This window comes from Anguilla rostrata, chromosome 1, assembly GCF_018555375.3.
Source record: "Anguilla rostrata isolate EN2019 chromosome 1, ASM1855537v3, whole genome shotgun sequence".
Classification (NCBI taxonomy): Eukaryota; Metazoa; Chordata; class Actinopteri; order Anguilliformes; family Anguillidae; genus Anguilla; species Anguilla rostrata.
In genome coordinates, this window is record NC_057933.1 from 16,647,268 (window position 1) to 16,790,048 (window position 142,781).

The window sequence follows — 142,781 nt, forward strand, 5'->3', positions numbered from 1 at the left end:
AGGGGCTTTAATCCAAACAAAATATGAGACCTTCATTGCCCGGAGGATGACTGAGAAAAAAAAGCCTTCAGCCAGTGCAGGCAGTGACAACAATAAAAGTCTGAGGACTATATTTAACAGCTCTGGGAATTGTGGTGCGAGGTGGACAGGAACACTTTCAATGCACAGCGAAGGTCAACTGGGTTTAGCTTCCTCCGTAGACTCCCCTGCCTACAGGTTGCTTATTTCCCACCCCCCATCCCCCGAAAGCAGCAAGATAAGCATTGTTTCCCAAAACAATGGGCCACTTCCAAAGACATTTCAGTCTGCCAGACACAAGCTTTCATGTTGTTTATGGGCATTTGGTTGTAAACGTAGAAAAATAAGCGTAGCGGGGAATAAGTAAAAAAAAAAAAAAAAAAAAACTGGAACACAATGAGATGATGTCATAAGGAGGGCGGAGTCTGGGGCGAGGAGGGGGTGGTCCGGGCGCGTATACAGACATTCTCACGTGCTCTAAACGCCTCATACATTTTCATATTCCTGAGGCCCCCGTAATGGCTGTTAATCAGCTCCACTCAGCACACCCAGAGGGAGCTAAGAGTCTCTAATAAAGCACACCGACATCTAATAGACCGTAATAGCCGCACAGCCTCTGTGGGTAGGGAGCGCTCTGAAACCGGAGAGTGAGTCAGGCTGACTGCCGCGGCCCCATCTCCCCCTGCCTTTCATAACCGGCCCTGACACCTTATTGAACTAATGTATTTGATAGCTTCTCAAACTCTCTCATCCTCACAACTTCGCAGCCACTCTTACGTAACCACACTGCTCTCTGCCCTATATTGGAGTTGCGACTGCACACAGGAATGTGAGGGGGAGGATAATAAAAAAACAAAAACAAAGCCCCCCAATATTTTCTGTTGTCTGGTGGTTAGGCGGGGGGGAGGGGGGTGGGGTTCGCAGCCGGACCTCCCCCCCCCTTAGACCCTAGCCAGAAAGGCATGCGTCGAAAAAAACGGCCGTTATCTGACGTACTCCGAACCTCACGCTGGCCCCCAACTACAGGGGGTCTCCAGTGGGACCAGGTCTGCCCGGCCGGCCCACGTTGGGGACTCGAGCCTTCCCCCTTCCCGTGGACAGGTAGTGGCGCTAGGACCCGCGGGCTCAGACTAAACTACCCTTGCTCTAACACGGCATCAAAGCTGTCTGCTCGCATGCCATCCCTGCGCCCCCATAAACCACACATGAGTAGAACCCGAGCCCCTGCAGGATCCCGTCCCTGCTCCACCAACGGAGCGTGGAGTCAACAAGCAGTCCCCCGTCCTTCAGGGATAACAAACTGCTCCCAAAGATAAGACCATCAGACGCACATGTGCACACATGAATATGCCAAAGCGCTCACTTTCCTAAACCTGACAAGAGCAGAAAGCAAATTCCTCCATGATAGAAAGTAGCATTAAATCAGCTGACAATGTACTCTCATAGTTCAAAGTAAACAGGTCTGCTGAAAACTCTGGCAGGACTCTATAAAGGCGATTAGATCTCACCTATAGATTAGTGGAAGGTTTTCCTAATTAATGAAACAAGGCTTTATCCAGACTTCTTGAGGAAAAAAATTCCAGTATGACACAGGACCATTATAACAACATGCAATCCAGTGTGCATTTGACAGTCTGCCCACCAGACAACCTGGATCAGATGTGACTGTTGCAAAGTTTTGCTAAACTTCCAGATAAGTTTGAAAAAAATCAAATATAATATAGAGACGTGCTATACAACCAAACAGGAAATGAGGAAATGTGCACATTACCAGGTAACAGACGCACTGAAGAGTAAAGAGAGCCATTGCATCACCCACCCCCCCTTAACATTTTTACCAGTGCATCAGAGCACACTTTATTGCAGCCAACACAATGGGACTTTAAAACGATCGGGCTGGTTTGAAAAGGGGCAACTTTGAGGGCACTAGGGCAGGAATCCTGGCAGATATATAATGGCTGATAAGAGTGCAATTTAAAAAAAGCCAACTAAGTCTAACTGTTTAGCCAAAGGTCTCATTACAGTTTCATGACCTCAGGTTTCAGTGAATATGTCTTGTATTAGTCTGCATGTGTGGGCTCTAAAGTGTTACTTAATGTAGTATCCTTTTATTATGAAACTTAACACTGAAAAAGAAAAATGATGCTACTTTCTATATTGATTGTATGCTAGAAAGGGCTATAAAGAGTGAATCAGACAGGTTCTTGCTCCACACAGGTGGGGACATTGTCGCTGCAGGCAACATTCTCCACAGGAGCTCTCTCTCCATGCTAAATTGACAGTGTATTTGGTCATACTGCCTCAGTAAGGTGAAGCATAGAGAGACCTTACATTTTTGTTTCAGTTTATATTATGATTTACCCCAGGTATGCTTCTTAGGTGCTGGCAAACAAAATGTAACAAATGTCAAGTGTTTACCTGTTAATGATGCACAATGCTTAGAACTGAGTATGCATTTCAGTCACTTAAAACATTTGTAAAATAAATAGCATTACTAATACAACTTTGTGACTTTGGCTGGGGGATTGTACGGATAAAAACTTTACAGGCGTAATAGTATGGCTGTACAAACCTTCAGAGACCCTGGATCGGTCAGCGCGAGCGCTTGCCTCTTCAGTTCTGCGACTTTCATCTGACATTGTTTGCACAAGTTCCCCTTGAGGTCCCTTCTCTCGAAATGACCCGACTCTGATATGGTCACAGACCCGGCGCCCTCCGGGGGTGGCCGGCTGCCGCACAGGGCTTCCTCCGCTGAATGTAGCCTCTTCCTGGGATTGAGTTCGAGCGAGAAGGGAGATTCTCTGCCGGGACATCCTTCCACCTTTGCCATGGTAGACAGAAAATACAAGTTAGAGCAGAAAATAAATCAACTGCCAACGTGAAACTGTGGACGTGCAGCGTTCAATGTATGAAATGATTAGGACTGACAGACAGGTAGCCTATGCTGTGGTTGCTGAATAAAATACCTTGTCGGGGCTAACTAACTGCTGAAATGAATGTACATGAGCGAAATATTCCTGAGTGGACTTTACCTTAACCCGAGGATCGACGCTTCAGAGCATGGTGGTATACAAAATACCGTCACAGGTGGAACTATAACCCTATACTGATCAGTTGACTGATCAGTTCTTGCTTATTTTCGCCCTTTATTTTCAGTACTTACGGTAAACCTCCGGTGGTCAGGGTCCCGTCCGCGAGTTGCATCCCCCAAATTCAGGTTCGTCCTCTCGGGTCTGAACATCCCGTCAAATCCGTTTCTCACAAGTTAACAATTTCTGACAATATTGGTAGTTTCTTTTGCGTGCTTAGTTTAGGCTACTTATTAGCCTACCGTTTCCAAGCACGCAGTGACTGAGTAGCTACAAAATGTGTTATTGCTTGTATTATAATTCTCCAACGACGGTACTTGCACTGTTTCATTCCCATGTCGTCGTTAATATCTAGAAGAGTAAAGTTTTAGCCGCGACTTCGTGGAGCGGTCTAATCAAGTCCCAGAAATGGGTGGAGCTCGCACTCAGTGCGTATACGCGACTGCTTTATGGAGAGCGGCATTGCACGGGTAGCTGCACTTACCCGTTAGCAGGAAATCTTACAACAGCGAGGGTAACATTGTCATCAGTGTGCTTGGGAATTTCGGTTGGAACATGTATACCTCCTAATATTACGGATCGATGTAGCCTAATGCTGATATTAAGATCTGGTGTTTGAAACGGATATTTAGTGCACATTAAAGGAAATTATAAATATTCGGGTGCGTGTTTAAAATGAATGTCTAGTGCTACTGGGTATAACCATGCGCTATCAAGCTTCTCAATTTGGATGTCACTTTGTGTGTTTTGACGGAAACGATATTCCGTTTGTAATAGCCAATGAAACCGAATTATATTAAAGTGTATATGGTAGCTTACGTATATTCATTTGAACTGTAAAATTGTAAATACTTCCCTGTTTCCACGTAGGGTATTAGACTGCTGTACGACTGAAATACCGCATATGTTACAGGGCAACACCTGTTAACAGCGGAAGACACCTTTCAGCCTGACCCTAGGTGTCTGTAAAAAAAAAAAAGGGCGTATCTCGATTGAATGAATGAGGCATGCCTTCGTTGCTCAATGAGAATTGGCTGACAATGGTCGGTGCTTAGGATACATGATTATGCTAGCAATTAGGAAATGGTTAGGTTTCAGTACAAAGGTATGATAGTTTAAATGCGCTTGAAATGGTTTGCGTTCATACGCGTGGCTGCATTAAGCGCGTGACTACCTATATTCCGCACATTGGACAAGACAAGCTAAATATTAGTTCTACATTTTTTGTCTGGATTCGATTACTGAGTCATCTAACTACTCAACCATCCATTAAACAGTCAATCATTCGATCCTACACTTGAACTAACCAAGTGTATTTGTAAACGTCAACAAATGGCCATGTAACGTGGAATATAATCAGCGCTTTATAGCCTACAGCGTTTGATTTTGCAAAGAAACTGAGAGTAAGGAGACGATTTGATACATCAATTGGGGAAATAAACTTGTATTTTCGATCACTTTTCAGCTATATAGCCTAGCCTACAGCTTCAGTTTGTGACCGACCTCGCTGTCTAAACGATTATGATTACAGTTACCACATGATCTCATTTAACAGTGAAATAAGCGGTCTAGTTAGACTGTACACTCTTCGGCTGAAGCAATGATTATTAACCGCAGCCCCCGGTTATCATTACTTTGGCGCCACCATCTGGTACTTTGGTAGAATACAGAAAAAAAACCTGAGATGAAAAATGTAGGCTGTTTAAATATTTAATTTTTAAACTTCTAAATATTTCATGCAGATGATGTAAGAAACGACAGCCACACGCTTTTGTTCCACAATGTAATTCTACTTGTCATTTTTCTTCCCTCATATAACCCAGTTCCAATCCTTTGTATGTGTAGGCGAGCCGACAAAAGACTGCGTGTCTGTGCAACTGGTATCATATATTTGGGGAGTTTACCACTATTTAACGTGATACAACCGAACAGCCCATCATACAAAGATATATCATTGCTGGTACATACATGAAAAACACATATTTTATCTTCTCTGTTGTGAAAAATAATTAGGACCACGTTTAAATAAATTTAATTAACAGAAACATTAATGTACTCATAATACATTTGTAATGCGGGGTTCACATTGATGGCTTTAATCGCGCACCGAGGTTGCCTACTTAGTTGTGATATCTTAACCATAAGTATTACATTCCATATACATTTAACGTCTGCAGGATTTGTGTGACGAATATTTAGAGATCCCTTAATATTTGCGCATTGATCTTGTAGAAATCCCCGGGTGTGAAATGTGATTTCCTACTTACATTTCTATTTTTCCAGACAAGTATTATCGCTTAGACTCTCACAGACTGTGCGTCTGTCTGATTATTCTAGGCTACTGTAGCGTGGAGGGTATACCACATGCTTAACTCGCAACATAGACTATCGTCAGTGTAGCTAAAATCACGCTGCACAGAACCGCCCCGTCCTCAGTGGCTTCCTATCAATGTCACTACATTTGGTTTTAACTTTGCGGTCATATGTAGCTACATTAGACATAAGTAGTCTAAGATGCTTAGTTGCGTTTTGTTTAATTTACGAAGCTTCAGGATGATCTCAAAAATCGTAAAGTGGAAAGTAGGGCGCAGTCGTTTAGAGTTGTTCTGTATAGCCCGTTTGCGTTATTATTTCGGACTCTAGGCTATATACTTTTCCAGTGGCGTTCTTCTTGGATGAAAAAATGACCTCAATGAACACCTGTACACGGTTATTGTCTTCACACCGAAATCAACCAACTTTAGCCGCGAATATGTGTTGGGTTTACTTTTTCTTTTCTTTTTTAAATATATAAATATAGCGTACGTTACTTAACATATTGCATGGGACGAGTGGTGTACCTAGAACTTTATAACTATTTTAGACGATGGAAAGACAAATATAATGTCTGTCTTTCTTTTAAGTGGAAAGGCAGACTAAAGGCAACACATCTACGTTGTTAGATTGAGTCCGCTGTTCTTGGTCCTGAATGTTCCAGTCCCAGCTGACACTGAAGCAACAGCAAGCAAACCGATGCATTTAACTGTACACATGTCATTTATGCTATAGTTCTACTTCGATATTAAACACTAAAGTATTGAAGAACTGAGTTATAGAAAAAATGCCAACTTACTGGGTTGTGTTGTTTCGGACTGACATGCATAAAAGTTACCCAACCGAGTTTCTCTTTCGCCGAGAGCTAATGTGTCGCACACTTACCTTTGCTTTTCTTCTCAGAAGGTGACTTGTAAATCCGAAAATTATATCGGAGTCCACGAAGAACGTGCCCAGGTCTATCAGGCTGGGGTTCGGCTTGCCATCCCCAGAGGACCCTGAAGACTTTTGTAAAGCCATGGAGGAAAATGTAACAGATCCTGTGCCCTGGGTTATTAAATGGGCATTTACATATTCCTTCTCACTGTCATTTTATGGAATGTATCGTGTGTCCACCAAACGTAGCATGGGGTCCAGATCCAAAAGGTCTTTCTTTTATTTTTCCAAAAGATATATAAAATAGCCTACTAAGAACGTGCCTACTGTCGTTCAGTACCACTCCCGTCAATGACCAAGGCAGCCTATGTAATTGAAAGAAGCTTTCCTGTGCCCAGTAGTCCACCCAGGCATTAAACCCACACAATCCATCAGTAAATCCCACGGATCTCTATTACATCACTTTTATTATCCGTCTTCCGACTTCTGATCGTACTTCGTCCACCGCCGCTGCAGGTCTCGAATGAAATTGTATGAGCCCACCGCTGACCACCTTTTTCTCCCCCTTTCTCCCTCCCTTTCCTGTTCACTCACTCAGATGCACAGACACACGCTCACTCAGACCATCAGTTGCTCTACGCTCCACTCCACGATAGGGGCTCCGTACGTTTCATGCAGTTTGAAATTAGTGTTCCCACTGCTGATGCTAATTCTTGTCGGAATAATGTTTCATCACCATACAAGATTATTAACATTCATTTTACAGGTGTACACTAAGCGCTGCGTGATATATGACACATTGATATAACAAACATATTTTGGCAAGTGATTCAGAGGACACGGAACACAGGCCAACATACATCCAGGAAAAGAATAATTTGTATTTCAAAAGAGAAGTTAAAATCTTAGTTCTATATCCGCGTGTACCTCTTGGCACATGGATGGAGTCTCTCGGGAGTGCACGCGGTCTGCCAGCCGAAATACGACGGCAAACCAGGATAGAAGTGCCTGGGGTGTAGAACAGACACAGCATAGGCTATTACACTAGAGGGGGAAAAAAAGGCGAGACACCCAGATCTAAAGTGCTGTGATTGTCAATTCAGTGTTCCGTCTTTAAAAAAACAAACCTATTTACTTTTATTTTTGTCTTGAATAATACGTTTATAGTGAATTGGGACCAGCAAATCGTTACAAGGGATAAATTATGATAGCATTAATGTTCTCCACGGTTACACCCTATCTGGGCATGGAATTCCGCATTATAATAAAATCGATATCTTGTTTTTCAGAATGCACAGGTAGAGAATAGAAGGACATTGAGGTCCGGTAAGTCACCGATTCTTCTGATAATGTTGCTATAGAGAGTGAAATGCATCACTATGGACGGCACTTTAGTAATTCTTCGACTATCCTGGAATTATGCCTCGCCCAGCTGCTCTAAAGGAGCCACGCGCTCTTTTCTGGGTGCTAGTCAAACGATCATCACCATGTGGAGGAAATGACGACAGATGGACATTAGATGTTAAACAGCGAGACACTCGTTTTACCACAATAATTTGGTGGAATATTTATTTTTGTTTGAAAATTATTCATTTTACAATTAATTTGTGCTTACATAGTTTTTTAAAGGTCATTAGTCCACTTCAGCGATGGCTCTGTATGTAATTACGCAATGACTTTGGAGTAGCCTAAGCTAGGTCTACGACTAGTATCTTTGTGTGAATAGATGAAAGAGCATAATATATGTAGGCTATTACTCAAGTGTAGATCGAGTGGCCAATGAAATGGTCGCTCAATGGCATAATAAATGAAGGGAGGCACCACTTATTTATAGTGACCTCGTGTTCGTTATGTTTTCTACAACTACGTTTAAAATTAGTGCAATAAAGCCTAATTAACCGATTGCATTAATTTGTCGCAGTCAATCTGGGGGTCTAAATCTCTTATAAGGCACAAGTGAAGATAAAACTGGAAGCTTTTCCTTCAATGGAGGCAAACGTTTATTATGCAAATTTATGCCACTTTTTAACGGGTCGTGAATCAAGCATAACCGAGGTTCTGTATTTTGCTTCGCATGGTTGGCGCCTGCGCAAAGGCGGTCGTTAATGTGTAGTCTATGATGTTGGTGTGCAGGTCTTAAACATCCATCTACCGGAGCATCGTTTACTGCCTGAGAGAACGTTTATAGCCAAAACAGCGACTCAGCCTCAATTCAATCCATAACCAGAAACCCAAAAAGGTTTCATTTGCGTGAACTTTGTTGTAGTGTGTGTTAGGGGCACCTGTCAATGCAGGCTGGGGCGTAGGCCATGTGTTGTGATAACGTCAATTCACAAAATAAATCCTTCTGTAACCTTACTCTTCAGTGGGTCTTGACACTTCCAACATCTTAGACTTCCCAAGTGCTTGTTCCTATTAAAGTAGTAGGCTACTCGTCTTGACATTCTGTTGCGCTTTTTCACGTAACCTCTTCTTACCCTTAAACAAGAGACTGGTTCCGATTCATCTCGAAGTTCAGACAAGACATTGCTAATTTAACGTGAAGCTTGCTTCCTTCAATTGCGTCTTGGAAGGCCATGTAATGTGTTGGCGCTAAACTACAGCTGTATCTTAGATAAAGCCTGAATTCTCAGTTAGCCTGCCGAACATAAAGCTTAATATAGTAGATCAAGTCTATTATTCTTGTGCGCCTTGAAAGCGAAACTCAGACATTAGCGCTTGTCTCTTAATAAAAATCTTATCTTGTGGACACAGAGGACCTCATTCCAGATAACCAGGCAGCCATTACCCCCATAATAAACTAATTTCTGTCAAGCGGGGTGTAAAGACACCGCTTCCTTCACATGCTTCGCAGGTTTGGTCCCATTGATTGTTTACAACCACGAATTGAAATGGCACTTTATCTCCTTATAAGGTCTCAACAGAGCAAGCTTTGATTAACTAGCCTACATATTCAGTGGATTTACAGGGTGTGTAGGCTGGGTCTCAAATTACTCCTTTGTGAAGGTCATTTAGAGTTGAAACACACGACTACACAATCAAGGAATTTTAATCGGTAGCCTATTCATATTTATATTTCCCCCAAAATTAATTAACAGTTGTATTATACAATATTACTTCTTTGTTATTGTCTTGAAATCTCATGAAATTCTCCACATTCTTCCAATTCGCACTGCAACAGAATGTTTCTTACTGATAAAAATTAGCCGGGATTTTTTTGCTTACTCTTTAGGGCAGGTCTCAGTAATTGATGATAAATCGAAATGGTCACCTTTTCAATTCGCATTCATATTCTTACTTGGATAAAAGTAACATTCAAATAATCAAGACGGCTGTATTAAATTAATTTTGCATTACATTTTCAAAGAGCACAGTGTTCCACATTGTAGGTATAGACCTTATCCCCGGGGAAATATGGATGTCAAGATGCTGAAATCCACTGTACCGCGAGGCTCGTAGACATCAGCAGCAGCCACTATGTCAGTGGTTGAATACACCAGTCTTAAAAAAATAAAATAAAATAAATTTTAAAAAACAGTCGAACCTCGCCAATATTTCAATTTTTGACATCTAGTGGCCCATTGGCATTGCAGGCCCACGTTTGATGAAAATGTCCCCTTTAAAACCACATGAATGTGTTTTAAATGGGACATCCCCCCTCCCCACACCCTACTACACGTTAACACCAATCAACAAACAACCAATGTGTACAAAACAAGTCCACCATTCCCATTATGGTTTTGATTTTGGGGATTCACCAGGGCTGCAGATCCGATAATTACAATCCGTTATAAAGATGATTTACCACGTCTACCGCCCCGCTGGAGGAGGCTGGGTCACCCCTGAATGCTGATGAAATTCCAAGGATCCGGTCCCATGGGATCCCCTACATCTGCTGCCCTTGCGAATATACGGAAAGCGCTTTGGACCCCTCATTCATAACTACAAATATTTCGTACAACTTGCTAACCTTCTCAGGCAGGATGTCAGAAAGTCTTTAGCGAACGAGGGGCTTTCTAAGCGAGTCACTAGATCAAGCTGAAATAGTTAGATGCTCAATCTTTCTTAAATGATGGATGAACAAAATATGAGGGTTGGGATTTAATGAATAATTTATTTATACAACAAAGCCTGTGTTATTCCAGTAAAACCGAATTCAATATGCCTGGCGGTGTAGCAAAAGGGAATTAAAGTGTAGCCTAAATGTTTATTGCGTATTATTGAATTGTAAAGACACAAATTAATAACTTCAGTTATATATCTTGAAGGCCACAATCTAGAATTGTCTTTTGACCAAACGTGAATAATCAAAAACATCGCAAACACAATGAGAACTCTGTTGTAATCCCGAAATGTAAGAAGACTATTATTTACACTGAATTAAATTACTATTTAGTAGTTTGGTTGTTGCTTAAGTAGCCAGACGTAGCTTAGGTGGTTTCAACGATTAGCCTACTCGCACGGTTGACCTGTCTCAAAACGTGATATAGAGTCGAAAAAACAATAGCTAAAGGTCGAGGCGTCCAACGAATGAGGGTTGCTAATGAAGGAGCTTGATGTAATTGTTTGCTCAGTTGGCCATGTCCGAAAACTGTGTGGATCAACCAGTTTCAGCTTTTCAATTTCCATTTTCAATTTCCGATTTGCAATTCATGAAGAGGAAAGCAGTTTGTTGCTAACAAGTCTCCCGCTTCTCATCTCATGTCAACCTAATATAGAGGTTTTAACCCCTGTGGCCGGATTGGTTATATTCAATTCCTTTGAATATTCCTACAATACATGTTCTATGAAGTAACAATTGTTCATGGATCTCTGCAACCCCATTGGTTTGAATTGTAAAAAAAACAACCACTGACCATAATGTTTTATACACAACCATTATTTTGTGTGCGACAACTCTAATACTCCCATTAAATAAAATTAACACAGTATAAACATAGTATGACAACACAACACCAGCAAGCATGAATACGACCTGGGGGTCTAAGTTGGAGCTGATGACATGTTGGATAAGGGTTGAAAAGGACAGCTTCAGTACCATGGACAGTGATAATGAACAACTCAATTGAAAATCTGCATAATGTAGGCAACCATTGATACAATTGTTGACCCTTTAAAATGGGACAAAGCGATTTATATACAAACAACATGGGTGATTAACCCTCCGCACTTTAAATGAAAGCCGATATAAATTTTCAACCAAATTACCAAATCAAAATGTTATCCTTTCGATTAGCAATTTCACTTATTTTCAACGGTTGCGGTGATACAGTAAAAAAAAAAAAAACATAATTAAAAAAAAAAAAAACTAAGAATGGCTCCCCACATTGAAATACTTAAAAAGGCTAAATTTGACTTCCTCTTAAAATAGCCTACGCTAGGCATATTAATTAGATATAAGGTAGAATTCAATATAACAAGTATGGTTGGTTTTCGGTCTTGCTTGTGAACTGCTCATAACGCAATGCCACCTGGTTCCTTAACAGATGATGTACTGAGCAGAAGGGGGCACTACTACTCCCAGTTTCAAAATGGTTGTGAAACCGCGCTGTTGCAGACAAATTTAAATACACCCAAAACTTTATGCGACAGAGAGACAGACCGAGAGAGAGAGAGAGAGAGAGAGAGAGAGAGAGAGAGAGACTTCTGTAGTTTTTTGTCAATAAAAAGCAAAACACTGCTCCAAACATGTTTTCAGCAATGGGGAATTCCTTTATATCGCGTTTCTTACAACAAAACAGGTAAAATGTAAAGGCATCTACAATCAAAAGTTCACTGTGTTCTAGAGTTAGCATAGTTACACTTTATGTAAAACCGTGCATTTAGCTGATTTTGGTGAAAATATGACCAACTGGCACGATTAATTTCGGTTTTATCTTAAAATCTTCCTTCTGTTTCATATCCTTAAAAATCTGGAAAGTCGAGAAAGCGCTGGTAAGAAGTAATTAAGCGCCATTAATTTTAACAATGTCTAATTTCCCTGGCTGTCATCAATGTTCTTTTTGTTTCTTCTTGGCCAGCTCATTTGGAAGCCTCCATCGCTCTGATCAAGTGGTCCTAAACATTTCACAATTTTGGTAAAGAACTGTTGAACTGTTTAGAACCACTCCACCAAAGAGACAAAAACATTTTCGACAGAAACTGACCGAATCTTCCCAACTCCAGGTGAAAGACTGTTCATAAAGACAAATGACAAAACAAATCAAGAAAATGGAAGTTTAACTCAAGATACTAAATTAACAACACGCATCTATAGCAAATAACATATTCAAAAAATGCATAGCCTGTTGCTTAACAGACCAAAATGTGCCTGTAAAATGCAAGCATTTGGCAGCAACTTCAATTTAATAAAAGTCTATCCAAAAATCCACGTCCTTAAAATTCCATTCTAGTAATAATTTAAGTATTTACCTCGCTGAGTGGAAGAGATTCATTTGTAGCGTTGATACTTCAACTGTACGTCTTGTACCTGCCTCACCTCCTTATATACAGTATTGTTGTCGGTAGGCAGTGCACTGGGGCCCGATGATCAACCGAGGAATGAAGGCCTTGCCGGTCTAACCGGATGAGCTGGGTCCCCAGCAGCCGGCGCTCCGGCGACTCCTCGGGAGGACGGAAGCCATGCGATTCGCTGCTCACCTGTCGGACTGGTCCGGGCGCGAGACGCACCTGAAGGCCCGAGACAACCTACACCCTCCGAGTCCATAGTCATGAACAGGAAATATGACACACAGACAAAACGTTCTTTGGATAGAAGAGGATAGACAGCGTAGTCTTTAGAGATGAGATTTTATTACTTATTTCATTAGCAAAAATGCAGAAAAACAGACAACATGCTGCCAGTCTCTTTGAAAAAAATAGTGTTGTACCTATTGCGGTTTCCAAAGGTCGTGTTTCATTTTATAGGTTTAAAATGCTGGCAACGTTACTGCGCAGAAAACTGAAAGGGTGGACAGGCAGACGTTATATAGATATATCCACACACGTTAAAGAAATGCTATTGTTTTTACAAACGCCGCCCCTTTCTGTGTAGTTGACCAAGTAGAGGTTTGTCTGCCGTTTTCTCAAGTGCAAAAAGACAGACTTTTATTATTCAGAATTTCCGACTGATTTCGGTCCTGCGCAGCATGAGACAAGCTATCGATAATGAAAATGACCTCCAGAAAAACGTATTAAAATTCATACAGATGCTATTACAATGCAAATGTTACGTTGCGGGAAATGCAACTGTACACTGGAACTACGTATCTTAAAAAAGGTTCCCATTACTGTCTTGCTTCACTTTATTCAATAAGATTAAAATTTTGCATGTAGCTTCAAACGTTGAAACAGGTTTATAAAACGTTCTGTGTGTCCTAGCTGGCCAGGCTGAGGATAATTTGCAAAAGACTGGCCACCTGCTGAATCGATTACGAATCCTTGAAGGCATCTGAATATCCCAGAGTACGGATTACAGTGCAGTTAGTTAATCACGCCATTCCACAAGGAAAGGCCAAACACTCAGATTGCTGCTACGAGGCTCTGAAAAAAGTTTAGAAGGCAGCAAACAAACCAGAACTGTTGAAGCTTGCCAGTGCTCAGCAATTCCAGGAAGCTATTTGAGCATTTCAGTCGCTGCCAGGAACTGAGTGCTATAAAGGCCCTGTAAAGATTAAAGTTGACGTTTACAGGGCTGGGGAGGGAGAGGAAATTGATTTTGTATTGGGTTTCCATGCCCTTGCCAGTCGGAAGCAAACGTATTTTCATTAAATAAGAGGCTGGATTCCAGGGTACAGTGATTCTGGCTCTGCTGTACTATAGCTGGGGTGTACTACACACACACGGCATTAGAATCCACTCAGTTTAGCATATGTGTGTGTGTGTGTGTGTGTGTGTGTGTGCTCAACAGACTTTACTTGATGAAGCTGCCAGCTCATGTCCTAGATTCCAAACTTCTCAATCACAAATCATTACTGGGCTTATTCAGATTATAATACTATAGCTACACAGCTGCACTTGACATGATGAATCAAGATGATCTGTGACCAATAATGGAAACAAAACTTCATAGAGCATTGCCATTCAAAGAGCTGACGTCATGCAAATGTGTTTTATTGCCGTTTGGAGGAGCAGGAAATTTGCTTTAACCAGATATACCTAATAAAGTGCCAGTGACTGTGTATGTATGTGTATGTGTATATGTACATACACAGAGCTCATTCTAATGCCATTGATAACATTAGCAATTTTGTAATAATCTGTTATACAAAACCCAACTAATCCATTACTAATAAGGATTCAGAGGAATCACAGCAGTACTTCATGCATGGAAACTTACAGAAACAATAAAAAAAAATGACACATATTATCCATAACTGTATTTATTTGTTTTGTGTGCTTTTCTGTATCCAGTTGGTATCACAGAAAGAGTAACAATGGATCACAAATGAAACAACACAAAGAACAGACTCCCCTTTCCTATAACAATAAAGTAGTTATTACACATTTCAACGGTATATTAAAATAGTTTACTACATTCAAATAGGGTGTTTTACAAAACCAAGTCTAAATTGGACGGATGTAAAGTACTCACTTGTGTGCTATTCATTTTGGTATAAGACCTGGATGTAATGGGTAGCTGCAGGTTAGTGATTATGTCATACTATGTCCCACTCGCAGCACAAAATGGAAACCTGAGGAGGCTGGCAGTGGGTAGCTGGGCTGGGGAGACAGACAAGAACCTGGAGCATGGAGCAGTAGGGAGAGAGGGGCGGGACTCAGGCTCCACTCAGGTCAGTGGGCAAAATAAAGCATTGCAGAGCAGGATCATATGCCAGGCGAGGCAAGCTATGTAGACAGAGGTAGGATATATAGACAGATAAGCTAGGGACGCACTAGGAGTATGTCACTCATGATAACATGGTACTCCCCCCCCCCACATTACGTTGCCCCATAACCCTTCAGCTATTTTCATATAGATAAAAACACACACAATCACAAAGCTTCTCCATCAATGAAATACAGGGTCTGAAAAATATCCCTTTGTGTAACAGATTCTGAGATCAGAGTAATTTTTTAAGTGCTTTCTATCATCTCTGAGATCAGAGTCATTTTAGATGTGCGTTCTAAATATTCCATAAGCTAAGTATGAAATTTAACCTGCAATCTCCAGCAATCAGTGATAATATCCGGTGTTCCACTGGTATTGCTTTTGAACACAGCATAAAATATTACAACAGACAGGACGGTTCACTCTGAGAAGTATTGCCTTTTCCCAAGTCATCAGTGATGCACTCACAGCTGTCCTTTTTATGCCAGCATTTCCAAAGATGACTTTTCATTGAGAGAGAGAGAGGGAGAGAGAGAGAGAGAGAAAGAGATCAAGACATAGGGACTTCTGTAGTTTTCTGTGCTCAGGTTTTTCTTGGACATGCCATAAATTCCAGGCCCCCATTCTGAAACATACATGATGGAAAAAAAAGTCATACATTATTACATTCATGATGTATAAAGCCATTTTAGCTTGATTATTTCCTACCCACTTATTAACATTTGAGGATAACACCAGTTATGCAACTAATACTAATCTGTGCCGAAATGAGCCCCTTGCAAATAAGTAATCAGAACCACTTTGAATAGGAGAACAGGGAAAAGATGCCCACACAGGCCTAAAGAGGGAAGTACAGGACGTATGAGGGGAAAACATACTGCACACAAACACACCAGAATCTCAACCCATCAGGCCCACCAGGAAAGAGGAGGAGAGACTGCACCACTCCTCTTCCACTGAGGGAACTGCTGAGCTCAGCACTAACACAGCCGCCTGGTTTTCCACTGCAGCACCCAGGCTGTACGGTATGAGACTAAACACCATTTAACCGAGCGAGAGGGACTCAGCTATGTTCCATTTCGGCGTGTTGGCCCGGAAACGAACTACCTGAAGCTGTAGTTACGCTGCTCTTAGCTACAGTCTGTATGCACGTTAGAGAATGCACGTTAGACCGGATCAACAAATAAATATGCAGCTTTTGCTCGGTTTCTGTTATGAGTGTAAAGCTTGTGATAGCAGCCGCAAGCCTACACTGCTGAAGAGAACGTGAGTAAAAAGGCATTTTACATAGCGATTTGGACCTGCAAGCTTTTGGCCGCTTAACAAAGTACACGTCTTGGAGAGTGGGCCAAAATCTCTAAAATGTCCGGCAGCACTCATCTTCCAGTAAAGCTTCGGTGCTGACTGACACAATGCCCTCGCTGAGCTCATTGAGCTCACCCTTCCCCAGGCCAGCACCAGACTGGATTTTCTGCATTTCACCATTCCCTTCCCGGCCTGGAGAACTGCAGTGGAAAACCCTGCGAAGCCACAGCTACGCTAGCAGTGCTCGGGCACGGCGGTGGGGGAAAGGGGGACGTGCGTGCACACGCAGGACGAGATGAGCCCAGCTAAAGCATCGCTTCCTCCGGGGGGGGGGGGACGCGGGAGAAGGTCACCGAGACCGTGTCAAACTCTGCCAGGGTCCCCCCCCCCCGTGTCCCTCGGAGAGTGATAAGGGCTCGGCCAAGTGCCTCCAGACACACCTCCCGCACACGGCCACACATTTCATTAGCGCTGCAAAACGTAGACACTCCGCTAATGAGAGCAGCCAATTAGCCTTCAGACGATTCGGCTGCGGAATGCTGATGGAAACACAACAGGGATGCGCGGTGGATGACAGAGAGCGGCAGTGCCCAGGAGAGGGGTACGGCTTCGGCTAACACTCGAGCCTCGGCCAAATCCCTCGTCACTCAATGAACATCATCTGCTTTACATACTTAATACATCTTACAAGGACTCAGAAGTGCTGACAGAGAAGTTCTCTCTTACATAGATTCTGCATGTGAAGCATCGCTCTGTTGTTTTTGACTTGCATGCAGACTCAACAAGTCTCTGCGCAAAAAAAGCCCCCTGTCGAAAAATGCCCGGGATTACAGCAGTAAGCCTGAGCTTTTCAAATGCACGCGTAGGCCCAACCAAGTACCCAGCCATTCCTTGGGTACCTGGAATTGGTCAACCGCGACGTGAAACAGCCATTTCTAAAATGGGAAGACTGGACACGCAGGACACAACAGCACGAGCACAACCATGGGAATGTCCAGTGAGCCAACTACAGCCATGCAGTGCTAGCCAAGGACTGCAGGAGGGCAGTCCTGCATGGCGCTCTCTTCCAGCAGGAAAACAAACTCAGACATTTTACCTCCTCAGTTTCATCAGCCAGAAGCTGAAAGTAAGAACAATGCAAACAATTATGAAATATTGCACAGAAAACGCCTGCATTTTGCGATTATCTGACTGACTGATTTACAACATTGTGAAAGCATTAGTAGGGCAGGAAGGAACAAATGAAACAGGTATTCTTTAATATTTGTGCTGTGTGTGTGTGTAATAAAATCTTATAATGGGCCCTTAATCTCAACATCAGGCAGTCTATCCTTTTGGAGCTGGGCTTCTCCAAACAGCCCCAGAACTCCACTTTCCTGCTCAGACTGAGAGCAGAAGTCCTGTAAAATCGATTTTCAGTAATGCTCAGTACTGCATGCATTTGAAAAAGATTTTGCTGTTTAATTTAACTGCAGAAAGTGACAAGTACTCTAACCACAAAATACCAGAGGGGCAGATGTGGGAATTAAACCATTTTTATTCTTTTACTGCGAGTCTGTTCTTACCATATTCTTGTACTGCCCAGCCAGTTGCAAGAACTCCAGCACCTCCTTGTTTCCAGTTGCCTGGGCCTAAAAGAGGACAGGGAAAACAGCCAAAGACTCCTATCATTTACAGAAATTTCCACATAAAACTGACTGAACCTGGAGAGAAACCAGCCCCGCAGATCAGAGAAGCTCTGTAACTAATTTACTATTTTGTCTATTGACTATGTATTCCAGATATGTGGGTTTCAAGCAGTGACACAGCACTTTTCCCAAACAAATAGCTTTGTCTTGCTTGATTTGAGTCAGTAAAAGGGTTTACAGTAGCACACATCATGAGTTATACTGACCCTCAGGGAACATGGGCAGAAAGACAGACCCCATTCATATTTCAGTGACCACACTTTTCCTCAGAACAAGGGAATTCAGGAGGGCGCTTCGCAGACTCACCATGTCAATGGCCGTCTGTCCGTCATATCCGGACATTCCCAGCTCCGCCCCCGCCAGGTGCCATATCATCAGTCCCTCCAGGTCCCCGCTGGCCGCCAGACTGTGACAAATCACCCGCCGCCACCCGGCCAGTACAATTACACAGGGGCCACACACCAGCTCTGGCACTTACATGCACTTAGCAACAAAGGAGGAAACACTCATCGCACTGTGAACCCTTCAAGAGAGCTGCAGCCCTTTCCCCACAAACAGGGAACCAACTGCTGTATGTAGCTTAGGCAAAAAATACCATAGAACTTCTATCTTTAGAGCCTGCACTTGGTTGAAGTGGGGGGGGGGGGGTCTTTATGTCCCACCCTATGCTACGGAACCATTGACAGATGCATGATGAAGGACTGAGTAATGTGCTACATTTTGGCTGACATCAGCCATGGGTACAAAAAAAAGCCAAATGAGCACTGATTTAACAGCAGGTAACTTACACTGTATTTAAACTGGATTAGTAGTGTAATTACCCGTAATTTTAGGTGCAAGTTAGCAGACTGCTTCTCTGTACTGTGGCAGAACAGAGACATTCATTCGGAGCACAAAAAGGTCACATCATAGATATAATTTCAAATCGAGAGTTTTGTCAGTGCAGAGTGCTGGCACTGAAAATAAGCACTAATCACTAGTTTCAATTAATGATTTTCTCAGACCATTTTCAGCGCAGTTAATCTTATGTTGGAAATTTGCATTTCTATTACACTAATAAAATAGCTACTTCAAAAAGAGCAATGTTGACTAACTGGATGCAGTGAATAATGTCACTATATTGAATTAAGCCAAAACAAATTGGTGACATTTTGCAGATTAGAAATGCTCTTTGACCAGCAAATACCAGTTCATACATTGGCAACGACGAAGCTGCTTTGTATGAGTGACAGATTAACACCGGCCTTTGAGGACAAGGTCGAGTGTCTCTGGCCAGTTGAGTGTAAAAGCAGGAAAACGGTCTATTTTTCTTTTTCTTTGTTGGAGAATTCTCCGGATGCCAGTAGAGCTGGCTATGCAGAAGGGTCGCATTCCTGCGCTTGCATAAGACCAGGGCAGCTGGCTGAACCTGAACGCATTTTGGGAGGTGCGCAGATACGAGGAGGGGTGGGGGGGTACCAGAGGGGGTATATTCACATCACTGTCCCCTATACCACTGATGTGTGTGACACAAGAGCCTGTTTCGCCGACAGAGAATAAGAAAAAGCATGCATGTTTCAGTTCGTACATTTTGTACATGCGTACAGTGTGTGTGTGCATGTGGGTGTATGAGTATGTACGCGTGTGTATGTGTGTGTGGGTCTGTATAAGTGTACATGCGTGTGGGTGCGCGTGCCCACCCATATACAATTATGTACCTTAGTGTGCGTGTATGTACACAACATGGCCAAAAGTATGAGGGCACCCGACATCCAACATCTCATCCCAAATTATGGCCATTAATATAGAGATGGTCCACCCTTAGCCGCTATAACAACCTCCACTCTTCTGGGAAGGCTTTATACTAGATGGTGGAGCACTACTGCACAGATGTGCTTCCTCACAGAGGGGTTTTGCCTGGCTCACAGCTGGCTTTCCAATAGATCCAAAAAGTGTTGGATGGGGCTGAGGGTCAGGGCTCTGTGCAGGCCATTCAAGTTCTTCCACACCGTTCTTGATAAATCCTTTTCTATATGAACCTCGCTGTGTGCCCGGGAAGTCAGGGAAGCACACAATGTGATTTGCTACAGCATTAAGATTTTCCTATACTGGAACTAAAGGGCCTAGCCCAAACCATGAACAACAGCCCCAGACGAAGGGGTGTCCAGATACTCTTGGTCATATAGTGTAGGTACGAGTGTGTACGTGCGTGTGGGCGTTTGTGTATGTGGGTATGTACAAGTGTGTACATGTGCGTGTTCGTGTGTGGGTGTGTGTATGTGTGTGTGTGTGTGTGTGTGTGTGCGCGTGTGCGCATGCGTGTGTGTGTGTATGTGCGTGTGGGTGTTTGTGAATGTGGGTATGTACAAGTGTGTACATGTCCGTGTTCGTGTGTGGGTGTGTGTATGTGTGTTGGTATGTACAAGTGCATACATGTGTGTGGGTGTGTGCGCGTGTATTAATGTGTGGGTATGTACAAGAATGTGTGTGTGGGTGTCTGTATGTGTGTGTGGGTATGTGTGTGTGTGGGTGTCTGTATGTGTGTGTGGGTGCGTGTACGTGCGCGCATGCTGGGTAGCCTCACCTGCAGAGCTCAGAGCCCGCATCCTCCAGCTCGTCTCGAGACAAGTGGGCCCCGGTCTGCCTCAGCAGCTTCACGATGTCCTTGTGTCTGGAGAAGCAAGGATGGACTTGAGGTTAAACACGAAGGCTCTTCAATAAGTATTTTAACGATCAGTATTTGTGTTTAAACAGAGACTGTTTCAAGGCCTGCCCTTCAGAAGTGAGCTTGTACAAAAACAGTCCTATTGAAAGAACGGCCATAATCTATATCACATTGTCAAAAGTCAATTGTAGCACTTTAAATATTAGTTTTGAAAAAGTGTAATACACATGGTGAGATAAAATGAAAACGTCAGATGTTCCCAAAGTAGGCTAGAAAGAACATCTTCACGAAACACTTGGATTTGCAAGGATTGAAGACAATCCATTGTTGAAGCTTTGATGAGATTCAACCTCCACTGAATACATCGATTGAGAAATCTCTTTAGACAGCTTCCTAGATGCAGGGTTGAAAAGGAATTCCGGCATTGTCTTAAGGCGCTAAGGCGTAGTTCACCGTGTGGTATGCTAGTACAAGCCCCACAGCTCAGCCAATCACAGCCCACCCCAGACTTTGTTTCATCAATTCCGGAACTTTGCTTTGAGGTAACACTATGTGTTAGTAAGACAAATGTCCAGAAACAAGCCAAACCAAAAGCATTACATTTCTGAGGGTTTTATCAGTACCAGAGGTGAAAAAGCATTCCTGTAAGAAAATCAGGTCATCAGGATTACTGCAAGGACACACCTATGCAGCAAAGATGGGGAAGTACACGTGAAACAATTGAGAACCATGCAGGAGAAATCATCCACCATTTGCTCAGTGAACAGATTCCAACTGTACATTTTAGTGAACCATGTCAAAAACTGGGCCTGACTTTCCTTGTCAGCTAAGGATATTAGCGCAAGTCACAAACAGCAAACATTAGTCACCCAGCTATGTCCTAAGGGCGATGACGGTGACAGGTTACAGCCTGGCTCGGCGACAAGCACGGACAAGCCCGTACACCCCCACACTGAAACTCCTACACACCAGCACCCACAGGCTCAGCACAGCGACTTTCTGTTGAGAGCTTCAGGCTATTTTATCACCAAAACAATGGCGGTAAAATAGAAACGATACACCCCTATTCAACTCGCAGAGAACGGCAGCCTCTCCAAGTCCATGGACTGGAAGGGAGAAGGACTTCCAATGCCGGCACAAAAAGCCAATGGCTCCGTGAAGCAGGGCCGGAAGTCTCATTTGCGATGTGCATGCTTTGACAGTAAGAGAACAGGCTTTCAGTATGGGCCCACCTGACTTGGTGCTATTTTCGGAGTAAGGCGTTACTGCGGTATTGGCAGTTTCGCATTCTCGCCCCCGGAAAACCCTCTCCCCCACCCTCGCCTGCCTTCCTTCTCAAGACGCCGTCGTTACCGAAGCGCACGTTCGTACACTTAAACTTTTGTCTAACTTGGAGAGGAGCCAGGGTGGCTACCTGCCATAGAAATGAGCGGCAGCAGGTAAGTCTGGTTTTAGGGGCCTCTCTGCATCTGCCCCGCCCCCATTTCCAGTCCATTCCTTTTAAGTACATAAGGAAGGGAACTTATGACGTTCTGCAAAGAAATGTCAGCTCATTTTGGAGTTAATTTTGGAAGCTAAAGACACTGCATACAAGTCATGTCTTAAAGGAGTGTTTTCCAAATTCTGAACTAATACCTGTAACCAGCAAAAATCACCTGGTCCTCAGAGCTCTTACCATGCACACAGCCAACACTGTGCTGTGCACTTGTAAAAAGTGACATAGACTGTGACACACAAAATGCCACACAGAGGTGTGAGCCACAAACCGAGAGCTGTCAGCCGACTGAGGGCAAACAGGCCTGACCGTGTCTCGAGGAACCCTGGGGTCTCGGGTTCGAGATGGGACCAAGAGTACGCTTCCATCTCCTTGGTAACATGCAGTTTTAAACCTTCTTTTTCCGGGCTGACGACAGCGTCGTGCTGGAGTTGGCCACTCAGACGAGACTAGGGACTCCAGCCACCTCGCTCCTCTCTATAGCTGACTTGGCACAATGTTTCCTGGCCAAATTCCCAGTATGGTTCTCTCAATCTGGCCGTGTAATCATCGCACAATTTAATTGGCTTAATAAGTACTCCCACTCCATCTCAGCTGATGTGTAGTGAGCATTTTGGCACAAAATGGCTGCTGTGTATCTCTCAGGTGGATGCTACATATTGGTGGTGGATGAAGACAGTGCCCTCCTTCACTGTGAATCACTTTGAGATCCTGAAAACAAAGCCACTATACCAACGTGATTCATTATTGCAATTTAATCCAAGTGCATGAAATTCAGGCAAACAGATCATCGAGCCGAAGACACATTTACTTAACAGATATTAAGGTCTTCATCAATAACTGCAGCCTGAAAAATATAGCCTTAAACAATACTCCCTAATGAGAAGAAGATTTGCAATACAATCTCACTGGATGCCAAAAAAGACAAACTAATTATTGTAAAAGAAAATAGATATAGAATTAGTATTGGCAGCTAACAATTAGCCTAATTAGCCGAAAATGAATGAAGTGGCCTCTGGACCCCATTAAAGTTCCTCTGCTGTTCCTCCGTCCTGCTGGGAATCCGGAGTCCCTTCCCGGATACGTTTCTAATTTAGCAGGCCGAGACCACCATCCTCCCCATTTTAATGAGGCTCCGGTCTCAAACTGCGTTCTGTTTGTACAGACGTTCTCCACGGGGGAATAATGGCTTCCAAAATGGGTTGAAAAAGAAAGAAAAAAACAAACAAAACAAAAACAAGGTCATTATGCCACTTATCCAGTGGAGGCTGGAGCTGAGCGGTTAATCCATGGAGGTGATCGATTTCCATTATCGCCACTTTCGCTCAAAGCGGGAGACTAACCAAAGAGGCGGCCGGACCAGGCCGAGCCCCGAGGCTCCCGTCGCTCCTACCTGAAGCGGACGGCGTTGCGCAGGGGCGTGGCTCCATAGCGATCCCTGGCATAGACGGTGGCACCCTTGCCCAGGAGGTACTGCACCACAGCGAGGTGACCTTCACAGGCGGCGATGTGCAGGGGCGTGCGGCCGTCGTAGTCTTCCATGCTCAGGTTACTACCCTGAAGCCAAAACAAAGGCAATCACATGTACTACGTACTGCCTTAGCACAGGCCCTATTCCAGGACAATATATACAACACATTAAGGCTGGACTTCACACACTGAACCAGCTGCACAGTTTAAAGGGAAAATGTTTTAACTCTCATGGGAATGCTCTGGTGATGATCCATATGATCAATCCCTTCATTTCAGAATTTGTTACACAACACGCATCAGAGTCTGTAATACAGTCTATTTCCATGTGTTGATCAATTTGAAAATAATGGTGGCAAAATTAACAGAACTTTTTTAAGCCTAACTTGTACAACCTTTAACAATAATAAAGTACTGTTTCTGAACTAGGAGTTTTTAAGGATCAACAAGGCCGCTGATCGTATGTGAGATGATTCATGATGATGAAATTTCAATAGTTGAAAATAGCATGTTTTACTACATTATTCTGATGTGAAAAACAGAACAGATTTTCCCATGTCTAATTAGTTTCACACCCAGTTGACAATGGAGCACCCAATGAAATCTTGTCCAAACAGCATTTGGATGAATCATTTAGAGCAATGAATTATGCAAACGTACTAGTATAGATCACCCAATAGAAAAAACAAGCCGCAACGCATATGCCCATTTTGGGAATGTTTCTCGAACCCCACAGAACATTTAGAAAAATGTTTGCGATTTGTGAAGCAAGAACAAAAAGTAATTCAGAAAATCATTTGCTTTGAGATGACAAACTTCAGAAGATGCCACTCATACTTCAAATTAGTGAATGTGAAAAGTTGCAAAGAACTCATGCATGAAAAACACAATCTCATGAGATTGTGAGTTTCTTCCAGGCAACAGTTCAACATAAACCAAAGAGGAAATTATAGTTGTTCCAGATTGGGAAGTGTTCTCTTCCTGTTATGCACATAAAGGACACCAAGCTAATCTGTCCAATCACCGCTGGATGATCTACCCTTTTGGTTTACTTACAAGGCTGCCTTAAAAATGTGTGAACACCAATCCCTTGTTGACATACACTCTAGAGTGAATAGGCAAACAGCAGTTTAAAAACTGCACAACCTGGTAACCTGGCAACACTGCCAGACAGAAACATGTGCATCTTAATGAAAAAGCCCTGTGTATTCAGCTTTTTCAGAATGAACCTAATTATAATGTCATAATGAAATTTGCTAGGCAGACGACGCCTCAGCGTTGACATGCAAATGGTGATTTTGTTCTTATTGACGACAGGTTTGTAAATACAGTGATGTTCAGGCCCACGGCCTTTGCACAGTAAAAATGATTTGAAGTGTTCACATTTATGCCTCCGTCATTTGATTTCCCCTCTACTCCCATTTCACTGGAGAAACAAGGCATTCAGGTTTTTAGACCAGCCCAACCCAAGAGGAACGCCTGGTATCTCCCCAAATCTATCTATACGCATTCACACCCTCACTGAAGCATCACACTGGAGTCTAATATATGAGGTCTGTAGTTCATGTTAGAACCATAAAGATAAATGTTTTCTTTCGGAACAACAGTTTAAAATAATATAAAAAATTTGAGCGCGATGTACGGCAGATTGGGCGGATTTCGGCGGCAGATGCGTACAACAGGCGATGGGGGAGGAATGCTGGGAACGAGAAGAGTCCCTGCTCAGGATGAACCAGCTCGTGCTGTGGAACCAGTCTGCTTCTCAGGGACACGCCCACGTTCAACCACTGCAGGGTCTGAGGCGGCCGGCAGCCCAGCGGCCAATCGTCTCCTTCCGCGACAGAGCCCAAACCTGTCATTGGCTGAAGGAGCGGCAGTCAAAATCTAAACTTTTACCATTTCCCTAATGGCGTCCAGGGCCTCGATGTCCCCGATCTTGGCCGCGGCACAGGCCAGGGTAGGGGTCAGCGCATCGCGGACAGCTTCCAGCTCCTGGGGACCGGGGGTGGACACGCGTTTAATGAATTACCCGACCGTCAGACGGCCTGGCACAAACACAACAGGACAGCTGCCAAATGTAAAGACCCAGCTAAAAGTCTCCCTCTAAGAATGTGTGGGGTCGCTACGAAGTTTAGCGCTTCAAACCAAAATACCCCGCTAAAAGTCTTCCTCTAAGAATGTGTGGGGTCGCTACGGGACTCCACCGCTCACCTCCTTGCAGCTGATATTCAGGGACTTGGCGATAACCTGGATGAAGCGGCTGTCCCTCAGGGAGAACTTGGCCCCCTCAAAATCAGCGATCATCTCCCCCCTCAGGTTCTGGCTCAGCATCTGGGACAGGCAGCGGAGGGGCACACAGTCAGAACAACACAGCATCAGACCCAAACTTTCAAATGCAATTCAGGGATCTTGATGAGGTAACGTGACAATGCTTTCTTTATGGTGTGGCTTTTACCTACAGTGAAAAGAGGCAGCAACAAGGATAGCGACAGAACACTGTTAAACTTTCTAACTGAGGAGACAGTGAGAATACTGGTATATGAGAAGCAGATTCCAGTTCAGAGAGAGCATATTTATGGAGCATTAACAGGTAATAAGAGACCTGGAGAGAGACTGCCGTGGCTTGGCGTTGTTGCTTATCTTGAGCATTACCTAATTCAACATGTGATGGGACCTGCGATAAAAACAGCCCTGTTACTTCCTGCTTTAGGGCATAAGGTACCCCTTACACATGTAACACAAGCCACAGCTAAGCACACCAGGCTATGTCAGGAAAACACAGTCGCCAATGCAGTGGAAATACGGGCAGTGCTCTGGGCTCAAACTCTCATGGGATCTCAATGCATAATTGGGACTCATTTCCCTCTCACTTTCTGACATCCAATATGAAAGCAACTGGATCTTCTGACGCCGCTGCAATCTTTGTAGCAGCGAATTAAATTCATGCGAGCCTGATTTAGAAGCATTTAAATGAAGCCATGAAATAAGAGTGGCCTGTCTCTGGGCCGGTAGCATGTGACATCAGAGCAGGAAGTTCACCGGTACGTCAGTCCATAGGCCTGTAGTGACAGACCCCAGTCTACTTCCGGAGACTAGGTGAGTGAAATGGGAGGGCCTGTGACTGGCTGATTGCTTCAGACCTTTCGCTTTCCCTCCGTGCTGAGGTCCTGCTTGGCCAACACGTGGGACAGCTTGGAGAGAGCAGCCTCCGGCGTCATATCACAGCCTGCGATGAGCCCGGCGTCACTCAGGGCCTGAGACACACACACACACACACACACACACACACACACACACACACACACACACACACACACACACACACACACACACACACACACACGCACGTGCACACACACACACGCACACACGCATGTGCACACACACGCACACGCCCACGCCCACACACACACGCACATGCACACACGTACGCACGTGCACACACGCCCACGCCCACACAGAGACAAAAAAAGACAAACACAAAAATGTTTAAAAATGATATAACAGTGCACTATATGGGTACATTTGATCAGCTATAGTCAAGCAACACTCTACTCCCCAGGCTGTTCAGCATTTACTATGAAAAGGGTTAACCGCTTGCTAACTGCTCGCTAAAATCTCAGTTCAGCACTCAATGGCCAGGTGAGCGTTTGGGCATCCTCTCTGTGGGAGGAACAACCTCTCTGTGGGAGGCAGGGAAACCTGACGCGCTCCCTCTGCATGTTCGGACATGCTGCCATGCTGCCATCGGTTGCCAGACAATCAGGTCACATGATCACACCGCCTCCCTCTGAAGCACAGTTGCTGGGTGGAACATGAGCTCTGGTGTGTGTATGAGCGTGTACATGAGTGTGTGTGTGTGTGTGTGTGTGTGTGTCTGTGCGTGTGTGTGTGTATTTTCTGTGTGTCTATGTGTGTGTGCACATAAATTTACTTTTCTCCAACAAGTAGAGCAGAAAGGAGAAACTTGTTACATAAACACTCCGGCTTTCATAAGCAGTGTCTCACATGCTGGAGCTAACCCAGCCAGCAGCCCCATTTAGATGAGCTTCGTACCATCTATATGGACTGTGCCTCTCTCATACGAGAGGAATACAGGATACTGCTGAACCTTGGTCACATGACCAGGGTGCAGAGCAAAGCGTAAGGTGTGTGGGCGGTACCTTGCCGGTTGCATAGGACATCGTGACAGAGCCCCGCAAACACTGGGTGCAGTTGACCATGATCACGCCCCTCTCGGTGGCCTTGTGGAACTCCTCCAGCAGGTCCGCGCGGTTGTCAGGAGCGTTCCCGCTGCCGTACGTCTCCAGGACGATCCCTTCCATTGGCGGCTGGAGGAAGGCCCTCACCTGCACACAGCGAACTCGTCACCACGCGGCTCGGAGCAAGCAAGGCCTTTACTGTCACTTACCCAGACCATAAAGCAATAAACCTCTCCTACTGCACACACAAACTATAACATAATACAACATAATGCCTCTTTCTGCACACAAAAAAATCCAATTACTAACCACCGCACATTAAAACTGCACAGTATAACACAACACAGCACACCTTAACTTCACTGTAAAGTTATTATCAGCACTGTGAGTACAGAGATACCACGCTCAGTGACCTCATTCATAAACTGCATGCGTTTGCACAAAGAATCCAGAATGAAGTTTCTGTGGCTCTCAAGGTCGTGGGGGAACTTTGACGAGACGTCTCCTGACTCATGACTGACAGCACTTCAGCCCAGGAGACACCGATGTCCATTCAGTCAACAGTGGGAGGGCAAAATAACCATTTAAGAGCAAAAACAGGAAATAAATCAGGCCACACTGCCTCGGATCTGCTGCGTCTGGGAGGGCTGTATAAACCCGCTCTGGGGGGGTGTGTGGGGGGGTGTGGGGGATACCACACTGAGCGGCGCGTCGCGGTGCCCAAACTGCCACACTCACGTGGGTCTGGCCAATGGGCCCTGAGAGGGAAATTATACCGTTGGAGTTTTAATAAAAAACCTGCCACCCACCGCCAGCCCATCTGCTGCCTGCTCTCCTGTCTCGGGGTAATTCACCAGCACAATTAAGTCCCCGTCCCGGGCCGCGGCTGGCAGCTGGAAATGAAGTGCCTGGCATTTTACGAGGAGGTAGACGCCGTAAAACGCCCGAGGTGGAAGGATCTCGCCCGAGCTGGCACGGGTTGGCCGCTCCGAAGCCCGCAACGACGGCTAGCTCGAAAGGGGGCTCGCGGTGCGAGGCACGACCGGTCGTTGCGAGGGCAGAGAAAACTAGGTCACCGCAGTGGGGATCCTTCAGACGTCGCGTCACTCAGATTCCCCAGGGGACCCCCGCGACCGACCGCTAAGCCTTACAACAGCGCCGACGGGACGGCCCTGAGAGACTTATCAAGTTCATCTGTTCCACACAACACAAAGAGGACAAACAGGACAAACACAGAGCACTATCACACACACACAAAGTGACACAACTATCCATCTTCTCCCAATGGAAGTAGATATGGCATGTGTTATTCAATAACAGGAATGCACAGGAATAAAACACTTTTTCACCTTTGATGTGGGTGTCATCTTCATCTTAAATAAAAATGGTGGATTTGGACAAATGCGTCACGCGCCTATTTATACGCGCTACAAATTGGATTTCTGTGCATCACAATATATGTGGTCGTCTGTTTACGCTTGATTTTAAATGAGCTGCATATCAGTCCATTCTATGCGTTTAAACTAAGGTTGCATTTCTCCTAGGTGCGGCACTCTGTGTTTTACCAGATCTGGTCGTCACGCGACTCCCGTGCTCTTATTATGGGATGTCATTCCTTAGAAGAATTTCGGTGACGCGACAAGACGCAGGCCTGAAAGTCTATATTCAGATCTGATGTAAGTGGAATCCAAGCCAGACTACCTGTACCTTCAAATCTGATTCAAACACATCTGACTTACACATGATTTTTGTGTTTAGACCACAATCATTGAACACAACACATCAGATTTTTCAAGAAATCCCAAATTTCCCAGGGACGACCGTGGCCGGAAAATCACAGGGTCACGTTAGGACCAGCTGTGAGTTCTGCACTCAATGGCCAGAGAGGGTTTCAGTCAGTCGAGACTGACATCAAGCATCAGCGACCCCCGACAGGCAACTGGGTTCCTGGAAGTCTTAACTGTCTTCCTATCAGTAACAGCCTGTATCCGTGTGCGTCTGATTAGCAAACTGCACTATGATAAGTGGCAGACTTCACACGCTTCCGAAGAGAGCACATGCTTATCGGCACTGCATCGATGGCGGAGGTTGTGATGCAACCACCGACGAACACGAGGGCATTCCAAATCTAGGAGAAAAGCATAGGCTATATAAAAAAACCAATAAACAAACCAGAAATTGGACATTTGTCAGGTAAAAGGAACGTTTAACCCTTTAAGGTGTAAGATCACGAGTATGTGATTAGAATGTTCTCAGCTGAACATTCTAATGCTGACGTAACACTCACTACAGGTAATTGAAAGCAACGGAGTTCCAAAGAGTTAAAAACAGAGCCTTAGTAGGCAGCAGAAGAGGTGACTAACTTTCAGCCAACTGCCCTTTTTAATATATTCCACACGGAAAGACCCGTTCCAGGGCACAGCCCGGTTTCTGCCCTGACCAGTCTACTGAGCAGGCCACACCCCTGCTGCTCCGCCCCCATTACGGCAAAGAGGAAGCTCGCTGTCAATCTGCAACAGCCACGCGAGTCAAAGGTTCAACAAAGCCTGGACACCGGTTAAACCAGAGCGACGGCCTGATCAAAGCCAATCCGCGAGACCGAAGAGCACTGGTGCAAAAAATTTCACGTGCCTCATTGCCAATGCATAATAAGACCATTTAAAAAATTAATAGAAAAAAAACGCTAGCCAAGGCTGTTGGAGTCACCGTGCCAGTTTGCGGCAGTAAAAGCATCTCCCAGCTTTAACGGACGAAAGACTAAGCCTTTATATTTCTGTGCCATCACCCTCGCCTTTTGTTGATGATTAGACACGCCCCATAACTCCGGCTCATTTTTCAGCGGCTAAGTGCCGCTGGCAGGCGCCGAACCCGCTCTGCCGACGGACCGCGCGCGGCGGCCTTATCGAACCCGCGCAACACGCAGAGACAAAAAACACAGACGGCCTCCGCCAAAAGGCACAACAGCCAGGCAATTACCACCGAGCTCACATTTACATCTGCCTTCACAGGGCCTTTCTTTCCGTCTTCCTTGTGCTCTGTACATTTCTTTGAACCGCACAGCGGCACGGCGGTGATGTCACACCGCGGTTTGAAAACGGTAAGGGGGCCACTGGGGGAAATGTTTTCCAGTTGTATTTTAATAGAATTTCTTGCTCCCCAGTGATTGTTGATTAAATAATTGCTGGCAGGCAAGACTGATCAAACGAGCGCGTGCGAGGCTCTGGAATGGGTCTCCACGGACACCTCCCTCATTAGTATTCAGATTCCGTTTGGCCCCGCTGAGAACCCACGGGCGGGGCAGGGGTACCACAGTCGGGCTGGGAGTAGCACGGCTCTCGTCTGTGTGATGGACCGAACCACCTGGGAGTCGATGGAGAAACAGAGGACGGGGTTTACAGGAAGATGATGACACACCCCCCCCCGGCAAACATAAGGCCGACGCATACAGGCAATCGCCCGACGTGACAACAGACTACCGAGGAACAGATAGAGGGGTGCTCTGCGTGTGGAAGCCAGATCTCGGAGCGTTGGCTGGTATTAATGCTTACACAGGTGGCGAGCACAGTGATAGTCTGGAGACCAGCCTCAGCGCGGAGAGCTAATTAAGGGCATAAATCTTGCTATACTGTACAAGATCGATCAATTAAAGTGCATCTGACAGCAAGATCCTGGTAGTGGACTGTGGCGCCGTCCAAATCTGCAATCACTGCGACATACGTTGATGGGTTGCTGCGTTACCGCCAAGGAATTTTCCATGCGGTGCTTACGGTGTCGGCTGTGATCCCAGGAAACAGGCGGAGGAGCCCCACGTTGCGGTTCATTTGGGTGTGGACCTGGAACTTGGCCGTGGTGTTGGCCCTCCATACCGTGTCCCAGTTAACTGTGGTGGGAAAGGAGAAGACGCACGGGTTCAGGACAAACGCGGGGACCATCGACAGGAAAAGCGCTTTCGCTCGGCCCGTCGATCCCGAGCGGCAAAATACCTGAAGATTTATCAGTGCCCAGAAGAAAACAGATGGGAGACATTACCGGAACGTTCCGCCACTCCTGTCGCGGAAGATCCTGCATGGCTAAATAACAGCTCGTTCCGAGAACCATCTGCATTTGTTTTCCTCTCCCTGCGATAACTCGGGCCCTGCGCAGCGGAGGGAGAGCGGACGGACGTGAAGAAGCACGCGTCGGGTTTACTGCTCTCTAATTCCCGCCGTTTCAGGCTGCAGTGCCCCCCCATCTGTCCCCGCTCCGTCGCTGCTCTCATCTTCATCTTCCAACCGTCTAATCAGCAATTACAGCCCAGGAATCGCCAGGCAGGTGTCACATATATTACACCCAAGGAGATTCTGAGGCTCCTGGTTTCCTTTCCAGCACTGCGGTTACCAATTCATGTGGTCTTGTTTTAAACATTGTGTCATTTATACCAATCATGGCATTCAATTCTCCTGAATCTCCAAGCCTGCACAGGACACGTAGCACACACACACACACCCACGCCTGGCATTCCCATGTCATCAGACGGCTCCAAAAAGGGTATGAAAACAACCGTACTTTGCCTGCAGTTTTAAAAACATAGCATATTTCTCTGAGGCAAAGAATTTAATAAAAAGGAACACGGCACAAAGAGTCATTTCCTCACTACTAGGTCATGAGGGTATTGCTTTGTTATTTTTCCTAAGAAAAGCAAACATTTGGACAATATTTCACTTCTTCACCTGAGAATAATTCAGACAAAACACCATTTTTCAATCATATTACACAAGCTGGAAAATAATGGTGAGTGAACAGAAAACTACACTCTGTCTGATTCTGAAATGAACAGATTTTGTATCAAAGGCCCTGAACGCTTTTGCACAATACCCCAGCCATGGTGCAAAACAAATCACACAACAGCAACCAAGCAAATAAGAGTCCTTAATTACTTTTGATATCCACTTCAGCATTGGCAAGCGGAGGGAGGTTGGGGGACGCAAAGGCGTTGAAACTCCCAGAATCCACCTTGGTCACACGATTCCCCCTGTACAGCTTGTGGTGAAAGTACAGACAGACCTGACAGACAGACAGACAGACAGTGATTGATCGTCAGTTAATGGAGTAACGTCAAAAAGTTACAGGGGTCCCCTTTCTCTTCGGGATTCAACACAGAGATGTCTAGCACCTCCCACAATGTCAATTTCAGCTTTATCCTACGACATTATTGCTACCAAAACTAATTTCACAGAGCATATGGTTCGATACAGTTCAATAAAATCTAATATAGCTGTGTTTTCTCATCTTTTTTTGTCTCGGGTATATCTGTTTGTCCTCTCTGATTACATTTCATAGACATGAATCTGTAGATATGAACAATGGCCGGGCTCTTGGCAATTTTTTTTTTCCCATCAGTGATTCAGTGAAACTAGCCCTATTTCTTTTCAGTGAGTCTGCCTGAAGAGAAAGACTGTTGAGTGGCTGTATTGCGACACGCTCTCCAGGACTACTCAACAGGCTTGTTAGACCAGTGGTTTAGGGAGGTTTTGCTGCTCATTGTCTTGTTCAGTGACAGCGCTGTGGAGACAGGCGTGCGAGTGGCAGGCCGGCACCGGCAGGAAGGGCCCAGTGGAACGACAGACACGCCGATACTTCCCCGTGTCACCTATTCACGCAGTCGGCGTGTCAGTCATACCTAATGCATGAGTTTTCTCCGAAGCGCCCATAACCCATTATGTGAAAGGTGAGGCAGCTGGGCCGTAAAGATGCGTTTAGTACGCGCGCATCGGGCCTTGCGCGAGCTACAGGAAGCCCGAAGGCCCGCGCGGCGAATCTACCCGCCGCCAGGAGTCAGCAAGCGAGCCGTAGAACGCACCTCCGGGATCACGAACTGGCCGGCGATCAACAGCGCCCCCAGGAGGTTGTCTCGACCATCGTTCCTCATCTCATAAATGGGCACCTGTGAGACACAGCAGCAAAAATCGATGTCTGTTAGTCGTTTTTTCCAGAAGACATTTCAAGCTTGGCAGTCGGGTAAATGTTTGAGGCACTCTGAGGAGCGGATATCATTGCCTGTTTTCCAGAGAGGTTAACGGTCTCCCCACTGTGGGGGGCTTACCTGGGAGCCAGTCAGAATGATGGGCTTCCCCAGGTGCTCACAGATGAAGGACAGGGCAGAAGCTGTGTACGCCATAGTGTCTGTCCCATGCAAAATCACAAAGCCGTCGTACTTCTCATAGTGTTTCTGCAAAAAAGGCAAAAAGTTTCACGTGGGAGGAAGATTCTCTTGTTATTTTTTCATCTTTTCAGGCTGTTCTTCACAACACCCATCTGCCACCAACTGGGTACAGGGTTTTGTTTGCATACATAATAAACTTAATTAAATTTGAATACAGTGACCACGGATATTTAAAAAAATAACTCAGTTAATTAAAAAAGACAATTGGCCTATAGTGAGAATAATTTTGCTACCTACTGAAGTTATTTAATTACATACTCCACCCTATGAATGCTTAATTCAACAGACAGATGTTTCAGTGGGCTAGACATAAGCCATGTGCTTTAAGCGGCAGGACTGAGTAGACATCAACACAATGTGACAGGGTCTGATCGTAGGTTACAGACTAAATCGGGAGGCACCTCAATGTCCTTTCCGATTTTCGCCCAGTCATCAGTGGTCATGTTGCAGGAGTCCAGCAGGGGGCAGTACTCCAGGACTGTGTACACAATCCTCTTGTTCTGCTTGGAAAGCCTGGGATGCCACGGCAAACAGAGGAAACAAACACAAGAGACAAAGACCACTGTGAGCAACCGCGCCTCTCTCATCTCGCCTCACCCACTGAAAACAAGCGCAAAAAGACTCCGTGCATTTAAGCCAGCGCAGATTTGTTTACCAACAGAACCGATCAATTACCGCGTACCAAATGAGCCAATTAAAATATTAAAAAGGTGAAATCCACTTTAAGTGCGAGGCTTTGTTTTGTTTGTTCTACAGACGCAGTGTGAGTTGGACCGAGCTCGGTGCAAACGGGAGCATAGAGGGGTGGGCACCAAAGAACATGGCGCGCGTTCCCCTCCGAGAGAGGGGCGAGACAAAGTCGATTTTGCGGTCCGTCTGTCTGAGCGGCGGGGCCCCGGAGCCCCTCAGTAAGCAGGGCAGAAAACTACGGCAGCGCGGGGCGGAGGAGCGGGGGCGACGAGACTGGATTAAACCCGTTTATGGGTGAATGAAAGCTCTCAAATTCAGTATTCCTCCTCCCAGTTTGGGGCGGAGCGCGGGGGGGGGGTTTAGCGAGGGGACCCCTTTGCGTCCCTAACAAATAGGGGCGGCTCATCCCTTAGCAAGACCTCGTGTCCCAATTAAAAGGGGGCGGCTCGTCCTGGCCCCCATGCATATTTATGCCCTCTCTAAGTGGTGTTAAATTCGGGGTCCCGTGTTCTCCCCACTACGGAGCTAATCGCGGTGCGAGCGGCTAAGCAGCTGTGAAAAGATTTTTTTTTTTTTTTTTAAATCTCTCTTTTTAAAAGAGGGGCCAGGGCGCACCCATTAGCATACACCAGCACACCAACAAGGAGAGGGGGAGCGGGCCCTGCCTTTTCGGGGCTTCAATGGAACAGTCGGGGGGCTGGATTCCCAATGATCATCCGGCCCCCCCCCCCCCCTCATCCCGCTAGCAGAGCCCGCCGATGCCGCGTTAATTAGCCCCGACTCGCGAGACAACCCTCCAACATATGTTGTTGATAATCTTGGAGCAAAGGGTGCCGCTGGAAACTGCATTCAAATCACCAATTATTTATTTACCTTGCAGTACTGCCCACAGAGGGGGGGCCGGGGGGTGGATTTACATAGACAGGACGACTGCTGCCTGGCAGGTTGTTTGCGAGACGGCGCGGAATGAGGAGAGAGCTACGTGAGCTCTTCCTAAAGACGTACTGACTTCAGCCTCCCTCCGCAGAGTTTCCCTGATGGCGACTTCGATAAATCAATACGCCAACTCCCTGCACTGGGATCCCCCAACGCAGCTGGGAAAGTCCTAGTAACGCGGGGACCGCCACTGACGGCTGCAGTCGGAGTTTGCCCAGTCCAGCGCGAATTTCACTGCGCTTTCACTGTTTTTCACGGCAACTCAAGGTCTAACACCGCCCCTCGCAATGTCACTGCCCCGCAATTCACTAGATAACGAAGCAAAGGTTACTCGCGCACATGTGCACAAACACGTTTGCGGTCCTGCTTTCATAGTTTCAGTGACAGCTCATTTGGGTTAAAGCAGGGCATTCACACAGGCACAAAAGCAAATGGTTAGTGTTCAAAGAAAATCGACAATGAACGGATGGATAGTCTAAAGCACATTGAATCATTGAGACAAGCACAGTAGTAATACTTAAAACAAACAAGATGGACGTCACTGAATATGGTTATTGAGGGGGAAAGTTACTTTACAACGTCCAAATAGAGAAAGTTTTCAGTAAATTTAGGTTCATTTATACTCACCAATATATTACAAATATTACTGCGTCACCATACAACGTGATGATTATATGCGGTTTTAATATGGAGAACTGAATAACAGTTGTGGCAGTGTTATCACAGCAATGCCAGGGGCCATGCAGTCTATGATTCAGGGGTGACATATGGCCACACTTTCACAGGCACAGCCGAGAGGCAGGCATGGGGGTGAACAGAGAGATCTCATAACAAATGTCCAACCCCCCCACAGACGCACGCGCGCACACACACACACCCACAAAAAAATACATAAATCGCACAAGCACACACGTACGCATGCACACACACATACACACACACAAGACCTCTTTTTATTTAAATGGAGCATGATTTGGGGTTCTCCTTATCTATAACCCCCACACAGATCCCCTATCTGCGCCTTTTGGGATCTTGTGTTTCAGGGCGAAGTTTACGCCCCAGGCTCCTTCGCTGTCTGCGCAGATTAGCGCAGCACGCTAGGAGCGGAGCGGATCGGGGATCATACCCGGGGAGGCCCAGGCCCCGTCTCAGCCCCATCTGGAGGGGAGATAGCGGGCACCCCTTCCACCTTCCGCCCGCCCCGGCCCATTCACGACGGACCCCCAGCAGCTCCCCACAAACAGGCCGCAGGGATCAATGCGCTCAAGTCGGATTAGCTTCCTCCGCGCCGGCTTAACAGCAACGGCCGACCGGAGGTCTTCGCCTCCCTGCGGTGGCTCCCCTTCCCACGGCTAGGCTACAATGACTCAGCGTTGTCCTGAGAAGGCCTGCGCTGCACCCGCCGATTCTCAGCGTGGGGATCGACAGGATTACGCCCTTCTCTCTCTCTCTCTCTCTCAGAGAAAAGGGCCGCGAGACTAAAGAGCAAAGGAAGCGTGGTCACGGTGACCACCGCAGCCGAAACGGGCCGTTTGCGGTCCGCCCGCGTTTCGGACCGCTTCGCCGAATCCGCGCGACGGTTCCTCCGCAGCGAATGCAGCAGTCAGTCGCAAAGCAAGGCGCAGGCAAACAACACAGGCACGCAGTGTGCTACCAGTAATACAGCACCCTTTCGAAAGCTCGTCTGCGTGGTGCGTCGGCATCCTGTCGAAACAACACAGACAGTTTAGAATTTGCATGCAGGGGGAAAAAAGCCCTTGTGCTTGCAGCTGACGAACAGCTTCCATCCTTTTCCTCCAGTGAAGTTCCTCGGGTTGTCTTACTGGAGGCCACGGTTCTTCAAGCTGTACAGCTTGGCATAACTGGGAGGTGAAGGCAGCCTTCACATGTGGTGTGTCACAGAAAAGGTGACGCTCAGGAACTTATATTAGAGCTGTTCCTAGTAATCTGACGTCTAGTAAACCTCTCAAAGAAACTAGCCTCACAATGGAGGAATTTCCCTTGAAATAATCGGTGTGAAAATTAGAAACACTTCATAAAACATTAACATTAATATCATTCCATCTTCTCTGCAACTTTAAGTCATGGTACAGGCTGGAATTAACACCCTTTGTCAGGATCGGTTGAGGCGACATCAAACAACGCCCCACTGTGTCCAAGCTGGATAACGTGACTAGTATTCAACCAGCATTTGTCCTTAACTTCAACTTACAAATAAATGCAAACCTTACACTTTTCTCTCCCACAAACTCAGTTTGGTGGGTTAGTTTGAGTGATTGTATCTGACCGAGGGAGGAGTAGCTGCCTACACTGAGCAATGCATTGAGAGTGGTTGTGGGAGTGGTGGTTTTTATGAGTTATTTCTGCATAATGATAAGAGTGTTTTTTGTGTAAACCTTTTTTAGAATCACCAATTGCGCTTCCTGAGGACACCTTCACCCACACGCCAGGAGGACTCCAGGTGAAACGCACATTCCTCTGACGCCCCCCTGGGAGTTAATGACTATTTCATACCCTACAGGCCCCACAACATTACAGGAGAGAGCAGGCACCAGCCAAAGGACAGGCATACTCGCACAAAACAAATGACTTCTTTGTGGGTGTCTGCCATGTTGTTGGGAGGAATTAATATAGCAGTAACCTGGCCAGCATGACTCCATCCCACCCCTGGCTGGATGAAGCCAGCTGAGTTACACCACCACAGACAGCCAATCATTGGCTAATGACAAAGTCAAAACACGGTACAGCTATTACAGGGCTCAGACTGCACTTGAGATAAGTCTAGCAGTATATCTAGTATGATGGCAGCGCTGGGCATTATTAAAGGATTTTAGAGAGTGGTGCTAGATTAAAAAGCCTGTAAAAAATGTGATATGTGGTATCATTAGTTAACATTAAGATTAATTTTGGGAAATGCAAAACATACACAGCTTTGTTATCTTATTATTTGTATTAGCATAAATGCATAATCTATGCTCATTCAAAAAGTTATATTATAGCCTGAATCCTGATCAATGATTAATCATTAAAGGATGATCATTAAATACCTTACCTTATGTAAGGTACCTGTACATGGAGGGGCAAAATACTATAACGAAATGACATTGGCAACAGTTTAACAGTTAATTTAACCAATAATCCCAGACTCAAACTTGTGGAAAGTGTTAATATAAGGGACACAGGCTCTTTCCCATAATTCCCCTGGAATGTCACTTACGGAAGGACCAGAGTGTTCTCTTGGGGACAGAAGTCATACAGGCGGGTCTGCTGGGCATACTGCTCGTCATGAAGGATGGGTAGTTTGCGGAGGGTATTGACGAAGGAATTGGGCTCCGGACACAGTACTGTGGGTGTGCCAGAAAGATATTAGGGTCATCATTTAACATGTTATTCTTTACAATAATGCAAGCACACCTTGACTCATTGTGCAGTGAATCAGTCAGGAAAAACATCGATATGATTCCCACCGAACTCCTATTGACGTCACAGTCACAGCCTAACAAATCGCAGTAGGAATGCATTGCACAAAATGAGAGAATTCTGTCACCATCTTTACTCTGAAATATGTTTTGTGTGTACATCAATCTCCCAGTTTCTATATTAACCCTGTCATGATTCCTTTGGTTATACCATCACCTAGTGGAATACTTCGGAATAGCATACCAACCATGGCAACAGCAGTGCCTAGATCGGGGACAAGGAACCAAAAACTAATCTAATGATGTACTGGTAGCAACAATCATATTAAACTATAATTGATGTAATTTGAACTAACCTTTTCTAGAATTCAATCAACTTCAGTTATAGTGTCATCCTAACTTACTTATGCACCTCAATAAAGATGAGCAAAGAAGTGTGTTTGAAATTAACAATAGGCCTCTGACTAATTGTATTAGTATGAAAGATTATCATTTTCTTTCAGCATATACTACAGCTCAAAGAATTATGAAAATTATATTCTGATATTTAAAGGGGTGTCCATAATTTGAGATAATTGTAAACTACCTATTCAAAAATTAATAAGTACATATACATATAGGCTATGTTTTTATCACTTCTGAAATGCTTCCAGTGCCATTGCATGTAAAATATTAGCTTGCTATAAAATGGTTACATATTTAAAAAAAAATTTTTAAGTTATGCAAATCTAGTCATGTATTTCAGGTTGTCTTCACATTCAGACATAATACCCAGTTTTGCTAAATTTCTTTCCAGGCACCCTAGATACACTATTTTTTTGCCAAATATCAGTATAGAACAACATATTCCAGTTCCTTGGGCCACATACTATATTTTAGCAACAAATGGAATGAAACAATTTAAACTGTAACAAAGAGAGCACAAAAAACAGAGGATCCTCAAGCAGAACCCCTTTGACTCTCGTAACATCTGGATTTTACACCACTCAAATAAATTACCACCAATATTTCTACTGAAATGCCAAATGTGTGTAGTACCTGTGGATAATCAATCAATATAAAACAAAATAATGTAATTCTTACTTTGAGGTCATTTTGACCATATTTCCATATTTCAAAAATGCATTGGGACAGTGGTAGCACAGCAATGTGTGTATTAGCAGACAATAGGCTCACTATAACAGTGTGAAAGAACTGGTGTCCGGTATTGTTCCATGAGTTGGATTGATTGTTATGCTAGTGGTATTATTGTGCAAGGTAGTTGGAGGGGGACCAAACCCCCTTCCAAAATACAGGATGGTAGTATCAGTCCTTCATTTTACTGTGATTTGCAGTGAATATCTTACGATAGTGTCAATATTTGTCAATATTGTGTTCCGTTGGTGGGTGCTGGGCAGTAGACCCACCCCCCCTCGCCTGCCACCTAAAAGCACGCCCATGTGATCCAAGGGTCCAAGGACAATCTTCTGATTGTGTCACCATTCTATGTTGAGAACAATAACATCACACATGTAGACTCATGCGCAAGCCAGTGTTGAAAATCCACCAGCAGGTTGGACACTGCCCAGTGAAGACAACATGAGGATACTGCAACCACTGCAGTACTGGATAAACAAACAGCTACAAACATGATGTCTGCCTCTATTGTACAGAGCACAAGAACTGCTTCCTTCAGTATCACACCAAACAGGGAGACATGGACACATATGAAGACAAACAACATGATTATTTGAGGAGCTAAAAAATAAAATAAGAATAAAAGTTTGACATGTGTTCGTTATGTTATCATCACAACGGAACTATCGAGTTTGAGTTTTAAAACTAGCATACTTGTGTCTCTGAGTATCTTACTGGGAAGCATAATGACAATTTCTGCTACCACTCAAGCCCAACGTTGCATTTTTACAACATGTTCAGTAATTTGCACCAAAACAATAAAAATGCAAATTCCTCATCAGTGGCCTCCTACAACAAGGTTTTAAGAGCTTTAAAAAAAGGAATCCTCCCCATTACATCAATTACACCCACTGTATGCTTTTATGATTGACTCACAAATGGGTAATTGTTTAATCATGTGAACTATAGGCTCACTGGCACTCAGTGCCATCCCTGGCCATACCATATGTATTAGTCTATTCTAAGGCATTTTAAAGCTCACAATACAGCACAAAAGGTATAACCTAAACATTAGCCGAAGACTTCTGCATAGGCAAACAGACTGATGTAAAACAGTAAGCTTTTGATTATAAAATGAACATGTGCTGCAAGCTGTGTAACACATGACTGAAGCCCCGGAGGTGTTTAACTAGAAGATGTGGTCAAGCAGCTGTATGACATTCAAGCTGGTCAAGTCATTTCATTGGGCGTTATGCTATATATAGGGTCCTTTGAGACACATGATCATACCTGCCAATGTTGCGTGGTGGAAATGAGAGATTTTCCACTGCTCAGTATCTAGCAGCAACCATAAATGCTTGTGTGTTTGGGGGGTGGGGGTGTTACGCACAGAACATTACTTTACATTACAGCGATGTAATGTATGGAAGAAAAAAGTAAGAAAAAAATATAAGGATACCATAATACAAAGATTTTATTATTTAAGACGGTTCCAAAATACAAAATAATATGCATCAGTAGTTGCAGTGTGTGGGTGTTTCATATTAGCACACAATATTCGGGAAATATGGGAGATGAGGGGGAGAAGTGACAAAATGCGAAAGGAGTTGAATACATGATAAAGCGTGGAAACGGGAGTGTAGTCACCCTGCGAAGTTTTCAATAAACAAAACTTTAGACTTCCAAACACGCCCCTTGCCAGACGGCCAATGATATGTCACATCAAACAGGAACGAAGTAGGCCTATATACTACAGATCATAGCTGTCAAGTGCAAATAGCCAGCCTACCACAAGGCTCTGATGTAAGATGTAACACAAAAAAGTTAAGGCGATGACTACAACAGTCAGAAATAATGAAACGAATTTGTAAAAGCTTTTAGCTTTTGGGCCAGTCTCAATGGTTCTTAATACATCCGAGGTTATAGAAAAGCTGCGAGCCGCATGAATTTTAGCTAGCCAATTCTGAAGGCAACACATGCCATAGAGACTCTCCCCTCATGATTTCACGTGCAGACTTAAAATACGGAAATGAAATAACTGACGACACTAACGCCTGCTCTATGGGCTATAACTTCATATCTCAACCATTTCAAACATGTTGTTAGCTAGCTATAACTACGGCAATAGGACTAACCTAGCCTACACACATTGTCAAAATGTTGGCGAGCTAACATCATGCTTGAATTGGTCATGATAGCTAGCAATGTAGCCTAAACCGGTTTGAGTTCCAGGCATGCAGCGTTTCTTACCGTTATTGTGGTACATCATTCCGATAGTTCCTCCGGTGTTGATGACCAATACCCGCGCTTCAGCACTGGGGCTCACCTCCAGGGATTCGAGACTAGCACTGCTGGACAATCGCCTCCGTCGTCCCTGCTGTATTAAAGTGCCCCGATGAAGAGATGTTTGAGATTGGAAATCATCTGAGTGATCTAGTTGATTCAGACCTGAATGAGACAGTTCCCTCCCGAGAGAGGACATGCTTGTAGCAGGCGAGGGTCCTGTACTAGACCGCTTCCCATCCGCCATTATAATGTAATGTCGAAGCCTGCGTCAAATTAAGCTTCTTAAAGAGACCGTCCCACGATACTGGAATTGTACTTGGTCAAGGACAAGGTAACTCGCCTTCTAGCTTTATACTGTAATGCGTGGTATTACATAGCATACTATTACAAAATATTAAAATATAGCTTACAGTAAATTGGCAGTACTCTTAACTTTGCATATAAAGGAGCCTACTGTCAAATTGAATGGAAAATGGTGTCTTGTTACTGAATTTAACCCTTAAACAGACACGTTAGTAAAACTTTTTTTGTTGTTGATGTTTTAACTTCAAATGCATGTAGCTATTCCCAATATTGTAAAATTAATCCTTTACTACCTCTAATTTGGCAACATCTCACAGGAGATTGTGCATGTCAAAGTCTGTTAAATAACAGCTTAAATAAAATTGTCATTATTTTTCTTTATCAGTATTTTAAAACACTGTACATAGGTAGTATTATACTTGTTAGTATGATAAAAGTATTAGTATGACAAAAACATAATTACCACATGCTTAACATCGCTTACCCTATAGGCTGCCATAACAGTTTTGACCAAGCTGATCAGATCATAGATAACTGTGACACAAATGTTCTAAACAAGAAAAACATTGATGAATGAACTCCTACTGTTGCCCCCTGCGGGTTGTCAAAGAGAGTGTATTTTGTGGTGTACGTTGCCTGTTTAATGTGTGGCTAAATGCACTACATTGATTGATGTTTTGTAAACTGTGTTATGATACTTGCTCTGTGAATACAATGTGTACCTTAACACTTAAACTGCCTACAGGACACATCTAAAAATAGTTTGTATTGCCTACCAATACATGCATACCACAATCGTAAAATGCATATAGGCTACATAGCATTACATTAATATTTTTTTTAATCCAATGTGGCTTGTATAACAAAGTACAACACATTTTAAGTTTTGTTTGTTACATTAGATACAATTCTTGGAATAGTTTAAGTGATAATAATATTGACTGATTATTGTGCGGTCCATTTATAATGAATAAAAGGGGCCCGAGCTGGGTTGCCCTTTTGAATTGAAATGCATTTTATTATCTAAGAATACTCACACAATGAGTGCTAATCACATAATGAGCTATGGTGACAAATGAGGAAACAGGACAGAATACACATCTAAGTGGATATATAATGTGGAAGAAATGTGATCTTGTCATTGTTCCAAAGTTGATGTCAATATAATAGTTTAAATATAGAAAATATGTGTACCACCATTTATTATAATGAGGAAGCCCAAAATTGTTGTTGTTTGGGACAGTGCCAATACTTGCCCTTCTTTGTTGTATGAAAAATGTTTGTCGTCTTGTTTTGTTCACCCAAATAATGTGTTCTTCTGATGTTCGACATGGTCTGAAGATTAATTCAGAGGCTTGCGATTTCTCATTTATGGCCTATGGAGAAAGCGGATCTTTGGGCCAAGAAGCCAAATAGACGTGGATGCTTTGTATTACAATTAAATAATTCCAGGATATATCACTAGACATAGGGACAGAAAAGTCTTATCATGCATGACACATTCAGTGTGCATGTGTGTGTACTATGTAAGACAGATGCATTAAACATTGAAATTAATTGAATATATGCATACAGATCTCCATTATCCTCTCATGTCATTAAAAGTTACATGACTGGTTAGAAATGAATTTTTCACCACTGCAAATCTCCACCATTAAATTGTTTCATCAGCATCCTAAATTCTTGAGTTCAGTCCACAAACTCCAAGTATGAAAATATTAAGAATCACCCTCTGTGCATTCCCCAAGTGGAGGTTTGATCAACCTCTCAAAGTTGCATATACATCTCCAATCCAATCCCTCGTCTCGCTGATTCTGACACTGTCTTTGTATTTCAAACTTAGTGTTTATTGAAGACTGCTCCACAGACAAAGAAACTTTCACAACTGCATCTGCATTCTCATTCCCTGATACCAGCTCATGTGCTATTTCAGATAGAAATCCTGCACTGCATCCTACTACTGTATACAAGGATGGGTTCGTGCTCTAGATTCAGAGCTTTTCCATCAAATCATTACTGGATTGATTCAGATTATTATAAGATGGTTTCAGTGTTTATGCCTTGCCTAGCCAGGGATTTCAATATTCTGGCAATATCGTGTAGGTCCTATGTGGTGAAGACAATACGATATACATTATTACTTTGCTGTTTCCCCAGTACAATATTAAAGTGTTAAACATAGCTGGGCCAGACTTTCAATTCCAAGGGTCTTTAAAACTGTCAAGCCCAACATTTCAAGAATGTGAATTATAAAAACAGGAATCAAATTTATTTGAGTGAAACTAACCAAAGGTTTTATATTTTGGACAAATTTGCTTTGCAAGGCTGAATCGTTAAAGGCTTACCATTTACTTGCATTCACACTTCACTGCCAGTAGATGGCACAAATTATCAAGACACAAAATTAGTGGGTCACAGCTGACAATGGTGCAGCCTGGAGTGAAGCACAAACCATACAGTGGTGTAATGTATCTGTACCATTAGCAAATGTGCCACAAATATTTATTATCAAAAATATTGTCACCATAAACACAGCTGTCTTACATGTGGCTGATCTTATAATTCTTTAACATAAAAACCTGCACATAAAAAGTTACTGTGAAAATAAAGGAAACTGAAGTTCTCAGTAGACTTTTCTTAAAGAAACAGCCAGCTCATGCCCTAGATCATCGTTTCCCAACCAGTGTGCCGTGGCACTCTGGCGTGCCGTCAGGCAAGGTCAGGTGTGCCGTGTGAAAAATCCTTTAAAAAATGTTTAATGTTCAAATGAATTTAAAAAAAAACTTGAACAAATCCCATTAACAAAAGCCAAAATAAATGTCATTAAAATGCATATCGCTTAATTAAAACCCCAAAAGAACATTTAGGCCTACTGTTGGCACGTCACATCAATGTGGAGAGGGGTGCAGGGTGTTTATTTTTTATGCTTTTGAGAGTGGTGTGCCATGAGATTCTGTAAATTTGGGAAGTGTGCCGCGGAGAGAAAAAGGTTAGGAAACACTGCCCTAGATTCAGGGCTTTTCAATCAAACCATTACTGTGCTGATTTGTGACCAATAACATGAATATCCTTGGGGGGTTACAATGCATATGCCATATGATGAATGTGAGAAGACCAGAGGGGTCTGGCAGGTTTGGGGGCAGTGTAGACCAGGAGCGACCAACAGGTGACATGAAGATTAGACCGGGCTGAATATAAAATTCCAAAACTATGCCTGAAGATAAATTGACAAGTACTATGATCAAACTGAGTATAAGACCAGTAGATGTGTCTACTTCAATCAAATGAACAGAAATTAGCTAATTCAAAATAGTATTTCTCTGGCGTTCATTTTACATTACTTCTGTTAGAACCTACATTACAACAAAACAATTACTAAATAAATACAAATAGCAAAGATTTATCCGTCAAATGCGCTGCTTTTCTTGCAGAACTATAACATTAGACCATAGGCTAGATAGAATACGTGCCGACAGTTTTGGTTTAAGGGTCTAGCCATGTACCTGGTAACATTCTGCAAAGCTATACTGCCAGCTACACTGGTGTATAGTAGACATTTACATTTAATAACCAAGTTTAACAGAAAGCAACACACTTCTGTTCAGACTTTGCAATCGATAAACCAGTTTGCACTTTGTAACATTCGCGTGTCAGCCGTTTTACCGCCACATTTGGATTGGTTGTCGTAAATTGCTAGACGGGAAGAGTTCGTAAGTTCGCAAATACTGTGTTGGCTAGTTCAGGACGCTCCACCTCCGTACCGTGCAACCGCGATTAGACAAGATCTGAATGTACATAAGCATTTAGCATTGAAATGCCATGTGGTAGGTGGCACAACAGTCAAGAGAACTTGATTTAGCAAAATAAATCTTGAAGTGAATCCACACAGAAGCAAATTTTGTAAGAGCGGCTTACTCTGAACTGCAACAATGTCTGCGCAAATCATCAGCGGAAAGGAAGTTTCTGCGTGAGTTCACGTTATTTTTTTATGTGTAGTTGCTGCTCATTTTGACGATCGCGTAGATTTTAACGTTAGCTAACCAACTAGCTGTGTTTTAGCTTGCGAGAAACCAAGAGACCATGTAGCCGACGTCAAATATTGCGGTTGGAGTTCCACGTGCTGAAAGTGGCTCGCTAACGTTAGCAACATTGTACTTGGGATTAGAAGCAATTGATTATTATTAATAATAATATGGATATTATACAGTTGTAAAGCTGGTTATAGCATAACATGTAACCAGTGACTCTCTGAATTGCAGTTAGAAGTCACTGTTGTGACTTTCAAACTATAGCAGCCATGTGCTGTTGAACTTCGAACTTGCGACCGGAGACTGTAAAAAATAGGTTGCGACTGAGTTTCGTTTCGCTAACGTTGGCTATCTGCAGTTAAGTGGTTACGTGCAACGATACTGCTACGGGTTATTATTTGTATATTTTGTGGATGTAGTTACAGCCGGCTAGTTCGCCAGTTGTTTTTCGATTAGCAGTGGCTACCTCAGAAGTCACGGCCAGATGAACGGAGCTAGCTATCGTAATTATGCATGCTACTAAGCCCATTGCTGTGGATTGCACAGGGTGAGCCACAGTCTGCATTGCTCGGGGATAGCCACAGTCTGTGCATCTTAGCGTTAGTTTGCTGGCAATAGCTGCCTTTAACGCTCTAGTGGGATTTATTGCACATGTGAAACGAGAGGCTGTTGGCTAGTTAGCAAATGAATTGACTATTGGTCATTGCATCTTATGGACAGCGACCTTTTGTAAATGACGCTGGAACACGATAACTGTTCTCGTACAATAGTAAGAAAATGAAGCTGGAGAATTTCTATTCGGCTCAGTACGTTTATTTCAACACTTGCCATCAAATAACTTTCACTTCTCTTCAAAGTGAAATAACATTAAGTTAAATCTGTGGAATACCTTCGACGTCGCAGGCCTTCCTTGCAATCCGATTCATTTAGTAGGCTGTATTCATGTCCTGTCCTTTTTGTGAAAAACTGATACGTGTCACATGACTAAGCAGTGTGCTTTTCATTTTGTCCTTGCCACCAGCAATTAGTTACTGATCTAACAAAGGGTGGTCTTTCAAACCCATTCTCCTCCATTCACAGTGAGCCTTTTAATTTCCCGTCCCAAATCACATTGACTGAGGCAATTCATGAATCGTGGAGGCAATGGGGTCTGAGTTCACTGCATGTATGTATTGCATATATGTGGTTGTGTGTCTGCCAACGTACTTTACAGATGTTTTTGTTCTTGTTTGGCACTGTTTTCAGGTCACTTATCATTGTGGGTATGTCCGTTATCTTTAAGCAGTCATGTGACAGATTTACAAGTAAGCCAAATTGTTGCCTGGCCTGTGTCTTATTTGTGACACTGTGGTCTTGATCAGAGCACAAAGGTTGCTCTTCTCTCCTTTATCAGATCAGAGCAGTACTGACTGGATAAAGGGAATATTGTAAATCCTGGTGAAGTGCAGGCTGTTTACCAGTGCCATCTGTGTGGAACGCCAGATGCTCTAGTCTATTCTGTTTGTCTATAATGAATGAATACACAACCTAAGCTTTCCATTGCAAAATATAATGTAATTATGTCTGTTTTGGGTTGTGATTGGGATCCTTGTTCTAGACGCTAAGTTGTACAGTGCACAAAGGTCCCGTTAGATTATGAAATGCATGTTCCTTTGATTTTTTTTTTCTGTGACAAAGTAGATCCTATCATCTGTTGCTGCCATTTACCCATTATTGTGAATACCAGACTGTCACCGCATTTAAAATTATTGTTACCGCATTTAAAAGGAATGAAAAGGATAGAAATAAATGATTCCCTCTCCATGAAGCTTGTTTGTCATTGTACTTAACAGTCCTTCAAACCTTAATGTTGAAGTCACTGCTGGTGAAGCCATTATTTTTCTGTCCTATATATTAAGCATGTATGCCACACACTGTCAATTCTGTGCTAATGAGTTGTCACCACCAGGAGAGATTTTCTTTGTCCCCATTGATGTGAAACGTTGTGAGCAAAGTAAGCGAGATGTGATCTGACTTTTAAAAGCTGTCATCAGCACAGCCGAGGAGACATGAAAGGGTGGTTCTTCTGCAGCAGGCGGCAAAGCGCTCTGGCCTCGCACCAAACCAGCTCACTGGATTGTGTCCTCGTGTGTCCAAAAAAAGATCCTTCACTCCCATCAGTCATGCATTTTGATTGGCCCACTTGGGCCTTGCCTGTGTTTTGATTGGCCCTCTTGGGCCTTGCCCATAGTCAGCCCTATTCCTTGGTTGCTGTTTAACCGTTGTCTGCCACAGCTCTGTCTGACTCCTTAGCTGCAGGATCTGCTCCCATAGCCTTGACACTACGCCACAGGCATGCCGTGGGCAAGCATGAGGCGGCCCTGCTCGGAGTGGTGACACTGGAGTCCTCAGCCTGCTGACACTTAACACATACAGACATGGCATGATCATCTGAGGTGCCCATTCCCTTGCTATGCTGTGTGTTGCTTTGTGTTATCCCCTCCACACTACAGAGAACTGTCCATTCTGGCAGCACTATGATATTTAGACAAATGCAGGGATGCAGGATATGAGGGCATTGGCTGCAGTGCTCGGAGGAACCCAGATGTCTCCGTACAAGACGGTCATAAAGGTTATGTCCCTTGGGCGATGGCTTCTCTGGGCCTGCTGGACTGACTGGGGTGTCCTGTCGTTACCAGGCTGGTGAGAGAGCAACTAAAGAAGGATGTGGAGCAGATGAAGAGCCAGTTGCCAGATTTTCGCCCGGGCCTTGTGGTATTACAGGTTTGTGAGAGGTTCTTTCCAATTACACACCTAATCTCTTTGATACTGTGCTCTTGACTACCCCTCACTCTTCCTTTCTTTTTTCCTTACTTGCTTCCTCAGGCTGATGTCAGGTCAAGCTTCATTTAATATTAGTGACCTTCCCCCACTAGTTTAAGGTTTGTTGTCTGGTGCTGCTTTGGAAAACACTCCATCCTTGAGCCCCTTAATGCCTGATATTTCTGCATTTTAACAGCTAGACAAACTCTAATTCAGAGTTGCTGTACCAAGGCAGTCGAATAAATAGACTGATTCATTGTTAGTGTTATGTGGTAACAATGGAAGCACGAGTGAATTCAATATCAATTCATTTTAACAGCTGCGGTTTCTATAGTTCTGTAGTTAGGTAATTTATTAGTATAAATGAGTCAGAAGAATGTAAAAAATTGCTATTCATTATGCAATTTACACAGAAGGCAGTTTGAAATATCTTTTTTTTTTAAATGAGCCTTCTTTTGAATCAGGTTAACATGAATTGTACTGAAGTATATTGCCTGGAAACATATCGACTGCGAAAGGGGGTTGTTTTTAATGGAACTGGGATTCGGTCACATGTTAATTCATAATGCGGGAGTTCTGAATGGGGGAAACTGGGGCTAAGCTCAGAAATACGTGATATTGGATTGAAGTTAAGTCAGAATTCCGTTGCAGTTGTTATATTTAAGTAGAAACGGGCGCTGCTTCTAGGTCAAATTTGTGTGGGTCCACGGTTTATTCAGGGGCTGTATGCCTCTTGAGTCATATCATTAAAGAGTGTCACGTTCTGCTTTCCAGGTGGGGGACCGAGATGACTCCAACCTCTACATCAGCATGAAGCTGAAAGCTGCAGCTGAGGTGAAGAGGGGGAAACAGACACACGGTTGATGAAATTGGTCTCTTCAGGGGGTTGCGCTTTTAATGGTGTCACAGTGTTAACACTCTGGCTGTATTACATCTAGAGGAATTGTCCGTTGCACGTAACTTAACACTGTCCTTGTTCTTCAAGATTGGGATCAATGCCCGACATTTGAGGCTGCCAAAGACTGCAACAGAGGACGATGTGAGTACCATCTACGGGTGCCATTCTGCTGAAATTCTTTCAAATTTTTAATGTGCATTGACTTATTTGTTTAGAGAAAGCAGCTAAATGGCTTCCAGTTTTACATATTTCATTATGGCATTTAGCAGACACTCCTATCCGGAGAAACTTGCTCAGATGACTTTTTCCCCCATCCATTTATACTGCTGGATATCTGTACTGAGGCGATTCAGTAGCTGAATAGTAAACAGGAGCACCGGAGCATAAGCCCAGTTTCCTAATCATTATACTGCACTGTGCACCCAGCCTCCCCCGCAAGTATGTTGACCGTACATTCAGATATTTACTTGAGCAGTTTGCCTTGGATGGGGGTTTTCAACTGGTTTTGATCCAGGACCCCCCCCACCCTCTCCCACCCAGGCGCATAGTCATCCTATCCTCATAGTCATTCAGGTTGTCATTATTAATGAGAATTTATTCTCAATTGAACATCCTGGTTAAATAAAGGTCCAAAAATAATTTAATAATAAAAGGGTAAATGGATGTGCCATTTCAGTCTCTGTATGTATTCCAAAATGATGAATGGGAATTTCCTTGTTTTTACACAGTAATGAGTAGTAGAATAGTAGCCTATCATAGTTATATGTTGTAATCCTGATTACATCATTTATATAGGCTAATTAAAATATCAGTTAATAATGCCATTGCTTAAGCAGCTTGTCTTCCTTTTATAGCTAGTTACCTAGACTCCTACACATGTTAACTAGATTTACTACTGTGTGACATATAGTGCATTGTACCCTAAACCTGTCATGATGCTGCTTCTGATGGCTAGGTGGTCTCTTAGCTAGCTATGAACAGTTGCAAATGAACTGTTAGGTGAATTGTATTGATTGTATTGTAGCTGCATTATATCCCCTGTTTGTGTTTTGTGGAGCTTAGGAGAGCATGTTGTAAATCACTCAAAATTGAAATTTTCAAAAAAGCAGGGAAACACAGCAAAAGCTGCCTCCTGCCATCTGCTCACGTTGTTTATGTAAAAAAAACTTGTCCAGCATAGCAACAGTAACCAAGAGGGTGCATGGTTCTACTGGTGGATCAGTTGGGGCTTGGTATTCTCTAGTGTGCTGAAGATATTATGTGCCTGTTCCACTCTGTGGTCTCCCCCTCTCACTCTCTTCCTCCCTCAGGTCCTGCGCAGTATCACGGAGGTCAACGAGAACACAGCTTTCCATGGCCTGATAGTCCAGCTGCCCCTGGACTCCATCCACAGCATTGACACCGAGAAGGTCACCAACGCTGTGGCACCAGAGAAGGATGTTGACGGGTGAGACCCTGTTCCCCAAAACAATGCTATGAAAATGTGATTTTGAAAACAGCCTCTCCAGTGAATGCTAACAGAGAAAGCAGAGGCTTCTCTGCCAGGCCTTATTGCGTGTAATATCCTACTGGCTCTCATAAGCTGAGCTCAGTTTACTTATGGAGGCTCTGACCAGATGGCCAAAGCTGTGCTCTTTGGATGGTAAGCTCAATAGGTCAAACACCACTGTTTGCAGGCACTCTGGGGCCTTGCATCTGTTTTATGCCCAGGAAATCATTATTTAGCATATGCCTTTCCAGTAGAGCATATGTTGTATTACGGATTGGGCACAAGGACAGATTTTATTAAGCAATACTGGAGAGCAGCACTGACTTTCAATGTAGTGGCGCACCCTAAAGTCTGGTATCGAAGCTGACTGTGCCAGTCCTGGCTGGCCAGTAGCTCTGTTGGTCTGCGCATGATTGGCTGTAGTGTCACTCGGGGGTGGGCCTCAGCCGCTGTCGTCGTCTCATTGAGCAAGTGCAACTTCCCATTTGGGTGCCTGCAGACCGTCTGCATCGGCTGCGCATGCATTGACTGCGCAGCCCAGCTAGTGACCTGCAGAGTGAAAGGAATAAATAGCCAGCAGAGTTTTGGAGTCTTTGGGAGATGGGTGCTATTAGATGAACAGCAGCCAATCAGCCATATTGAGGTCATATGATGTTTTTATTTTTTCTGTGTGTGTTATTGTTTGTGTGTTTGTGCGTGCGTTGTGTGTGTGCGCGTTCCCAGTCTGACCAGTATAAACGCGGGGAAGCTCTCTCGCGGGGACATGGGCGACTGCTTCATCCCTTGCACTCCCAACGGCTGCATGGAGCTCATCAGACAGACAGGTGGGCGCCGCATGAAATCCATTAATTACGGGGAAGGCAATGCGCTGGCATCGGTGTCTGCGCTGCGTCTGGGATCAGTGCCTGTGTCTGTTTTTTGGCTTTCTCAGCCATTGCAGCACAAGGTCACTTTCTTATCGTCGTGCGTCTGCTGGAGGGCAATGTGTGGTGTGCGTGTTCTGATACATGAATAATGTTAAGTAATGAAATGAAACTCAGCACACGCAGTGAAAGCACGAAGCTTAGACTGAGGCATCCGCGAAAGGCAGGCAGAAGGGAAGTGGTCAAAGATCTCAGCGCTGGGGAATTTGAGTCATTCGTTGTCCGTGTGGTCTGCGTAGGCGTGTCCGTGGCGGGGAAGAACGCCGTGGTGATCGGGCGCAGCAAGATCGTGGGCGCGCCCATGCACGACCTCCTCCTGTGGAGCCATGCCACCGTGACCACCTGCCACTCCAGAACCGCCGACCTCGCTGCCGAAGTAAGAGACTCGCTCCCGGCCTGCAACTTGCACAAAGAGACACCATAGAACCAGCAAGTGACACAAAGAGCCTCCCACACAAACATCTTCCCACGAAGAGGCACCAAAACGCCTTTAACTATAGAAATAGCAAGCGCTCAGTTCTGGTTCTGGCGATAGCTGAGCTAGCCTGTGAGGATGTAATTTGGCCTGATGTTGTTTGGTTTGGTACTTAACTCCTGTCCCCCCTGAAAGTTCTTCACTTCCCCAGTGTGGTCTGCGGTTGAACAGTGCTGCCTCCTCCTCCTCCCCAGGTGGGCAGGGCAGACATCTTGGTCGTTGGGGCTGGGAAGCCGGAAATGGTGAAGGGAGAGTGGATAAAGAAGGGAGCGGTGGTCATCGACTGCGGCATCAACCACATCCCAGGTAGGCGCCCTCTGAAAATTCTGGGTCAAGCATTACAGTTGGTTATTTAGATTGTGAGGTCGTTCATCTGTAGCGTGTCCATTGGATCAGAGCTGAGGCTTGGTCTGAGAGTGCTGTGCTCTGTCTCTGTGTCTCCCAGACAGCACCAAGCAGAGCGGGAAGCGCGTGGTGGGCGACGTGCACTACTCCTCTGCCAAAGAGCGGGCGGGGTTCATCACCCCCGTCCCAGGGGGCGTGGGCCCAATGACTGTCGCCATGCTCATGCAGGTATGCAGCCACTCGCATTCGGGGGAGTGGTTAGGCACCAGCCAATCACAAAGGGTTAGCCGATCACATCTGGGGTCATATTAAAGATCCATTCAGAGAGGAGTTGTGCCATTAATTAGTCATGAAGATTTCCAATCAGAATAAGTGCTTTGACAGTTTTGTTTGAAACTCCAGTGCCCCCTTTTCTTTAGTTTAGGATTATGATTTTTGCAGACCATTTGAATATGAAACTTTTGCTGTTCATTATAAAAAAACGATAGCAGGCAAGGATTTTCTTGCATGCTTGTCCTGCTAAAGCCCTAGTTACTGGGACAGTGATGAGTCTAGTCAGTGATGAGTCTCCCTGATGTGCCAGGGTCAACTGTGGCTGGAAGTCTTGCAGAGTTATGCAGACAGGGAGGGCTACGGTTGGCTGGGTATTCCCTGCATCACTGCGCAAGAGAACCTGAGCCAGCAGCTTCTCTTCAGCGGCTGCATAAGTGCCCTGGTCATCCAGCACGACGGCTGCTCCGCTCAGCTGGTGGAATGCAGAGCCAGGAGAAGCACACGCTGGCTCCATGCATTTTTAAGGGGAGCACATGCTAGTGTGAATTCACAGGACTTTGTGGCAATGGGATGGGTCTATAAATATGAATTGACTTTCCAAATTCCAAAAAAGATCTGACGGTACTAGTGTTTTCTACTTGGCAAAGATGGCTGTACTATATGGAAAACCAAATGATAAAACGGGAACTTTCTTTTTCTCTTGTTTAAATGCAGCAGTTCTCCGCATTCAGCACGGCATGGTCACACAGTCTGCAGAAATTAAACCGTAATTGCTTGTCGTTCAACCGTGGTTCTTTATTCCAAGTGTGATTGTTTTCTCAGAATACGGTGCAGAGTGCCAAGCGCTTCCTTCAAAAGCACCAGCCGGGAAAGTGGAGCATGTCCTATACCAAGCTGAACCTGCAGAAACCTGTGCCAAGGTGGGTCTCACGCAGAGGGCATTTCTATTCAGCCGGTAACATTCCCCGCGGCTGATGATAAATAATGTACGCTGTCGATTGGACAGGAAGGTTCGGCTGTGCTCGTGTTTTTTCTGAGGAATGGGAAAGTGCCGTCCTCAGGAGCTTGGTGACATTTGCCGCTCTTGTTTCTGCTCGTTAATAAATCATGGCGTGACCCCCGCCACTCACAGCGACATTGTGATCTCCCGCTCCTGCGCACCCAAGCCCGTCGACCGCCTGGCCAGGGAGATCGGTCTGCTCTCCGACGAGGTGGAGCTGTATGGGAAAACCAAGGCCAAGGTCCAGCTGCAGACCATCAAGCGCCTGCAGGCGCAGCCTGATGGGAAATATGTGGTCGTCACAGGGTGAGACCCCTCTCTTTCTTTCTCTCACTCACTCATTAACTCCATTCATGCTGCGATTAGGGGAACAGCGCATGACTTCCTTCATCGCATAGAACCTTTGATTCAGAGCAGCAGAGAGGAGAGTAGTGAGTCGCTATGGTTTCACATGACAGTTCTAACGCTGCTTTGGCACTGCTGCTGTAATCTCTTCTTGACCAATCAATGTCCTTTGTCTCCCTCCAGCATCACGCCCACCCCTCTGGGGGAGGGGAAGAGCACCACCACAGTGGGGCTAGTGCAGGCGCTGGGGGCACATCTAAAACTCAACGTCTTCGCCTGCGTCCGCCAGCCCTCCCAGGGCCCCACCTTCGGGATCAAAGGTCATTGTTATTGGTCAATAATACACAATCTTTTTCTCAGTCTAATAAATGAAGGATGGCAGTTGATTTGTACCTTGATACTTTCAGGAAATGCATACGTTTTACGGTAAATTTTTTCAGTGATAATGAACTTGGAGATTTTCCACAGGTGGCGCTGCTGGAGGTGGATATTCCCAAGTCATCCCTATGGAAGAGGTATTGGATTGACCTTGTGATACATACATAGGCTCTGAAGGGGTTCATGAAGGGTGGCAGTGTATTGTGGTAGTTAAAGACCTGAGCTGTGCACCCAGAGGCAGATGAATTACCACATGGGCCACTGCTTCAGCTAATATCTAGTTTTTTAACAAATTGCATGTAAGAGTGAATAAATAGCTCCATCAGATATGATCGTTCTCTATTATCTTTTATTGTGAAGCAACAAAAATTCCCATTTTGTTCTTGTTGAAAAAGGTCACCTCGACTGGAAATTTGATTTGTTATGTTCAAGTAAAAAGATAATAAAAGTAATGAAATTTATTTAAAGAAAACATTCATGTTTTGGTGGCAGTCGTTTGTGAATTTGCAGTTTGCATTGTATTTCTTCCTACTGCGTGTCTGTTGTCCTACTGCGTATCATTATGACTAAGCATTTTGAATACACTGGTGAAACAAAATGTTTGCTGCAATGCAGTAAGATGGCGCCAGTTCCAAATCGTCCCCCCTCTTGTCGACTCTAGTTCAACCTCCACCTCACCGGCGACATCCACGCCATCACTGCCGCTAACAACCTGGTGGCTGCCGCCATCGACGCCCGCATGTTCCATGAGTCCACGCAGTCCGACAAGGTGAGGACCAGATTCGCCGTTCTGCTTTGTCATCGTGCCCTTGTGACTGGAGACGCTGACCCGTTCATACTGTGTTACTGCTAGTTATTTGGTGTTTTCTTTATTTTTATTCAATGTACAGTGGCTCCAGCATGCATTGACATCAGCGGGCATGAGGTAGTAATCCAGCCTGTTCGCTGCTTGTCACTCTCTCTCTCAGGCTCTGTTCAACCGGCTGGTCCCTCTGAACGCTGGACAGAGGAAATTCTCACCCATCCAGCTCGACAGACTGAAGGTGAACACACTTCTTTCATTTCTTTTTTAGTCCCTCGCTTTCAGTGGTTTTCAACCCTTTGAACAATATGATCAGCATGTCTTAACTGTTGGGTGGTAACAGGGGGAACAACAAACAAAAAAATTGGCACACACAAAAAAATTTCCCATTAAAACTCCTATCAAGATTGTAAATCATAAAGATATTCTATCGCACTCTAAATTTTAATTACTCAATACGTATTTTTGCATAATCTGCAGATTCTTTTACACAAGGTGATTTGGGCCACGCAGTGTTGCAGCTTTGCCACAGTTAACATCTGGGCCAAAGTTTGAGAAACCTTTTTGGTATAAGCTCCTGTTTTTAATTATAATATTGATTAGTACTAAGAGCTTCATTAATAAGTGTTTGTACACCTCATTTTTTTAATACAGGATCTGTCGAGCAATATGTACATGCCTTAACGTCTGTGATCTCTTATCTTCTCTTCATCTGGCCCCAGTACTAGCCAGTCATTAATCAGAGTTTTGCAAAACCAATCTCCAGAGTCTGTAGAGACTGGTGACACTCCAAATGCATGAAGAGATAAGACGTTTCATTGGCTAGCGCTGAGTGCAGACCTTGCTGATCTGTTTTCCTTTGTTCTCTGTGCAGAGGCTGGGCATTGAGAAATCTGACCCCTCTACCCTGACAGAGGAGGAGATAACTCGCTTTGTCCGGCTGGACATCGACCCAGACACCATCACCTGGCAGAGAGGTACCGGACCAAAGCGTGCGTGCGTGCATGTGCGTGTGTGCATGTGCGTGCGCGTGCATGTATGTGTACACACCATAAAACAGGTTGATTAAATATGAGATCAATCAGAAAATCATTCTTTATATTTGTATAATTCCATTTACTAATAAGTTGTCACATAGTACATGAAAATTGATATTTTCTGGAGAAAATCTAAAGCCAGAAGCCAGAAAAAGATCTTGGGATGGCCAGCTGGGATGTTTATTAAGACTTTAAATTAGGGTTATTCAAGGATTTGAGACTGCTGAAGATCTTGAGGCTCTTGTGGCTAACGACGCCACTAGAAGAACATTCTACAGTAGCCTTAGTGCAGGGATAGGCTGGGACTCTTCACTCCAGGACTTTGGTATCGAGTGGATTTGGAGCAAAGTGGGAGACAAGTGCAGAATCAAAAGAGCTAAATCTATGCCATCTTCACTAATTTATCTATCAGTCCTGTATACTTTTGTATTGTCCTCAGTTTAGGCTGGTCAGTGGACGTAGTGTCCTTATGCTAACTGCAGCATGATATACTATTAAAGTCTTGGCAGTCCAATGCTAATAGCGCCTGTAAACACAGCAATAACTAGTCTAGACACTTCTGCCAGTGGTTTATGGTTATACAGTTGTGCTTTTATTGCAGTAATGGACACCAATGACCGGTTCCTCAGGAAGATCACAGTCGGCCAGTCTGCTACAGAAAAGGGATTCACAAGGACGGTAGTTAAATGAGCTCGGAAACATGAACTTTGGCACACTACAGGCAGTGTTAGATAATACGCAATACTGATAAGAAAAATCAAACAATCCAGTTACAGTGGCCTACATTACGTGTCACCTTCAGAATCATGAAACGATAGACGTTATTGTGCAGCCAATTTCTCACTGACAGTGAAGAAATGTAGCAGTGCCTTTGATGCTGTATGGTTTAACTCTAAGCCAGCAACATGAGTGGCAGCTGTGACTTGGGTCAAATTGTGCACTGTGCTCCCCCCAGACGCAGTTCGACATCTCGGTGGCAAGCGAGATAATGGCCGTGCTGGCCCTGACCAGCGGCCTGGAGGACATGCGGCAGCGGCTGGCCAAGATGGTGGTGGGCAGCAGCCGGAGCGGGGAACCTGTCACCACTGGGGACCTGGTGAGTGGCCACGTGCTCTCTGTGCAGTCCAGCGTTAGCCTGTGCCTCGCCCCTAGCCAGCTGTGTGCTCTGGCAGTATATGATACTGTATGCTAACCGGAACAGTCTGTCTTAGTTCTTAGTTGTTTAGATAACTTTGCTACTTGCTGTATTGTAAGTGAGTGCAACATTGTTGAAACATTTTGCAAGTCAGAACAGCTTGTAAAGAGCAGCAATAAATATAGGGGAGGCATTGGAATGTCAAGGCCGTGTTGCATTCCGATGCTGATGTTGAGGATTGTGTGATTACATTTTGGATGGCGTGGAGGCTGGGGGGTGTCGGCCTGTCCTTTGTGCTTCAAAGGCACCAATCCTCTGCCCCCTACAGGGTGTGTGCGGGGCACTGACGGTGCTGATGAAGGACGCCATCAAGCCTAACCTGATGCAGACTCTGGAGGTGGGTAGAACAGGCAGCAATGGTGTCCAACAATGTCCAGCTTCACATGCCCTGCCTGCTCGCTGTCAGGGACTGTCTTCAGAGGCTGGCACTCTACCTGAGGGTGTAACCAGGTGCAAAGGAGCATGGGAGTGAAGGTGTCAGGGGATAGTGATTGCTATTGTGTCACATAGATCACACTTGCCAATTATTTTAGATTTCTTTAAGGCTGTTTGGGTTGCTCTGCAGTATTTTCATACAAAGAAATCCACCCACAAACTCACTCATAACTGTTGGTAGGCTTTTACACAATGTGCCTTTATCACAAAGATGGTCTTCCCTGTGTGGTTCCTCTATTCATCCTCTCCTTATTCTGTAGGACCAGCATGGATGTGCTTAATGGCCTGTTCTCTTCATTGTGTTTTCTATGTTTTTATGTTCTTCACATTTGTGGTTTGGTATTACAGTACCTATGTTGTAAACAGGAGAGGTTGCTAATGGCCATGTTAAATGAAGCTTCATGTTGGATATTGTAACAGGTCTGCTAATTAACCGTTGTTTCAAGGTGTAAAAATCACAGTCAGTCTGTTGTGGGATTCACCGGTGGGGTTTGTATGAAATGGGAAAGAATGGGGCCTGTTGATATGCGGCTGTGTTTGTGCAATGTGAGACGTCTGTCTGCTGCTTAACCTCCGAGGGCTCTCCTCTCTCCAGGGAACGCCCGTGTTCGTCCACGCAGGTCCGTTTGCCAACATCGCTCACGGCAACTCCTCAATCCTGGCCGATAAAATCGCCTTGAAGCTGGTGGGCCCTGAAGGATTTGTTGGTGAGTCAGTCCGATTGTTCATCCTGCCGCCTGTTTTACTTCATTCGAGTGACACGTAAGTAGTATTAATTTACCTGCTGGGGTAAATGCACGAGTATGACATTCGTAATTGCACACTGAAGTGCTGTAGTATTCCCATTAGCCCCCGAGCAGTGCCCTGAGCCCAGGTACACGTTCCCTTTCCGGGTGTTTCCCTGCTGATTGCTCCTGTCTCACAGTGACCGAGGCTGGCTTCGGCGCGGACATCGGCATGGAGAAGTTCTTCAACATCAAGTGCCGGTACTCGGGCCTGCGGCCGCATGTGGTGGTGCTGGTGGCCACGGTCCGGGCCCTGAAGATGCACGGAGGCGGACCCACGGTCAGTGATCACAAGGGAAAGGTCCTCAGAGGACTTTGGCCCTACAAAGCGTCTGTGATGTCTATATGAATACTAAACTAGCCCACAACACTATTTTATTACGTGGCACATAATCCAAGATGTGCATTCATTATATTTATTATTGTAAAACATTTGGAATTGTAGATTTTGTTTAGACTTAAGACTTCGCATTTAAAGGTAGCAAATGTACACAACCTGGAATAACTTCTAGTTCATACAAACAGAAGATCCTTTTTTTTGTTTCATTCAGTGTCTTTATACATCTTCTACTTTGTGTCTACTTGAATACAAATGCAGTCCTTAGAATATGCTAATCTCCTTGGTAATACTACTTTGTGGAAGTTGTTCAGAAACACCTCATTAATTTTCTGCCCTGCAGTGTGTATCCATGTTATGTGTTCCTTCTGAGAATTGTGCGTTTGGCTCTGAGAAAATGAGGGCTTATTGGGTTCAGTGAGGGTGTGACGATTCTTCTGCCGCTTTGCTAATTTCGATGCAGCCGGTGTCTGTTACTTACCAGTGGTGTCTGCTGTTTCATTGCAGGTCACTGCGGGGCTGCCACTACCTAAGGAGTACACAGAGGAGGTAATTTGCCCTCCGTGCCCAAGGACAAGGGCCTGTCTTGTTGAAAATCTTGTGTTGCCCAGTAAAATAGTTCATCCTGAAGAAGTGCTATCTCAGTAGACATGTTTTATAGCTGTTCAGTGTCAGTAGCATCCACTTTACCAGGTACTCACTTTGCCCTCAAACTATGGACTTGGTCTTGAATTGCTTGATGGACTCGAAGCCCATCAAGCGCTTAGACTGATGCAGTGCCTGATCATCTGCCATATATTGATAGGGTTTACATACGTGCTGAAAAATGAGTCTGTTTGGCTTTTTAGATTGATACTGAGAGACAAGGAATCTACATTGATAATATTACTGTAGGTTGTACAATATTATTGCTGCCAAAGTTCAAGAATCTTTGCCATTGGACTTTCGTTGTTTGCAGTTTTCAGTATCTCCTCAGAAAGATGGGACCAACAGAAAATGTTTAACGTCATCTGGCCCCATTTACAAGTAGAAATGTTGACACTCTCTTCACAGCCCTTATTGTATGGTTAGAAGAGTATTGTGTATGCTTCCTACCTATATGGCCACTCTGGTATGATAAACATTTAAACTGCTTTGCTTTTTGAGGGTCTTTAAGACCGTGTTTCTTAAACTATGGGTCGGGACCCAAAAATGTGTCGCTGGAGTGCATGAGATGAGTCCAGAATGACTCTGTAGTCCAGCAGGCTATGCTAGTATTTGTATTTGACGGGTCCCTGAAAGTTACTAAATTTACCATTTGAGTCTCGATACTAGAAAGTATTTCTAATTTGGGTTTAAGAACCAGTACTTTGAGAAATTAGTAAGATCTCACCACCTCTGTGTCTAAAGGCCATTTGAAGTCTTTAATTGTCTAGGTCTGGTGAGAGAAGACACAGCTGGTGAGCCAAACTGGCAAATCCAGCTAACTTATCTGTGTACTTTGACATTTGCAGTATCATTTTGTTGCAACATTATTTGCAATGCAATACAACATTGTTTCTGTAGTGTCCCCTGGTTACATCTTAAATCTTACCAGATTCCAAAGTTAATTGGCAAACAGTGTTACCGTTTTTGTAAAAAAAAAATCAGCCTCCAGCTTTCCTTTCTACTTTCTACATTTTCCTCAATATCCTCTTGTTCTGTCTGATATTTTTGTTTCCTGAGTTTGCTCAGAAAACAACTCAGTTATTTGCTTTGATCTTTTGAACCAATGAGAGAGCTTCTCAGTAAGCATCATTATGCTCTTATAAACGCATTATTAGTGACATTATCTTTGCATGCTCACTCAGTGTTGTGAGTCCTCACGCATTGGTATAAACAGTCAGAATAAGCTCCTTGTGTTAGCTAGTGTTGTAGATAGCATCAGCAGTATTGAGAAAATGTTCAAAACATTCTGCTTCAAAATGGAACATTTCTACGGCTGTATCTGTACGCATATAAATTACAATTACAAAACCTTTATTGCAAAATGAGAGAATTGGTAAATGCTTGTCCATTAAATAGACTTGGTTCTCCACAGAATAATATGAACACTCTGCCTTTGTAAATTCTCCCTGAATACCATTGGCCAACTCCAGACCTATGTCACTAATGTGGTTAAGCAATATCCTGCCTCTAGAGCACCAATATTGATCGCTTGTTGCACAAGTACAGCTCTGTGAAATACATTCATTGGCATAATGGCTCCAGTCTGCCTGTTTGAAGGTATATTATTCACCGAATAATTTGAGAGTGGGAGGGGTTAAGGGTGGTCCACTGTGAAATGCTGTCATGGTAACGGTATCGTCACTCCTGTAGAACCTCGAACTGCTGGAGAAAGGCTGCAGTAACCTGAAGAAGCAGGTGGAGAATGCCAAGGCCTTTGGGGTTCCCGTAGTGGTGGCAGTGAACGCCTTCAAGTGAGTAACCATAAACCTGACATGGACCCACCGTCCTGCCTGCTAACCATCCGAACCCTTTGTTTGTTCCATTTTTCTTCTTTTAGTGTCTCGATGTATTACATTGTGGGTATCCTCAGTCTTCATTAGGTCAGCTTTAAACTAGTTACACAGTCGGTCAAGGGTGCATTTTAGTTTGAGCTTCACAGGCTAGAAGGCAAAGGTTTTAATTGCGTTGAACTAGAATACAGTGTTTTGTTTGCTTTTGGTCCCAGTTTCCTATAGAACAACGGCAGTTTCCCTGTATTTGAAGTCCCTTGATCTATTGCATATATTGGGCATGTCAAATTGACCCAGAGCTTTTTTTTTTTTTTTGTCCGTGCCTGATGTGGCTTCAGAACAGACACGGATGCGGAGTTGGATCTAGTCTGCCGCTTAGCCAAGTCTGCGGGAGCCTTCGATGCAGTGCGCTGCTCTCACTGGGCTGAAGGGGGCGCTGGTGCAGTGGCCCTAGGGCAGGCCGTGCAGAAGGCAGCCAACGCCCCCAGTGATTTCAGGTTCCTCTACGATGTGGAGGTAAGGGCTGGCATGCCTTACACTGCTTTGTTCATTTCAAACACAATGCCTGTGCTGTGCATTTATTTCAGATATGCAAAGCATCTGATTATCCCCAACCACTTTCTCACATTCAAGTAAAACCAATCATTTTTGCACATTTATAATAAGACTGCCGCTCTTTTTTTTTTATTATAGTATCTCAGCATGTGCACTTTAAAGCACAAATTCCCCCTGTGCTTTGAATGTAAAACAGCATTAACAAAGCAACACGCACTATGCCCATGTTAATTCGAGCCCTGTGGCATTATTTGTTGCCAGTCATGTAGCATTTTACCTCAAAGGCAGAACGATTCCGGCACAGACCCCCAGAGTTAGCCGTTTGAAATAGCACATTTCCGCAGAGCACCACACCTGTCAGGCATGTGCCAGAGTTAATGCTGTCAGTGGGGAACGAGGGATTCGGCCGGGACTGAGCCTGAAACACAGCAACAGAATACGACAAACGGTGGTGGCCCCTGGAAACCTGAATTGAATAGATTTTTTCACATTGCAGGGCAGGTGTGGTTGTTTGGGAACCAGATTTGATACCCCTGTGTGTCAGACTTCAGCCCTGTGCACCATTGAATAGTGTGTTTTCTTAACCTGAATTGTTACAGGGAACATCCAGTTGTATAAATGGTTATTCTTATGTACGGCATTGACTATTTGCATTTCCTTGTGTAAGGCTTCTTCAAAAAGATAAATAATACACATATTGTGTGTGTGTGTGTGTGTGTGTGTGTCGTAAAGCTACCCATTGTTGAGAAGATAAGGATCATAGCTCAGAAGATCTACGGTGCTGATGATGTAGAACTCCTACCTGAAGCCAAAAACAAGGTGGAACTCTACACCAAACAGGTGAGAGAGCAAATTATCATTTGGCTTCTGGGGGCAATGCGCTGGTCCCGTTAACTGGAAGTACCGCAGGAGATGTATGCATATCATATCCACCCGAGGAGCGTCTTTACAGAAATCCTGGCATGTTTATAGTCTGATGGGCAACTCTTCAATTGAGAATGCAATGGAGGTTACATTACATTTATGAGAAGTCTGTCAAAGAGAGACTAGTGAGAGAGCAACATGGGCAGGGGGAGGGGTGGGTAGTTTGTATGTACCAAGGTATTTGTGTGTCTGTCTATTTGACTGTGTGTATGTCTGCAGGTTGCATATCCTGTTAAATGGAAAAAGCAGACCATCAAATGCCAACCCGTACTGTAGAACTGTGGATTTTATATTGATCAGGAAAAATACAGATGCCATTAGATGTGGCAAATGAAAGATCTGAATTGATTGTCTTTAGTCACTATCATATTTCATTCTTGGATTCTTGAAATAACCGTAATTGGCTCAATTCTCTTGTTTTTAGGGCTTTGGGAATTTGCCCATCTGCATGGCCAAGACTCATCTGTCCCTGTCCCATGACCCGGAGAAGAAAGGGGTGCCCACGGGGTTCGTTCTCCCCATCCGGGACATCCGTGCCAGTGTGGGCGCTGGATTCCTCTACCCGCTGGTTGGCACGGTGAGCACTGCACCTTCTACTTCCCAACAATTCAGGAAGTCACTGGCTGCTGACGCACCATTACAGTGAAAAGCATCCCCCTTAGAGAAATGTGTTTACGCTTTTATCTTGTTGTGGTATATGCACATTCTTTTCCAATAAGGCAGCACTACATAAGTGGGAAATAGGAATAATAGCTGTTGTGTAGACTATCATCCTTCGTACTTATAGTTATAACTGTTGTGCATGCTGCACATGCTGTGTAATTATGTTTTGAGAAAATGACACTTTGCAATTTAAGAAATTCTCCGAATCGGCAACACAGCCTGCCTTTAGAGTTTTCACCCCCCATTGATTATTTCTTATTTGCTGTGTTGCAAAGTCAAATCAGAATGTATTTAAATGGGATTTTTTTTTCTATTTCTACATAAGTAACTTCATAATGTCAAAACTAAATAAAGCAGGGGTGTCCAACTCCAGTCCTGCAGTGTTTTTGTCTAATACTTTGTTCTCAAGGCCTTAACTGGCTGCTTATTCAAAGGAAACCACAAATACTTAAAGACACTGCAACCTTCTAGGACTGGAATTTGACACAGCTGAAGTGAAGTATTAAGATCCCTTGAGAATTATATTTAAAAGGCAAAAGATGATGTAGTTATGTATTCACTCCTTTGTATTAACAGGTCACAAGGGTGTTACCATTTTTCTATGACGGTCTTAAAAAAAGGATCCACAATCCAAAAATGGCCAGTAATAGCAGAATTTCAATTCCTAAGTCCAAGAGTGTATTTAGTGAAACCACCTTAAATCCCTGAACAGTAGAAACTTGCAGGATTTGATGTGCCTCAGGCCCTCTACAGATTAGCTTATGTCAGATAAATTGTTAAAAATAACATTGAGTTATTAAGACGTGTTGATTTAGTCGAGGCGGACGTGGTGATGCAGAATTGAGCAGGAAGGAGAACAGGTGTCTCACAGTGAGCTGAACCGTGATGGGAGACACGAATGAATCGGAGAAACCACTCCAAGGCTACTTTATAATTCCTTCCGTGTGGCACAGCACACACATGCACATCTTTCACAAAACCTGGCGGATTTAGCCGGTTTGAAACATGTTTGGTTTTCTGTGCGGTGCAGATGAGCACGATGCCTGGCCTACCCACAAGGCCCTGCTTCTACGACATTGACCTGGACCCAGAGACCGAGCAGGTGAACGGCCTCTTCTAAGAGGATTGCTCTTGGTGTTCAGGTAAGGAAGCCGACACGTTTTGTAGGAAAGTGCGGACTGTAATTTTGCAGGCAGAGGTTCATGTTAAAATCAAAGTGACATCCCAATGTTTGTTCCATATTCAGTTACTCCGTAATTTGAGTTTCATACTTCTAAGCACACTTATTATCACTATGAAAATTGTTTTGGTTTTTGCACTTTATTTTTTTCTCCATATGCACAGGAGGTGTAGCTTTTTAATTTGATACTAATGAGGAAGCTAGTATTGCAATGTACAAAGTACTTTATTGCATAGGACCGGCTTGCCTGACCTCTTTCTCCATTCCTCCCTCCCTCATTCCCTATCTCCTTTGTCTTTCATCTTGTTCAGGACCTGTATGCTGCATGGAGGAGATCAACAGCCTCCAAGAAATTCTAGTGAAATGTGATGGAATAATTTTCACTTTACAACTGGGACACCTTCCATGTCTCCTACCAATATTGTGATTCGATTTTTCCAGTGGATAACTGATGGAATTTGAACATGTGATTGCCTCTTTTCTACAGTAAACTGACTATTAAAATTGATCCTACAAAACACCGTCGGAGGAAACTTCAATTCTGTTTAGCCTTTCAGTTTAGAGAGTGATGTGTGAAGAATGCATGATCCTATCATGAAAGTTAATGTCTTCATCAGTGGTGGCACCACGTCCACTGAGGGTTGTTTTATTGTCTGTCTCTGAAAGATAATTGTAGCGACCTTTTGGGTTGCTCCACATTATCTGCCTTGAACTCATGCCCGTCTGTCTTAGTTTTGCAAAGTATTTGCAATGGCCCATATCACAATAATAACGGCAGCCAAAATTAAACTTTTCTAATGGCATTTATCTCCAGACCATAGTGATAGTGACATTGTTCCCTTTCACGGTTTAAATTAAGACTTCCTGGTAGAATGTGCAGACGAGGTATTCATTTGCATTTGTCAGAGGGTAATGAAACATTCCATTGCTGCTAATGTCTTTGTTAGCCATAATAAAAAAACAAACGTTTCCCACAGTGGGAATATGTGCTTTGAGAAACTGGAGCATATGGTGTCTTGAGGAACCGTTCCTTCGAGATTTATGCGAAGAGCCACATATGCAGTATGAAAGGGAGTTGAACCATTGCTTTGAGTAATAATCAGTGAAATATGTTTTGGCATCCATATGCTCTTATCCTGAGCAATTTACAGATTACCTTTTTTATGTGCAGTTCATGTATACAGCTGTATATTTTTACTGAAGCAGTTCAGTTCAAGTACTTGCTCAAGGGTACAACGGCAGAGCCTCAGCTGGAAATTAAACCCTCAACCTTTGAGTTGCAAGCTCAGTTCCCTAACCATTGTACTTCACCACCGCCCACTGTACGCTTTGGCATTGCTTTGGACTGTATGTGCGTTATTTGTATTGTTTCAGTAGTCTAATGAATGGCTTGGGGATAATTCAGAATTAAAGACCGATAAATTAACCTTTTTCCTTTTTAATCCTGTACTAGAGCAAGGTGCTGTGTTTGGATTTGAGTTGATTTTAAAGACAAGCTGGATGGTGGAGCAGCAGCTTGATCGGTTATAGAACTCTTAAGGCCATCGCTGCCACTGCCATCGACATTAGAGCTTGGTGTGATGGGAGAAGGTTTTATGGTACATCTGAGCCAGCCCTCTGAGATTTCTTGTCACAAAGCATTTAACGTGACGTCCTCAAACCAGATAACTAGGCCATAATGATTTTTTTAAACCATTAAATATTTATGCAGGCAAATGCTTTTTTAGAGAAGGGATCAAGCTACAGGTGCTGCTCCATTTCAAAACTGAAAGTGGTAATACATTTATGCTTTGTAATTAACTGACTAAAGCTACAAATGAACATCCTGTACAATGGAACCATCTGGAGAGCTTTGTCAACCAGTGGATTTAGGAAATAAACTTGCTTTCTAGTAATTCGGAAGATGATTTCTTTCATTTTTAACAGGAGTTGATATTTGGTTCCAGAGAAGTCCAGATCCTAAAATTAATCATGTCGAATGTTTGCCTCGAGTCTGCATTGTCTGTAGGCCTTTCATATCGCACACTTGCAACCGTTCTGAAGTCTTGTCTTTGGAATCCAGCATTCTGTTGATGTCTGTCTGTTCTTTGTGTATTTTTTAAGCTCAGCGCGTGGATGTGCGCTAGGCTTCCAATCAGACCATTTAACGCTTGCGTGACAGCCAATGTGCTCTAGCATATTACACTTATTAATGCCTGCGTGATGTCAACCACCTGACCAATCTCTCTTCCCCTTACCTCCGCTCACCAATTATATGCAAAGACCACAGCTGCATGGCAGTTTTCACCTGCGAATCATTTATAAAAATTACACGTAACGGCGCTAATGTGCGCTTCACCATTCAAAGCCGTGGTGTATGTCAGACGGACATTTTTTTGTTCACCTAATGGGTTGCTGACAAAATTGCACTCGTTCATAACTGCCTCCGCTCCCAAACCGACGTCACTTCGTTCACTGAAAAGGGCGACTGTTGACTGTTTCTCTCCATTAACAATATGTGAGCGTTCATCGAGAAGAACTGCTGAGCAGGACCAGGTTATTGCAATGTTTCAATCGCATAGTCTTTTCCCTGTGGCCGTTGGTGTTGTTCTTTTTCTTTTAAACGTTTAAATATTTACCCACTTTGTTTTTTGTTTTTTCTTAAAAACAACAACAACAAAAAAAAACTTACAGTTGATTTGTGCTCGGAAGATTAATTTAAAGGACTAATCTCTCCCTTCTGCGATCTTATTAATGGGTCCGTCACTTTGTTTTACATGGGGTACAGATTTAAATTAATATGTGACACAATGAATCAAAGGTTTTCCAAGTTAGACAGGAGCATGGAGAAGCACTGAGTGGCAGTCGCTCTGGCAGTGAGCAGTTTCACAGAATGCTGAAATAGATGCGTTTCGGCTCCCTCTCCAGGACCCGAGAGAGATTGTATTCTGCATCCCAGTCATGCCTTTGCATGCCTTTTGACATGGGGAATATCCCTGGTTGTCATTCTTCAACAATTTGCAAGCAGTTTAGAGTTTTCACCGTTGTTGTCCAGACAAGATACTGTGGACATTGGGTAAACAAAATGAGAATCTTTAATTTGTTCTACAACTAATATAGCTGATAGCTAGCAATTATGTATAAAACATACTCTTACAAACTAAACACAATATTAATTGGAAGGGAATTGGAATGCCTTTTTGTCGAGGATAATGGTGAAGGATCATGTATAAAAAAAATATAAAATGTTTGACTCCACCCGTTGCTTTTTAACATTTACTAAGTAATTACACCCAACGACTAGAAAATATCTCAACCCACAATGTAGTCAAGTAGACTGTTGCAATGATTTAACCTGCTATTTGGGCTGAATAACCAGAAACGGCCGTGCTGTCAAGATTGTTGGTAAATACGTTGATGATCAGATTAGAAAAAATGTGATCTTTCCCAGAGCAAATTTAATGACGTACTGGGTACATTACAAACAACCTTAGTGCACCATTCACAAACAGACGCACAGACTACCTATGCATATGCGCACACACGCGCACATATTCTGTGTACATTTTGCCGAGATAAATGAAAACTATACACTGTCATAGCGTCGCCCTCACGGCAGGTTGTCACCCCAGCCCTATTGCTCTACAAAGTCTGTATGAAAGTAGTATGAAAACCACACTTTTTGAATCTAGAAGCCCAAGGCGTGTACAGGTTCAGTGTCCTTTTCCCCATCATAATTGATTATGAGCGTGTTTTTCGTATATGACAGCTCTCCACTGCAACTGCCAATCTCCAGGTTTCTATGGGAACTGAGCCCAAATACGTCCCTACATGTTGACTACTGCTGGAGACGCGAGATCGGATTCTTGCTGTCCTGCGCGAGGTTGCAGAAGATTAGCTGTCCGGTGGTTTATTCAATTATCTCTTCTCACTCATTTGAACTTGGAAACAGAATTCGTTGTACATCACAGAATATTGCTTTGATGTGAGTAAATTATTTTCTAAAATGTATGCACATTTCTATAAAATCTAGAATGGTGTTTTAATTCATTACAATTTGTTTACAGTACCGTGGTTATTATTGTTGCCAAACTTGTGAAAAGTTTGCAACATTACCATAACTGATCAGGCGTGCTTTTATTTTAACTAAAATGTTTAGAATGTTACAGAAAAATTCTGGCTCGGCTTAATTAGGTGCTATTAAATCCTTAATACCACGGAGGTGGTGCAAACATTAGCTACTATAAATAAAATATGCAGCAATCGTCATCTTAAAATAGGTTACGTTAAACGATCCTTTCGTAATAATTCAGTTCAAGCAACGAACAAGTATTAAATGCGAGTAGTATTTATGAGCCCAATGCAAAATATTTACACGAGCTAATCCTTTGTATGGAGATAATCAATTCCATAGAATATCTGGTGGGATGTTTACATTCTCGGTGCGGATATTTGTAGTAGGCTATTGGATTGCGCTTGTGGTTGTATTGTCCTGTGGAAAAGATAAATGACTAATGTGGTGTATTTCATGGAAATAGTATGCTGGTATGTACAGGTTTCACTGTGAATAAAGAAACTGGTGTTGCATCTGTTTCATGCCATATATAAAGGCTGTAGGCTACGATAGTGGGTCACTGTAGCCTATCAGAGAGGGCTAATTAAATAGCAAAATATCGTAACATGAAAGAGTAGATGCTTTATCTTAAAATCCAACATTATTGATTATTCACGGAAAACAATAAAAATGTATTGAATCACTCTACTCTATGAGTCATTGGGAATATAAATAGACATTCTGTGGGTCAAAATGTGTAACTGGCAATTGAAGAATTCTGACTCATGTGAGCAGAGGGTGACGGCACTATCCAATTAATTTGCAATGATTGGGAATTGAGATGCAAGAAAATGTATCTCACGCTGACCGTGAAATTTTAAAAAGTGATTATTGAATAATTAGCCTACTACTAACATTTGAGAGCAGTACTGATTGTATTGAAACAATTGCATTTGTGTACAATAATCTGGTAAGCCTTATTTTCTTTTTCATTTCGTTTCAGGTCTTAGGTAATTCATTATAATACCGAATCAGAATCATTAATCAATGCTGGTTTCATAAGAGATTGGAGACCGTATTAATCTGTGACAATAGTATGTTGACTTGTGAGGCTTCTTGAAAAGCAAATACACATTTAAATATGGTGCTTAATTGCAAGTCACCCAGTTTGATCCGAGAGGCCCCAGTGGGAAATGGTGAGGGAAAAGCTGGACTTAAGAGAAAGTTGACTGGTCCCCCAAGACTCCTCTTGGGCAAGTCTAAGGCTAAAAGTGACCTTGAAGGCAGGGAAGACACTCCTAGCATGCAAGCTGAAGGGCGCAACAGCTATGGGAACCACAGGGGCGCCATGGTAACCCAGCAGTCCACAATCCATGAGGAAAGGTCGCCAGGGTGTATTTCAGAAAACCAAGAGAAACCTGTTGAGTCAGAGGTGAAACAAATAACACCTGAAAATCTATTTCAAACTGAAGGATGGTATAGTGGAAATCAAAGTGAAGAAAAAGCAGAGCACTCAGATACCAGAAATGACCCAAAAGAACAGTCTGGGAAGAGGTTTTGGAAGCGAATCTTCTCTTCTCTTAATTGCGTAAGAAGAAGGAGGAAAAGACTGAGAAAAATGTCAGCAACGGAAGATGTCACTTTCCGTAATACACAGTCTGCACAATTTGAGTGTGATACAGAATTAGGTATGAGCAATACATTACCCCCTGAAAAACAACAAAATGCTCAGATGAACAACCACCAGGGATGCAGAACTGTGAAAAGAAGAGCACCATTCCCAGTGCGTATACGGTGGAACATTACAAAGCTGTTAAATGCATCCAGTCATCATAAAAAGGCAAACAGACAATCAGAACAAGTGACACATTTTGGATACGTGGACTCCCTTGGGCCAGACCTTTATCTGCGGAAAAGAATTGGACATTTCTTAAAGCATGGACCGAAGAAACCTTCTCCCTTTTTCCATGAGCAGCTTGAAAGAAATAGTGAATATCTCGATGAAGAGACCATTGTGCTTTCTAACAGACATGCAGGTGGTGCTTGCCAGAGGACACCCCCTGATATCCAACAGGGAAATCATTCCGATGGTGACATAGAGGCGAGTGGATCGCAGTCACTGACCGTCAGTGTGGAGGTGAGTGTCATTGGAGAAGGGGACAGAGAAGAGAGGGAAACTAACACAGACCTGGAGGCTTCTGGAAACCTTATGATTGCAAGTGGTCAGAGAGAGACAGCAGACCCACAAGCGTTGGCTGAACCATCTGATGAAAATGGGATAATGGCGGATACCACAGAATCCAACAGACATCCTGAATTTGTGATTACAGATTTGTTGGTGAAAGAGACTCCCGGCACAGATTTTGCTGTCCAGGGTGCATCAGCTTCTTGGCTATCTATAGTTGATACCAGGGAAGGCCAGGAGGGTATTCTAGAAGGGCAGGACCTAAGATTGCCTGTGAATGATACGCTCATAGGTTCATGTGAATCGTTCAAAGAAACTGTGGCACGTGATGAAAAGTCGGTTGAAGAAACCATCCCACAGAGCAGAGTTACAGATGAAGACAGCATGCAAGATAACATCGCCTTGAAAAATGTCAACTTTGATGATTTGCACTTGTGTTATGATGACACAAACAGAGGTGTGGAGAATGGGCCTGAGGTGTGGTCTGAACAGAACCTCCGGAAGAAAGACAATGACTACAAGCACAGCCTTCATGTCAAGGTTTTAGACTCAAAGTGCAGCGACGTCTTGCTGGTGCAGACTGCTTGCTGTTTGGTCCAGGCAGCCATGAAAGCTGCTCTGGACCAACTCACAAAGGAGCTAAAGAACAAGACAGTGAGGATTCACACAGAATATCATGAATTCCAAGATGACACTTAACACTTTTGTTTAGGATTGTGTTTCCTCTGTTTAAATCCCCTTGAGATTTCCTGATTCAGTGACCACTTTATTACCATATGTTCACTATGTCAGAGAGGTAACAGAGATAATAGCTCAAAATACGCAAATGCGTGTTACACATATAGATTAATATGTATATGTGGCATATATACAAAATAATCAATATCAATGACTATTTATCCCAGTGCATTTAGACTTGCAGGGTAATCTTTGAATTAGACAGCAGAATCAGCTAGCACTAATGCAAGTAGGCTATTTATAGAACCTGGATGGGCTCGTAATGAACATAGATAATAAGACTGACCCATTTGTATAGTGTGATTATAGGTGAATCTTCACAGCAATCTGCTCTACAGTGACGCTAATGATTAAGCCAGCAAATAGTAGGAAATTATTTTGCCACATTAGGTATTTGCTTTCAATGGTTTGTTCAACTTGAAAAAGGTAGTATTACCACAATGCCCTTATTTCCATTGATTCGGTGGCACTCAGCAGGAATATAATTGCATTTTGTAGCTAGAGAAAAATGTCTGGAAATATATGGACAATTAATAATAGGAATTGTACATGAAAATGAAAAGAATTATAGGTTATTTAAATTAAGAATCTTTGCAGAAAGTGCTTTTAAATGTGGAGTGAAACTTACTCTACAAGGCGTGACTGATTGATTTTAAACACACTTAATAAAGGGTTAATACGCCAGGACTTGTCAACTTCAATTCAGTGTGGCTATACACTCATATGGCACCAGAGGCCACTCCTTTTGTTCCATACAGGTAATCCTATTTGAATTTCTAGTATATTATTTTAAGGTAATGTTTCCATTCTGTCTTTGGTGATTCTATGAGAAAGTAGAACAGAAAAAGTAGACAGAGTACTTGCAATTAGCCAAACAATGTTCATTGATTCAGTGTGAGCTTTTCATGTGTAACTTACTGTAATGCTGACTTATTGTTAACTCCAAATTTGTTACGTAATTCATGTTAAATATTGGTAACTTAAATCAGTGCTAAAAATTGATTCCCTTACATTTGAATACTGAAACCAAAGCAGCTCTTGCCTGTTGCAGTAGAAAGCAGGACATTCTCCCTCAAATTTGCAAATGTGTAAGATTTATTTCACCAAACCAGGTCTTGATAGTTATACGAGTGCATTTTAATTTTGTAAATGGCCAGTATTCATGCAAAAAAAAAAAAGAATTAATTGCACTCCTTGCTTCCCTCCTTCTTGACATATCCATGACATTGGGAATGCTTTCAAAGACTCGTTTTCACTTACCAATTTTCCATGCACATTATACAGTACATCAAATGTTGCATAACTTATGTGTAACACTAGATGCATAGTATTAACTCCTTGTCCAATGTACCAGTTTAAATCTGTTATTGTGGTTACCTTTTCAAATAAATGTGAGATATCTAGAAATGGTACCCTTCATGGTTCAAATAGATACACACATTATAAGATAATGGTGATATTCATTTGTGATTGGTTTTCAGTGCACTGGGTAACATTTCAGTGACATTTTTTTTGAATCACTGGACACATGCTTAGAAACAGTGCCCTCTAGTGTGTATGAAGATGTAGCATTTAAAATGAAAAAAAAAAAGATATTCAGCATTGCTTCTGCATTTAACCTAACTTTGTAATGACTCATTCATGAGATAAAAACAGCAAGTATAAATTGATGGACATAGTGTTCCATTAATAAAACTGGTTCATCAATAAAAAATGTGTTGTGCTAAAATGCTGCTTAATGTGTTCCTGTGATGTAAAAATATGTTTAAGGGCAGAATGTTTAATGGCAGTAGGGAGTAGTTGACTGGACTACACATATTTTCTTACATTGTATTTCCCGAATAATGCATAGGGCAGAATCTATGTCTAAGGGCTCCCAAATCTCAGTCCTGGAGAGCTATCAACACATTTACAAAACAATTGATTACACATCTAACTAATCTTATCGGGTTTACCTAGACTGACGTGACTGTTGATTTTAAGGTGAAATCCCTCAGCTCTCCAAGACCACAGTTGGGAAGCCCTGGTATGTAAAATGATATACAGTTAAATACAAGAGTATTGGGACAGTGACACAATTTTTGTTGCTTTGGCTCTGTACTGCAGCATGTAGGATCTGAAATAAAACAATGAATATAAGGTTAAAGTGTAGCTTTAATTTGAATGTATTTACATCCATATCAGGTGATGGATGGATGGATGTATGGATTATAGGGGATTTCAGCGCAGCAAAAGTAATTAGACAATTGGCTGCTCAGCTGTTTCTTGGCTAGCTGTGTGTCTTTGCATCAATAGTTCATGCATGAATGCTCATTTCCTGAGTTAAAAATGCATAGCTAAAAATTACAACAAGTCAAGTCTTATGGAGAGATGAGACAAGTCTTAACATGTACAGAAGTGACAGAGAGTATGGAGAAAGAAAAGAACTGCTCATGACCCAAAGCATACCACCTCATCTGCGATACAAGGTGGAGGTAGTGTTATGGTTTGGCCATGTATGACAGCTACTGTATGACAGCTACTGGAACTTGTTTCTCCTTATTGTATGCATCATAGTAAAGGCTTTTTATCTACATGTTGTTCAATGGACTTAAGCGGACTTGATCCTGAGTTTGGTTACTCTGTTGTAAGTCGCTCTGGATAAGAGCGTCAGCTAAATACCTATAATGTAATGTAATGTAATGTAACTGGCTGGCTTCTGTTTATTGATGATGTGAATGCTGATGCTAGCAGCAGGATGAATTCTGAAGTTTACATACACATCTTATCTCCTCAGATCTAACCAAATGTCTCAAAACTCACTGGATAGTGCTTCCACTTACAACAGGACAATGACCCAAAACATACTGCTAAAGCAACTAAAGCAAAGTTTTTTTGGGCCGAAAAGTGGAAAGTTCTTGACTGGTCAAGTCGATCACTCAACCTTAAATCATTTGATCATGCATTTTGCTTTCTGAAGACAAGACCATTCAATGAGTCTATTCAACGGTCACACATGTATACTCAAAGTTGAGTTGATTCTAACTCCCAGTGAGTTTATTCCAAAGACAAAAATTTGCTGTGCAATGTGCTGGCATACAGAGGCAGAACAACAAAAATTGTGTCACTATCCCAGTACTTTTGCAACTGAGCTTGTGTATTGTACAGTATAGTTCTATGAGATGTGTAAGTGAATGTTATTGTATCTGCATTAATATGTGTGTATTCTTTAATGTATTCCAGGTGTCTCTAAGTTAAGATCTAGGTATTTTTGAGAAGGATACAGCTTCTAATTTCTGATAACACTTTCATTTATGTGCTTTGATTTTTTTTATTAGATCAAATAAAAACATAAATTGTATTAAATATTTTAATGTTTTTCATTGTAGTATAATTGTATTCACATTTGGAAATGTTGATTGTGATTATAAAAGTACTGTGATTGCAAGTTGAAAAACTGCATTATGATTTTTTTTTTTTTAAATGAAGCTTCCAGTCTTTTCCCTCTGGTAATAATGTGTGACTGGGGTAAAATTCATGCCATGTCAATGAGAGCCCTTGGAACACAACCATAACCAAGCCGTCTGTGACTTCAGATGGTGGAAAACAGCGTTTAGCTTCTTTAAACAAGGAGCTTTAAAGGCATACTATGCAGGATTTTTAGCTTTACTGTGGTCCTGTGTTTACAATTACAATTTGCCAGCTATAACTGGGTTTAAAACTTGAAAGAAATCAGTTATGACTGACTGAGGAATATAACCACAATTTGAATCCAGTTTCCTATACCTTTAAGCAGTGTAAGTTCTCTGGCCAGGCCCTGGAGATAGCCTTGTGAAGGATCCAGTGGGAATGCTTTCTCCTTTACAGGCACCTACGTTCCCTAGCTTTAGTCTTGATGACCACTCTGTATGCCTTTTACTGTGGTGCCACAGAGTTACTGTCTTGGCAAAATGGCCGGCCTGGCACCAGAGAAACTGAATTGGTTATGCTTGCCTGAGATGAAACTGTTATGGCCTTACTTTCCTGTGAAGCTTTGTAGTCAATAATTATAGCATCCGCAATTCACCAACCACTCACCGAAACCAGTTTTCTCCTGCTACCTATAGCTGATCTACACAGCTGTTCCTGGCCCCACATGTGTAGTTTTGATGTATTATGGGACTATTACATAGAAAAAAACAAAGGCCCTGAGTAAAATAGCATACCTTCCATTAGTTTTCTTTCTGGAGTTTATAATAATGGTACCTGCACCTTGTTGGCAGCCAGGAAAGTGCAGCTGCCTGCTTCTTTTCTCTGAGAACAAGATGAAGAAATGGGAAGCTAAAAACAGTACATAAAGTTCAGCCTAGATGCTCCCAAGAATCCTCACTCCGAACCCTTGTATCTCAGGAAAATTACATCATAAGAATAGACATTTTCCCCTTGTAATGACTTTAAAATCCTTTTAAGTACATTTATTGAATAAACATAATTTATTTAGTTGCCATATCTGCCATGCCCTTTAGGAAATGTGTTTATGAGAACACTGCAGAGGTAGTATGATATTTTCCCCTAATAGCAGTCCAGTAAAACAATTATCTTTGTGAAGAAACATAGATTATTTCTGTCATAATACATGAAATCAATACAGTCATGATTGATTACATGTTATGTTCTCTTAATGGCACTGTAATGCACACCTGTTGTAGTATGGGATACAGTCTTGTCAAATCTCTGTATGAACATTTAAGCTTTGGAAACACCAAGCCTCCAATTTAACAGTAGGATTTGGAGAGGTGAACTGAAGTATTGGTTTTGTGACATCACATATCATACCCCTTTTAATAAACCAATCATACCAAGTTGTGCCTATCACATGCCCCTCTCCTTATGGCAATGGGGCTGGTATAATGGTAGTAAATCGATTGATTCTCAGAATGGTAACACATTACCCACTTAACATTGACTGAAGCATACCCAGTCCATCCTGAATTTCAGAATCAGCTCCTTACATCAAGGACATTACTTTAATCGTTTTGGTGAAAAATACACAAAACATATTGTTGACAAGACATCATATAATTTAAAAACAAAACCACAATAAGGGGCCTTCAAAGGAAGCCTGGCACAGTCAAAACAATAACACTAATGAACTGAATGAATGTCTTTTGACCAACACAATGCACCAGTGCATAAGCCTTATGGTAGGAGGCTGCAGCGACATTTGAACTATGTCATTTATATCGTCACCTATCACCATTTACCTTTCCTGTAATTGTGAAATGCTGAGAACTGGAAATACAGACTCAGCAAGAATCTGTCCTGGTCATGAGCATCCCTCTAGTGGCAAGATATTATCACTACAAATAAAGATCTTGTCCTGTGACAAGAGTCAGAATATTACATTGAATATTTCCTGATAATTTTGCTTTGCTGTACACCAATGCTCTTATTCATCTTTTTAAAACATTCAAAAATATTTAGAGCCAAAATCAGTTGACTTAAAATGTATAAGTCTCTAACCCTTAATTATGAGAAGTGGCAAATTGTTTCTCTTCAGATTTTTACACTTAATTTCAAATGAAAAAGGTATGCCATTAGGTTTAGAGAATTTCAGTACTTTAGGTATCATATAAAGTAAAGGATGGTATAAAATATTGCTGTTTTTATCATAATTCTGTCAGTTAGCAGTACAAATCAGACATTGACTTAATACAAAAAGAATTTTACTTACAAAGCACTGTTTTCTTCAGGTCACATTACACTTAGTACTATTTGACAAGAGTGAGTTCCTATTGCATTTATTCTAATGTGACAAGAAAACTGCAGTACGCATTTCATAGCTAGAGAACAGATTCACTGTGCTGATGTTAAAATTAAAGACTCCATGCAGTCGAAAATATCATCTCCTTTTGGCCATGTTAATTGCATGTTTGAGGGGAATTAAATACATCCATGTGTTTTCAGTTTCATTTTTGTTAACTCCCAAGTGCATGAGAAGTAGCTATAAATTTGAATTTAAATAACTAACTAAAGAAGAAAGGGTATTCTAACTCAGACTGATGACAAGGGATTTATGTGAATATTACTGACTTACAGTGAACATGGACTTGATTCCTCAACAATGCTGGGAATAATAAAACTTTCTATTTTAGTTGGATAAGCATTTTCACAGGTCATATGTAAAACCATATTTTGCATTTATCATGCAAATGTAGTGAGTGCAGATGTGTGTGGCAATTCATACTACTGTTTTCCAAAACTTAAATGAGATTAAATGGGGCTTTGGACAACCACTGAGAAACCATTAGATAAAACTAATGATAGATCACGCTTACAAGAACATAGATATAAATGAAACAAATACAAGAAAATGGTCTTCATAAACATCCAATGGGACTTTTACAGTATATGCTGGGCAGTGCAGTCTGTAAGTATGCGAACAGTAACACAATTTTTGTTTTAGCTGTGTACACCAGCACATTGTATTTGAAATGAAACCATTAATGGGCATAAGGTCAGCTTTAATTCTAGGGTATTTACATCCATATAGCCCTTTTTATACATAATTCTTCCATTTTAGGGAACCAAGAGTAATTGGACAATCGACTGATCAGCTGTTTCTTGGCCAGCTGATTCTAGAGCTCTAGAGCCTAGAGCTGATTCTAGGTGTGGCATGTGCATTTGGAGTCTGTTGCTGTTGTTTCTCAACATGAGGATCAAAGAAGAGTCAATGCCAGTAAAGCAGGCCATCATGAAGCTGTAAAATCAGAAAAATTGATCAGAGACAGAGACATAGCCAAGTCAAAATCAACTGTTTGCTGCATTGTTAGGAAGCAAGAACGCACAGGTGAGCTCAGTAATAGCAAACAACCTGGTACATCACAAAAGACCACAGATGTGGATAGCAGAAGAATACTTTCAGCTGTGAAGAAAAACCCCTTTTCAGCTGTCAAACAGATCAAGAAGACTCCAAGATGACCAATGTGCTGGAGTACAGAGCCAAAACAGCAAAACCTGTGCCACTGCCCAAATACAGACTGCAATGCACATATGCAATACATCTGAATAAAGCCTGAGTTCAGAATAATAATGTAAATATTTGAATGGCAGCGTTTTCAGGAAACAGTTGACCTCCAGTCCAATGAACTTTGTCATCCATGAGGAAAATGTCTGCAGTGAAAAGCACAAATTTAATAGAACTTAAACAGGTTTCACTACTGACTAACTAGTTTTTTTTTACAGTAGCTTGTTTTTATGAAAGTAAGATACAAACATGTTCAAAACACGATTTTCAGTAGGGAAACCGCTTCGATGGTTCCAATGGTATAACTGCAAAAAGAGTGCCATTTTGAAAGGGGTCTTAAGGCTCCACTGCTCCAGCCATCTTTAAAAGAACTACAACAAATCGCTGAACTACCACAGCAAAACATGTACTCCCTGAACAAGAAAAGAAAATGAGAACTTATTAATAAACAATCATTTCACAATGTTGTGACTTGGTTAGTCAAGACAGACATTCCCATCTTTGAAAACGGTATTGTTTTTGGTTCATTTTCAAATAAAATCGACCTTGTGTCAATTATTTATCAGTACATTAATAAAAATACTTCTTAAAGCTTGGATAATGTGCATGTTAATATAATTAACTCAACTAATTTCAGGAAGACTTTTTACTTTTCATGCATCAATAAACAATACATTTTGACCCCAAAACTGAAACTAGCTGCTGGAATGAACCTGAGAAATGAAAAAGATTTACAAGCTCTTTTACACAATTTAGTAGCTTTGACTGTTGAGAAAACATACATTGAACCCTACAACAACTTCAAGGAACACACACCGAAAGAGAGACAAAACAGGGCATTGGTCATGTAACATGATTGGAAGCTATGTTTACAGGAAATAAAGTCTAAAGGGTAACTAAATTTATGTGTCATAAGTAGGTGAGTACCTAGAAATTGTCCCAGGACACAGTACTGGCAAGTGGTTTTGGTTTGATTTCACTCGACGACAACAGTATCAATGCTTTCTTGGGAGACCTCAGAGTCTAGCGAGTAGCAGGAGCTGACATTGTCCTGAGTGTCCCTGCCAGCATCCTCGGCTGCTAACTCCGCCTGGCTCTCGCAGAAGTGCTGGGACGCCTGGATCAGCTGGCTGCAGAAGCGATTGTAGCGGTGGTAGCGGGTGTGTTTCCCCGTGTGGGTGTACATGTGCTCCTGCAGCTGGCTCTTCTGAGCGAACCTGAGGCTGCAGATGGCGCATGCTATCTTCCTCTTGCGGGAGCCGGGGCTGGCGCTGCCCTTCAGTTCAGCCGCCAGCTCCTCGGACAGGGCCCGGCTCTGCTTCAGCGCCTCCTCCAGGCCCGGTGCCTCCCGCCGCTCCGGCAGGCCGGGGCTCTTTTCCGACGCGCAGCCTTGCTCCAGGCCCTCCAGCTCCTCCCTGATCTTGGACACCTCCTCCAGGTCGCCACTCTCCAAGATGGCTGCGGGCACGCTGAAGGGCAGGGAGCTGGTGGCGTGGGCAAAGAGGTGCTCCCGCAGGCCCTGGCGCGAGCAGCAGCGCTCCCCGCAGTATTGGCAATAGAGTACCTGGGGGCCGTCCTTGATGAGGCCCAGGCTGCGGCTCTCCGTGACGGGGGAGCTGGTCTGGGGCTTACCTGACACCTCCATCTCCACCGTCTCCTTCTTGATCCTCAGCGAGAGGTCGGAGGTCTCCGTGTCCTCCCAGGAGGCCGCGGAGGACGAGCCGTGCAGGTTCGGGTGTTGTCTGTCCGAGGATGTCCCCTCTAGGCCCACGGCCAGGGACAGTTGGGCCTGGGGCCGCTCAGCCTGGCCCGCGGCGTGCTCCTTATCCAGGCCGTGCGACTGGGCCTCCTTCAGGCCCAGGCCGTCTTTGGCTGCCGACTGGGAGATCTGGATGCCATAGAGGTTGGACATCTTTGCGGCGTGGGCATCCTGGCCGCTCTGTCCTCCGCTGCGGTACAGCCGGTAGGCATGCAGGAACTTGATGCCCTCCTGAAGTCGGCTCTGGTCCACCTGCTGCTTGGGGCCCATGCCTGTGTACATGATGTGCAGCAGGTAGCTGAAGATGTCTGGCTGAATGTCCGTGGGTTGGATCTTGATGCACTCACTGTTGTCAAAGGAACAGACATTGCAGGAACTGCTATTATTGGATGCTCACTTTATTTCTCCTGCATCAGCTAGAACAGCATGTGTTTTATTCATGAACTTCAAACTTCTCCAGTAAAAATCTGACTTTTGATTTCACAATATGTATTTTTAATGATACCATTTGGAAGATATGGAAAAAATAACTGGGATGTTTCTACTTAAAAATATGTAAACACCAAATCTTGTTAGCCACATTACCTGCATTACTAGATTTACCAGGACTGACACTGTTGTGAACGGGTTTGAAACATTTCCTGAACACATGTAGTGCACATCATCTCTAGACTGTGCACAATATATGCATGCAATTATTTGTTCAAGTTAATTGATTCATTTGAAAAAATCAATCTGATCTACATACATAATTACACACAACTTGTTACGAGCTGCAAACTGTGCTTGTCACGCATTTGGCAGTCAACAATGCTAATTAGCGCAGTCCATAAACCACATAAACCACCTTAACTAAATACTGCAACGCCTCACCTGGACTGGTGGATGAAGATCATCTTGAAGTAGTTAGAGAAGGCAGCCAGGACAGCACGGTGCGCCTTGAAGTAGACATTTCCAATTGCAACGGTGCAGTCGCAGAGGAAGCCAAACTCCCGCTGGATGTTCAGCTGCTGCAGGAGGAACAGGCTGTGGCTGGATACTTCCATGGCGCCCCCAGACCTGTCACACAGAGGGCATGGTGATCACTTGCATATTGAGTAACCAATGAACACAGTGACCCCTGCTGGTCAGAGAAGTTCTTGATAGCTATTTACCATTTTTATTTATAGGCAGCTGATTGCTAAAGGCCAGAAAAGAAACTTAATTTAATGTGATATATTTTTTCACAATATATTGTTTCGAATAATAAGAATACACAGTAACTAAATGCTCTGCATGTTAAACCTATTTGACAGGACTCACAGCAATAAATTTCAGTTATCAGATGAGAGCCCATCGTTCCACATCAGGTGCAGCCCAGAAATCAGACCTTCTATATTTGAGATTCCTATAGTAATCAATCATGTTTTGTTGTTAAAGCAGCTACAGCTATTTTTATTTGCACAAAACATAAAATGTTTCCAAGTGAAAATAATAGTTACATAAGTTTTTTTCCCTCCCACAGGCCATAATGATACTTCTACATCAAAGAAAATTATCTATTTTATTTCCGTTCCATTCAATCCATCAACGAAACATTACAGGTAACACAATAATCTGTCAGCTGCAGCATACATAAACATGTATCTTCGTGATTTAATTCTTCGAGACTGTACGCATAACTGCATTTATCCATGCAATATAATTATGAACCATTCTTCTTACAAAACCTTAAAACGATTCCTTCACGCACTGTAACTAGCTAGATAGCACGATACCCTAACTAATTTCAAGGCAGCACATCCATTTTCATACGTCTGCATTCAATCGAGTGTTCATGCTGACATTGTAGACCGTGGCAGAATGTGTCATGCATTCTGAGAACATGCACGTAAATTGCACACGTCATTGAAAAACATTGTAATTAATATCTATGAGGGAAAACTATTTCTTACCGCCTAAGCGCAAGAGATGGGTTTTGATTTTTGTATTTGTTGCTGCAGGGGAGTTCTCGTGCGCTCTCGCGCTTCTTCCCGTGTGAGCTCAGCTTGCAATATATCACGTGATAATACTGTACATAATATTAGATAGTTCTGTTCTGTTCTCAGAGTAGTGGAGTTTTACTTACACGGGGTATAGTGATATTGATGCGATAATTCCAAGCCTTATGAGCTATCGATATCAATGTACTAAACGTTTCATTCTTTCCCTCTAGACCTTTATGGAGGCCATGGTCAGTCAGCTACAAACAAGGCAGTTCAAAAAAAATCTTTCTCTGGAGTAAGTTTGTGAACAGCGTGCAGTGTGTTCACGGGCACCATACGCTCTCTAAAAACATATTTTTCTTGCGTGGATGCTTCAGTCTGAAATTTGGTTTTTACTGTCGCCCAAATCCAACGGATTTAAAGGCAATAAGATCGCAGCGTTTGCTTTAAACAGATGCTCGTGAATTCTGCTTTTAATTAATTCGTGCAGCCAGCAGAAAATATGCTGCCAGCGCAAGCACGCATTGGGTTGACTTGACCGCAGCTGCGTGTTGAGCAGCCGAATCAGTTGCGTGGTTTTAATTTTAATTAATTTAGGGAAATGGATATATTCAGGTTAACTTATTTCAAACACAAGCGTTGCTCTCTGTAAACACAACATATTTAATTTTAAGTTATTTGTTAATAGAGGTAGCTATCTCGCTTAGCCAACTCGTAGCCATCCAGTTAAGTTTGTACTGAAAATACGTTTTCGAACTGTGATCTCTGTAACATGAACAGTCAAGCTCCACATCATCGTTAATATTATTGACATTTCTCGTAGGCTACACCGATACAGCAGTTTAATATTGTGCTCTGCGTGATGGGAAATTAGGCTTCTGTATACGCAGGCGGCTGTAACCGGCCGCGTGAGGGCTGGATTTGCGTGAGTGGGGCTGGATCTGGTTTAGACAGACTCAGTGCGGTGATACAGCTCAGAGAGCGGCTGTGCGGAAGTTCTTTCATCCGTGCTGCAGGAGGGGTTCGCCTTTGCGATTATTCTCGCCACAACTTTACTGGGATAAAACTGAAAAAGCACAACTCTCGGACTGTATACACCCCAGCTAGAGTTGGTGGTTTTCTAGAAAGGCGCTCTTTCTTGTCGGTAAGTGTTATATATTGTGCATTGCCAGTTTTTAAAAACCATTCCTGTGTATACTATACAGCTTTTTTCTCAGCGTGAATGCGGGAAGTGGCGCGGGGGTGGTAGTGCGTGAGACTTCGTTCGGGCAGCATTGCGATTGCTGCCTTTCCGTTTTGCTTTCACTTCCCTTGGTCTAATCGACATAGATATCATTGTGTAATGCTAATTATAGCAGCATGGGCCTCGTATACATTATTTTACAGTATAGTTTAATGACTTTTGGTGCGGTATGATTGACAGCTATAATGCCCGCATGAGCCATCTTCGAAATTAACCAATGAAACTACGTGGGCGGGACGAATCCCCCAACTGTCAGAAACGTCGGGCTTCCAAGCTTCTGCCAATGTGTGATATGTTTGTCATAAATGCGTTCCACAGGTCTACCAAATAAACATGTTAAGTGGCAAACTTATGTTAAGGAATCTTATCCTTTCAGTTACAATGGGTTTGAACAAGCATGGTGCGTGTAATGCGCTTGCTAATGTTTGCCTTGTTTACATGGACATGTAACGTTAGCTTATAGTACTGTAAAGCTAGTAGCTTGCTAGCAAGATTGCTTTAACTTGCTAGCTGGCTAACACCGAGCTGAACGCGATTAGCGGTTCTAGTGGTACGTGCATTACATGGTTACAATATAATAGTTTCCACAAATAACACAAAAAAGCAAGCTATTTGTTAAGTTATGGGTGAAACTCAAGTGCAGACAGCGGCACGGTTGACCAAAACTTAAGGTATTCCTACCTAGACTAACGTCACAGAACTACTTTGCTAGCGGTAGCTACACAATCTTGGCTTAGCAACCACTGGGTGGGTCAATGCCCAAAATAGTCAGTCAGTGCGTGTATTGACATTTGCTATATATTTTGGAAAGCACAGGGAGCAAAGGCGATTTCGTGAGTTACAGTGCGACATTATCGCGAGAGAGTATTTTTAGTCTTTTAAAATTTCCCACACGTTCTTGGTTCTGTGTTCTATATTATAATGTTACGCACATATTTATTTTGCCTTGCCTGCGATTAAATGCATTCACCTGATTGCGACGGCGAGCTAAGTACTAAAGTAGCCTTTATTATAAAACTTCACTCGACCATAAGGTATTCCATAATATTCTTTCTTTGCACACTTAGTTCGCTAACGTACTACGCCGGTTTAAGTGGGAATTGGATGTCTGTATTAAACAATCACGTGAAAGAATGACACAGATCGTAGGTTTATTGAAATGTAGTGGCTTATGTTAACTCTACAAGTTTGTTTTATCCCGAGGAAAAACACGCCTGCTAACGTCATCGTGCATAAATTGTTAATTATTTACTTGGTCTATGGCCACGTAGTATTGAAATTGATTGATTCAACAGACTGACACCCCAGCAGGAGCGTGTCAAAATCCCACTAGCATAAAGAATTGTGAAGCCATTTTCTTGTAATTACAATTTATTTGTTTTTGTGCATGTTTCTAGCTCTTGGTTATTTAATAATGCTAACCATAACTGCTTAAAAAAAGGCAAGCGCCAATTCTATGTTGTAATTTGTGGACTAATTTATTTTATATGTCTCATGTCTTGTTGACTTCTAAGGAATCGTGTGAGGTAATCAGACTACGCGATGACAAGGCCGAGCCACAGCGATCATGTCCTGCAGCAGCTCAACAACCAGCGAGAGTGGGGTTTCCTGTGTGACTGTTGCATAGCCATTGGAGACATATATTTCAGGGCCCACAAGGCTGTGCTGGCAGCTTGCAGTTCCTACTTCAGGATGATGTTTATCAAGGACCAGCAGGCTATGGCACGTCTCAACCTCAGCAACATGCAGATTAGTGCAGAGTGCTTCGATCTTATCCTGCAGCTCATGTACTTGGGCCGAATCATGGTGGGCCCCTATGAGTTTGAGGAGCTTAAATCTGCCATGGCCTATCTGCAGATGTATTACATCCCTGATTCACTGGACGATCTCAAAGACCTTCGGAGCTCTAACCTCACACCTTCCTCCTCCTCTTCTTCCTCATCCTCCTCATCTGGCTCCTCTTCGTCCTCCACAGCTCCGGGATCTTTAGCGGGTAAAATGATGTTCGGTGTTCGCATGTATGAGCAGCAGCAGCGGCAAGGTGAAGAGGAGAGGGAGGGGGAACATGCGCACCAGGCCTCCAGCTCCACCCCTGCTCTGCAGAGTATAAGCAGTACCATGGGATGTGGAGGAAAAGCTGTGGAGGACGTGGTGCTACCACTCGCTCTGTCCCACAGCCTGCCCCACATAGCGGACATTGCGGCCGAGCAACCCTGCGACCTACGGAAGAAGCCCTCAGGGAGGAGCTCCAGCATAAAGGAGCGCCCTCGCTTTGGCCGCACATTCACCTGCGACGACTGCGGCTTCGTTTTCAGCTGCGAGAAGCTGCTCATTGAACACATCCTCACCTGTACCAACCGCAAGGCCTTCCACGCCCCTAAGGCCAATGCTGGGGCCGACAACGACTCCAGCAAAGCGGAGAGCACAGCCTCAGACGCCTCTGAAGATCACGGTGACATATGCAAAACAGAAAGCGACTGGCTAGACCAAAAGTCAGACGCAGAGACGTTCAGCAAGGAGACAGTGATAAAGTCAGTGGGAGCAGGACTCAACAAGTCAAAGACTGCTAGGAATACCATCATTATCAAAGTGGAGCCAGAGGAAAATTCTGAGCTGGATATGGGTGGTATAAAAGTCGTACGGGTGGGAGAGAGTAGCGCAGAGGGCTGTAGCATGCTCAACACCCATTTTGACGACACCGATAAGCAGCAGAGTGCTTATGACAAAGAGGAAGAGATGGGCATGTCCGGGATGGAGGACAGCAACGATCCTTTCGAGGGGCACGTGTCCACCAGCGAAGCGGGCAAAGTGACCAAAGTGCGGCCGATCAAGGAAGAGAGGCAGGAAGGGGTGTGCTTGCCGTGCGAGTTATGCGGCGCCCTGTTGACGGAGGACGACCAGTCCGCCCACTACATCTCCAGCCACATGAGCAGCATTTGTGCCTGCGGGAAGTGCGGCCAAATTCTGATCAAAGGGAGACAATTGCAGGAACACGCCGAGCGCTGCGGGGAGCCCCAGGACGCAGAGACGGACTCGCTGGGGGACGACTCCCTCTCTGAGGACAAACAGGCTGCGGAGGAGGGCTTGCTGGAGGGCGACATGGGCTTTGAGGGTGATCTGGGCTCTTCGTGCCAGGTGTTCAGGGACACTTGCTTAGCCTTCCGCTGCCCTCACTGCGGCCTGCACTTTGAAAGTGAGAAGCTGGTAGTGGATCACATGGTCAAGTGCCCGGAGCAGGAGCTGTTCCGCTCGTCTTTGATGGAGGAGGGCGAACGGGACCATCGGCGGAAGCACTTCTGCAGCATCTGCGGCAAGGGCTTCTATCAGCGCTGCCACCTGCGGGAGCACTACACCGTTCACACCAAGGAGAAGCAGTTCACGTGCCAGACCTGCGGCAAGCAGTTCCTGCGGGAGAGGCAGCTCCGGCTGCACAACGACATGCACAAGGGCATGGCTCGCTACGTCTGCCCCGTCTGTGACCAGGGCACCTTCCTCAAGCATGACCACGTGCGTCACATGATCTCGCACCTCTCGGCCGGCGAGACCATCTGCCAGGTGTGCTTCCAGATCTTCCCCAGCAACGAGCACCTGGAGCAGCACATGGACGTGCACCTGTACATATGCGGCGTGTGCGGGGAAAAGTTCCGCCTCAGGAAGGACATGAGGAGCCACTACAACTCCAAACACACCAAAAAGTTATAAAGGGAATGGACATTCTTTTCCGTGAGGCTGTTATGTGTGTAGGGTGCTCTCTCTGTGTGTTTGTGTGCGTGTGTGTGCATGTGTGTGCATGTGCGTGCGTGTGTGTGCACGCGTACATGCTCTCTGGTACCGAAGCCATAAATGTGAGAACAATTTTATTCACCTGAGCACCAAAAAGCAACCTATATAACATGCACTTCAAAATTGTATGCATAGTTTAGATATATTGTATGCCTTTTCATAAGGGAAACTAGTGACACAGGTTGTAGTACACATGTTGTGTTACTGTTTTCTCTCAGTCTTTTATTTACATTTCAAGTGGAGCAGGAATACAAGTAGTTGATGTACCATTTTGTTACATACAGGACACAGCAGATATAGACCTCTCTTCAGCTCTTCCACAGTAAGAGGGCTAACACTGTAGTTACCAGTATGGACTGGGCAATTTGTTTTTTCTGTTGGTGCTGGCAGATATTTAGTGGGATCTATTTATTTATTTATTTTTATGGTTTGTTCCCAAAATGGGATTTTTCAGTTTTTATTCATTCTTTCCATTCATCAAAAAGGAGCTGGGTGATTTGGGTTCCCAGAGTCTCTCTGAATCAGAAGTACACATCAGTAGGCCAGAAGCACAGTCCAGGAGTTCTCTAAAATTCATATTCATGGGTATAGTATGGAAGGGGAGACTCAAGCAAATTGATGCCCTTTCGATTTATTTTTGTACTGGTATAATTAATGTGAAGGTTAAGTTTTTTCTGTTAATGACATGCAAGACACAGTCTTGTTTTAATTTAGGCCATTATGTATCAGTCAGAACTAATATTTTCTCATTTGTTATATGGGGTGCTGTTGCATATGAACAAGTAAAAAGCATCCCCTTTCTCATGAACCAATGTATGCAAACTGGAGGGATGATTGAAAAGGAACACCAGTAGGATTAAGTTGCTCCATATGCAAACAAGAGGGCCTAGTTAATAATCTTGAAAGTGCAAATCTTCCAGCCAGGAAAAATAAATGCTTTAAAGTATAGAGATGTTTATGGAATATTCAGGTAGTTAAAATGCAGTTACAGTTCTGATTGAAATGGAAAAACACTAGAATCTCTGCGTTTGGTTATAGATTTACAGGGAGCCAATACAGTCCGATTCCTTTTCGCTTGTATGCTTTTTAGCACTCGTTATCCTTACTTTTTCTGAGTGACTGTATGACATTCAATGACTATTATGGTTCTTTTGCACAGGCCTTTTCCGATTTGTCTATGCTATTGTGAGCTGGTAGCTGTTTTTAGAATGCTGTCTATATTGCTCTTACCATTCTGCAGGTTCCCCGCAGGCTGGAGAAAACACCAGAAGAATCTGTAAAATTCCAGAAATGTCTGATTCAACTTACTGATTTGTTCTGTTATGAGCTTCAACTCTTGACAGCATGCAGTACATTTACAGTGCGTTAAGGAGATCATCATGGCTAGGCTCAAGTTATTATGACCTGTGTCTAGACTATGACTGTTCTGCAACACAACTGAGTACGAAGTTGGAGTGTATGAACGATTGAAGCCTAGCATATTCATATACTTTAAAACTTATGTTTATATTCAAATCCTGAAATACTCAGTTTCCCCGTCCCTGGTCTAACCATTCCTATATAAGAAAGACTTGAATAACACTCAATATTACCCTTGAAATCTTAGAAATGCCAATGCATCACAAACAGGATCTAACTAGCGAGATTCTTGAATTGAGCTTTTATGTTGCTACTCATATGACCTACTGTATTGGTTAGAGTTAAGCAGTAACAACATAACTGCTTTCTAGTTTGAAGTGAAAATAAATTGTCCCTGATTTATATAACCATTTCTGAAATGGATACTTGTATTTCTAATGTATTTAATTTTGAGGAAATTTACACACTTTAATGAACCTGGAAGAACTCTTCCTATGTTTTGAATATAATAATTAGGTGTGAAATTATTCTCTATTTTCAATTTTCAAAGATTTTAATTGAAACTATGCCTGAACAGTCAGTGTATGTTTTTTTTTTTTAGTTTCACTGAATTTTTCTTCAGACTTTTTTGGTTTTCATGTCACTTGTGGCAGTACATTGAAAATATAAAGGACAGTGTTGTAACTTTCTTTGTAGGAATGGAACCAATGGAGATGGTGCTGGTTCTGCTACAAAGCTGGACCCATTTTAATTGCACTCTCCGTCCCTTGGGTATTATATTCATGTCCCTCCCAGTGCAGTCTTGACCATGTCATTTTTAAAGTCAGGAGAATTCTGGTTCGTTATATCTGCCTTCTAGTATCTTTGCAGTCTGAGCTGTGTACTGTGGGCAGAGGCAACAGTAGCTGCTTAGCTCTGTACATGTCTCAAAGCTGGGGAATGGTATTGGGGGAATTGCCTCTGTGCACCAATAGTAATACCCAATGTGCTATAGCCAAATGTATGGCCTTTGCATGTGAGGTGTATGAACATATTGGAGAATTGGGAATAAATAAGCAGCTGAAGTGTTTGTTACAGGTCAGCCGGTGGGGGCACACTGATTTGGCTGGAATAAGACCCCCGTACCCCTAGGTGATCCAGGCTGCTTTATAGTCTGTGTACCATAAATAAGCCTAGTAATCCAACCAGTTTGTCTAGTCACCCAACCAGGGTGACATTGCCAGTAAACCTTACTGTACGCTGGAAGCATATACCAAATTGCTGCAGTCATCTTTATTTTGTGGACAGGTGAAATAGTCTTTAATTCAGAATCTAAAGAGCAAACAAATATGATGTTCTTGGTTCTTGGTTTAAATATTTAGTACAGAAATCGTGCTGTTGTTCTTGCTTCCTTTCATGTTTTTGCAGGTTTTGAACAAAACAAATGTAAAGGACAATGTCAAGATGATGTTTTTTTGTAAAACGTGCCCTGTTCATCTAGGCACAGGGTAGTATCTGAAGTAATGCAGATTTTACAATAAAACATTTTTTTACCAATAATAAACAAAACTTTTAACAAGCTGTGTATTCTTTTTTTTGTTTAACTGTTTTTCTCAGCAATGTTTATTCATAGTTTTTTTCCCTTTCCTATGTGTCTGTAACCGAAACTTTTTTGTGAAAACCATCAACTGTTGGGGGCAATATTTCAACCTGACTCCATACAGTTTTTATTATATAGTCTTATACGTCTATTCATTTTATTGTATTGTTGTTTGAGAACCAGCTTCAAGCTCAGAGAAAAGATGTTTGAAAGACTTTATTAATTTGTGAGTTCAATATGTCTATGGAATTGTGTTTTTTTATTACATGCAATAAATGTTTTAGTTTTAAAAAAAGGAATATTTTGGTTTTAAGCTCCTAGTGGATGGAAAAAGTTAGAGGTAACCATTGGTGGCCATTTTGGATTTTGTTTTTTCTATGCCATTTTTCCTACTTCGACCTGGTTGATTCACTTGCAAGTTTGTCTGTTGCAGCCAACTTGTATTAAATTGTATTATTTACATAATGATAACTTCTGTTTCACCTGAAACTAATATCTCAAGATCCCACTCCTTACTCCGAATAAATTTGCCTCAATGACCCCTTGGCCTACTGTTATGGATTTAGAGCCATTTTGAGTAAATTAAAAACACTCATAATCTCCTAGACAGTTTGACCAATTTGCATGAAACATGAAATATAGCATGTTCTTGTGAATATCTTCAAAAGTTATATAACGTTGCTACAGTTAAAACTGCGCATACAAAGCCAATACATTTGCATGTGGCTTTTTACATAAATAGCAACGAAATTCCAAATCTTCAGACAGTGATGAAAGTGATGAAACTTGGTGTGTCAAATGGTAATGTCATTCTGAGCATAGCCTTAAATAATTGTACCAATTAAACCACAAGGTGGCGCTATAGAGCAAACACCTCATGAATATGTATATGTGTGTTTCAGTCACTGTGGTCTTGAACTGGTGGCCATTTTGGATTTTGTTTGCTTATATGCTAGTTTTCCCACTCAGCTGGTTGAGTCGTGTGAACCTGGGCACACTGATAGAAGGTACCTCCCAGCCACCACTGCGAAATTTGGTGTCATATGGTGGTGCTGTGGCAGTCTTTCGAATTTCTGAGACTTTAAACTTGTCCTGCTCGGTTTGATTAGGGGACCAGAAAATAATGTCACAAGATAATGCCATGTTCAGGTCAGCTTTTTCACATACAACTTTGGTCTCGGTTTGGGTTTGGGGTTTTTTTCTGTTTAGTGAAAATGAATGATTATTTTTATGGATGAAGTTCAATGAAATTGAGCAAAGAGAGAACTTCTGCTTCTTAAAATTTCATGTGAGTCAGAAACGGCTTAGTGGCGGAAATATTATTGCATCATTTTGACAACAGATAAAAAAGCTCACTGGTCACGTGCAGTGTAGGATTGCAAAGCTGTTTGGACCCATGATAGCAAGAAGACTGATCCCACTGAACATAAAGATACTGTGCAAAAAATAGCAGAAGCTTTGCTGACAGCAAAGGCACTAGTGAGGGTAAAGAAAACGGGTCTTTGTAAGCCAGTTGACAAAAACTAGATGGGCACAGTGCATGATCGCAACTAACGGGTAAGACAAATGGTTTATTAGCCTATCACACTGCTCATCTGATGGGCTTTCTTTCGTGCCTTGGTAAGTTGTGTAGCTACTGTTACTATCACCTATGGAAAAAATATAGCTAATTGCAGTATGATATATATTGCTGTAACTGAAGCACAGAGCGGCTTCCTTTTTAAAATTTGGCAGCACCAGTTGGGCTCAGTCAGGCCGGGTCTCAAGGTCTCGGGTTTGAGCCGGGTTTGGGTTGAAATTTCAAGCCCATGCAAATCACTAGTCCTCAGTCATGTTGCAGTTTCATTCCTGTTGTAAGGGTATAATATTAAATATATGACTATATAGCAATATGATATTTTTAGAAATTTAACATGAGCAGTTAAAACACTGAATTGAAATGTGTTTGCTTGTGTCAGAAATTTAGATGGTTGAACACTGTAAATAACAAACACTGTATACATATAAGGGTTCATTTTAGAAATGCATTTCATAAATAGTGCAATTACACCAGATGGCCACAAGATGCCGGTATTATAACAAAAATCTACTGCATACTAAGACGTGGCCAATGTTTATGCATATAAGCAATATTATTTCATTTAACTTTCTGTGTTTATTTAGAAAATTCACAAATTTATATAATATGATTACAATATGTACTAATTCACATATGTGGGTTTCATACCTAACTTCAATTCTTCAAAGTAGTGTATAGCAGTCTTATGTTATGCTTCAGAAGTAACATGATGCAATATGATCACCATATATTTACCAAAACATTGAAGGACACCAAATGTGGACATATAAAATCAATGCAATAAGTTTTTTATTATTACTTCTTTATTTGCAGAGGCAGAAGAAAACTCAAAATGCAAATTCGATTTGCAGGTTTGAAAAAGCTTTATCAGATATCTGAACAACTGCCCATAACTAGTAGGCCTATCATGAAAGACACAAAGAGAGGCAGTGAAGAATGTTACATTTAAGTGCTTCTCTAAACCAATTTTCAATTTCAATCCACCCTCTCCAGATTTTCAAGCAATCCTAAAAAGCAAAGAGTAGAGAATCATTTCATTTCATTTAACTTTATTTATTTATTTATTTATTTATTTATTTGTTTGTTTGTTTGTTTGTTAACATTATTGCTTACCTGTGATTGCACTGGTAGTTGGGCATTTGTGGCTATAAGTGCTTGGCCCCTATATTTGCAGGTACAGGCTATCTGAAAAGTACATTTTCATCATACATCTTTTTAAACTAAAACATTGAGATTATCTTTTTAATATCTCTTGAGATGATAATAGATTAAAACAGATTGTAAAGAGGCATAGTTTTCCTCAGAGATCCAACATGTTGTTGTCATTATTTCCCTCCGTGCTCTCCTTGCCCTCCTCGCCCTCCTCGCCCCGCTTTCTGTCCTCCCCCTTTTGCATGTTCTGCCCCGGTTCCACAAGATGGTCCCTTTCCTTCTGGTGGTCCATGTTTTCCTTTGCCCTGGAATAGCCAAAAGAAAACTGGATTAAACAAGTCATTTACCTCCCAGGTTATCTCTAAAACAACACTGCTTGGCTAAATTACATAATTCTTCTTATGTCTTCACATAAAAGTATTTAATTTAAACCCACAACAGAATGCAAATATTAGCTCCAGTAGAATCATTGCACTTTTAAACAACACAAAAACTAATTTCAAACGACCTGACGAGCAGTTCTTACCTGTCCTGGCTCACCTTTACCCTGGAAAAGAAATGACACGAGATTAAATTGCTCTTGCAGTTTCCAAGAATAGGTGGTCAGAAAATTCTCACCATTGGAAACTTTAAAGGTGGCATGGATTCCTCATGCCCTTACAGTTTTACAGTTAAGTACAGTACTGCACCTAGACTGACAAAATCTCCTCATGCACCTATCATAGCTGCTTGAGCCTATCGAACATACAGATAAAACATGATCCCAAACCAGGAATATTGTCACAGTGTAAAATTCAATCACAATGGAGCTCAGACAGACAGCTCACATGGTAAGAGCCACTCTTTAAGGATACAGAATGGCACAGTGACCTAAGCTGCAGAAAACGAGTGACCCAACAGTTTACATTATGCCTGGTACTGTATCTTACCTCACAATCTTGTCCAGGAGCTTTGTCCTTCTGACAAAAAGAAAAGATGAACAGAGGATTATTTAATTTATACGTAAGTATGTAACACAGGCACTTTTTTTAAAGTAAGTTGAGAGTAAATGTCTTACCTTTTTATGTTCTGTAAATGAAAAGGACATGTTAGAGGGTGCCTTGTTCAAAACACTCACAAACATTGTTTTGCACAGTACATGCCTGACAATTTGACAAGGCTTTTGATCAGATATAAAAGTAGTTCTTTCAAAACTGAGAAAAGACAACAAGAATTCTACGTTTACACAGATTGACAATTTGATTTACCCTCTGTACCTCAAGTGTGCAGAATGTTCTGTTAAAAAGTTAAAAAGTTGAAATAAAGATTGCACATACCTTGGTCACACATATTGAGGCGTGTAGAGAGGGGTTAGCACTGCTGAGACTGTAGGCATAAAAGCAGATCCATGACATAATAAGTTCATACATTAAATTGAAATCACACAACCAATAGGAAAACCCAAATCTGCTCTCAATACTTATTTCCACAGATATGTTTAATCACATGCATGTGCTCAGTTCTTAGCTGAACTCCTAGGCATGTTTCTCTTTATAATTATCAGTCAACAATTAATTTATTACTAACTTATTCTTTGTTGTTGTTTGTGACAGGTGTTTACAACCTTTACAGCTCTCTGTATGTAACTGTGGTTTTAGAAATTGCCAGTTTCATCCTTTACACCACATTTGTGAAATATCTGTAAAGCCGCTTTAGACAATGTCATCACAAATATGAATTAAAATAGTCATTTTGATCTAACATATTTAAATGACATATGGACCACATATAGAATAAAACTCTTACCTGGTCTTAGTTTAGTTGCTTCTGCAGCCAAATCGCTTTCTCTCAGTATTTATAATACCAGAGAACAGGCGAATTGGCATTTTGATAAAAACCACGCCCTTTTCTGGTTTTGCGAACAATGCCCATTTGAAATGGAAGGGTGAAAATCACTGTGGTGGGAGTAATAATAATTCTTCCAATCACGTGAGATCAGTTTAACACACAAGTGCAGACATGATCTACCAGTCAAACAAACATGACACAATAGTTCGAGTTCTCTCCAGGTCAGTTACATTAGGCATAAAAGCATTTCTTGTACAGGCAACACAAGATATGTTAATAAAGTACGCACAAAGATTTGATGAGGTAGATACATCTTGCCAAACATTTGGAGGATTGAAAAATCCATAAAATCAATGTATTTAATTGAAGTCTTTTCAGATTTAGAAGTAAATTATAGGATTGGCAGTAATAAGTGACAATGCTTCAGATTGTGTCACGTAAAATGACTATGCCCGTTAACCCTCAGGTTGTGTTCCTGCTATGTTTCTGTTGTTTGTTTGGGTGGTTCTTTTTTTACGGTTTATAAAGCAATCATAAAGCATAAATCTCTTAATGTTGTGTTGCACATTTTAACCAACTTCATTCCCAGTTATTATCGCACGTTTTACACTTCTTTTAGGAAAAGTGTAAAATAAGCACAATTTAGGTTTTATTTTGAATTTATAAAAGACCAATGGAAAACACATGGGGTGATTTCTACAGGCTGGTTTGTGTCAGTGAAAAGTTATGAGACGATATCTGAACCACCCAACCCAATATTTAAACCTGTGTAAAAAAATGCTGCATGATTAAGCAACATCTTGACTAATTCACTGCTTGGAGCTTGACCTGACTGCTAAGGTAAAGTTACTGTATGAGGAAGGGTGGAGTCTGAGGCGTTCCCTTTTTCAGTAAAAGCAAAGACAGCGATCTGCCCAATAATGCATCTAGCAAACTGCAGAAGACCTGCAAAATGGGACTACATGTAAAAAGGGCTGTAATTCCTACACAGACTACTTGGCATGTAAATGCCCGTAAATAAAAGCTGACAGTATGCACTTTAAGCTCATATTCATTCTTTTATTTTAAATCCATAAATTTGCTGTGCTGGAGAACAGAGCCAAAACAACAAAAATTGTATCACTGTCCAGATCCTTATCGACTGCACTGCACTATGTAGTCTGAGTAGCCTAGTTAGTTGAGATATAGTGCAATAAATCTATTCAGCAAAATGAATGATGGGGAGGACATACACCTGACACGCCACTTTGACATTAGTCAGTACTTTCAGGGCTTTGACATTGATCAGTGCTTTTATTAAATTATTTTCCTTCACCCCCAGATTTTAAAATGAATTCATTTGTTATTATTATCATTATTATTATTATTAGTATTGTTATTATTATTATTATTTGCAATAGATTCAACAGAGATCCAAATAATGAATGGTTCACCCTTAGCCAGTTTTTTTCCACAAACAACCACTTTTGAACAACATGGTTCTTTTCACAGTTCTCTGAACAATGACCCTTTCGACTCATATGTAGGCCTACTTATTACACATATGATATAATATGTAGTTTCACATAAAGACTTCTGCATTGAGGAGGCACTTGATGCATTAGACACTGATTAATGGCTCAGAATGTAGTCCATCAACTCCTCATGTTGGAACAAGACGTACCCTACGTAGCACTTCACTGAAATGAGCTTCTCAGAAGGATCAACAAGAGAAATACTTCTCAGCTCTGCAGTGTAATAATTGGTCTGTCATATGTTATTAATATTTAATCTGTTATTACTTAATTCTGTCGTCAGGTATTAGGATGAAAAAGAGTGATCTTGAACAAATAGCAGAAAAAAACTAGCAGCATGCACCTATTTGATTGATATGACACTGAATTCGGGTTAGCTCTCATGCATACCATGTATTTCTTTCATTTCCATATATTTAAAAATATAGAAGATGTAGAACACAACATCAAAATAACTTGTGTCCTCAGAAATACGAAGAAAATCTGAATGACATTCGCGAGAGTGACTGCTGCTATTTGTACTACAGTTGGTGCTTTTTGCAGGTTGCTTCAGTCATTTCCAGATTAAAAGGTGTGATTGTGATTGTTCAAAAATAGAAATAGCACTGCTGTGGAGTAAAGCAGAGAGGTAAAGGTAGTAACATACCAGCAGAATAGAAAACCCTCTGTGGATAAGGTGTATTTTCCTGTTTTCATTGTTACGCCTTCAACTCCACCTAGTACTGGATTCGGTCTGTCTAACATACTTTACCTTGTGAAACAGGCAAACGGGTCTTTTGTTGACTTTGTTTGGCATGAGTTGCAAAGACTACAGCATGGTACATGCATGCCTTGACCTCTATTTTTAGAATCAGAATTCTGGATCATGCATGTGATGACCAAGCTGCATATATCTTGCATACACTATTTACAAAGTGCTAGGGTTGATTTTGCAAGGAAGACTTTAGATGTGTGAATACTATTTTGATAACATAACATTCAGCCTTAATATTCTCTCTCCAAAATGCACAGACCTGGGAGTCTCCGTCACTCATAACCACCCCACTCTCTATAAGAGATTTATTTCCAGGAACTTCTTTTCTGTACACCTAGGTGTACATGAATCCTGTTTTTCAATCTGTGACAGAACAGATAAACCCAGAGCCTGGGAGTGTCCGTCTCACAACACAAGCCTCTCTGCCCCAATAATGCCCATAATAACAGTGACTTTCTTTCTAAAGAATCTGTCCTTCAGTTTGTACAGGTATTAATGACTCACCCACTCATGCGTAGACTACACCCAATCTGTGAAAAATCTGAATCAACCCTGTCAACAAGGTGTGCTTGCTTAGCAATGAGCAACTGTTGCCAGGCATCTGGTATTTAAGATAACCAATTAATGTTTTATTTTCTCATTTCCAAATAATAATCATGCTGACCATAACGAGTGTAGCCTATACATAAAGCCTTGCGGTCGATGTGTGAAACTATGTGTTTTATCATACAGCTGCTGCGTTCAGTGACAATCACAGGAGAACAAACCAACGCGAGCCCATGTAAGTGTTGCGGCCGGGTGTCGCCGGGTTTTACTTTACCAATGAAATCCCACTAGAACAGCGTGGTGCCGACTAAGGATATTGTTTAGACTAGTGCACCCGTTGCTTCCAACGGGAATTTGGACTGTGTTCTTTTGGGAAGATAATTTGCAAAGTAAAAAATAGTAGGCTATGACTACGTTTGTCTTTCAGTCTGTGGCAGTATCTTGACTGTCAAACATAATTTTCATCTGGATCATACATTTAGCCCTGTTTATATGTTCAAGAATTTGTGGAACAATTGTTGATAATTTTTCCCAAAATTCAGTTCATCCAAAAGCACTACTCTGTCGGTTTGCAAAGCATAATTTACTTTCGTTGAAACCGCAAAGAAATTAGGAAACTTCTCCCTCTAGTGTTCACAACGAAACAGCACATGTTCATGCGCCTCACAAAAACAGTTCTCATGACCGATTTTTGTGTATAGCGCAACGACATAGAAGCAACAACGGCTTCCGCTTTGGCTTATTATATTCCAGGTATATTGTTCTGTATGATATTGTTGTCGATTTCAGTATTGCGCTACTGACATTTAAATATGTTACACAATATGAATCAATAGGCCTGTTAGCCTGTGCAGCTGATCAAAATTGCCACCGGTGAACTTGCTATAGCCTACTTGCAAGCTTATGTTAGCAATTTTACCGTTTTCCCCTAAAATAAGGATGTAGTTATGAGTGGTGCCTATAATCGTTTGGAAGTGCCATTAAGTCTTGATTCAGTGAAGCAAGCTGCCTATTTTTTGGTGGCTTGCAAGCTAACTTTTGGCTAACATTAGCCGTATTTTTTTAAATGAATCCTGTTGACCTTTTAGGCACGTGGAAGCTGGACATGGAGGAAATGTACTGGCATGCGACTGACCGTGGATACATAAGTGATCCCTTTATTATGAGTAAATTTGATGAGACTTTGCACGATAAAGGAGGCATGGACGAAAACGCCAACACACATGAAGACGTTTCAATGCATACCGACGTGGATGAGGTAATGTTTACATGTCAAATGAGCGCTGCAACTAGGCTACTTTAAGTGCATTTTAGAATTGCGTCCATCAGTTTTCTGGGTGGTTGGACTTCATGTTTGCCGTTGCCGTTACCAGAATGTAAATAATACTTAATTTAACTTTCTTACTCGGTGTACCAAAATGCGCAACTAGAAATTATACGAAAAAACAACTCGAAAATTATAATTACATTACATTACATTACAGGCATTTGGCAGACGCTCTTATCCAGAGCGACGTACAACAAAGTGTATAACCATAACCAGGAACAAGTATGACGAAACCCCTAGAGAGAAGTACCGGTCCAAGTGCAGGGAACAACCGCATAGTTCAACTTGGACCCTGAAGGTTACTGATTAACACTAAACAACGAGAACGGCAACAACGCAGTCTATGGAAAAAATACAAGCAGTAGTTAAGACAGTTAATGCACCCAAGTCACCTACGAAACAGCTGCCTAGTTACAACCCTAAGCTTACAGTCATTTACAGGGGGGTAGGGAGGGATGGGGAGATATGGATATTATATTATCCATATAGTTATCATGTGGGATATGGATTTGATGTGGCAAATCGAAGTGGACATAACTGTAACGAAGAGAAACTTACTAGAATGTCATTGTAGTGTTGACTGTATCATGTCAGTATGGTCCATACCCTAATAATAGTAAAGATATTTATTTAATATTACTATTAATTGCCCCTTTTTTATCATGTGCTCCTAGGAAAATTTAAGGCTACCATTGTTTTTCTTGAAGCATTCTTAAAATGTTTTAATTACCAATATGTCTTCACCCTTAAGATTAAGTTCCTAGAAATGTACGCAATGTGAAATCTCTGCAAGAAAAAGTGCTGGGATGCAGTCCTTAAGCTGCATCAAAGGGGCCACTGTGTGTGTCCATGAGGCACTCTGGGAAGACTCCCAAGTATGCAAGTCACACGTTTTTAAACTTGCCTCTTGCCTTTGAGAGCAGACTGTGCCATTCGTCTGCCTGGTCCATTAGCATGTGGGGCCAGCAGAGGAGGCTGCATGTGCTGCATGTTTCAGTGTGGGAAATGGTGCAGGCTGAGGCACCCCTTCAGCCCTCCAGTAAACCCCCCCCCCCCCGTACATGTACTTGCACTTAAACCCATCCTGATCCTTAGAAATGCCATTTTATGCTTACATACATAAAGTTGTCTGCTTGTCAGTGCTCACCTGCTTCCTTGTATTTCATGCAGAATGTGTTATGTGTTACAGCTACAGTTCAAAGCTTGCAGAAAAGGAAAAATCTTCTGGTGATTTTTTCATGTCTTAGTACATTGTAATGAAAATATGACTGGATTATATTCATCCCTTCTTGTTCTACCTCATCAGACACTGTGTATTAATTTCTGTTCAGTGTAACCAGACAGAATATCCATGCGGACATGGAAGACTTTTTTTGGTGTGGTTTGGTAACTCTGTGTCCCTTTAAATCCTGTGGTGTCGGGGAGGGTGGGGGGCAGCCAGAGTGGTGAGTAAAGGAACCACGTTCAGAAGGAGGAGGGGAATGGCAGGGGAAGGGGGGTGTGAAGGGTAATTTTAACCGAGAGCAAGTGCTGGTGAGAGAGCGAGCGAGCGAGCGAGCAGGCGGGTATTGTGAAATACGTTCACAGGGGCGCTCTGTGCAGAGCTTCTTGGCTGGCAGCCCAACTTGGCTTTTTGTAATCGAGGCATGATCGCAGACTCCATGCAGCCTCCTGCTCCGCTCCCGGCTGCCTCGCGTTTGGAAGGAGCCCAGCTTTCCCCGATGACATCCAAAATGCACAGACCTGTGAGTCTCTGTTGCTCTCTCTCTCTCCCTTCCTCCCTCTCGCTCTCTTTCATTCACTCTCTCTCTCTCTCTCTCTCTCCTCACTATCTCCCTCGTCCCTCACTCTGTCACCCCCTTACTGTATCATTCTTTTCCTTCTCGCTCCGTATAAAGATTATGGCTTTAAAAAAAAAAAGAACAGTGTTTGAGCCTGCTGCAGTCTTGCAGAGCCCTCACTGTGTTCTTTATCCCTCTGCTCTGGCGCTGGTGGTGCTGATGTGGGGTGTCAGATAGCGGGGCTAGGCGGAGCGTCCCTGCTGGCCATTGCTCCATCGGCATAATGTTAGAGCCTTCGTCTGTATGAGCCAGTCGTTGCTGGTTCAGGACCCGCCTGCCTCTCAGGGGATCCCGCAGAGAGCGGAAGTATGTTGGGGTGCCATTCTCACACTTACCCCCCTTTCCCCCTCCGCCTGCACTGAGGACAGCTTGCTGATGGACCTTTCCTCACTTCACACTCTCTGCCTGAGATTTTTGGTGCATCTCTGTTTTTGCCTAAGACGGCTTGTCTAGGCCTGGCGTGGGAGGACCTGGTGGACTGACACTCTGGGAGCACTTTGGCGCATAATATTGCACTCAGCCTTTGTGAGTCCGACTTTTCTTTCTAAAAATTTGCGTTGAGCAAATGAGTGAATGTTTGTTTCAGAATTCAGAATTGAAAAATAATAGTGGTCTCAAATGTTTAAACATAGGTAGTACACAATTAATTTATTAGCCTTCTTTAGTGACATTCAGAAGTGAGTTTTTGTAAGTATGCCTTTTGTCACTGTTCTTGAGTTTCCTGAATGAGTTATTGTTCAAGATTTGCCTTTTGGTCTTATTTTACTTTAGGTTTTTCTTTTAAATGAGACTGGATCAGCATGGATGATCCAAACCCAAAATCCAATTTCTTGGATTCACGGAAGACCCAAACCACAGCCACAACTTTGAAAGCAGCATTGGTTTTGTATGGAGCGATTTGGCGAAAATCCTTGCCTGCACGTGAATCATTGTCCCGCTTTGTGTGGAATGTCACATGGGCAGCGTCGCTCCACCCTGCTGGGATGCTCTTTTGTCGTCACTGCGGCGACAGCGGGTGAGTGGCAGTTCCACTGCTCCGCCCCTCCTCTTGGGCAGCCTGCCTGTCTGCCCCGTGGTGTGGACTGTGTCCCCTTTAAAACCTGCAGTGACTTGTCCGTGTGGGGTAAGGGGGCTGTGCCAGGCACATGCCCAGTGCCGCATTTGTTTGTTTCCGAAGGCTTCCTGTCTCGCTGGTTTCTGTCCTCCTTGCCGTTGATTTTGCATGAGCATCTGTCTCTGTCTGGGCGATAGCGTAGCATCGCTGTCCGTACAGTCACGTTGCCTGCTTGTTTTTGTTGCAGCATTGAAGTGTTCCATTAAGAAAAAGAGGCAGTCTAGTCAGTGAAAAACAGTGGTGTGTTTCTTTGACAGAATAGAGAATACCAGAGGCTGAAACATTTTGGATATTTTATGCAATCAAACTTATGCTCTCTTCCATTGCTGTCATGCTGTCATAATCAGGAATTTGCTGGGGTCTTCTTGTTAAATGTAAATCTTTATGTACTCTCCCCCTCACTTTTTTGTGGCTGTTCTGTATTACAGATACAGATCAAATGCTAAATATCATCACCAGCTTCATGGAACAGATTGTTTGTCAATTTTCTGGGCCTGAATTTTCTGCTGAATAGAGCTGTGCTTAATCTGTGTAAAGGGTTGCTCTTTTAGGCTCTAAACAGATGTGCTTCACCTTGGTTGTCGTTATGTAAATTTCCAGAACAGATCTTTGTATTTAAGAGCTTTTCAGCTACATGTTGGTCCTCACTGTAGTGTGTGTGTGTGTGCACGTGTGTGTGCACGTCTGTGTACGGGCATGTGCGCACCCGTATGTGTTGTTTTGTTCTCTTGAGGAATCTTTCTTCCGAGTTCCCCACGAGTGCCAGCAATACCATCCGATCTGGCTCCTTTGAGTGAGTTTAAAGCTTTTATCTCTTCGAGGCTGAAATATGCCTGTGTGGGAGTGTGACTGAAGTAAAAGCGGTGTTGTCATCCCGACATCAGCTGTCTGGAGTTTGCCCCTTTATTAACAAAGTATTAAAGCCTCTTTGCCTTTATCAGACATGCATGCGCCTCAAAGACAGCACTCTGATCCTGCTGCCGTAGCAACATTTCTCCAGAAGTTGCGATTCATAATAGAGGTACACAAGGAAGCATTAGAAAAGCAGTTTGCTGTGGGATGTGTGAATGAGCCTTGGTGTCAGGCTGGCTGGCTTTCATTCAACAGGCTAACGGCTGCCACACCCAGCACCGCTCGTTAGACACAAGGAGCCCTGCCCACCCAGCTCCCAGCATGCTCCTCTCTATTTCAGCTCCGCTGCAAGCTTTGCAGAGCGTGGGTGAAAGCACAGTCTGGTTTGGCCAGAGTTTAGGACTAGTGTCTGTCATTAGACACTGTCATAGGCTACATGAAGTTATTAGTTATGTTTTCTGCCGAACTACCATGAAAAATAATAACAGTTCCACAGACAACATGATTTTAAAGTTTGTTTTATGTTATACCTGGTTGCAGCTCTTACCCCAGCTCCAAACATTCCTTCAATGACTTCAGCTGATTTGCCTGGACTAGCCACTCTGAGGCAGCCAATTCAGCTGCTGCTATAGGTGTTTGGTATAACACCTATAATGTTAAAGGTATAGGTGTACCTTTAACATTTTATATTTATATCTAACATTTACATTTATTTTTAACATTTACATTTAACATGTAAATGCTATGCACTTATTGTACATTACTTTGGAAAAGTAATGTTACAATACAAATAAGTGTATTGTAACATTTACATTAAAAAAATATTTACATTTAACATTTTTGTATAATATATCATTTTTCAATCTTGCTTTGATGCATATCATTACTCTTGGAAAACAAACTTGTATAGGAATGTTTTATCCGAATATCTCTCTTAAATGTTTAAAACCCATAAGATTTGAAACAAAAGTGACATTTGAACTGTATTTTTTACGCTTGGTGATGGTAAATGTGCAAAGACTGAGCAGGGTTACAGAGTGTGCAACGTTTTACAAATTGCACTCCAATTGTTTACACCAGATGTCCATGTAGTTGGAATATCTCCCTTCTAGAGAATCTCTTGACTGTTTTTTGGATCCATTACATTTGTTTTGTTCAGAACCTGTAGGCCCAGGTACCCCATAGGCTGTAGAAAACACCAGCATAATCTGTAAAATTCCTGAAATGTCTGATTCAACTTACTGATTAGTTCTGTTGTGAACTTCAGCTCTTGACAGCATGTAGTACATTTACAGTGCGTTAAGGAGATCATAATGGCTAGGCTCAAGTTATTATGACCTGTATCTGGATTATGACTGTTCTGCAACACAACTGAGTACAAAGTTGGAGTGTATGAACTATTGAAGGCATGCATATTCATATAGCCTACAATGAACCTTATCCTTATATTAAAATCCTGAAATGCCCTGCTTTAATTTCCCCTGCCCTGGTCTAACCATTCCTACATAAGAAAGACTTGGGCTTTGCCGATATTAGCCATGAAATCTTAGAAATGCCAATGTATCAAGAACTGGGTCTGCTTGAATTGAACTTGTGCTTTTCACATGAACTACTGTGTTGACTAGAGCTAAGCAGTAACAACAAAACTACTTTTTTGTTCAAATAGAAAATAAATAGTCCCTTACAGTGTTTTAGACATTTTTCTGAAATAAACACCTCTAATACTTAATCTGGATGAAATGTACACACTTTAAAGAACCTGGAAGTAGAACACTTGCTGTGGTTTGAATATATTAATTATGGCTTTCACCATTTTCAATTTTCAAAATATTTTAATGGAAGTATGCCTGAACAGCCAGTGCCTGTTTTTTAGTTTCATGCATTGTAGTTTTCTGTTGGTTTTCCTGTCACTATTGGCAGGACATTGAAAATTCAAGGGACAGTGTTGTATCCTTTTTTGTAGGAATAAAACCAAAGGATGCTGTTTACTGTATAAACCTTGATCCATTTTAATTGCACTCTGCACGCCTGGGGTATTATAATGCTGTCACTCAGTGTCATATTCCCCATATCATTTTTTTAAGTCAGCAGACATATACAATTGGTTATCTCTGTCTTTTAAGATCTTTGCAGTCTGAGGTGTGTACTATAGGTGGAGGCAACAGTAAGCTGCTTAGCGTCGTACATGTCTCAAAGTTGGAGAACGTCATGGCTCCAGTTGCCAATTGGCAGTCACCACCTGTTTCCTGGTGTTAGTTCTCTCTTGTGTTCTGTGGATTCCTGCGTTTCGTGTCTTGTACTTGTTAATCATTGCAGTAACTGGATCGTTGTCTTATCACATTCCACACATGTCTGCTTGTTGTCTGTGATTGTCTGCATGTGTTTTGCTGTGTGTTTAAGTTCCTGGTTTTCCTCAGTTCAGTGCTTGGTCTTCGAGTCTCTACATGTCACACCCTGGGTCTGGTTTTATCCTGTTTGTTGTTTTGTTTGCTTTTGCTTGTTAAAGGTCTCAGTAAAAGACTTACCATTTAACTTACCTCTGCCTCTTCGTGTGATCTCTGTGCCTGGGTCCAAATCCTTCTGTCAGTTGTAACAGAGAATGGTATTAGGGAAGTAGTACACCTGTGGTAATACCCAGCATGCTATAGCCAAATGTATGGCCTTTGCATGTGAGGGGTAGGAACGTATTGCTGAATTGGGAATAAATAAGCAGCTGAAGTGTTTGTTACAGGTCAGCCGGTGGGGGCACACTGATTTGGCTGGAATAAGACCCCCCGTACCCCTAGGTGATCCAGGCTGCTTTATAGTCTGTGTACCATAAATAAGCCTAGTAATCCAACCAGTTTGTCTAGTCACCCAACCAGGGTGACATTGACAGTAAACCTTACTGTACGCTGGAAGCATATAACAAATTGCTGCAGTCATCTTTATTTTGTGGACAGGTGAAACAGTCTTTAATTCAGAATCTAAAGAGCAAACAAATATGATGTTCAAACATTGAATTAAAATGTGTTTGTCAGAAAATGAGATTGTTCAGCACTGCAAATAACAAATACTGTATATGTACAGTTCATTTTAGGCAGACATGTATCATAAACAGTGCAGTTACAGAAAACGGCCACAAGATGCCAGTATATTAACAAAACTGAACTACATGCTTATATGTAGCCCGTGTTTATGCAAGTAAAGCCGCGTTTCCACCAAAATTACCCGGAACTTTCAGTCCCAGGAACTACTTTACCAGGAACTAAAAGGTTCCTTCAGCCAATGGTTGTCTGCGTTTCCACCGGGGTCTGAAGTCCCGCGAAGATTAGGCAAATTAGCCCACTGACGTATGAAAAAGCGGCGTTGTCGTCGGTCCATCTGTCATATGATTTCTTCTGTAACCCCATACTACCACCGAAGTAGCCTACATTATTTTCTAATAACCGGGACAGCCCGGAGGGGTTTATTCCACTTATATACAACGGATTACCAACAATGACTATATATGGTTACTTTTGTATTTATTGATTTTTATCGATTTAATCACATGGAATTGAAATATTCTTCTGCAGCCGTTTGGGCATATTTTACCGTTGTCAAGCAAAACTGTCGTTGGTAGTTGAACTTGGACCGTTATGCAACAAATAGGATATAACAGACCAATAGTCAGATTTTAACTGTTTTATATATCCTCTCAAACACATTCATTATGTTTTTATGCGAACATTCGCTTTCATGTCTTGACATCCGAAGCGACAGAATGCATTCACATTTCCAATATAACTGGCAACAACAGCAGAAAACATGCACACGTTGTAAACCCTAACCCTCCAGATGCGAACCATGCACCATAAATTAGTCCATAGTCTTCCTGGTCTTTTTGTGGAATTGAAGAATGGCAGAGTAAAATTACGGCAGTCTGAAAAAGCTAAAGGTACGATTACTAGAATTAACCTGTTATTTTACCCTGACAAAAAGTGCGGAAGGTGATTTCCAGTTTGCTTTTACTGTATCACCAATGTGAATTACGCAGAACTACCGCATACCTCACATAACTGTATCAAACGTTTTGAGTCAATTACAACGGGCTAAGAAAATCCGGAAGAAAATATTCAGCAACCGAATTAATCCGTTTTAATGTTTTAGTACGTAATATGCTGTCCCAGCACGAATGCTTAGCATTTTATAAAACGAATACTAAAGCAAGAAAAGAACAGAAGAGCACACGTTATAATTCCAAGACGTTGGCAGGCTATAACCAAAAGTAGGCTACTGCGCCGCATAACATACAAGTTTGATTTGAAGTTATTATGAAAATAAATTGGTTTGCACCTGCATATTTTCAAACATGGCGCCTGAAAATAGACACAAAAAAATCCCGTGAGTACTCGACCAATCAGAAATGTTCAGCGCTGCAAGCTCCACCCAAAAGGTTCCTGTACTTTCGGAAAGTACTACCCCCCGAGCAGGAACCTTTTGGGGGGTAAAACGAAGCCCCCAGAACTAAATTTAGACCCTAGTTCCTGCGGTGGAAACGCACTGAGTTCCTCAAAAGGTTCCTAGTTCCGGGGTATAGTTCCTGCGGTGGAAACGCGGCTTAAGTGAAATTAATTCATTCAAACTTTTTGTGAAAATTCATAAATCGATGTAATATGATTACAATATTGACTTATTCACATATAGTAAGGGTTTTATGCCTGAAAGCAGAATGAAACAGTTAGGCCTTTAACCTTACTGCAATTAACCCTGTGAAACCCAGTATTGCAAAAATGCAACATTTCTTTTTTACACAAATGTTCTTTATATAAGCCACCAAGCTACGATGAAGGGGGAAAAGTCTGATGCTTTATAGGGTGCATACCGCTTCATCGCATGGAATTCTAACAAACTGCTGTCATCACAGTTTGCCTGATTCGCCTATCATTAGCAATGTATGTTTCGTTTAGAGGGGCTATACTACATTTGCTGTTTAAACCACTGCTAGTGAATTATGTTACCCTCTCTCCAGCCAAGTAGTAATGCCCTGCCCCTTCGTTTGTATTCAGTAGGAGTGGCAGCCCATGGCTGGTGTTGTCTGACGCTCACCATGGATTGGATGTACCTGCCCACTGTAGTCTTCAGTAAAGCATGTACCTGGAGCATGCACAGTAGTTTGGGGTTTGCTGGGTACAGTTGTAAACTGGCTGAGAGGTCATATTAATTAGGAGGACAGCTATTCTTCTACAAGTAAATGTTCATTTTAAGTTCTTCAAAGTAGTGCGTAGCAGCGTTATGTTATGCCTCAAGAGCACAGAACTGTATAAGTGGTCAGAAGTAACATGTAATCACAATATATTTACTGAAACATTGAAGGACACCAAATGTGGACATCAAAAATCCATACAATAATTTTTTATTATCTTCTTTTTATTTTGCAGAGAATGGAGAAAACACAAAATACAAATTCGATTTCCAGTATATTTGCAACTCTATCCGAAAATTACATTTTCATCATAGGCAAAATAATAACAAAATTGGATTCTTTTTTAACTAACAATTGGGATTGTTTTTTTGTGTCTTTTCAATGATAATAGATTAAGATTGTAAAGACGTATAGTTTTTCTCAGAGATCCAACATGTCGCTGTCAATGTTTTTCTCCCTTTCCTCCACAACCTCCTTTTCCGTGTTCTCCCTTTTTTCCATGTTCTCCTTTCCCATGTTCTCCTTTCCCATGTTCTCCCCCTTTTCCACAATGTCCTTTCCCCTTCTGTCCATGTTTTTTATGGCCCTGGAATACCCAAAAAAATACTGGATTAAACAAGTCCGGTGACGTGCAGGCAGGGGAGATTACTTCCCAGTTGTTCTGCTAAATTACAGAATTTTGCTGATGTCTTCACATACATTATTGTTTTATTTTAAACCCCCAACTGATTATTAGTAGCTCCAATAGCATTGTTGTACTTTTAAGCAATACAAATACTGATTTCAAAGTTTTATTTCAAATGACCTGACTCTTAACATTTCTTACCTTTCCTTTTTCACCATCAGAGCTCTGGAAGAGAAAATGACTTGAGATTAAATTTCTCTTGCCGTTTCCAAGAACAGGTAACAGTAAAGGTTGAATGAACTCCTCATGCCATTATAGTTTTCAGTTACACACAAACTCCTCATGCACCTATCACAGCTGCTTGAGCCTATCGAAAATACAGATCAAACATGATCTCAAACCAGAAGTGTTGTCACAGTGTAAAATTCAACTGCATCTCAATGGAGCTCAGACAGACAGCTTATGTGGCTAGAGCCTCTTATAGGATGTACTGTACCAGAACGGCAAATGGATGCCGAAAGGGAAATGACCTCAGAACACCTCAAGGTGAGCAGCACAAAACAGGTGACCCAACAATAGTTTGAATATTATCCATGGGATCTTACGTCAGAGTCAGATCCGGATTTTGATTTTGAAGAACATTTGTCCTGACAGAAAGAAAAATGAACAGAGGATTATTTAATATACATGTTAGTGCATCTAACACAGCCACTTTTTAAAGTTTCTCTTTATATGAAGTAAGTTGAGGGTGAATGTCTTACCTTCTTACATTCTGTAAATGAAAAGGATGAAAAGAAAATGTTACAAGCTACCTTGTTCAAAACACTCACAACCATTACACAGTACATGCCTGACAATCTGGCAAGGCTTTTGAGTACATATAAAAGTAAAACTTGGAAAGTAGTAGTAGTAGTAAAACTGAAAAAAGACAACAAGAATTCTGTCTTGACACAAAATAGCTGCCATCAGAACAGATTTACAATTTGTCATACCCCCCAAACTTCAAGTAATCAGAATGTTCTATTAATTTTAATGGTTGAAACAAAGATTGATACCTTCTTTGTCAGACATTCTGAGGCGTGTAGAGAGGGATCAGCACTGTTGAGACTGTAGGCATAAAAGCAGATCCATGACATAAGTTCATACATTTGATTTAAATCGCACCAGAAGGAAAACCCAGATCTGCTATGTGGTAATACAATACATATTTCCACAGATATAGTTAATCACATGCATGAACTCCTAGGCATGTTCTTCCTCATCATTTATCAGTTAACAATTAATTTATTTCTAACTTATTCCTTGTTGTTCATTACAAGAATTTACAACCATTACTGCTCTCTGTATATAACTGTGGTTTTATAAACTGCCAGTTCCATCCTTTACACAACATTTGTAAAATATCTGTAAAGCCGCTTTAAACAATGTCATCACAAATATGAATTAAAATAGTCATTTTGATTTAACGTATTTGAAGGAGATATGGATCACATGTAAAATAAAACTCTTACCTGGTCTTGTAATTTAGCTGTTTCTGCAGCCAAGTTGTTTTCTTTCAGTATTTATAGAGAGAGTGATGTGGCGTTTTGATAAAAAAAAAACCACACCCTTTTCTGGTCTTGCACACAATGCCCATGTGAAATACCCATTCTTCTGATCACGTGATATCAATTTAAGAGACAGGTGCAGACAAACCGGTCAAACAAAAATGACGTCATAGTTTGACTTTTCTCCAGGTCACGTAACATGGTGGCATAACATCAGGTACAGGCAACATAAGATATGTTAATCAAATATGCACAAAGATTTGATGAGGTAGATCAATCTTGTACCACTTTTGGAGGACTGGAAAAACCATAAAATGAAGTTATTTTATTAGCTCTTTTCAGATTTAGAAGTAAATGATCGGATTGTGATTGTCAGTCTGAATAAGTAACAATGCCGCAGATTGTGTCATGTAAAATGACTATGCCTGTTAACCCTCGGGTTGTGTTCCTGTCTTGTTTCTATTGTTTATGTTTGGGTGGTTCTTCTTTACGTTGTATGAGGCCATCATAAAGCATACATTATCCACTAATGTTGGGTTACACCTTCTAACCAACTTCCTTCCCAGTTAGCTCAAGTTGTACACTTCGTTGTGGAATTTTTGGTTTTGGTCTAAACAGTTTATGTATTATTTTGACTTCAGTAAAGACCAGTGGAAAACACGTTGAGTGATTTCTACAGGCTGGTATGTGTCAGTGAAAAGTTCTATGGTAATATCTGAATCACCAAATCGCCTAATGTTTAAACCTGTGTTAACAATTCTGCATGATTAAACAACATCTTGACTTCTTCACTGCTGGGAGCTTGACCTGACTGCTAAGGTGAAGTTATGGTTATACACTTTGTTGTACGTCGCTCTGGATAAGAGCGTCTGCCAAATGCCTGTAATGTAATGTAATGAGGAAGGGTGAAGTCTGAGGCGTTCCCTTTTTCAGTTGTAAAAGCAAAGATAGCGATCTGCCCAATAATGCATCTAGCAAACTGCATCAAACCGGCAACATGGGACTACGTGTGAGACTACATGTAAAAATGGCTGTAATTCCTACACAGACCTCCTGGCATGTAAATGCCCTCACATAAAAGCTGACAGTATGCACTTTAAGCTCATATTCTGTAACAAACCGGTGCCTGCCCGCAGCAGATGGGTTCCCCCTCTGAGTCCGGTTCTGCTCAAGGTTTCTTCCTGTTATCAGTCAGGGAGTTTTTCTTTGCCACTGTTGCCCTAGGCTTACTCTTTGGGGGCCGGTTCTCTGTGAAGCTGCTTTGTGACACAGCTCCTTTATTAAAAGCGCTATACAAATAAAAATTGATTGATTGATATTCATTGGTTCATTTCAAATCCATGAATCCACAAAGAGTACAAAGCCAAAATAACAAAAATTGTATCACTGTCCAAATCCTTATAGCCTGCGCTGCACTATATATTCAGAGTAGCCTAGTTAGTTTAGATATAGTGAACCTATTTCCAACCGGATGTTCCTGAGCAGAGTACTTGAAAAACTGGTTTTCTACCAGTTTTTCAAGTAACTGGTTAACTGTCTAATTTCCTAAGCACTTCTGAAAATTTCCAATCTTGCCAAACACAGCACTGCACTAGTTAAAGTAGTAAAAAATCTCAGATTAAATTTTGATGCCAATCATCTGTTTATGTTGGTACTACTGGATCTTAATGTGGCCTTTGATACAGCTGATCATTTTATTCTCATGGGCAGGTCTCTCTGGCACAGTTTTAAACTGGTTCAGGTCTGACTTGCTGGGTCGGAATTACACTTTCTCCTTAGGTGACTGTTCTTCAACGACTGTTAACATTTCATGTGAAGTGCCCCAAGGGTCAATCCTCTATCCCATACTATTCTGTTTGTACATGTTTTCACTTGGCACCATCACCTCCAAACACATTATTAACTTCTGCTCATATGCAGTTGGTACCCAACTGTACTTGTTCATTATCCCCATTTGTTTCAACCACATATGAACAACATTGTTCTTTTGAAAGCAGTCTCAACAAGTACACTTTTTTTCTCATGTACTTTTTATACATGACCCAAAAGTCAAAAAAGTACTTTTTATACATGTGTCAGAAGTCTCATATGTAGACATCTGTGCTGAGGAGACTCTTTGCGCTTTAGATTCTGTGATTAATGGCTCAGAATGTAGTCTATCAACTCCTCATGTTGAACCGTGAAGAAAATGCACAGATCTGCTTTGCACTTCACTAAAATCAGCCTCTCAGAAGGGCTGACAAGAAAAGTACTTCAGTAGTATAATAATTGGTCTGTCATGTTTTATTAATATCTATTAGGTTATTACTTAATTCTGTTTTTTGGTATTAGGATGAAAAAGAGTGATCTTGAAGAAAGAGCAGAAAATAAAACCATTCAAACGTGTTGTAGTATTCACTGATTTGGTTGGTATGACACTGAATTCAGGTTAGCACTCATGCATACCATAGCCTACATTTCTTTCATTTCTGTATATTTAAAAATATAGATGTGGAAAACAGCGCCAAAAATACATTATGCCCTCAAAATATATAGAATATCTGAATGACATCTACAAGAGACTGACTGCTGCAATCTGTGCTACAGTTCGTGCTTTTTGCAGGTTCCTTCAGTCATTTCTAGATTAAAAACTGTGATTGTTCAAAAATAGTGATAGTACTGCTGTGGAGTAAAGCAGAGAGGTGGTAGTAACGTCCCAGCACGATACTTCCTGTGGACACGGTGTGCAGTTTTCGTTGTTGTATATGTTTTGTCTGTCTAACAAGTTTTCCCTCGTGAACCAGGCGAACGAGTCTTTTGTTGACTTTGGCACGAGTTGAAAAGCCTACAGCGTGGCACCACTTTTGGTACTCTGCGGTTCTGCATGAGACGAATGTAGCTCAACAAAATAGTTTACAGTGGAATGGTGCAGAAATGCGTTGCCTTCTATTTTTAGAATCAGAATTTTGGATCATGCATGTCATAATCAGACTACCTTGTAATGTATTCAAAGGGCTATGGTTGAGTTCGCAATACTTTTGATGCGCGAATAGTATTTCCAAAACATAGAGGATCCATAGACCATTACTAAGTTTGCCTTTCAGCTTGTGTCAGTAACTCACCTGACAAACTGTACTTCATTTTCAGCAGGATTATACATTTCGCCCTCTTTATGTGTTCATGAATTTGTTAAAGAATTTATGATTATTTTTTACGGAAAATCAATTCTTCCCAAAGCACTTATTCGTTTTGCAAAGTATAATTTACTTTTAATTTGAAGCCGCAGAGAAATGAGGAAACTCTTCCCTCTAGTGTTCACAATGAAACAGCACATGTCTGTGTGCCTCACCAAAGAGAGGTTTGGTGGCCGATTTTTGTGTGAATTACAGAAGTTCCCTGAATCGGCCCGCACAACAACGTAGAGGCGACGTTGCAAAGCATCTGCCATGGCTTACTACATTCCAGGTGGATTGACTTGTATTATTTCATATATTGTTGTCGATTTCAGCAGTGGGCTACTGACATTTAAACTTTTGGCACATAATGTAAACCGATAGACCTGTAGACAGTTAATCAAAATTGTCACCAGTGACCTTGCTAGCTTGCAAACTATAGCCTATGTGAGCACTTTCACCATTTCACCCTAAAATGAGAATGCAGTTATGAGTGGGGCCTACACTTAGTTGGGGTGGCATTAAAAAGGTCTGGCTCTATGTAGGAAGATGTCTAGATTTTGGTGGTTAGCAAGCTAACGTTAGCCGTATTTTTAATCCTGTTGACCCTGTAGGCACGTGGATGCTGGATATGGAGGAAATGTATTCGCATGCGACTGGCCGTGGAAACATCACTGATCCTTTTATGATGAGTAAATATGATGACACTTTGCACGAGAAAGGCATGGACGAAAACGCTAACACACATGAAGATGTTTCAATGCATAGTGAAGTGGATGAGGTAACGTTTACATTTCAAATGGTAATGTGCTGAGCACCGCAATTATGTTGAAGTGCATTTCAGAATTGAATCGTTGTTACCAGAATGTAAATAACACTTGTAGGCTACCTTTCTTACTGCTTCCACTAACATACGCAACTATAAATTCTCGAAGTGATACCGAGTATGGATTTACATTTACATTGGTGTGGCAAATCGGAGTGGACAGAACTACAACCAAGGAAAACTTACTGGAATGTTGGATCTTGGTGTTGACTGTATCATGGCCGAATGGCCAATACTCTAATACTAGTAGAAATGTTCGTTTAATATTACTATCGGTAGTTATGTTTATATCTTGTGCTCCTATGAAATAGTTATGGGTATTCTTGGTCTCATTGTTTTTCTTTAAGCATATGTTTTCACCCTTAAGATTAAGTTCCTAGAAATGTACGCAATGTGAAATCTCTGCAAGAAAAAGTGCTGGGATGCAGTCCTTAAGCTGCATCAAAGGGGCCACTGTGTGTGTCCATGAGGCACTCTGGGAAGACTCCCAAGTATGCAAGTCACACGTTTTTAAACTTGCCTCTTGCCTTTGAGAGCAGACTGTGCCATTTGTCTGCCTGGTCCATTAGCATGTGGGGCCAGCAGAGGAGGCTGCATGTGCTGCATGTTTCAGCGTGGGAAATGGTGCAGGCACCCCTTCAACCCTCCAGTAAACCGCCCCCCCCCCCCAACCCCCCTCCCTCCCTGCACATGTACTTGCATTTAAACCCATCCTGATCCTTAGTACAGGCCAACAGAAATGTCAAGGAAACCATGAAAGGGGGTGTATTACTGGACCAAAATGCGTGCATGTTATTTTGACTTTGATACCTTTCATTTCTTAAGCAAAAAAACAGCAGTAGCCTACTGTAAATGCATTAAGGTTGAATGATTTTTTTCTTCTTGTGTCCGTTTAAAATATAATCACTTGCATGAGTAAATCCAGTAGTTAGATACTAACATGTGTTCTGTTGATTGCATTTTTGCATGATACTTTTTTTTTGCTCATTTTTTGCTTTGTGGAATGTCTGCCCTTTGTCATTTAGAGACCTCTTTTGGCCTGATGTACATACAGTTATCTGCTTGTCACTGCTCACCTGCATCCTGTTTTATACAGAATGTGTTCTGTTACAGTTCTAAGCTTACAGAAAGGAAAAAAAATTGCAGATGTTTTTTCCAACTCGTAGCTCTTTATAATGAAATGTATTAAATAAGACTGGATTCATGTTCCTTGTCAGACGGGCTGTATTTTGGTGTGGTTCGGTAACTCTGTGTCCCTTTAAATCCTGTGGTGTCGGGGAGGGTGGGGGGCAGCCAGAGTGGTGAGTAAAGGAACGACGGTCAGAAGGAGGAGGGGAATGGCAGGGGAAGGGGGGTGTGAAGGGTAATTTTAACCGAGAGCAAGTGCTGGTGAGAGAGCGAGCGAGCAGGCGGGTGCTGTGAAATACGTTCACAGGGGCGCTCTGTGCAGAGCTTCTTGGCTGGCAGCCCAACTTGGCTTTTTGTAATCGAGGCATGATCGCAGACTCCATGCAGCCTCCTGCTCCGCTCCCGGCTGCCTCGCGTTTGGAAGGAGCCCAGCTTTCCCCGATGACATCCAAAATGCACAGACCTGTGAGTCTCTGTCGCTCTCTCTCCCTCCCTCCCTTCCTCCGTCTCTCTCTCTTTCGTTCGCTCTCTCTAGCTCTCTCTCTCCCTCCCTCCCTCACTCTCTCTATCTCTCTCTCTTCTCACTATCTCCCTCGTCCCTCACTCTGTCCCCCCCGTACTGTGTCATTCTATTCCTTCTCGCTTCGTATAAAGATTATGGCTGGTAAAAAAGAACAGTGTTTGAGCCTGCTGCAGTCTTGCAGAGCCCTCACTGTGTTCTTTATCCCTCTGCTCTGGCGCTGATGGTGCTGATGTGGGGTGTCAGATAGCGGGGCTAGGCGAAGCGTTCCTGCCGGCCATTGCTCTAGCGGCCTCTCACGCCTCAGCCGCGATGCTGTCGGCAGAACGTCAGAGGCTCGGCGTGCGAGAGCCAGCCGCCTGCCGCCTGCCTCTCAGGGGATCCCGCAGAGAGCGGAAGTATGTTGGGGTGCCATTCTCACACTTACCCCCCTTTCCCCCTCCGCCTGCACTGAGGACAGCTTGCTGATGGACTTTTTCCTCACTTCACACTCTCTGCCTGAGATTCTGGTGCGTCTCTGTTTTTGCCTAAGACGGCTTGTCTAGGCCTGGTGTGGGAGGACCTGGTAGACTGACACTCTGGGAGCACTTTGGCGCATAATATTGCACTCAGCCTTTGTGAGTCTGACTTTTCTTCCTATAATGTGCATTTGGCTTTTGTAATCAATTTGTATTTGTTCTGTTTTTTTTCAATAAATTGACAATCAGTGTTTCAGAATGAGCATTGAAAAAGAAGAGCGCTTCCAAAACGTTAAACATTTAGATTTCTACTTGTGTTTTCCTTCGGGTAGTACTTAAATTAATTGTAACTTAATTTACTAAGCCTTCTTTAGTAAAGTTTTTGAAATTCCTGAACAAGTTATTGTCCAAAACATGAATTTTGGTCTATCCAAATCCCAAATTAGGATAAAAAAAAAAAACATGAGACTGTAGAACAGCATGGATGATCCAAGCCCAAAATCCAATTTCCCAAACCACAGCCACACCCTTGAAAGCAGCATTGGTTTTGTATGGAGCGATTTGGTGCAAATCCCATACACGCATCATTGTCCCGCTTTGTGTGGAATGTCACATGGGCAGCGTGGCTCCACCCGGCTGGGATGCTCTTTTGTCGTCACTGCGGCGACAGCGGGTGAGTGGCAGTTCCACTGCTCCGCCCCTCCTCTTGGGCAGCCTGCCTGTCTGCCCCGTGGTGTGGACTGTGTCCCCTTTAAAATCTGCAGTGACTTGTCCGTGTGGGGTAAGGGGGCTGTGCCAGGCACATGCCCAGTGCCGCATTTGTTTGTTTCCGAAGGCTTCCTGTCTCGCTGGTTTCTGTCCTCCTTGCCGTTGATTTTGCATGAGCATCTGTCTCTGTCTGGGCGATAGCGTAGCATCGCTGTCCGTACAGTCACGTTGCCTGCTTGTTTTTGTTGCAGCATTGAAGTGCATTAAGAAAAAGGGGCTGATTCATTTAGTTTGAGACAGTGGTGCATTTCTTTGACAGAATAGAGAATACAAGAGGCAGAAGCATTTTGGGTATTTTAAGTGAGTGACCTGAACCTATGGTCTCTTCCATTCCTGTCGTAGTCAGGAAGTTTGCGGTGGTCTCCTGATTTAATTGTTAAATGTAAATCTTTATGCATCTTATGTCTCTCGCTGTTTTTTTGTGGCTGTTCTGTGAATGCAGATCATATGCTAAATATCATCAGCAGCTTTGTGGAACAGATTGTTTGTTGATTCATTGAGCCTTTTCTGCTGAATAGAGCTGCTTAATCTAGGATATGTAAAGGATTTAGTCTAAGACAGATGAACTTCACCTGTGCTGTCACTGTAAATTCCTACAACAGGTCTATGGATTTGAGAGCTTTTCAGCTACATGTTGGTCCTCTCTGTACTGTGTGTGTGCACGTGTGTGTGTGTGTGTGTGCGCGCACGCGCGTGTGCATGTGTGTGCGTGTGTGTGTGTGTGTGCACGTGTCGTTTTGTTCTCTTGAGGAATCTTTCTTCCGAGTTCCCCACGAGTGCCAGCAATACCATCCGATCTGGCTCCTTTGAGTGAGTTTAAAGCTTTTATGTCTTCAAGGCTGAAATATGCCTGTGTGGGAGTGTGACTGAAGTAAAAGCGGTGTTGTCATCCCGACATCAGCTGTCTGGAGTTTGCACCGTTATTAGCAAAGTCTGAAAGCCTTTTTATCAGACATGCATGCGCCTCAAAAACAGCACTCTGATCCTGCTGCCGTAGCAACATTTCTCCAGACGATTCGTAATAGAGGTACACAAGGAAGCGTTAGAAAAGCAGTTTGCTGTGGGATGTGTGAATGAGCCTTGGTGTCAGGCTGGCTGGCTTTCATTCAACAGGCTAACGGCTGCCACACCCAGCACCGCTCATTAGACACAAGGAGCCCTGCCCACCCAGCTCCCAGCATGCTCCTCTCTCTTTCAGCTCCACTGCAAGCTTTGCAGAGTGTGGGTGAAAGCACAGTCTGGTCTGGCCAGAGTGCAGGACGAGTGTTCTTTCCCCCCAAGCATGTCAGACATGTGCCCTTTAGTGCACCCTGCAGCCATTTAAAGCCGCGGTGTTTCTAGAGCGTTCTGAGGCCCACACAGACTGTTGTCAAGGGGGCAAACGAGTGAGCTGGAATATGGTACCTACACACGGATTGGCTGGCATAGCAGCTCTTTTCACTTTTTTAGTGGAGGGCAGGGCCTCTTCTGCCTGGCTGGACAACTTGCAGTTTTACCTCCAGCAGCATGAAATACTCTCATTCGTGAGGGACACAAATACTGTACAGTATCTAGTGATGCAGATTTCAACTGTGGGTCTTCACAGTGCTGTTACTTGGGGAACATCGAATGGCCTAATCATTATAGTCTTATTATTAGTATTATTTCATTCACTTTCTGGCTAAATGGATTTATTTTTGTTATTAGTGGTTGAACATATTTTATTAATGAGCCAGTTTTGGATGTTGATATTTCAAAACATTTAATGATTGTATTGGACTTGTATTTCACTATGAGTAGAATTTAATGATATTTTGAAAAGTCAGTGTATGCCTCCCTGTTAACAATGTCATTTCAAGCTAGAATTCAGAGCAATTTGAAAACTAATTTGTAAGTAATTATATTTGAATATGTACCCATATTTTTGGCAGGAGCCCTTGACTGTAAGGCTCACCCTGTTCTCAAACTCACCATGATGCTACAATAAATTATTTTCTTATGGCCGGATTCCATTCTGGTCTGTGTTCAGTCTGCGCCTGAGGGGCTAATGTTAGCTTACAGACTGCCCTTAAAACCAACCGTCTCAAATGACAACTGAACGCCGCAAGTCACTGAATCTTAAATGCTGTTTTGACTCCTCTTCTGAACACCGTTTTCTCTTTAAAAGACGCGTGAGAACTCACTGGCACTTTAACGAGAGACTTGTGGTGGTCTCACGGAGCACGCTTGTCCGTGCGGTTGCGCTGACATCATCAGGATCGTTCGCGTGCTATGCGCTTATATATTCTCTCTTGGTAACTGACCCCCATGATGAGTCGTCCATCTGTAAGGCTGGTCAGCTGAAACTGGGGGTGAGGTCAGGGCCATCATAGATTTTCACGCTGGTATAACTAAAGAGGGGTTTAAGTGTCTGAAGAATGACCCTGCCTCAAACTGCACTGATTCTGTATTTATTTATAAGTGGACTAGGCCATTTCAAGACCCCATACTGTAGTCACGCACACACACACGTGTGTGTGTGTGTGTGTGTATATATATATATATATATATACACTGTATATTTAGCATTACTGTGATAGAACTGTAATTCTATACAGTTATTTGTATTTACAGTCCGTAGAACTAAAGCATGAAAGAAACAAACGGTGCTAGCTTAAAATAGACTTTAAAAGAACATATATTTTCTGGGATTTGAAGACTGGGATTTCTGAGGGCAGGGTAGACAAAAAAAAGTGGTGTGATGTCACGCTGTAGGGAGGGTGGATGTTCTCACAAACTGGACAGGGTCCAGGGGCTTTTATGGTGAGGACGCTACAAATGAATTTAAAGCAACACGTCTACTAACTGCCCTTATGTTGGTTATCCGGGTCAGTTCAGGATACTGTCTGGTGCCTCTGTAGTAGTGCCTACTACCCAAGTACAGGTTTATCATGTTTTCACAGAGACCTCTGTTACCCTCATACCTCCAGTGTTTAACATTTTCCTGAATTGTGGAGTCAGATATGACTGTAAAGGGAGCATTCACACATCTGGCAGTACTTTTAACACAGGAGCAACAAACATAAAATTAGTAGGCTTATGAAAATAAAAGGAATTTTGGATATTGACCAATGAAGAATTCCAAACTTGTTGCAACTTGGCAATGTTTGCTTCACTATGAATGAATTGGCAGTGTTCACTTTCAACTCTACCATTATGAAAATGAGATGGGCCAACTGCCTATCTGCCAGTAAACAATTTCCACTTTTTAAAGGAAAGTGATTGATAACTGATAATTTCATAGCTGACCTCAGTCGCAAAATTTTGCTTGTAATGGCGATGTTTGCTTCACTATGAATGAATTGGCAGTGTTCGCTTTCAACTCTACCATTATGAAAATGAGATGGGCCAACTGTCTATTGGCCAGTACATAATTTTCACTTTTTAAAGGAAAGTGATTGATGACTGAATTTCACAGCTGACCTCAGTCGCTAAATTTTTCTTGTAAGTTTATTTTTTCACTAGCAATGCAAAACCGCCTGTCCTAGATATGCCCTTGTGGAACACAAAGTGAAATTTAGAGCCTAAGCCTTTGTGTGCTCTCACACCCCTGTGGTTAGAAAGCAAAAGCAAAGGAACAGGGTTAGGCCATCTGACATAAACCAGTTTTTTTTTAAAGCTTCAAAGAACAGGTGTCCTATATCCCAGGCTAAGCACTGTCAGGATTGTAGGAGTGGTTGTCAGCTAAATTAGTGGGGGATTAGGATTATTTAATAGTTACTCCTGTTAGCCTAATGTTTTGCTGCATTCCGGTCATCAGGGTGGTACTCAGAAGAGTATTACGCATTTGCAGAATCTGACAGTGTATACAGCCAAACAAAGTCTCATTTTTTGCAGTGATGTCATAGAGGCACACAGCTGCATTACATCTTTTATTATTTTTTATTTTGAATTCAATATCATACATTTTTCGTCAACCAGCTAGTTCTGAGCTCGAGTCAAGCCTGGGGTACCCAAGAGCCACCGCGGTCCTTCAGTGGGCGTCAGAAGTTGTGTCGTCATTCCCTTCGATTTTGTTGAACACATAACAGAGTTTTAAATTGTTTCATTTATTTAATTATGTTCAATGTTCTGTTAACTAGGTTTCCCTTTGTCTAATATTACATTTTGTCTAAAGGTCTGAAACCACTCAGTGTGACAAAGATGCAACAATAGAGAAAATCAGGAAGGGGGCAAATACTTTGCCATGCCAGTATATACAGTATACAGTAAACAGTACTGTCACTGTACTGTTTACTGTACTGACAATTTCTCGGGAGTACGTAAACAATGGACAGTCTATCGGTGTTTCTCCGAGTGAGCATTCTTTTAGGACTAAAAACTACTCTGGGTTTTTGTTCGATGTACCCTTGCTGCGATAAGCATACTTTATTGTGACTTTACTGAGATTTGTGTTTTTTTGAGGATTTCTCTTGAAAGTACAGACTAAACCCGACTCTGTTTTATAATGTCAGAATATTTTGAGGTTCATTAGGGGCTTATTCCCCCCCTGAGTTTCCTTTCAGCTTTGTAGCGGTCGGCACAGTACTGCTGCTGTGAACCCGCTGCAGCCGTCTCTCGCACGGTGATGCCGCGCCGGTCGCCGTTGACCGCGTGTCCTGTGCGCTGTTCCCGCAGTGACGGCTTGTCTTGCCTTGCAGAGCCCCGCGGATGTCATGTTCAGAAAGAAGGACCAGAAGGACGCGGAGCTGGATAAAAAGATCGAGGCCCTGCGGAAGAAAAACGAGGCCCTGATGAAGAGGTATCAGGTGAGGGTTCGTCTCGCGTACTCTTCCCCGTGCTGCACGGGAAGCTGAAAAGCTCAACGCCTGAAAAGTGAGCGGAATAGGCCTACATGTCAGTACAAGTTGTTTAACGCATCAGTGGGACCTCTGCTGTATCTCAGGGTTTTGTAATGTGTTGCATTAGTAGATTTTTTTTAGATTTGTGATTTTGCTACCACCTATCCAGGGGGCTATAAAAATACTTATTAGGAACGGAGTGTACAAGTGAACAAGTATGCACTTACAAATAAGGAAACACTTGATTATCGATTAATACAGTAACTGTTTTATATTACTGGCCCCTAATGGTGCCACGATTGTGTGCATGTGTGTTCTGTACCGTAACAGCAGTGTTACATTACAGGCAATGGGAAGTTTGTGTGCCGTGACTGACCCTTGGGCTGATTTTGCTCTTCACAGGAAGTGGAAGAGGACAAAAAGAGGGCGGAGGAGGAAGGCATGGCCCTGCAGAGCCGCAAAGGCAAAGCAGAGGATCTGACAATCACTATCAACAAGTCCGCCAGCGTACGTCTCCCTCCCTCCACCCGAGAGAGAGATTCCCTCTAAGCTCCCTTAACCTGAGAGGAAACCAAATGCAAACCTGACCTCCCTTTATCACCCTTTAGCTACATGAGTCATGTCATGCTAATCTAGTTAGCTTAATGTTTGGGCACTGAGAAAGTATTGAGATTTCCTCTCACTTGAACTTAACTAGGTTTTAGAAACAGCTGGTATAAATACCCTGGTTGTGCCTCCATCTAGAACACCTATGATTAGATTTGTTTTGGCTTTAAGAATTGCTACTCTCTTCCAGCGATTAACACTGACCTCCTCATGCCCGTTTGGAGCAGGAGACCCGCGTTGTGACAAAGAAATCAGGTTCCGGGGATGCGCCGAACTCCAGGGGGGTCCAGGATCCGGCAGATCCGGATATGAACCCGTTCGGCATGGGCCGGGGAAAGAGGAGGCAGCTTCTAGTCACCATGGCCGGCAACACCAAGGCAAGCTTCGTTCTCACCGCAGAGAAATGGACTTAGTGTATCTGCTTATTAATAAGAGCAGTGCAGGTCATTCCTGAGCTCTGCCACAGGTCACAAGGTTAAAGCTGTGCAGCCGAAAAGTATATTATTATTCTGTTTGTCTTATCGCATTGACAGAAGCGTTGGCACAGAGCCTTATTGATTGGCTGGTGTTGACCCTTGTTTGCATTAGTGGCAACACAGGGTCGCACTGAATTTACTCACAGTGACTAGACCACTATTTACAAATGCCCAACGGGTCTTTACTGGACATTACGCCTCTCAGGTTCAGACAGACTGAAAACACGCTGGCTTGGTTTCAGGGCAAGAGGGTCGTGAGTGAGAAGAGGGGCCAGAACCACCCCCCCAGCCCCGGGGGCATGAGGGACGTCACAGAGGAAGAGGACGTGGAGTGCGGCATGATGGGAAGGCTGCTCCAGCCCTCTAAGCCAGACAGCGGGCCGCAGGTGAGAGGGTCTGATCCACCGGTCATGTGACGCGGGCAGCATTCCACTGCCACAGACTGCACGGCCGCACTAGAATGGGATTTTTGTATGGGAGCGGCTGAGGAAGCGGCGCCACAGGCCGCATTGTGCCGGGAGGACAAAGGCTCGCGGCCGTAGATAATTGATCAGACGCTCAATTTTCTGGCACTGTCGGGGCCTTTTGGTGCGATAGGTTCGTGAAACCCCGCCCCCCAGCTTCCCACCCCCCCGTCCGTTCCCCGTTGCCTGGCAGCGCTCTCCTGCTGTCTGTCCTCTCCCATGCGGCGCCGTCTCATTTTACATAGATGTCAGACGTCTGGGCGAGTCCCGCCCCTCTTCTGTAGGAGCACAAAAGGCGCAGGGGGCCGGGGGGCGGAGTAGGGGGGCGGTGACGGACAGCGGGGCCGGGGCCCGGGTGCGCGTGAGGGGCCCGGAGCAGCGGCGGCCCGCCGACACCCGAGGAGGCTCATTCAGAGCGGCGCTCGTCGGTCGTAAATATGCCTCGTTAGGCCCCTTTGTGCCGCCCCGCGTTCGGTTCCTAACGAGGCTGTGGGGATAAGCGGCGCGGCCGCACGCGATGTTCCGCCGCACGCACCCCACATTCCAGGGCGTGTCCGCGGATTCTCCCGCTCTGTCGTGCTGCTATAAATACCTCCGTTTGAGCGCGTCGCGGCTCTCTTTTGTGTCGCCCCGCCTTCTCAGGAAGGTGCCAACAGTGCGTTTGAGATTCGGCCCTGAAAAACAAACAGGATGATGAAGCAGGATAATGAGACGGCAGAAATGTGACGGTTTGAACGCGGTGGCGTGTTCTGAGTTCGAGCGAGTGCACGGGAACTCCGCTGTACTGCCGTTTCTGAGGAAACAGGGCAGTTCCTAGTTTCTCCTGAACAGATTTTCTGTAGTAAATTCCTCAGATCCTGCCTGTGGAGCCGGGCCTTCAAGGCTACTCCTTTAAGGCCCGTGTATTGATAGAACTTTATACGCGAGCGCCGTCTTTATCGACAGCCTCTGGGACTGTTTGTGGGAAGCTGTATTCGGAGGGAGAGCAGAGATGTGGCCGCTGTGTGAGCTGTGCGAGCTGTGTGAGCTGTGGTTTACCCCCGCGTCCGTCCCAAGGCCTCGCGACAGCTGTTCCCGCTGACGCCGCCGTCAGGCATGTCGGCCAGAGTTCAGAGCCGCAGCCGCGGAGGAATGCGCCGAGCGCGGCCCCCGAGCCGGTGACACGCGGGGGGGGGGGGGCGTGCCGCCACTACCGGGTCAGTGCTGGCGTGACAGGCCCCCATCTGCGGAGAAGAAGCCCGGAAGCTTCCGTGCTCCTCTGGAGCGGCTGGGTGTTTACTGGCTTTACGGCTCGCTGTACAGGGACTCACCGAATCAGAGCGTTTCTAAAAAGCCTCCCGCCTCCGTTTCCACAGGAGCGGCCCGGCGGCTCTCACAGGGTTGATTGGTCGGGGGGGGGTGGCGAGGCGGGGGAGGCGGGGGAGTTAGGCTGGGGTAAACCGCAGAAGGTGCCCCTGTCATTGTGCGGGGAGAAAGGGGAGCGGGCGATCCGTGCCAGCGCCTCCTCCTCCTCCTCCTCCAGCGGTCTCCAGGGGACGGTGGCAGACCCGTCACTCTCCCACGTCCCTCGCCCGGCTCCCCCGCCCGCCCGGCCCCGCCGGCACATTGTTTCCCACCGGAGTGAATGGGGCCGATTTAATCTAATTAACATTGCGCCGCGCTCGGCCCTGAATGGGCTCATTATGCCTGCCGGTAGGAAAGCCGTGGCTGGGCGCCAGGCCCTGGGTGAGAGAGAGAGAGGGAGAGGGAGGGCGTGTTCTGCGGCGCTCTCGGGGAACAAAGAACGAGGCGCGGCGCCTCGCCGGAGGCGCTCCCGGTGCCCGCCATTAGCCCTGGCAGCGCCAGCGGGGCTCTGCCAACGGCCGCGCGCTTACGGTAATGCCCGTCCCACGCAGCCAACGGGGGTATCTGTCTGCTGTCGAATCAAAACTCGGCTCCTGTTTTGACCGGACATGAGAAAATGGCTTCCCCCACGTGCCTTGTCCAAGGGCAAAACGTGTGGTTGCGGATCGGTTGCAATGTCTGCTAACTGCCGACATCCTGCTGTTGTGTAAAAAAAAAAAAAAGTGTTAACTGTCAGGATTCATTATTGTGAAATTAGGAATGGAATGAGGAAAGGTTCATTTCTGTGCATTCATGTCCTGTTTTGCAAACTCTCGTTTTTTCCCATCCAAGCTTAGCTAGGTGTGAAGGTGTGAAGATGTGTGCATTGATAGAAAAAGTTGTAATGAATGTCCCAGCATGAGCGTGAGTGCAGTGCAGTTTATCATGTCGGAGGACAGACCTGAGGGTAATGTTGGCAGTTTGTCCACTTGGGGGCAGTGTTGAGCTCTTTGTGGTTTGATGTGTCTCACAAACCAAACTGTTTCAATACCATGTTTGGATAAAAAATAGGCAAACATCAACGAGAGGAAGAGCAATGCACGGCGGACACAATAGTTTATTCATGCTTTTGCATTTAGGTTTCAAGCCAGTAACTGACAGGTTTGTTTTAGTTATGAGATCTCTGTCTCTATTTTTGTCTTCCTTCTCACTTCTTGTAGCTGCTTGATCATAAAGTGTAAAATAAAAGAAGTCAAAGCATGCTAAAAGGAAGTGAAAGAATGCTATGATATCGTCCATACACCAGTATAAGATTATTTCACATTAGACATGATGCAAGAAGGATTAGGATCTAGAAGCAGATGATTCTTATCATAATCATGAAGTCAGTATGAATATGTGCTCTCACTCTGTAAAGGAAGTACTTGTTTTAGATGATCAATATTGACGTGTTTGTTATGACAGCGATGCCAGGAGTACACAGCCTATCAATTTGCTCCTGATTGAAGGCTCTCCTCTCCATGGAAATCGTTCACAGGGCACGTCACTCAGCGGCGAGACGGATACTGTTTCTGCAAGAGGCGTCGTTCTGGCAGGAGTGACCGAACTAACTGAACACGTCCCGGGAGAGCGCTGGCTGCGGCAGAAGGGTCTGCCGAAACGACCCCAGGGCTGACACTGACGCTGTAATGACCTCGTTTGTCCTCTTTGTGATTTCTCTTTCCGAAGGAGGACGACGGCAGACAGGAGCGGCAGGGTTTGACGGAGGAGAGTCAGTGGTTGGCCGAGTGCGACCCCTATTACCAGGTAAGAGACGGCCTCCCCTGATTGGTGCTCGGGCCTCAGAGAGGCGCTGTCCTGGAGGTCGCCGACACATTTGGGGGTTAGACCTTCGTCCCTTCGCCTTTCGGTTTGTCACCTGGCCGCGAAGCGAGGCGTGACGGATCTGTTTGGTCTCGCGTTGGTTACGAGCCGTTTGTTTGCTACCCCAGAGATACGCAGCGTTCTTCCCTTTCGCGTCCCAGATGTGCAAGCTCACATGGTGCCCTTTATGCTGTTTACGCTCGTCCTCTCTCTCAGAACCCCTTCAAAAACAGAGGAAATGCAGTGAATCTTCTCCTTTTGCTCTTTTGCTTCTGGGCAAAGTTTATCTCATTACAACCTTGGACGTGCATGCAGCTAATAAACATTATAGTTCAACCAATAGCTCAATACTGGATGATGACAAATGCTGTTCAGCATTTTAATTGCTTCGTATAGCACTAACATCCATATTGCATCAGCAAAAAATCTGCCAATTCACTAACTCATTCCTGATTTGTAGCAGTAGCGCAGTGGTATAGGGGAAATGAATGGGAAAGGCTTGGGACCGTGTAAACGATGATCAAGCATTCACTGAGAAAAGGGAGAGAATCTGCAGCACATAGGAGGCCTACAGGCACACCTTATCACCTTCATTAATGCTGCAGGCCTGCAACGATACGTTTTCATCTTCAGTCAAGTCATTAGTGCTGTGCACTGCCATCTACTAGATGTATTTTCCGCAGGAAGGGGCTAGAAATAGAATTGCTCAGATACACTTTGGCTTCACTTTAGACCCTGTGTTTGTAAACTGAACATCAATTAACATACTTGGGTGAAATACTTGATTTTGCATCCAGATAGAACGTTCTGAAAGTGCAGCCCTTGCAAATAGTCAGATGTCAGGAGAAACAAACAGACAAGAGGGAAGAGCCAGTAAGCCACGTTAAAAATGACGATGTCACGCTCGGCTCGGCGCATTCTTGCTTGCGTCGGATTTGGAGAGCGTAAAAAAATGAATGCGGCCACGCCAGCGCGTTCTGAAAGAGCCGGCGTTGCATAAGAGCTCGGTGTTCGGCCTCCTTCTCGACAGCACCGCTAATCGTTATTTATCGACGTTCCTTTGTGCTCCGCGCCAAACATTCTGAACTGAACTTGTTTTCGGAGAGGTGCATTGTGGGTATTAATGATGGCTGCCAGGCCTCAAGAGCCTGACGCTGCAGTCTCGGTGTGTTCTTGTGCAAGACAAGCTGCCTGTCGGCCTCCAGGACGACTTGAGAGACCTTATTGAATTGGAGTCTGGCCATAGCGTTTTATTAAAGGGCACTTATTTATTAATTTATTTATTTGCTCTTTGATTGGAACTGTGTTGTTGTCGCGTAGCACGTGGTGGTGTACACACACCACGTATGTGAGTGCAACATGTATACACACTTTCTCATGCGCTAATTGTCCTTAATGCTGGGTGAAGCTGTTCCGTTCCTTACGCAACAGTCTGCCGCTCCCTTGGGGAGATGGCACTCCCGTCGGGACAGGAAATTGAAAGCTCTAATTGGTGAGGGACTGCAGCGCGCTGCTGGCGGGGGGGCGGGGGGGGGGGCGGTGTGGGGAGGGGGGGTTCAGCGCGCTCTCCTGTGCCCTCACATCCCCGGGCTCCGGTTGGAAATGGAGGAAAACAGAGGGTGCGGACACCTCACTCCTCCACCCGCCCCGCTGCTGCCCGCGGGAGGGCCTCTTGTTTACCTGCTCCTGATTGGCTCACGCTCCCGTGGCAAACATCACCTCACGCTTCCTCTCGTTTCGTCGCTAATTTTGCTGCCTCCGGCCTCCTTCCTGACTTCAGCCCTCTCTCTCTCTCTCTCTCTCTCTCTCTCTGTTTCTCTCACTCTCTCACTCTCTCTCTGTTTCTCTCGCTCTCAGTCTGTCCCTTCTGCATGCTGACTCACTGAAATGCAGCGATGCGACCTTGTCAAGGTGAAGGTGGTTTTTTGTCTCTGTCCTCCAGTGATGCCAGACACCATTTCCTGATTTTCCTGCTCGTTTAAATCTTCCACGGAAAGAAAAAAAAATGGCTGCTGACTTTCCTAAATGAACAGTCATTAATTTTGCATGTAACAGCTGTGAGACTCATCAAGTGAACACGGGGTTCTTGTGTGTTAATAAGCAGCTTGTTAATTAAAGGAAGTGGCTGTATGGGTTGTGTAACAGGTGTATCGTAGGAAGGCACAGGAGCCCCAAAAAGAAGTGTTTGAACTGTAATAAAATTAGTGAGAAGATGTGAGAGGAAGCTGGCAGGCCTTTTATCTTCTAGGTTTCTTCAAACTCTTTTTTATTTCTAAATGGTCTTCAGAAGGTCTAGTCCATGCCCTTTTTAGCTCAAGGGTACAGCGCACAGATGTTTGGCACTGCTCCTTGGCTTCAGCCTCTGTGACTCATTGTTTACTGGGTTTGTTATGGAATAACTCACTAGTGACTGTGCCTTATGGTGCTGAGCTTTTGAGGCTCCCTTCTGAAAGGTCAGACTTTCCATCGGTTCATCTGATCCCTCTGTGACATCACGGGCACCGTTTATGTAAACCGTTATCGTAAACCGCCTCATCGATAATTCCTAGTTTGTTCTCGTAAGTCATCTGTTGCTATGGAGAAAGGGCAGAAGTGTGATGTAAGGATGGTGTTTGGCGATCGTCCTCCAATCAGACGCTGGTCTGGCGAAGCGCGTGGTGTCTTAGAGGGACTGTGGTCCTTTGGTGCGGTGAAATTGGGCTGTCAGGCAGGGGTCATCTGGCATCCCTGCAGAGCGCAACCTTGGTCTGCTGTCAGAGCTGGCTCACCTCCTGGTCGAGGGCAATTTGGGATTTATATTCAGGCACGCACACACACACACACACACACACATAGACATACTCTCAGTTCTAGTACACCCACGTACAGTAGACAGATATACAGAGACAGGCATATGCATGCACATCACATATGTGCACACACTCATATCGTGCATTCAGCCAAAAACATGTTGTTCTTTAGCCTAGATCCTTGTGCCTTTGAATGCTCCCTTTGTGCAGTGTGAATGCAGAAAAGGTTTGTTTTCTTTTGCGTAGCACTGTTATTTGAAGAAGTGTCAGACCTTGTGGAGCGCTAGATGCGTAAGCGTTCTGTGATATCTGTGGGAGAGAAGAGGCCACCACAGGACACAGGACAGCTCTTCAGAGTGACACGCGGCCACAGCTGATGATATTACCCCGGGAGCCACTGCTAGCAGCCTTTGTCAAACGGATGAGGAGACGGATGAGGAGGAGGGAGAGAAACAGAGTGCCTGCACATTTGAGCCAGGTTTACAACTGAGCAGCAGGTCAAATGAGATACTTCAAGTGGTGTGGCCATTCCAGCCCCAACAGCTGAACACAGAACGTCTTTAGATTTCAGGGACTGGCATCCTTTGCACCTGTTTGTAAATAAATGCGAGCCGGCTTCTTGCCAGACTTATGCAGATGCTAGTTAGCGTTTGATGGATGAGGAAATGTGGACTCTTATCCTTCTTTTTACTGTTTTAGACAGACCAGGGACCTCATTTGTAAAACTTTGAGGAGGTTCTACACTTGAAGGTTATGCACGCACAAAAGAGGAAAACTGCAGAGGTTCAAAGATGTCCTGATTTATGAAACCGTCCGTGTGCTCACCTGCACAGTTTTCTCAAAATCTACTCGAAGTTTTGTGTGCGCACGAGGCTCGTATCCCACCCCGTTAAGCCCCGCAATTAGCCATAAACGGTTAATGAAACGCCCGATGTGAATATGATATGCATATAAATCAGCTTGTCATTCCAAATCATTGTCAGGAAGAATGGTGAAGTCAAACCGCAAAACAAAGAGAAGCTTCATGGAGTGTGAAATTGAGATGCCCGTTACAGAGGTAGGGACCAGACGGGCTATATTGTTTGGTGAAAATAGTTCTGGCAGAGCCAATAAAAGGAAATTTGGGGAGTGGCAGCACACTGCAGCAGCCAGACCTTTTTCGCAGGTTAAAAAGCAGCGGTTGGATATTGAAGTATTGAAGTGGATGCAAAGGTGGCCTCAAGCTTAAACAGAAAGGGCCGTTGTGGGTTCAGGCTTGCTTTCCAACCAAGCAGTAACGCACCCGATTCTACTTATCAACCATTAGAGTCTTTGCTAAGCATTCAGTCGAATCAGGTGTGTAGCTGCTTGGTTGGAACGAAAGCCTGCGCCCACACCGTCCCTTTCTGGGTACGATAGAGGAATCCTGCTGTTAGCTGAAACTCTGAATGTAACACATGGGAGGTGTCGCCCGCGAGATAATTATTTTGCGGACAGTGTATGTAGTTGCATAAATGTGGACTTTCAGACCATTTATAAATAAGGTCCAGGGGACAAAGGTTTCAGCAAATGCTGCACATTATGCACAAAGCTGTACATGTAGTTCAAAAGGTGTAGTAAAATATCTTCTAGAGTGGGCTATGTGTATGTGAACAAGACTAAGTAACTGTAAGCAAAGTTGCTTTTCTGGCTATTGTTCTGCATGCAAGCTTAATGCTGCTTGTCTCATTTGAGCTCTGGGCCCGTCTGCAGTTGTGTCAGAGGTCGGCTAACCTACTGTCGTCCTGGAAGTGGAAAGTGTCCTGTTTGCCTCTGGGATAGCTGATCGACATCTGAGGTGGCTCAGAGTAAACCTGTCGATTCCAGTGTGATTCCTATATCTCAAGACAGTCCCTGTATTCTTTGTAGCATTGAGAATGTCATTTGCAGTCACATACGGTTTAAAGAGCACTAAGAGAAGTTAAAACACCTCAGGCCTCTGTGTTTTTCCATCTGTGGCCCAGTTATCACGCTCAGTTACTGCACTTGGGTCCCATCAAATCCTCATGGTAAATAGGACAATAATATACCTGGGACTGAATTGCTGTTAACAATACATTTTCATAGCCTTTTTATGGTTATGGTTTTTATTCATAGTTCTTTTCTAGTTCTTGGGGAAGATTGATGAAAAATTCTCCCCTGTTTGTAGTATCTGTATGTCTGCCTTTGATACATCCCTGTCTGCTTCTCTCTATACTTGCGCTGATCATCACTGTTTTCCCAAGCAGCATGTCAGAATCTGCCCAGCTCCTGTAGGACGGTGTCTGTAGTGCGGCCTGAGTGTCGTCCCCCGTGTCTTCCCAGGACGTGGAGGGGCCCGTCCCGCAGGGCCACACTGACCTCATCGTCCCCACGTCCAGGGAGGAGCAGCTGGAGTACCTGCGCTGGAAGAAGGAGCGCGAGCAGATCGACCGCGAGCGCGTCGCTCGCCACAAAAACGCCAAGGGCCAGTGGAGGAGAGCGTGGGACATGGACAAATCAGAGAATATGTAAGCTGCCATTTTGTTTTTTTTCCCCCCACCTACCTGTTGTTGGCCAGTTTGTAGTGTATATTGATGACCCGGAATGCATTCTTGATTTTGCATGTTTGGCTGTTCTGTTTGGATTGTTCATGTTTGTGATAAAATATTATTTTTTTTGTCATAATTTAAATTCAAAATTAGTTCTTATTTAAATAAAACAAGTCTTTTTTGCATGCTTGCTCTGTTGTCCTGGTTTGTCATTTCACATAAGCAGGCTGTTTGAGCATTGGCCGTCACTGCCAGGCAGTTTGTTTATACTTGCAGCTGGTAATAATATACGTACGCTGAAAGCAGAATGGACGGTCACAGCGGTCTCAGTGGGGCGGTCATTTATTTCTTTGTTGAGGAGAGAGATGTAAAATCCAGCTGTTGCTGTCTCCAGTCAGTGAGAGGCTTGAGGTAGTCTCTACTATGTTTGGATAAAGTCAGGAGTCTCGGTTAACAAATCCCAAGCAGACCACTCCGTTCTTCTTAGATAAAGTGCGAAAAACATTTCCCTTTTTTTTCTCTCAGTCTGGACCACACAATCCTATTCATTATCAGTGCTCATTGCTGCATCCTCCGCTATTGATTCAGGAAATCACAGACAAAAATGTGCTCTGCTTCGAAGTATGCTCTGTCAGATGCTGCTGCTTATCACACTGTAGTCTATAAGTCGGGCTCTCACAGACACGAGGTGGAGGAAGACAATTTGTGTGCAGCTGAACAGCTGATTGACCTGTGGGATCGCTAGTGTGTGTTTGAGATGCTGTCATCTTAGCCGACTGAACCCCCTCTCTCCGCTAAGCAACACTAGCGCCAGTTTTGCATCACCTTGCGAGGCAGAAACCACAGTCAACACTGGTGTGGTTCAGATTCAGCGCTAGTTTGTGTGGCCCATCCATGCAGTAGAACAGTGCATTAACAGGACCAGCCACCCAGCAGCCCTGAGAATTGTTGTGTTTGAAATGGGGTTAGAAATATTAATATTCATGTCAAAGCGTCCTCAATTTTATTATTGTCAAAATTGTTCTGGTATTGGAGCTTTTTCAGTATGTCGGTAATCGCCATCGTTCATTCTGTGACTGTGAGAAGGAAGACTTGATGAAATGTTTCATTTTTGTTGGAGGTTTTTTCCTAGTTAATGGCAAATGTAATTTGCTTGGGTACACCTGCATGACCGTGCACTAGAAAGTAATGGCAGTATGTGTGATGGAGCACAGCCTCTCTGGCTTCTGCCTAACCCGCGCCATTAATAACACAAGTGCACATTTGCAATAATGTGTTTTTTTAATATGGGTGCACATCTAGCTGGCCAATTTACCTGGAGTATTTTGTGCTGGCTCTCGATAGCTGAAATGTGTAATACATAAATTAGAAATACTGCTGTTTGTACATCAGTGCCAATGTGGAAAAAAGTATGCTATTTTACACGTTAGATTACTTGAAGAATAATTAGAATTTATGACTACACTTCAAGAATGATGAAGTTTTACACTCTTCACGTGAGTGATTGAATGAATCATGCCTTATTTTCAGCTAATTGAAAGACAATATGTTGGTGTGTATAGTTAAATGCAAAAGTATTGGGACAGTGACACAAATTAGGCTACATTGTTTTGGCTATGTAATCCATCACATTGGATTTGAAATAAAACAATGAATGTGAGGTTAAAAGGCTGTCTGATGGTATTTGCATCCATGTAAGAATCATGTCACTCTTTGGTTGACAGTAGAGAAGCTTTAGTATAATGGCTGAATTGAGTGCATTGCATTTTAAATTTAAACAAATAATGAATTGAAGAATAGCCAAGACAGATTTACTTGCAAAACCTGGTGATGCAAAGTAGCCCAAAACTTAAACACTTCCTTAAAAGGCAAGGTTTTATGTAGTCAATTTAAATAAAATAAAAAACAACAACCTCTATGGGTTATTTGTAAATGTGATGTGATTTGTCTGCCTTTGTCATGTCTAAATTTGATTAAATCATAAGGAATTGCTGACACTGACTTAGTGATGGATCTTCTGTGAAACGGATCGTATTGAGAGGACTTAGGCTGGACTTTGTCAGCATCTGGGGTGTTTCCAGGTGCTGTCTCCTGTCTTCTGCAGATCGTTTCCATTTTGTCTAGAGCTAACATACACAAAACTGTGACGCCCCAGCACGGTCTCCACGCAGCTTCTGAAACTCTTGCCTGATTTCAAAGGTTTTACGAGGAGGAGACGAAGCAGTTTCTCGCCTGTGAACATGACGATGGCATTGCTTTGCGCCTGATTTAAGATGCGACTTCGGTGGAAGACATGTTTACAGCAAAGCGAGCGCGCTTCATTTATTTGACCTCAATGGAAGTAACAATCTACGTAATGGGAACTGATAGAATTACAGCCTCATAAATTGTCCCATTTTCCCTATGCTTGCTGATGCCCTCAATCCTGGGCGTATGTCACTTTTCTAATTTGGTGGTATAATTTGTAGCAGTGACCTCCCTGACCAAAGAGGTTTAACATGGAGAGCCATGTGAAGCAGGCTGTATCATTTCTGTTTCTGTCCAGGGTACGTTACTGTCAAGTGCAGGCCAGGGAAGGGGGTACATTTCTTTTGTAAACCGCTAGCTTATAACCTAAAATATCATCAAATTATGATGTTTTTTATGTACTGTGTTACTGAAGTAGCACTGCAGTTCTTAGCAAAAACAGCTGTCTGAATGTTCTTGGTCTCCTATTCTGCTTCTGTCGTTTTTACATTATGTTTAGGTACGGTAACAGCCGACAGAGCATTCATTTAATATCCGCCTGCCCATGTCTAAAAACATTAGCATTTTAATTTCTCTGAACAGGCCGACACTTGGATACACTGGTCATAAACTGGAGCCATTAGAAGCAAGCGATGCAAAGGAAGAGGGGCTATTTTTAGTGCAGATTGGAATGCCTTGCCTTATTTGGAAAGGTTTAATGATGCGCCTGAGACTGAATAGAATAATATATCCCACTGTTTCAGGAAGCAAACATCCTCCTCCAGCGAGGGCCGAGGAGGCATCCAGATCAGAGCCGGGGCTACAGTTTGTATATGTTTGCGCTTGATGACACAGGCACTTGCATATTAGAAACAGTCCTCGCATTCATTCGGTTTGGAAATATTCCAGACGTTAGCGGGGGGGGACTTATTCCCTGTAATTAGATTGTCTCTTTGCAGGTTTCGTGACAGATTTCACGGAGAAAGTGAACGAGGGAACAAAACGAGAGGTGAGAATTATCATGATCGAAAATGAGTAAACCCACCCAGTACTTTCCAACAGCTTACTTCCTGTGCAGCGCTATACCCACGCACACTTACATTGCCCAGGGGAATCTGCATGGGTGAAAATGAGTTTAATTTCCTACCACATCTGTCAAGTGTTCATGTTAGTTCCCCATATGTAGAGCCTCAAGTTGTACGGTGTAGGAACACACTAGAGATCTGTTGGTGACTGGTAGAAAGCTACAGGAACAACAGTTTCTGAGAGAAGTAAAGTCTGAAGGGGAAAAAACAATAAAAGGAAACCACTTAAGTTACCTGAAAGTTAATGTTTTCCCAAAATCACAGATGCCTGTTTGGCATTAGCATGAGCTATTATATTAATTAAATCTGAAAGCAGTTAATACACTCCGCATGCAGCGCAAGAGAATCGACCAAAGAAATATAAATGTAAAATCAGAAAAATACACAGTGAATACAAAACTGGAAAATATCAGTAAAGCCCTACATTTGTTTTGACTTCACTGAATATTCTTGTGGACAGCTTTCCCCAGCGATCCTCTTTCCTTTGTGAAAGTGATTGAGTTCTCCTCTGCCATTGATGTTTACTGGAGGAGACAGGACCAAGGGAACAGAATAAGACCAGACGCTGCCAGACTTGGCTGTGTAGTGCTGTCAGGCTTGCATATACTGTACATCACACACAGTCTGTGAAGGTGCCCCTATTCAAGCCAGTTAATCTCCCAGTATATCTTCAACACCACTGTTCCAAACCGTCCTCTTATTCACTACATAAACAGACATAAACTTATTATGGTTAGAAACCATGAAGGGTTTATGCATAAAAGGCTGCTACTATAATTGTCTTTGTCTCGCAGAGCTATAGTTTGGATTAAAATTTCCATGGAAGTTAAATATACCACAGACCCTGTTGTTTTATTTTCTCAGGGGGAAGGAATGCTAGAAGAGGTCAGTCAAGAGCCACAGGGGAATCGCAGGGTAAATATCACTCAAGTGTTTTACTTTATGTATTATGTATTATGTACTGTACAATGCTGTGAAGAAGTATTTGCCCCTTTTGGAGTTCCTCTATTATTGCATATTTGTCACACTGAATGGTTTCAGATCTTTGGACAATAATTTTAGACTAAGGGAAACTGAGCAAGCGCAAGACACTTTTAAATTATTTAATTTATTTAATGAAAAAAGTTTTCAATCATAAGGAGAATGTCTGGTCATCTGACTGTGAGCTGAAGCGCAATTGGGTTATGTCAGAATGCCTGAAAGAAACAAAATTTAAGTTTTGGAGTGGCCTAATCAAAGTCCTGACTTGAACCCAACAGATTCTGTGACAGGACCTGAAACAAACAGTTCAGGCTCGTGAACCTGCCAGTTTGTCTGAATTAAAGCAGTTCTGCAAAAAAGTGTGGGCTAAAATTCCTCCACAGCGAGTTGAAAGTCTGATTTCAAATTATAGGAAGCATTAAATTGCAGTTTTTGCTGAAAAAGGTGGTGCAAAGGTTAAGTACTTCACCCACTTTCTTTACAAGGGTGATATTATCACTTTTTTCATTAAATAAGTGAAATAATAATTTAATTATGTGTTCTGTGTTTACTCAGGTTCCCTTTGTCTAATATTACATTTTGTTTAAAGATCTGAAACCATTCGGTGTGAAAAATATGCAATAAAAAAGAAAATCAGGAAGGAGGCGAACACTTTTTCACTCACTGTATGAAGTGAAGAGGTTAATTTTTATATCCCAATGAAAAGCTGAAAAACCGCTGATTCAGCTGAAATAATTCAGTGACTACTTGGATTTTGGGTCTTGCCAATATGCTAATATACTATGATGTAATGAAGTTATATTTTCAGCTTCAGTTCCTCCAAATGCGTGTATATGATTATGATTTTGTGTTTTAGGAAAAGCACAACAATATTGTGCATACCGTGTCATTTATTGGAGACAGATGTGTTCTAAGTGAAATGTTGTTTTGGCATTTTCTTGTGGTTCCATTGGGGCATTCAACAGAATTGCGCTTTTGCCGAAGGTTATGCTACTGAATTAGCATTTTTATTATCGTGACTCGAAAATCTTGATAATGTCATCTTCTGCCTAAAGAGCATATAATAGTGAGAGTTTGAAATGGATGACAGCCAAAATATTCAAAAGGTGTTTCTCGCTCTGCCAGGTCATCCATACCGGAACCGAGACGAGGGTGGCAAAAACCTGCCGGCAGTCAGCAGCAAGGCCAAGGGCAAGGACCGCCTGACTGGCAGAGCAAGGAGGTGAGATGCACCTGTGCTGCCTCACTCCTCTCTCCAGAGGCCCCCACCAGGGGCTAATGACATCACCTTAGAAAAGGGGTTGAGGTTATGTTTTTGAGTGAAACATATATCATATTTGATTACATTCAATCTTATAGTAGGACGTCTGTATACTGAAACAAATGCTAAATGCGGATTTTCTTCAATGATCTGCTAAATATCATATTTTGTTCAATAATCCTGCAATTTCACGAAACTTGACAGAAATTATTTTATGCGTTTTATTGTTAATGTAACGTATTGCATTGTAACAGGTATATTTTACTTACCAGTAAAACTTAGCAACTCTCAACATTTATTGGACTGCATCATGCAAGTGAAAATGTTTTTTTCTGGTCCTCATCTGTAAATTGAATAGAGTCTAATTGAATCATTTCTGTGTCGGTTAAGAACATGCATTGAAAGGGTTAATCCTTGTGTCACGATTCCAGGTGCATGTTTGCTCTGAAGTGTTAAAAACAGGAACTATTCATAGTCTCTGAATCACCAGTCCCATCAGGGGGCTTTAGAGTGTAGCACAGGAGTCAGGTTCAGTTGTGCCTGCCCTCCTCCTGTTTCCAGTGTGCAGACACTTTCAGGATACTCACTGTCTCCATCGCAAAGGGCATACCAAAACATTTTCACGCTTTTTAACTTGATAAATAGTGAGGATAAGCCAGTTTTGATTTTATGGCACTGCCACAAATAATCTGGGAGAAATATGATGTTATGAACTTTTTCCTCTGGCAATTACGGAGTATACCAGTATAAAATGGCTCATTTGTCTCCTCACACCACCTTTTGAATGCTTTCATCTTCTCTCAGTGGTGCTTGTGTAAATGGAGCCTGTGGTTTCTCCTCGGCGAAGATGTACAGTAGATGACATGGGGGAGAGCACTCAGGATGTATCGGTGTGGGTGATCACTTTATGCCAGTGGTTAGATGGACTACAGAACCTACTGGAAGTGGCTGTGGGTGCAGACCAGCAGCCAGAGTGTGAAGGCTTTAGTAGATGTAGACTTAACTGTTGAGCACCATCACGCATAATAAGTGCCGATAATTATTCCACAGTGTGCTTATTATTATTATTGTTTGTATTATTTAAAAGTCATTGATTGCTTTTAAATCTTGAGCTATTAGAAATTCAAAATGAGGCCAAACATTTTGCCATATTCTTGAGTCCATTTCTCTTAAGGTAGTCAAAGCTTTGAATGAATTTTTTTGGAAATCTTGCTTCAAAGCCCACAGTACTGAATCTTTCATCGACTGATGAGTTTATCGATTTATTGATTGACATAAATGACTTGACATAAATAAAGTACCTTGTCAGTTCATTTTAGCTGTTTGTGAATTTCAGATGGGACGCTAAGGAGGAAGAAGACCACTTACAGGTCAGTCATTGATCTACTGGCTGGGTTTAGCTTCATGCATATTTGTTTCTAAGGTCAGTAAATATTGTCAAAGCATCATACCAGTGTGTGTCATTCAGGTTCACACATTGTTATATATTTCTGTGAATCTGTGACAAGAACATTGTGAGACATTGGTGAGAAAGGAACCCCATTTTCTATGGGAAATTCAACATGAATAAAGTTCTGATGATTTAGGTGCTGCAGTGCGACTGTCTTTGATTGAGGTGAAAATATTTCAAACAAACATCTGTGAAAACTGAATGGATATTAAGCACTATGCTTTTACATTAATGTTCCTCTAGACTATGGAGACCAGCCTTGAAGAATTCTTGGAGGAACTGGATGCCTTTATTGGACCGGAGGTGGACCTGAGCCCCAAGCCTATGGTGGAAAGCAGAGAAGACGACGTTGGAAAGGGCTTCCCGCCGGGCGCAGTGGGTGCTGACGAAGCGGGCGGTGACGAGGCCGTCAGTGGAGATGACCCTGAGCGAGGCGGAGTCCCCACCTCAGAGTCTGACCTCGACCAGCATGATGGAGACGCTGCTGCGGACGCAGCCTCTGGGAATCCGGCTGCCAGCCAGGGAGAAAGGGCTCCGAAACCCCGCAGAGCTCCTGAGAAAAAGGTCCGTTTCTCTGAGGAGACCATCAAGGAGACCAAAGGAGCTGAAGAGGGAGCTCCAGGCCCCATTCCCTCTGAGGCTGAGGTGACGGGGGCCATTAAAGGAAGCTCACGCGGTCCCGAGTCCCTCCTGGCAGTGGTAGAGGAGGCCGAGCAGACCCTGGCGTCAGGCCTGAGGGGCCCCGAGGGTGATGGCGTTCAGAAGCGGGACCAGGAGGCCTCTGACCTCCCCCACACCAGTGGCCCTGTCCTGGTGGACAGTGACGCTGGTGGACGAGGGCCAGAGGACACCTCCAAAACTGAAACATTGGAAAAGAAACACAGCGATACACAAGGTCTTACTCCCGAGCCAGAGAGGGGTCAGAGAACCATGGATGGAAACTCGGCTGCTTTCCCAGAGGAGAGTGCTCACCAGCCTCTAAAACACTCTAAAAACACCAGAAGCCCAGGTACCTGTGCAGTTCTTTCATGACAACTTTATAATTTCACTTACCTAAAGAAAATTGTGACCGATATTAGCTTGTGGTTCTGTCCGTTCCTCAGAAGAGATGATCAACTCCAGCCTCTCTGTTATGAGCCTAGACTCTGGAACACCTCATCCTTATCATGAGACCAGTAACGCCAAGGTAAGGAATATAGGGGCAGTCGGAGGTAGAATCTAACTTATCCATTTTCATTTTGTACGGAGGGCATTGTAGGGGCAGCATCTTTGGAGGCAAATACTTGTAAGCTAAAATTTCAACTGTACTTTCTCCTGGGGCTGGGGGGCCTGGTCCACAGCGAGGAGTTTGCTTGTCTGGTTGAGTTGCACAGTAAGTAATCCAGTGCACACTCCAGAGTTAAGGGTGAATTCCATTTTAATTTAGTCAATTCAGGAAATGTATTTAAATGTCCGTAATGTTTAGAGAACAATTTACAGTGAATGAATTGAATTTCTGTTCATTTCCTAAATTGACTGAATTGAAATGTAATTGACCCCAGTCCTGGAACTGTATTTATGCATTGGGGTAATATTAGTGCTGCATTACCAGATCCGAGTGAGGTTTGATTAATTAATTTGCGATGTCATTTTTATCTGTGTATTGTCTGTCATTGTTATCTACAATTACATGAATCCTCTTCTTGTTGTGCCTTTTGTCTTCCAGGTGAAAGAAAATGGAAAAATAGTTTAAATTTGAACATGGAGACGCTCATTACTGTACATTTACTTTTGTTCATTGCGGTTGAGGATGGAATGCAACTTAAACCAAAACAAGCTAAACAAAAAAGATAAATGTTCGTATTATGTAGTATGAGCTCTCCCTTGCTCTGTGTAACTTTTTTTACAATATAAATCATGCTGTATGTAGGCACTGCATTGGGCATGGAGATAGTGTTGGTCACATAATTTCATCAACATGGTGGAATAATTCTATGAAACAATCCTGATTATAACAAATTGCAATTTGGAAACACACTGTGTAGTGGTTGATATTTTGCTTTTTTGCAGTTTGGGTTTGGCCAAACATTTAATACAAGCACTTTATTTTGTTATGTAGCTGAATCTAATTACAGTATTAATACTTAGTGTGTAATCAGCAAATCACTTGGATTTGCTGTTTTGTTGGAAGCCTTATTCAGTGTTCTTGAAAGAGATTCTGGCTATTTCAATGCAGACTTTTGTTACAATTTGTGCAACTAAACTAATTACAGAACTTGAATGAAGGGAACTGGTGATTTAAAAGGCACCTAGGTTTTTATGAGGGAAAAGCACAGAAAATGTTTAATTAGATATACAAAGCCAACCAATTTGTGTTTTCATGCCATTTGCATGGTCTTAAGTGTTAATTTGCTTCATT

General features: G+C 43.1%; 6 protein-coding genes and 2 long non-coding RNA genes across 20 annotated transcripts in view; 3 read left to right on the forward strand and 5 right to left on the reverse strand.

The window, feature by feature from the left end:
* The window catches only part of LOC135249940 (kinesin-like protein KIF26A), a 103,776-nt gene extending 99,730 nt beyond the window's left edge, over nt 1-4,046 (reverse strand). The window contains exons 1-2 of one of the 2 annotated variants that reach the window (XM_064325668.1): nt 3,182-4,046; nt 2,591-2,839 (exon numbers count right to left, since the gene is read on the reverse strand). In XM_064325668.1, the coding sequence (XP_064181738.1) occupies nt 2,591-2,839; nt 3,182-3,259 (327 nt within the window). In that variant the 5' untranslated portion in view covers nt 3,260-4,046. The remainder of the gene's footprint in view (nt 1-2,590; nt 2,840-3,181) is intronic. The other variant, XM_064325660.1, reaches the window with a different exon arrangement.
* Nucleotides 4,047-14,640: 10,594 nt separating this feature from the next.
* Nucleotides 14,641-43,422, reverse strand: aspg (asparaginase homolog (S. cerevisiae)). 4 transcript variants are annotated; one of them, XM_064325751.1, is made up of 19 exons: nt 43,346-43,422; nt 42,523-42,649; nt 38,955-39,081; nt 37,406-37,441; nt 34,513-34,624; nt 33,992-34,117; nt 33,749-33,832; nt 32,826-32,952; nt 31,677-31,789; nt 27,871-28,056; nt 26,848-26,961; nt 25,919-26,038; nt 25,604-25,699; nt 23,631-23,794; nt 20,662-20,748; nt 18,405-18,504; nt 17,976-18,041; nt 17,507-17,530; nt 14,641-15,730 (listed from the first exon to the last, which is right to left on the reverse strand). In XM_064325751.1, the coding sequence occupies exons 1-19, from the start codon at nt 43,358-43,360 to the stop codon at nt 15,689-15,691; spliced, it is 1,866 nt and encodes a 621-aa protein (XP_064181821.1). In that variant the 5' UTR covers nt 43,361-43,422; the 3' UTR covers nt 14,641-15,688. The 4 variants fall into 4 exon arrangements, with proteins under 4 accessions (XP_064181821.1, XP_064181794.1, XP_064181804.1 ...); XM_064325724.1 differs by lacking the exon at nt 43,346-43,422 and having other exon boundaries at nt 42,523-42,842; XM_064325734.1 differs by lacking the exons at nt 17,507-17,530; nt 43,346-43,422 and having other exon boundaries at nt 42,523-42,840.
* On the forward strand, nt 42,871-67,633 carry mthfd1b (methylenetetrahydrofolate dehydrogenase (NADP+ dependent) 1b). Of its 2 annotated transcripts, none has more exons than XM_064325711.1 (28): nt 42,871-42,889; nt 49,568-49,652; nt 50,466-50,525; nt 50,677-50,730; nt 51,900-52,036; nt 52,802-52,902; nt 53,241-53,377; nt 53,671-53,782; nt 53,922-54,049; nt 54,917-55,014; nt 55,227-55,400; nt 55,623-55,759; nt 55,908-55,954; nt 56,479-56,586; nt 56,786-56,860; nt 57,494-57,596; nt 58,258-58,334; nt 58,612-58,752; nt 59,120-59,188; nt 59,882-59,993; nt 60,212-60,351; nt 60,916-60,957; nt 62,746-62,846; nt 63,224-63,401; nt 64,173-64,280; nt 64,789-64,941; nt 66,058-66,169; nt 66,519-67,633. In XM_064325711.1, the coding sequence occupies exons 2-27, from the start codon at nt 49,605-49,607 to the stop codon at nt 66,145-66,147; spliced, it is 2,730 nt and encodes a 909-aa protein (XP_064181781.1). In that variant the 5' UTR covers nt 42,871-42,889; nt 49,568-49,604; the 3' UTR covers nt 66,148-66,169; nt 66,519-67,633. The 2 variants fall into 2 exon arrangements, with proteins under 2 accessions (XP_064181781.1, XP_064181771.1); XM_064325701.1 differs by lacking the exon at nt 42,871-42,889 and adding an exon at nt 46,563-46,828.
* Nucleotides 67,634-80,295: 12,662 nt separating this feature from the next.
* On the reverse strand, nt 80,296-84,123 carry LOC135250011 (zinc finger and BTB domain-containing protein 25-like). 2 transcript variants are annotated; one of them, XM_064325806.1, is made up of 3 exons: nt 84,015-84,123; nt 82,781-82,966; nt 80,296-82,253 (listed from the first exon to the last, which is right to left on the reverse strand). In XM_064325806.1, the coding sequence occupies exons 2-3, from the start codon at nt 82,951-82,953 to the stop codon at nt 81,125-81,127; spliced, it is 1,302 nt and encodes a 433-aa protein (XP_064181876.1). In that variant the 5' UTR covers nt 82,954-82,966; nt 84,015-84,123; the 3' UTR covers nt 80,296-81,124. The 2 variants fall into 2 exon arrangements, with proteins under 2 accessions (XP_064181876.1, XP_064181866.1); XM_064325796.1 differs by lacking the exon at nt 84,015-84,123 and adding an exon at nt 83,842-83,981.
* On the forward strand, nt 84,058-92,375 carry zbtb1 (zinc finger and BTB domain containing 1). 3 transcript variants are annotated; one of them, XM_064325783.1, is made up of 2 exons: nt 84,058-84,166; nt 86,629-92,375. In XM_064325783.1, the coding sequence occupies exon 2, from the start codon at nt 86,657-86,659 to the stop codon at nt 88,814-88,816; it is 2,160 nt and encodes a 719-aa protein (XP_064181853.1). In that variant the 5' UTR covers nt 84,058-84,166; nt 86,629-86,656; the 3' UTR covers nt 88,817-92,375. The 3 variants fall into 3 exon arrangements, with proteins under 3 accessions (XP_064181853.1, XP_064181834.1, XP_064181843.1); XM_064325764.1 differs by lacking the exon at nt 84,058-84,166 and adding an exon at nt 84,542-85,015; XM_064325773.1 differs by lacking the exon at nt 84,058-84,166 and adding an exon at nt 85,063-85,947.
* Nucleotides 92,376-94,462: 2,087 nt separating this feature from the next.
* On the reverse strand, nt 94,463-96,508 carry LOC135250041 (uncharacterized). Of its 2 annotated transcripts, XR_010328851.1 has the most exons (5): nt 96,352-96,507; nt 95,883-95,931; nt 95,496-95,634; nt 95,093-95,113; nt 94,463-94,871 (listed from the first exon to the last, which is right to left on the reverse strand). It is a non-coding gene; the product is annotated as an uncharacterized LOC135250041 (long non-coding RNA). The 2 variants fall into 2 exon arrangements; XR_010328850.1 differs by having other exon boundaries at nt 95,496-95,931; nt 96,352-96,508.
* Nucleotides 96,509-99,299: 2,791 nt separating this feature from the next.
* On the forward strand, nt 99,300-142,507 carry LOC135250020 (coiled-coil domain-containing protein 9B). 4 transcript variants are annotated; one of them, XM_064325820.1, is made up of 15 exons: nt 99,300-99,442; nt 100,296-100,465; nt 123,191-123,298; nt 123,734-123,838; nt 124,165-124,314; nt 124,656-124,799; nt 127,929-128,006; nt 133,175-133,359; nt 136,566-136,615; nt 137,556-137,606; nt 138,798-138,894; nt 140,270-140,303; nt 140,627-141,392; nt 141,487-141,569; nt 142,089-142,507. In XM_064325820.1, exons 1-15 carry the CDS (start codon nt 99,364-99,366, stop codon nt 142,113-142,115), a joined length of 2,127 nt encoding a protein of 708 aa, XP_064181890.1. In that variant the 5' UTR covers nt 99,300-99,363; the 3' UTR covers nt 142,116-142,507. The 4 variants fall into 4 exon arrangements, with proteins under 4 accessions (XP_064181890.1, XP_064181908.1, XP_064181899.1 ...); XM_064325838.1 differs by lacking the exon at nt 99,300-99,442 and adding an exon at nt 99,827-99,960; XM_064325829.1 differs by lacking the exons at nt 99,300-99,442; nt 100,296-100,465 and adding exons at nt 114,969-115,124; nt 115,447-115,613.
* LOC135250036 (uncharacterized) lies at nt 109,857-111,777 on the reverse strand. The gene is made up of 5 exons (XR_010328849.1): nt 111,645-111,777; nt 111,189-111,240; nt 110,739-110,905; nt 110,335-110,358; nt 109,857-110,094 (listed from the first exon to the last, which is right to left on the reverse strand). It is a non-coding gene; the product is annotated as an uncharacterized LOC135250036 (long non-coding RNA).
* Nucleotides 142,508-142,781: the final 274 nt, after the last annotated feature.

Coding starts and splice junctions, on each gene's coding strand:
- aspg (XM_064325724.1), bottom strand. CDS start 42,802: ATGGCGGATGGGAAGCGGTCTAGTACAGGACCCTCGCCTGCTACAAGC. Junction 37,442..38,954: donor GAGAACACTCTGGTCCTTCC/GTAAGTGACATT, acceptor TTGTTTCGACAG/GATGCCGACGCACCACGCAG. Junction 28,057..31,676: donor CTGGGATCACAGCCGACACC/GTAAGCACCGCA, acceptor CGCTGTGTGCAG/GTGAGGGCCTTCCTCCAGCC.
- mthfd1b (XM_064325701.1), top strand. CDS start 46,791: ATGTCTGCGCAAATCATCAGCGGAAAGGAAGTTTCTGC. Junction 57,597..58,257: donor CACCATCACCTGGCAGAGAG/GTACCGGACCAA, acceptor CTTTTATTGCAG/TAATGGACACCAATGACCGG. Junction 64,942..66,057: donor TCTACCCGCTGGTTGGCACG/GTGAGCACTGCA, acceptor TGTGCGGTGCAG/ATGAGCACGATGCCTGGCCT.
- LOC135250011 (XM_064325806.1), bottom strand. CDS start 82,953: ATGGAAGTATCCAGCCACAGCCTGTTCCTCCTGCAGCAGCTGAACATC. Junction 82,254..82,780: donor ATCTTCATCCACCAGTCCAG/GTGAGGCGTTGC, acceptor CTTTGACAACAG/TGAGTGCATCAAGATCCAAC.
- zbtb1 (XM_064325783.1), top strand. CDS start 86,657: ATGACAAGGCCGAGCCACAGCGATCATGTCCTGCAGCAGCTCAACAAC.
- LOC135250020 (XM_064325820.1), top strand. CDS start 99,364: ATGTGTGAAACTATGTGTTTTATCATACAGCTGCTGCGTTCAGTGACA. Junction 123,299..123,733: donor CCCTGATGAAGAGGTATCAG/GTGAGGGTTCGT, acceptor TGCTCTTCACAG/GAAGTGGAAGAGGACAAAAA. Junction 128,007..133,174: donor AGTGCGACCCCTATTACCAG/GTAAGAGACGGC, acceptor GTGTCTTCCCAG/GACGTGGAGGGGCCCGTCCC.